The sequence below is a fragment of the Meriones unguiculatus genome, chromosome 1 (assembly GCF_030254825.1).
Source record: "Meriones unguiculatus strain TT.TT164.6M chromosome 1, Bangor_MerUng_6.1, whole genome shotgun sequence".
Lineage (NCBI taxonomy): Eukaryota > Metazoa > Chordata > Mammalia > Rodentia > Muridae > Meriones > Meriones unguiculatus.
Window position 1 is genome coordinate 24,553,616 of NC_083349.1, and position 116,146 is coordinate 24,669,761.

Here is a 116,146-nt window from a genome sequence, read left to right on the forward strand (position 1 = left end):
TCCCCATGGAGCTCCAGCGGCTCGGCCCGCAGGACCGCGGGAGGCCCCGGACTACAACCCCCGGCATGCCCTGCGGGCTGCCTCCCTCCCGGGCTTGCGCCTCGTTTGCAGCCTTTATTCGGCTTGGGGAGGTCCAGGGCCCCAGTTTCCCTTGCACATGACTTATTGGCGACCTTTCCCCCTTTTCCTCAAGTGTGAGGACACGGTCACTGTTCGGGATCCAAGAGGTCTTCCTAGGGTCTCCGCCCAGTTCACTTTAAACTCTGGCTCTCCCAGAGGGTCTCAGTTTTCGTGTTAGACTAACCACAAACCTATCAACTCGGGAACGGAGTTCCAGTACTCTTCTCCTTATCGCCTGGTGCAGGAAGTAGAAAGAAGCCTTTAATGCACAACTCTCCACTCCTCCCCCATGAATTACGTCTGAAGGACTCGCGAAATGGATTTAGGCGAAACCGAAGCTCTCAAGCTTTTAATTGTAGCATTTTCCGTCTTTAAAAAAAAATATCCTACTGATTTGTTGAAATTTCATTCTACAGAAGCACTTCTCCATGGGCCTGAAGACTTGCGAGTATTCTTGCGACTCTCTTGTCAGGAAAACATCAGGCGCCGTAAAGAGCAACAACAGATAACTTCACTTGTGGGGTAAAGACTCAGAGAATTGGTTTTTTTTTTTAGGTCGTTTTATCAAGCGATGGGCCTCTTACTGCAGAGCGTTCTCTGGTCCTTCCCCTCGATAAGCTCGTTCCCAGCACAATAGCCCACGCCTCCGCCTACTCCGGCTCTGTGGAACCCTGGAGCAGCTGAGCGCCGCTCCGGTGGGGGGGGCGGGAGGATCCTCGGACTCCATTTCCCGTCGTCCCGCGCGGCAGGCGCCGGAAGCGTGCCCCGCCCCTCATTGTGCGGCTCCTACTAAACGGAAGGGGCCGGGAGAGGCCGCATTCAGTCGGATCCCGGCAGCAGCTGCGGTGGCTTAGTTCTCCTGCTCTCTCTGTCTCCCTTTACTTTCCGGAACCATGGTGAGTACTAGGCCGCTGCTCCCGAGGGAGGCGGTTTCGTGATCCGCTGCTTGCGCTTCGGGTGGGGTGGGGGCGGCAGAGAAGCGCTCTCATTATCCCATCCCCCCCAGCACCCCGAGCGAGATTAAGGGTCTCGCATTGAAGGGCAGGCCGCGCGTGCGCGCCCGTGGGCGCTGGGAAGGGCCGATTCGGACGTCGCTCGCGCGCCCCCTGGCTCCCTTCCCCTCCCCCATCCCGCTTTTGCGCCCGCGCGGACACTGGCCGTGGGGGAGGGGTCCACTGCGCGGAGCCTCGGGCAACGCTCCCCGGTTCTCGATGGCGCGCGCTGGACCAGAGCACGCGGCATCCAAACCCTGCCCCGGGGCCGCTAGGGAAAAGCGCGCGCGAGATGTCGGCGCGCGCCCCACCCAAGGGCTGTTCCTTTCCCCGCATCATCCTCCCTCTGCGGATGGGTTTGTCTCCACAGCAGGTGGCAGGGATGCCGCCGTCTGGGAGGGGCGGGGGCGGCGTGGCTCTTCGGGGATGCTGGGTCACCGGGGACCTGGTGGAGGCACTGACTCCTGAGACCAGGACCTTTCGTCGTGAGTTATAGAGTGGGTCCTGTGTAGGCTCTCGCCCCTCTTGTATAAAGAGCGATTACACACTGCTTTCTCTAGTCACTGGACTTCGGGGTAGGGCTGGAACGGCGCTGTGCACTAGCGCGTGCGCACATCCTTGGCCCCTGCCATCCCGGTCGCAGATCTGGACGAGCTAGGCCTTTAGCTGTGCCGGATGGGGCCGAGGGTGGAGCCGCGTTTAGGGAAGTGACCCAGGCGGGTACCGCCCGGAAGCCACCCAGTTCTTAGGTTTAGCCTGAGGGCCTGGAAAACTGATGCTTGTGTGACTGGCCTGCCCTACCTCTCAAGCTGACGGGACTCACGCCTATTCTTAAAGGCGAGTCCTAGGCGTTGAGACGTGAGTCCGGAGCTGCCTGTCTCTTGGGGAGGCCCTGAGACTACCCCAATCTCCTTCCTCCGCCTACTCCGGAAGCGGGTGAATCACGTGGCCAGCTTCCTCTGCAGTTCCATGGGGGGGGGTGCAGATTTCTGATTGGGTCGTCCCCCCCAGAGCCATACAAAGCAAAATGTTTGTGACGATTTGGGGCCCTACAGTTTGACCTATTTGTCAGTGATTTTTAGGACTCCCCACTCTGGGATGATGGGCAGTTGTCCAGCAGGGCTCTAATGAAGGGTTGTAATTCTTGAGTTTGGAGATCTGGGAAGGGAAGAGTCGTTTATGCAGTGACTGCGTTGAAGGCTGGGATGGACTTGATGAACTGTTGAGCTGCTGTTGGTGTCTTTGTGGAGCTGTGGTTCCATTTTTCGAGCATTTTTATCCAGCAGACAGTTCTGTTAATCCAGTCAGTAACTTTTAGGTTCTTTGAATCTGTCATTCACAGTTCAGCAAAACGTTTTGTTTTCTTATGGGGTGTTTTTAGAGATGGACTTTCTCTGTGTGCCCTGGCTGTCCTGGCACCATGAGAAATGTTTGTTCCATCACTCTTGACCAGGCTTTGTTTTTTTAACAAATACTGTTTCTAACATGTGGGCGTGTTGAACTAGACGTTGGAGATCTCCCTTGAAGGGGGTTTGTCCTCGAGAGTCCTTAGATGATAACTGGATGGGGAAAACGTCCTCTTGCCTGTGCAGGGATCCAGAATGAGGGTTCCCATAACCTGAGAGAATACCACAGAACCCTTTCCCTTACAAGGTCTGTTATTTGGCTTGTCCCTCAGGCCTCTGGTGTGGCTGTCTCTGATGGTGTCATTAAGGTGTTCAATGACATGAAAGTTCGCAAGTCCTCAACGCCAGAAGAAGTGAAGAAACGCAAGAAGGCAGTGCTCTTCTGCCTGAGTGAGGACAAGAAGAACATCATCCTGGAGGAGGGCAAGGAGATCCTGGTAGGAGATGTGGGGCAGACTGTGGACGACCCCTACACCACGTTTGTCAAGATGCTGCCCGACAAGGACTGCCGCTATGCCCTCTACGACGCAACCTATGAGACCAAGGAGAGCAAGAAGGAGGACCTGGTGTTCATCTTCTGGTGAGCTCCTTACTCGGGCTCTCTGCCTGCCTCCGCTTTCCCTTTTCAGGAAAGCGTAATAGAAATCATCCAAAGTATGGGAGTCGGGTGTAACAAAACAAGTGAGAGGCCTGGATGATGTTTGTGATTCACACCTTTAATCCCAGCAGAGTCAGGTCGATCTCTGAGTTGAGGACAGCCAGGGCTACACAGAGAAAGCTTGTCTTGAAAACAGCAAAAACAGTGGGGGAACATGAGGGGAAATCTGCTGTCAGAACATCCTAAAGGTCTTTTCTGGGTCATGTGTTGTCTGGGGTAGCTACAGCTCTTTCTTTGCTTTGTCTTCAGGGCCCCTGAGAGTGCACCCCTTAAGAGCAAAATGATCTATGCCAGCTCCAAGGATGCCATTAAGAAGAAACTGACAGGTAAGGATCCCCTCTTTGTATGTGCTTCTGTGGGAGTCATGGCTGCATTGTGAAACAGATGACAGTAACAAGTCCTCCATTCGCATGCCTGCTGGGTGCTACCTTGCTCTTTCCTCTGCTCTAATGGCTGCTTCCCAGACACAAACGCCACAGCCCAGTGCTTCCTTCTCACTGTTCTCTCTTTTTTTTTCTCTTTTTTTTTTTTTTTTTTTCATGAAGGAATCAAGCATGAATTACAAGCAAACTGCTACGAGGAGGTCAAGGACCGCTGCACCCTGGCAGAAAAACTAGGTGGCAGTGCCGTCATCTCCCTGGAGGGCAAGCCTTTGTGAGCCACCTCCAGCCCCCTGCCTGGAGCATCTAGCAGCCCCAGACCTGCTCTTGGGTGTTGCAGGCTGCCCCTCTCCTGCCAGACCGGAGGGGTTGGGGGGAACCCAGCAGGGGGAGGGCGATCCCTTCACCCCAGTTGCCAAACGTCCCTCCTACCCCCTGGACCGTCCTCTTCCCTCCATCCCTGACGGTTCTGGCCTTCCCAAACTGCTTTTGATCTCCTGATTCCTCTTGGGTTGAAGCAGACCAAGTTCCGTCCCAGGCACCCAGTTTGGGGGGAGCCTGTTTTGGGGTTTTGGTTTTTGTTTTTGTTTTGTTTCGTTTTTTTTTTTTTTTTTTTTAACGATACCCCTATTCCTCACCCCCCTCCCATGCTGCCAACTTCTAACCACAATAGTGATTCTGTGCTTGTCTGTTTAGTTCTGTGTGTAAATGAAATGTGGAAATGACCCTCCTTGCGCCGTCTGGTTGCCCTCCCTTTCCCGTGATCTTGGCCACTCATGGAAGCAGGACCAGTAAGGGACCTTCAATTAAAAAAAAAAAAAAAACAAAAACAAATAAAAAAACTAATTAACAATGTGGCTTTTGGGTTTGGGATCTGGGGGACCCTGTGACAGATGAGCAGTGGTTTTTCCATGCTGTGCCCCTAGCCCTGCACCAGTATTACATCTTTTTTGATATGAGGTGTCAACAGTTGGTACCAAGGTAGTTAATAGGGAGTTTGGGCCCAGAGCATGTCCCACCTGAAACTCCTTGCTACTGGACCTTAATTGTGGACAATGAGGTACATCCCAATTCACTTGGATGACCTATTGAGCAGTAGCTCTCTGCTTTTTTGTTTGGCTTGTATTTTGGTTTTTAAAGACAGGATTTCTCTGTCCTGGACTCACTTTGTACACCAGGCTGGCCTCACAGAGATTCACCTGCCTCAGCCTCCCAAATGCTGGGATTAAAAGTGTATGCTACCACACCCTGCTTATTTTATTTTTTCTGCTTTTAAAGGTTCTCTTAGAACTCTGCCCTCCTCCCCACCTGGAGTGACTGGCCCCACCCTACTGACAGGTTCAGTGGTGCTATGAGCAGCAGCTAAGTTGAGCCTTTGGCCTAATGTACTTGTGGCTGGAGTCCATTCAGGGTGGGTCAGCCAGGTGGAGTTCAGGACTTCAGACCCTGGTGTCTGGAGCCCCACCTCCTATTGTCACCACAGCCCGCCCTTTCTAACATAACTTGCTATTCTGGCCCGCCCTAAGGAGTGGAAGAGCTTGCCTTAGGGCAGGTGAACTGTGGTAGTACTGAGTTTAAGCCTTCACTAACCAGCCCAAGGTTGTTTTACTTAGATGGCCCAACTGTGGGAAGGTTGTAGGAAGGGACTTTTTGTTTGTTTGTTTTTTGTTTGTCTTTTAAGACAGTTTGTGGAGACCAGGAGATTCTAAGGTCAGCTTTCCTCTACTTCCAGAGTTCTAGGATTAAAGGTGTTTGCTTCCACTAAAAACTTTACATGTTGCTTTGATTTCTCACAAAGACCACAAACCCGTTAAGGTTAGCCCATTCTATTCTGTCTGGTGGAGAAGACAGGCATAGGAAGAACATGTTAGCCTTGTTTTTCTGTGGTGCTGTGCGTTGAGCCCAGGGGCTTGTGTGTGGCAGACAAGCACTCTGCCTCAGCTCTGGCAACAGATTGGGAAGTTGTGTTCTTGAAAACTGAGGGCGATGCAGAGCCTAGAAGAAAAGTATTGCCTGGCCAAAGACATGAGGGGTGACGATGCTGGCTTCTGCGTCCCCAGTGCGTGGTCTCCGATGTGTCTTGTGAAAGTAGGGGTTGGAGAGATGGCTCAGAGGTTAAGAGCACTGGCTGTTGTTCAGAGGTCCTGAGTTTGATTCCCAGCAACCACATGGTGGCTCACAGCCACCTATAAGGAGATCTGGTGCATAATGAGATCTTGTGTATACATAATTTCTTTTAAAAGTGAAAGTAAAGGCACGTAGACCTCTGGCCATAAAACCAGGCTGTTGATTTGTGAAGAGCAAGTCAGGATGCCAATGAACTCTTATAAAGCTAGAGGCCATGTGAAGGTGTGGACACTTGACTGCCTGCTGTGGGAAGGGCTACACAGTTCCTGGGAACTCTTGCTTACCTGTGGCCAGGTGTGTCCTCCAGGCTGCACTGCCAACCAACTGCCTTTAGGTCGAATGGGTTCCAGAGTGAGCCACCGCTAGTAGCCACTGCGGTAGGCAAGGGTATCATCTTTATGGGGAAGAGGTTAGGAGACAGTGTGAGGACACTGCCACTGAAGGTCCCTGAGTACCATCTGGTTTCACTAAGGCTCTCCCTGAAGGGAAATAAAGGTGTTCTGGAGAAGCAGAGTGCTAGCCTGCAGAAGAAAAGCCCTCAGTTCTATGAAAGCTGGTGCTGTTATATTGTTCTTCAGCCCTCAGGCCCTCTTCCTACTGCCCAAGGTGAGCAAAGCAAAAGACCTCAGGAAAGAGGGCATTACCTTGACCCCAGGCCCGACTATACTCTGCTCCACCCGCATATCTTGGGGAAGAAGGTGGAACAGCACGAGAGCTCATGGAGAAAGGGCGAGTGTTCAGCTTGGCCACCTTGGCATGTTTTGAATCCCAGCTCTGACAACCCAATGAGATTCTTCCAGAAAAAGGAGACTTGGTCCATGAGCTATGGGGAGAGAGTGAAAAGGAGTAGGGACAGGAGTGGATGCTCACTGTGGGGCCATGGCAGGCCTCAGGGCTCACCTTGGAATCTGAGGGGTGAGGAGAGGCGCTCCAAGCGCTGACAGCACAGCTGTTGGCTCTGCCATTTGCACTTGCCGGTCCTCGTACGAGCTTTGTCTAATGCCCTGTTAGCATTCTCAGAGTGCCCGGAGCCGCCTGTCAGCAGGCCCTAGGGCCATCGGCACAAGATGCCTGTTGCCATGCCCGTGCTCCCCACGTGGCCTCTGTCCCTGAGAATACCTAGGGCCACCTCTCACCTTGGCTGTGAGTCTCCCACGTCAGATGGCTTCAAGTCCTCATCAGAGGCCACCTGGCCTTCCAGCTTCTGTGGTAGGGAGACCAGAAGGGGTCTTGAGAAAAAAGGCACTAAAGTGTTGGAACCCTCCTCTACACAACCCAGAAGAGAGGTGCTTGAGAATACTACAGGTGAGGTTCTGAGTTTCAGAAGGCAGGCCATGTGTACATGTGTGCAAGGCTATTGCGCCGTAAGCTCAGTAGGGTACATAGGCAAAGCAGAGAGGCCATGATCAGAGCACAAAAAGGTCAAAGAGCAAGCCTAGGGCTTTGTATCTTGTGTGTAGGTTCTGGAGTGGACAAGGTCCCTATAGGCCCTTGAGCACATATTTCAGAGGGTTTGGTATACTCCATGGACTTTGGAAAGAGTTTGGGAAGTATGCTGTGGCTCAACATCGTCTCCCAGAGGCGTGTGGCACACTTGTAACTTGCTCCCATTCCCACCCCTCACCCATCTCGTACACTCATTTGGAACGGCATGCTTTATGCACGTTTCCATTCCATTTCTGCATAGAACAGTTTGTAGAGGGAACCTTCATCACATAAAGCTCTACAGAAGACCATGAGTGCAGAAGGTAGTACTTGTCATTCAAAGAACTCCTGGAAGGTGAGAGGCAGGGATCTGGGGCAGCTCAAGGCCTCTCTGCCCTCAAACCCTCCTTGGAATCTTTTTCTCCCCCAGCTCCTTCAGAAGCTTTTGTACGACTCACCCCCAACTTGGCTTTCTATAGGGTACACAGCCCTCGTGGGAACACATAGTATACAGGCACAGAAGGGACGGGGTTGAATCCTTACCTCTTCAGCTGGTTGACTTCCTGGCTTCCAGGACGGCTGAGCGCAGCAGAAACGGAATAGTAACCTGCCTGGCCTGCCAAAGAACAACCCAACCAGAGCCCCTAAATCTACACGCCAAGCCCTACCCATGGTGAGCCCTTTCGCCCTCATACACTTGTGGGAGCACATACATGGTCAGCCCTTTGGCAGGTATCTTGGATTTGGGTGTGGTATTCTATGAGGGAGGTTCTCATCTTCAAAGTCATCTTCCTTCTAAGGGATGGAAACAACATGTGTAGCCTTGGCTGTCCTAGACCGCTTTGTAGACCAGGCTGGCCTCAAACTCCCTGAGATCCACCTGCCTCTACCTCCCTGAGTGCTGGGATCACAGGCGTGTGCCACCTCACCTGGCAACAAAAACGCTTCTTACCCAGGCACTGCAGCACGGCTGTCCATGCATGCTGTGCCATTTCCCACCAGCCCAGGCTGGGCCCATCAGCGACTTCCCTCCCATAGCCAAAGGGTCGCCTTGAGCCCTCACAGGCCAGTGATCTGCAGCCCTGATGCTCCTCAGGAACCCTCCCAAGTCCTCCTTCCTGTTCTCTCAGCTAAGCACACAGGGGAGGGTGGGGCACTTGTAACTTCTACCCTGGTCAAATGCCACCCACACAGGGAGCAAACTGAGTGAAATCCTCAGGCCTGATTCCCCCATCCTGGTCTCAGATCCCAGCATTCTCAACCCACCTTACATTCTGGCTGTACTCCAAGAGGACAGAAATTGTGATCCCAACGCAGGGTGGGATAGGCTGCCAGGGGCTGTAGAAAGACTTCATGCATTGCCAGTCTTCTTAAAGATGGCCAAGTATTCATTGTAGGACCATGGACAGTTGGACATCCACATTGGGCCCCCATCATAATAGTTCCTCCTCCTCAACAGACCTGGGGCCAAAGGTCTAGGTTTCAGGATGTCATCATACTTGGGGAAGAATCCTTCCGGGTTCTGGGGAGGGATGGAGCTGGGGTTTGGTTACTCCCTTCTAGCTCCTGCTTCATCTTGGCAAACTTCCCAAGTAATGGAGTTGTTGCCCTCACCCAGCTTCTGTAGCTTTTCCTTTGAAGCCTCGAAGTGTGGCCTGAGAGGGGCTGGAGGAATCTGCTCAGAGGAGGGATGGATTGCCTAGGATGCCATCAAAGCCTTATGTCCTACCCCATGTTCCCGCCTGCCCCTCACAGCCCTGCCCCTCACAGCCCCGCCCCTCCTCGCGATGAGGCCGCCAGATGAACTCCTGCGCTGCGGAACCACTGAGAACTCAGGCGAAGTGAGGGAGGCAACTCTAGAGGCCCAGAGACCCACCTGAAATAGCTCCCCAACCCTGCTAAGCACCCACTTTTGGCATTCCCACCCTGTACTCCATTTGAGACCTGTGAGTTTATTCGGGGGGGGGGGCGGCTCATTGAGCTCATTGAGCTCTGATAGGCTATCTATCAGAGCTCAAGTCTGATGCTAAGGGACCGAAAGCCTGAAAGCCGTGCTGGCTCTGCCTCCCACCTCCTAGCCAACAGGCTGCTTTGCCTTGGTTTGAACCTTCACCTTGTCCTGCTCACTTACTGCATCAGAAATCTCTCACCTACAAGAAACTGTCTCCCTGCAGATCCAGCATGGAGGAAGGCCGTGGAGCACAGAGGGCAAGGTGTTTTGTCCCGCCCTGCGCCCTCCCCAGTCTCTAGAGACCTGCTCAAAGCATTTCCCTGGGCTCCCGTCCTCAGGGGCAGGCAGAATGGCCTCTCAGTCCTCGCTTCTGTCAAGTCTGAGGATGCCTCATTATAAGCGCTGCATGGGTTTAAAACGCCTTTGAAGCCTGGCTTGGTGTCTCATGCCTAAAGTCATAGCATTTGGGAAGCTGAGTCAGGAGGATTGCTCTAAGTTTTAAGTCCCACCTGGGTTAAATATAATGAGTTCCAGTCTGGTCTGGGCAACAGAGTAAGAACCTGTCCCAAGCAAAACAAAACAGCCAGGGATGAGTTAGGGGCAATGAGCCACAGTGCCTGGCTTCCTTTATTATATTCTTTGTCATTATTATCATTATTTCTTGTAGTACTGGGCATGGAATCATGCCTCATGCTTGCAAAACAAGTGTTCTACCCTTGAGTCAAACTCCAGCCCTAGTTATTTTATTTTATTTTGGTTATTATTTATTTTTGAGACAGGGTCCCTCTGTGTAGACCCCTGGCTTCCTGGAACTGTATGTACACCAGGCTGCCTTCAAGCTTACAGTGATCTACCTGTCTCTACCTCCCCAGTGCTGGGATTACAGATGTGTGCTACTGTGGCTAGAGAGATGGTTCAGGGATTAAGAGCACCTGATGTTCTTGCAGAGGACCCAGGTTCAATTCCCAGCACCTACACGATGGATCATAACCATCTGTAAGTCCAGTGCCAGGGGCTTTGACACCTCTTCGGGCAGGCACACTTGTGTGCAGACAAAATGCCCATACATGTCAGTTAAAATAAACATTAAAATAATGTACGCTACTACACCCAGCCCTGCTTGCTTTTATAAGTTATTACAATAACTTGCTAAATGTATTGTTAGTGTTAGGCTCTTTGGGGCTTACTACTTCTATAACCCTATAACTTAAGTTTTACTTTTCCTTTCCTGCCTCTATGTCTTTGTTCCCTGCTCCCGACTTTTTGGTCCTCTCCTCTAATGCACAGGAGACAGATATGGTGCTAGGGGAAACCATTGGTTGTTTCTCTACAATGACTTTCTACCTGGGTGTGGCGATGCAACCATCACTCGGGAGGTGCAGGCAAGAAGAGTTCAAGGCCGTAATCGCTTCAGAAGGTTGTGGGCAGAGTTCACGGCCATGTTTGACTATAGAGTCAGTTCCAAGCCTGCATGATCAACATGAAATCCTGTCTCATAAAGAGCTGGAGGGTCAGTGGGACAGCTCACGTGCTCGGGACACCTGGCTCCGCTGTGATCTCCGGGACCCATCCCACACAAGTCGAGAACTGGCTCCCTCCAGCTTTCCTCTGACCTCATGGCACAACCCCCTCCCAATAAAAAAAAAAAAAAAAAAGTTGGGGCTGGAGAGATGGTTCAAAGGTCAAGAGTACTGTTTGACTTGGGTTCAGTTCCCAGACTCCTCATACTCACAACCATCTGTAACTCCAGTTCCAAGGACTTGACACCCTCTTCTGACCTCCTGAGGGCAACAGGCAGGCATATGGTACACATAGACACACGAAAGCAAAATACTCAAACACGCAGAATAAAGTAAACCAAAAAAAAAAGAAAAATGCTTTCAAAATTCAAAATGCTAGGGCCCAGCAGAAAGACTTGGCAGTCATAGCATTTGTTTTGAAAGCTTAATGGAACCAGGTAAAGGGAGAAGAAAAGAAATAACCCTACACAGTTGTCCTCTGACCAGCATATGTATGCTAGAGTGTGTACACACACAAATGTTTAAGAAACAAAATTCAAACGTTTTTACATATCTTTTATTATATTAATGAAGCTCCTCAGATGGCTGTTGATGTATATCAACTTTTCCTTTCTCAGGATAATTATAATTATGTGGATTTTCCTGTTATTCTGTTTTAAAATTTTATTTAGGGGCTATGAGATGACTCAGCAGTAAAGAGACAACCTCTTCCAAGAGTTCTGGAGTTCAATCCCCCAGCACCCACAGGTCACAACATCTGTAACTCCAGTCCTAGGACATTCTATATTTTCTGCACCAGATAGGAACACTGCACAGACATACATGCAGACAAGGCACCCATACACATCGGATGAAATTAAAAATAAAGAGAACTGGGATTCCAGCACCCACCTCAGGCAGCTAAGAACTGCCTTTAACTCCAGCTCCAGAGGACCCAGTGCCCTCTTCTGGCCTCTGAGGGTACCCACACTCATATGCATATACCCACACACAGACACAGAAATTTTAAAATATTTAGTAAAATGATTTATTATTATTATTGTCATTATTATTATTTGGTTTTGTGAGACAGGGTATTCCTATGTAGCCCAGGCTGGCCTGAAACTATATAGCTCAGGATAGCTTAGCTTCCAACTCTAATTCATTTTCCTACTACTGCTTCTACAGTGCTGGGATTATAACTATGCCACTCCATGCCTGGTTCTTTGCAGCTCTTAGGATGGGGAGGAATAGGAGTGTGAGACCAGTCTGGGTTACATGAGACACTGTTCAAAAAAAAGATCAGGCAGTGGTGGCACACACCTTTAATCCCAGCACTGGGGAGGCAGAGGCAGGTGGATCTCTGAGTTCCTGGGTCAGCCTGGTCTACAGAGCAAGTTCCAGGACAGCCAGGGCTACACAGAGAAACCCACACCTGAAGACAAAACCCCCAAACATCAGCAGGTAACGGGTGGGTGTGGGTGCGGCCACCAAGCCCGGTCAGATTCCCACGTCCCATACAGTGGAGGATGAAAACCAGCTCCCATGGATTGTCCTCTGAGCGCTACACGGGCATGGCACATATGTGCGCTTACACATCATGCACTCACAAGAATACTGTCTTTAAATAAAAACAGTTCTTTCCCCTGTTTTCTGTTTTTTTGTTTGTTTGTTTGCTTGTTGTTTGTTTTTTGAGACAGGGTTTCCCTGTGTAGCCTTGGCTGTCCTGAATTTATTTTCACAGACTATCACAATTCTAAGAGAATTCATACAATATCACAATTCTAAGAGAAAAAAAAAATAAACTGAAACACATCTTAAAGTAATGCATTTTTATTGCTGTGGAAATACGCTCCTTTCACCCACACGTTCCCTATTCCTCTGGCTTTCGCTGGAGAAACCCGGGACATTTATTTCAAGAGGTCGAGGCTGGACCACTTGGCTCAGGCCTGGTCCTAGTCTGCTCGTCTGCCAGAGCCTCACAGTACTGCGTGGGCCAGTCCTTGGGATCTTGATTGTGAATTTTGGCTACAAATTTCAGAACTTTCATCTTGCTGGTTTCCAGATTCGCTCGCGGACCCCACTGGAGCTCACAGTCCACGGGATCCGTGTGGGGTATCCGCCGGGACGCCAGGTAACACTGCCTCACGAAGTCCTCAGTGATGAGTTTCTTCGGATCTCCAAACACTGAATGCTTCTTGGTGGGGTACACCCCCAGGCGACGTAGAAAATCCCAGACTTCGGTTTCTGCGATGCTGTGGCCGTTCATAAAGATGAGCCCCAAGATAATCATGAGGAGGCCGGTGGTGGGCGGTCCCTGGCGGCCCCTCGCTTCACCGTCCTCCTCCACCGGCTCCAGGGCGTTGATGAGGACATAGGCGTTGCTCTTGGGTTCCAGCTCCACCAGCTTGTACCCAAACACGTAGTGGAGCCGCTCGGCAGCCAGCCTGAGCAGGTCTGGAAAGATGTCCTTGTAGTCTCGGATGACGTGCTTCAGGATGCCGGTCCGCCTGATCGGGATCTTCCTCTGGTCCTTAATCAGCAAGAAGTGCACCAGCTCCGCCACTTTAAGCTCCAGCTGCTGCTGGGTCCGGAGCTCCGGGGCGGAGGTGGCCTGGGCCGGGCGGGAGCCGGACGGCAGGGCGCCTGGGGTGGCCTGCGAGTCGTCGGGGTGGCCAGGCCCGCTCGGGATCTCCCCAGAGACATCCGGGCGGCAGCCGCCGCCGCTCCCAAGCTGAGCACCGGGGCGGCCCCTGCTCCTCGGTTTTTGCAACATGTGACCAGGCGGAGAAACCCTCCCGTAACCGGCAAAACCCGGCGACTGGGAGTTGTAGTCAGCACGGGGCGCCCGCGCGCAACGGGGCTGGAGGAGGGGGAGTGAGGAGCGAGGTGGGGGTGGGGACAAACCACGCTTCCTAGTTGGATTTGGCTGGTTTCAAATGCCGAGCGCCTTGCGTTCCTGGAAGATGGCCTCGCTAAAGGACTACCCTCCTGACGTATTATACCACTGTTCTAACTTGATCACAGTTTAGGGTTTGCGTCCTGGGTTGTCTCCTTTCTCTTGCAGTGCTGCGGAAGGCAATAAACCACTGAGGCAATCCGGCTGTCCTGCCTGACCCTCTGGAGCGGCTGGGCTTCCGGTCTGGACCGTCCATCGCATTTAGCCTCTTTTCCCTTTCTCTTAATGTTCTTGACAGCTTGGAGCAGGTGGTAAAATATCCTTAAGTTTTTGTTTTCGTTGTTTGGACATAGTGCCCACGCAGCTGACGACGGCCCCAACTCTTTGTCTTGCCTCCGTCTGCCCTGTGTTGGCCAAACTCTACCAAATATGTAATTTGGAATACCCCATTGGAGGGCCAACAAGATGGCTCAGTGGGTAAAAGCACTTGTTGCACAAGCCTGGCGACCCGAGTTTGCTTGCTGGAACCCACGGGGGAAAGAGGAAACAATCTCAAAGGCTGTCCTCTGGTCTCCACACATCCCCCACCCCCCGCAATAATAAATAAAACAAAAACTAAACACAGGAACTAGAGCCCGGCACAGAGGAGCACACTTGTAATCCCGGTCAGCAGCAGGCGGATCTCTGTGAGTTTGAGGCCGGCCTGGTCTACAGAGCGGGTTCTAGGACAGCCGAGGCTACACAGAGAAACCCTATCTCAAAAATAAAACAAATCAGCAAAATCCTAAAACTTTTTTTTTTTTTTTTTTTTTGTATAACAGGAGTGGTGGCCCACATCTTTAATCAGAGGCAGGCAGACAGATCTCTGTGCCTTCAAGGCCAACCTGGACTTTTTGTGGCGCGCTCATTCATGTGCGTATATTCAGACAGACACAGAGATATTAACATAAATAATAAAAGTAGACCTCTATGACAAAAGTAAGAAGGAGAGGCACACCAACCATGATAGAGAGGCCTGAATCCCAGCACTCGGAAGGCTGAGCAAGTAGAATTACGGACAATTCACAGTAACCTGGCCTACACAGTGGGCCTGGGCTACAGTCTGAGAAAGAAGATCAGTGGCCGGAGAGCTGGCTCAGCGTAACTTGCTGTCCTTCCAGGACAAGTATGGTTCCCAGCGCCCACATCAGTGGCTTATAACCCGTTGTAACTCCAGCTCCAGGGGATCTGATGCCTCTGTACCCCGAGGGCACCTGAACTCACACATGCACAAACCACATGGAGACACACATGTACACATAGTTAAAGACATTTTAAGATCTTTTCTAAAAGGTGGGAGGCTGGAAAGATAGGTAAAGGGCCGTATAATCAGAGGGAAGCGGTTGGGCTCCCTAGAACAAGTGTAAAAGCCAGGTAACACGGGACACCATTTATAACCCTAGCCTAAGACAGGAAAGGAATCTCCAGGAGAAGGTAGCTCGGCAATCTAGCTCAAATGGCAAACTCCAGGTGCAACTGAAAGACATCAATAGGGCGCAGGAGATGGCTGAGCAGTTAAGAACATCTGTCTGCTCTTCCAGAGGCCCCAGGGTCCATTCCCAGCAACCCGTGGTGGCTAACAAACATCTGTTCCAGGGAATTCTGGCTTCTCTCAGCACTGATTGCATACAGTGAGTGCATAGTCAGACAGACAGACAAAACACTCATACACATGAAATAAAAGTAAATATATATATATATATTTTTTTAAAAGAGACATTAACCTCAGGCCTCCACATATATGTGAACTCACATACTCAGCACACACACATAGCAGGCAAAAAAACAACAACAAAACGAAGCCAGGGGTGGTGGCACACACCTTTAATCCCAGCATTTAGGAGGCAGAGGCAGGCGGATCACTGTGAGTTCCAGGCCAGCCTGGTCTACAGATTGAGTTCCAGGACAGCCAGTGCTACACAGAGAAATCTTGTCCCCCCCAAAAAAAGAAAACTAAACCAACCAAACAGCACATACACACACACACACACACACAAAACAAAAAAACAAACAAAAAAAAAAACAACCAACCAACATAAAATAGGGAAAATGTGGTTTTAAATTTATATTTATTTTATGTGCAATGGTGTTTTGAACGTATGTCTGTGAGAGGGAGTCAGGTCCTCCGGAGCTGGTGCCACAGACAGTTTTGTGTGTATGTTTTTCTTCATGTGCTTACTTACATTTTTTTGTGTGTGAGTGTGTGTGTTATGTGCAGTGTGTGTCCTCGATCCACTGGAATAACAGACAGCTCCGTTGTGAGCTGAGTGCTGTGAGCTGCCGTATAGGTTCTGGGAATTGAACCAAGGTATTCTGGGAAAGCAACCAGTGCCCTTAACCACAAAGCCACCTCTCTAGTCCCCACGCAAATGTAGATTTTAAAAAATATTAATGCAAGTTAGGAGCTGGGAGCGCATGCCTTTTAATCCCAGCATTTGGGAAGCTGAGGCAGGTGGATCTCTGTGAGTTTGAGGCCAGGCTGGTATACAGAGGAAGTTCCAGCCAGGGCTATACAGAGAAACCCTGTCTTGGAAAAAACCACAATAATAATAATAGTCTCTATATAAACAAGTTTAGCCAAAATAGATTTTCAGGGTTTATAAAAATTCGACCTTATTAAAATCTGTAACATGTATCTGTAGACTTGGGGATGTGCAATTTAAAGCCTCTTCAAAGTCATCTCTAAGTGTAGCTATGTTTATAGCTAAATTCCTTGAGGCATTCAAGGGAATTATCTTTTTAACATATTTATCTATTGTGTGGATATGTGTGGCGGCGGCACAGGTGTGGCACTGGCACAGGTGTGTCGCAGTACGCACATGGAAGTCAGAGGACAATTGTAGGAGTCTCTCCTTCCATCATGAGGATCTTGGGATCAAACTTGGGTTGTCAGGCTTAGTGGCAAGGGCCTTCACCCAGAGACAGCTCACTGGCCAGACAGATGTTCTCCAGTTTCTTCGAATTGGCACATTTTTACCATATTTTTGGGTACAGTGATGACTGGTGTATGTGTGTACTGTGAAATGATCAAATCAGAGAATTAGCTGCTTCTTCTTCTTTTCTCCCTCCCCGCCTTCTTCTTCTTCCTACTCCTTGTTTGACAGGGTTTCTCGGTGTAGCCCTGGCTGTTCTGGACTTCCTCTGTAGACCAGGCTGGCCTCCTGGAACTCACAGAGATCTGCCTGCCTCTGCCTCCTGAGTGCTGAAGGGAGTAAAGGCATGTGCCACCATCGCCTTTACATCTCCTTAAAGATTTGTCATTTCTACATGTTGGAAACGTTTAGACTTTTAAAAGAGATTGGTCATCGCTGTTTTGTTTTGCTCTCTGTCTCACTTTTGAGCCAGGATCGCCCTATGCAGCTCAGGCTGGCTTCTACCTCACTGTGTAGTTGAGTGTGATCTTGAACTCCTCCTGATCCTCCTGGCTCTACCTCCTAAGTGCCAGGGCTACAGATTTGCACCTCTACAAGTGGCTCCAATGTGACATTTGAATATGTACATTTGTCCTCAGGCATATATCCTTTCTTTGTGTCGGTATGTCTCACCTTTTTATTATTTATTTTTCTAATCTTTAGTAAGATTAATCAAATATTTTATATTTTTATCCTTTCTTCCCTATTATATTTGTACTTGTATTTATCATCATCATTATTGATTATTTTTGCAGTGCTAAGGCTCAAACTGCTTTCCTTGCTAGGCAAGTATTGTACCACTAAAACATACTTGCCAAGTCCTTTCGTGTTCCTTTTAATGTCTCTCTACATTAAATTTAAATTTTTTATTTACGTGTCATATATGTGTGCATGAGTATGCACATTTGAGTGCAAGTTTCCAAGAAGGCCAGAAGAGGGCATCTGAGCCTCCATAGCTGGATTAGAGGCAACTGGGAACCTCCTGATATAGGTCCTGAAAACCAAACTCAGGTCCTTTACAAGAGTAGCCATAGCTCTTAACCACTGGGACATCTCTCCAGCTTTGCCTCTACATTTGAAAGATGCACTTTGTGACAGTGGTATTTAACCTACAGGATGAAGTTTTTTTTCAGAAAATGTGGCCCCTACAAATCTGAGGTGCACTCATCAGTTTGACAGTTCAGCACACTCTCAGAATATATAGTAACTTATTTGATAATAGCAACCACAACAATACCAATAGGTAACATCTATATTCGGCCTTAAATATGTTAGGCATTGTTCTGATAAATAAAGAAATGTGTGTATTTATGACAGAGCTTCACACTGTAGTTCCAGTGGGCCTTACACTCATAAATGCTGGGACTACATCTGGCTTCTAATCACTTTATAAACATGTTCTATAAACACACACACACACACACACACACACACACACACATATATATGAGACATACACATATATATATTCTACTTTTGAGACAAGCTCTCACTATATAGCCCTGGCTGGTTTACAACACTCCCTGTAAACCAGACTGGCCTTAAATTTATGGAGATCTTTTTGCCTTTGCCTATGCCTCTGGAGTTCCAGAATTAAAGGTATGTATCACCATGCCTAGCTATTTATTTGTATCTTCTAATATCAACATATGTAGACAGAAAGCCTTGCTTGCCCCTTTCCCTCAAAATTCCACTTCAATCCTACTCGCCACTTCTTGGATTCTCTGGCCCTACCAAGGCAGACTTCTGCCTTTCTCCAAATACAGGCACACTAGCTCCTTGGTGCAGCAGGAGCCCTACTCCCTGGCTTTCTACTTACAGAGACAGGATTTCGCTGTGCAACCTTGACTATCCTGGAATCGCTTTGTAGATAAGGCTGGCCTAGAACTCACTGAGATCCTCCTGCCTCTGCCTCCCTGAGTGCTGGGATCACAGGTGTGCACTAACGTGCCAGGCTGTTTGTGTTTTTCAAGACAGGGTTTTTCTATGTAGTCTTGGATGTCCTGGATTCCCTTTGCAGACCAGGCTGGCCTCAAATTCACAGTGATCCACTTGCCTCTGCCTCCCAAGAGCTAGGATTATAGGCGTGGGCCACCACACCTGGCTCCTGGCTTCCTTCTTGATGTCTAGCTCCATTCTGAGTTGATAGCTGCTTCCGGGGGATGTGACTTTCAGAACACACCTTAGCGGTTCCATTCCCTACCTCTGCCACAGCTCACCACAGCCTTCAGTTCCTACCTCAAGTGTGTATTTATGCAAGTCCCAAAACAATGAAGATCTCCAATACCCTTTGAATGGGGGTTGAAAAGAGAAACTGAAGAATGGATGGTCTTATAAATATATGAACACAAATTCACGGGCGAGCCTGTATATTCAACAGGATTCTCCTACCCAGCTCAGTCACTGGCAGTCTGCCCCATTCTCCCCCATCAAGCCAGTACTAAGTTGGTCCTGGGGAGGCTGAGGTAAAATCCTGATTATGTTTACATCCTCAACCCGCCTCTCTGCAGGGGCCATACAAGCGCCGCATTCCCTTACTCAGCTCTCTCTCTGCTTGGAGTGCTAAGACGGAGTGAAGTGGAGTAGGAAGAGGTTTCCTTCCTTCCTTTACCTTACTCTCTTTCCCAGCCTCCTGATGATGCTCTTCCACGGTGCTCCTCATCTGGGACACACAAGAATCCTACACCTGGCCACGGCCTACTCTCCCCAAGAACTTGGATGAGGGGACCCTTATAGGGATGCTATCAGTTGACACTGACCCTGGCTGCCACCTCCCTTGGGTGGGCCCTATTGCCCTCAGCTGCTCCTTCTGATTGGGCACTAAGTCTACCACTCGAGCATCTATTGGCTGTAAGGCCTGTCCATCCTGTGTTAGCATTTAGGCGGCACCAGAGAGCCGGCCCAGGATAGGCCAGGGCCTGTGGGTAGGGGAGGGCTCTAGGATTACAGAGGTCACGTGCTGTTTCCGCGGGTGGGCGGCACAAACGCGGCCGTTCCGGCCCCGCCTTCTTCTAACGGGGGGCAAGAAGCTGCACATGCGCACTAGGACAGCTTGGCGCCACTGGGCGGTGGGCGGGGCGGGGCGGGGCGGGGCGGGGAGCCCGGAAATGAGGGCTAGGGTGGGAGGGTGGGTTGGGTAGTGGGTAATGGGGGACCCAAGTAGGTCAGGGGGCCTAGGGGCGAGGGCAGGTAGCAATGTATGTGGAGCAAGAGGTTCCGTCAAGGTGTCCACGTACGTGCTCGAAAGTACGGAGTAAGCAGCTTAGGGGGTCCCGGGGACGCAGTAAGACCCGGTCCCGGGGCTCCCGAAGCAAGGCCCACCATGTCCACAGGCGATCGCTACCGGAGCACAAGAAGGCGCAAGTGCGAGAGAAAGAGGTGTGGAAGCCCTGGAACGGGCTCATCGTAATTGGAAAGAGAGTGGAACTCTTGGACAGAAACCTGCAAAAGTCTAAACTGTGGGACACAAAGTTGGAATCTGAGGACTGGAAGCCGGAGGACGAGGGGAAGAAGTCCTCGAAAGAGAGATCGGGCCTGCATCAGGAGAGGGTGGACACGAAGCTCCTAAACAGTGCGGGAAGGACGGTACAGGCTTCAGCAATTCTGGAGCCTGGCAGCTCAGAGAAGATTTGGAGACCAGGAGACTCCAAAGTTCAAGGTGTATCCAGGAGTGCAGAGATGACTGCAGAGCCTGAAGAAAGATTGAAGGACAAGTTTAAGGACAGGTTGAGGACCACTAGAGGGGACTTGAGGTCCAGAGGGGATCAACTGGGGCAGATTGAGGAGTCGAGTGAGGAGAACTTGATGTACAAGAAAGAGAAACGGGGGTCCACTGGAGAGAAGGTGGTGGGCAGAGGAGAGAAGCGGAGATCTGTTGTAGAGAAAGTGGACAGTAGAGAGAGACAGGGATATAGTGGAGAGAAGCGGAGATCTGTTGTAGAGAAAGTGGACAGTAGAGAGAGACAGGGATATAGGGGAGAGAAGCGGAGATCTGTTGTAGAGAAAGTGGACAGTAGAGAGAGACCAGGGCATAGTGGAGAGAGGCGGAGATCTGTTGTAGAGAAAGTGGACAGTAGAGAGAGACCGGGGCATAGTGGAGAGAGACGGAGATCTATTGTAGCGAAAATGGACAGTAGAGAGAGGCGGGGGTCCATCAGAGAGAAGGCCTTGGACATTAGAGAGAGGCGGGGGTCCATCAGAGAGAAGGCCTTGGACAGTGGAGAGAGGCGGGGTGTTGTCAGAGAGAAGGCCTTGGACAGTGGAGAGAGGCGGGTTTCCATCAGAGAAAAGGCCTCGGACAGTGGAGAGAGGCGGGTTTCCATCAGAGAGAAGGTGAAGTCAAATGATGAAAAGCAGAAGTTGAGTAAAGAGAAATTAAGGTCCAGTGGAGAGAAGCTGAGGACTGGTGATATCTCCACTGGAGATAATCTGGAGTCAAATATTGAGGAATTGGAATCTGATGAAATGAAGCTGGAAACGCGTTCAAGAACAGAGATGGCAACTGAAGAAGATATGGAAAAAGTGATAGAAATTACTGATGATGAAAGTGTGATGGAAAATACGAGTCAGGAAATGCAAATTCATGACAGTACAGATGAACAAGGAGGAGCAGAAGAAGAGATGGGAATTGACAGTTCTGCCGGGGATGAAATGAAAGATACTGCTGATTGATCTGTTCCCGTGGAAGAGAAAGACACAGTTAGAGAAGGCTCTGTGGAATCAGAGGAGGATGAAGAAGCAGTGGTAAAGTCAAAGAGAAGCTAGAGCCAAGCAGAACTTTGCTAATTTTGAAAGGGCAAATGTGAGTGAGGAGTCTGGACCTAAAAGGATCATGGGAATGGAGGCAAAATTTCTGGGCATGGAAGCCAAGCAAGTATTGATGGAAGTGAAGAGTTTGAAAGAGGGACATGGAAACATGTTAAGGAAGAAGAAAAGACTTGGGAGCAAATGCTAAGTAGAAGGAAGCTGACTGTTGCATCTTAAAAAACTATTTGAGAAATGGGTCGAGGGTGGGCTGGATTTTGGCAGATATGTACATAGTAAGGGAGTCTGAGATGTAAAAGGTTAAAAGAGATTATAGCAGGATGAAAGATGGACGCGGAAGGCTGTGGGAGAAGCAGCCAATGAGTGAGGTGTCCGAAGCTGATGCCAAAAACTGAGGGGCTCCAGCAGCAGGGAGACAAAGGGAAGAGGAGTGATGGAATAAAAGCTTAAGGAAGTGAGAAGCCATATCCTGCCATGGTGCTTAGGTTTGTTGGTTTTTGTTTGTTTGTTTAATTAAAAACAATTATTTTTTTTTTCTTAGACAGGGTTTCTCTCTGTGTAGCCCTGGCTGTCCTGTAACTTGCTCTGTAGATAAGGCTGTCCTTAAACTCACAGAGATCCACCTGCCTCTGCCTCCTGAGTGCTGGGATAAAAGGCATGCACTGATTTTTAAACCGATTTCCTTCAGTATTTCTATATATTTCATGCAACCAGTTTTACCATCTGTTCTGACAGTCCTCTGCAGAGCCCTATGTAGCTGGGCCAAACGCCCTCACTAGTAACTAATCCCATTTTCACAGGTTCACCTCACCCTCACATCAGATTTGAGCTGTCCATGCTTAATATAAAGATTTTCCTTGTATATGAATTTTTTCCTTTCCCTTCCTTCCTTCCTTCCTTCCTTCCTTCCTTCCTTCCTTCCTTCCTTCCTTTGTTTTGTTTTTCAAGACAGGGTTTCTTTGTGTAGTCTTGGCTCTCCTGGACTTACCTTGTAGACCAGGCTGGCCTCAAACTCACAGAGATCCACATGCCTTTGCCTCCCTGAGTGCTGGGATTACAGGCATGTGCCACTGAGCCTGGCATGCCTCTCTCTCTTTCTCTCTCTCTCTCTCCCTCTGTCTCTCTGACTCTCTTGTCTCTGTCTCTCGATAGGGTTGCTCTGTGTAGCTCAGGCTGAACCAGAACTTACTTTGTAGACCAGGCTGTCCTGGAACTCAGAGATGTACCTGCCTCTGCCTCCTGAGGGCTAGAATTATAGATATGCACCACCGTGCCCGGCTTGGTTATTTTTTTTTTAAAGCATAATTTCTGAATAGAAATTTAATATGATAAGTGTCATAAGCATATGATAGCCTCACGTCTTTTGTCCATGTTGTTGCTACTGTTGGTGTTGTGTGTGTGTGTGTGTATGTATGTCTATGGACAGTTTTATGTGCTCCAGGCTGGCTTCAAATTCTCATTGTGGCTAACAACGGCACTGAACCTCTGCTCTTCCTCCTCCATCTCCGGAGTGGTGAGGTTACAGGTGTTTGCCGCCATAGTTTTTGGGGTGCTGAGGATGGAACCCGGGGTTTCGTGCATGCTAGGCAAGTGTTCTGCCAACTTTGATACATCTCCAGCCTTCATTTCTGTTTTGACAAGGTCTCAGGCTGTAGCTCAAGCTTGCCTACAACTTACACTGCAGCCCAGGTTGACCTCAGATGCGCGGCATCACTCCTGCCTCTGCCAGGGTCACAAGCATGAGCCACCATGGTGGCTCGCTGCTTCGTGTCTTGTCATTGTTTCCCGAGTACTCTTGCCTAGGTTCCCCACAAGGCTGCAAAAGAGGTTTTTCCCATTTCCCCTTTCTTTGTTTTGGTCAGTTACGTCATCTGATAGATTCCACAGAAAGTGACCACAGGAGGTAAACATTGAGCCAGTCCCCGACCCCCATCGCTCGAGACAGACTCTTGTGGTGTTGCTCAGCCTGTCCTCAAGGTCTCCATCTTCCTGCTTGAGCCTGCTGAGTGTTAGAATTACAAACCACGTGTGCCTGTGGCAGTCATTAAGCATCTGTCTGTCATCCCTGGCACGTAAGCTCAGTGGGAACAGAAGTGTGTGTCTGTGGGGGGGGTGCCCCAGTCCTGCCACACAGTGGGCATTAACCATGTATTGAGGTTACCCACCTCACCACCCTTTAACATCAAGGGGCAAACCACTGCAGTAATTTCCCTGCTCGACTGTCCCCATGAAGCCTCCAGGCGTGTCTTTGTCCCATCCCTGAACCTGAGGTCTCCCTGGGCACAGGATGGGCTCAGCCACTGGAAGGCTGGTTTTGTTGTCTTCCAGCATGGCCATTAGGATTCCACATCTATTTTTATGCTGGAGCCAGTTACACAGCAAGGCATTTTGTGGCTGTGGCCTGTTTTCTGCTTTTTGTCCCTGACATTTCTGCTTCTTCCTTGGTCAGAAACCAATCGGTTGCTGTTTCCTCCATTTTCTGACAACTCTGATGAGGTAGTTGGACAATAAAGTAGAGACAGTGGAAACGCTGTAAGATAAGCTCCTGATGACTCAAGCCTACTAGCAGGGTCTTTTATATATTCTTTATTTTTATTTTTATTTTAAAGAGTCTTATTTTTACATGTAGGAGTGTTTTGCTTGCCTGTATGTTTCGGCACCACATACGTGCTCTGCCCACAGAAGCCAGAAGAGGGTGTTGGATCCTTTGGAACTGGGGTGATAGAAGGTTATGAACCAGGTCTCTGCAAAATCAGCAAGTGCTCTTAACTACCGAGTCATCTCTCCAGCCCTTACTTACTTTCTTTTCTGCCTGTCCTGGAACTAGCTCTAGACCAGGCTGGCCTCCAGCTCACAAAGATACACCTGAGTTCTCTGCCTCTCAAGTGCTAGGATTAAAGGTTTGGCCACCACTGCCTGTTTTTTTTTGGTGTGATTGTTTAGTTGGTTGGTTTGATTTGTGTGTGTGTGAGTGTGTGTGTGTGTGAGTGTGTATGTGTGTGTGTTTCAGGATATCTCTATATACCCTGGGCTGGTCTTGAACTTGTTATGTAGCCCCAACTGACAGCAACCTTTTGATCCTGTCTCAGTCTCCTAAATGCTGGGATTGCAAATGTGCACGGCCGTTCCGCCTTTCTTTGGTGATAAGATCTTGCTGGTGAACTGATACCACTTCCTGGCTTCTTATTATGAGCAGGTAAGTTGTGTAGGTGCAGGCCAAGCATTGTGCACGCTCTTTATCATTTGACCCTTTGCTCAGTTCTATCAAGTCTACCAAACTCCGCCTGCCGGAGCCAGGCTGTCATGCAGAGCCTGACCTCAGAGCCATTCCACTCTGTTAGACATCAGTCTCCACTGTTTCTGGACCAGCTGACTTAGTTTCCTAGCTTGCCAAAGCAAGCTCTGCCGGGGGTGGGGGTGGGGGTGCTGATGAACAGCCCTTCCATTCATTCAGTGAAGCTTGCAGAAAAAAATCACTTCAGTGGCTATTTTTTAAAGAACATAAATGCTGGGGCCGGGGTACAGCTCAACCGTTAAGAGCGCTGGCTGCTCTCTCAGGGGACTGGGGTTCAAGCTGAGCATCCACCAGGTGGCTCACCGCGTCTGTACCCCCAGTTCTGCTGCCCTCTTCTGACTCCCTCAGGCACTGCACTCATGTGGGTTCAGGTGCATGCACGCACAAAACACTCGTTATATTAAAAGAAAGAATGTTAATGCAAAAGAGTAATGTTTTTCTTCTTCCTCAGAGCCCTGTCTACCCGAGGCCACATTTGACGACTACTCTGGGGCGTCTTCGAGCTGAGGTATCGTCCTTTCTTTAAGAGATGTCTTCCTGGACTCTGGGTGAAGACTCAGTCTCTGCCCGTGTGTGGGACATGACCTACATACACTTCAGGAAGAACAGATTTTGAGGACTCACCAGATTTCTGTTCCTTGGCTGGCTGACTTCTTTACCTGAGATATCTGCTGTGTTCCACCGAGACCACAGACACCAGTGAAGACCAAGTTACCATGACAAATGTCAACTGCCTCGTAAGTGCAGATGTGTTGAATTATCTAGATAGCTACAAGGCTTATTTGTTTGTTTGTTTATTGAGACAAGGTCTATATAGCTCAGGCTGACCTGGAGCTTCTTGTAGGCAGCCTGGCCTTGAACTCACAGAGAGCCACCTACTTCTGCCTCCAACCTGCTGGAATTAAAGGTGTGCATTCTGCAGCCAGCCCCTATTTTATTTGAAGGTTCTTGCTATATTGCCTAGGCACTGAGCTCATGACTGTCTGCCTCGGACTCCCAAGTAGCTGAGATAACAGGCCCACAAAATTTAACCTGGCTGGGTTTTATGTGTATAATCCCCTTTCTGCTAAAGTTAACCAGAATGCATACATTTCTGAGAGTTAAGGGCTTCTGAGTGATTTTATGTGTCCTACTTTTTTCTTTTCCTTTGTATATTTCCAACAATTGATGTTTCTTTTTCTTTTCTTTTCTTTTTTTTTTTTTTTTTTCAAGACAGGGTCTCACTACATAGCTCTGGCTAGCCTGGAGCTCACTATGTAGACCTTGAACTCACAGATATCCACCTGCCTCTGCCTAGTGAGTGCTGGTACTAAAGGTGTGCACCACTATGCCCAGCTAGATCTGTTTGTCTTATAATAGGATTTTAAAAGTAATATCATCATCATTTTTATTGTTTGGCTCTTGTTTCAATGGCTTAATTCATTCAGCAAGCACTGAATACTTACTATATGTTGGCTGGAAATATGACTACGTCCTTGTTCTTTGTGTTTTTTTCCTCATACTGGAACAGATAGATCATCAAATATACCCCAAGGCATGATGGAATGGTTTAAAGAGTGCTGGGCAGCCCCAGTTACAGAGGCAGGCTAGTAACACACCAGAAAAGGCTCCATAGTAGAGACAACTATTTGGGGCTGGATTTACAAGGTTAAGAAGGGCCAGTGCAGTGGCACACACCTTTAGTCCCAGCACTCAGGAGGCAAAGGCAGTTAGATCTCTGTGAGTTCAAGGTCAGCCTGGTCTACTTGGAGAGTTCTAGACCAACCAGGGCTATATAGTGAGACCCTGACTTAGAGGGAGAGAGCAAGAAGGAACAGGGACCATAAAAGTGAACATGAGGAACTGAGCCAAAAGGATAATGTGGTGAGGGCCATGATGGAAAAGTGAATGGATTTCAGGAACAGGCAAGGACAGGCTCTGGTAAGGCTAAAGTAGGAAGAATATTGTCCATACTAATCAGATGTGAACATGGGAGAGCCTTGATGAAAGAATTTAGACTTTTTTCTGTAGGTGGTAGGGAGAATGACACCATCAGATCTGTGTTTCTCTTATGAAAATGGCTAAGAGTTGAAATTACCAGGGCCCAAGCAGGAGCTATGATGTCAGAGAGTTGTAATGGTCCAGGGTGGAGAGGGCGAGGGGGTGACCCAAGGCAGAGTGGGAGTGAAAAGAGAGGTTTAGAGACCCTTATCAGAGCCAGGCCATGTTGGCACACACCTGTAATCCCAGCACTTGGTAGGCAGAGGCAGGTGAATCTCTGTGAGTTCAAGGCCAGCCTGGTCTATAGATCTAGTTCCAGGACAGCCAGGGCTACACAGAGAAACCATGAGAAGAAGAAGAAGAAAGAAAGAAAGGAAAGGGAAGGAAGGAAGGAAGGAAGGAAGGAAGGAAGGAAGGAAGGAAGCAGGACTTGCTCGTTGACTGTGAATAAGTGTTGAGAGAGAAGGCGCCCAACTCACAGGAGGTGCTGACTGATCTGTACATCGGGGTCTCCCTCTGCAATGGGTTCTTTGCTTTGTCACTCAACCCTAAAACAAAGAGAGTGTGATGTTTTTAAAATTTACGTAGTGTAAATTTTACTTAGTGTAGGTTTTTAAAATTTACTCTCACTGTGTGTGTGTGTGTGTGTGTGTGTTTCTGCTGGACAAAATCCTCCAGGCTAGTTGGCCCTCAGCTGTTTGGGAAATTTTCTAGCTGTACTTTTCATTTCTCTGCAGGAGAGCTGTGGTTACAGATGCATGGCATGGGCTCTGGCTTTGTTTTGTTGTTTTTAATATGGGTTCTGGGATTCACACTCAGGTTGTCAGCCATGCTGTTATCCACTGAGCCAGGAACTGTTTGATTGTCTGAGTTTTACAGGTCATAAGAATTGAAGGCAGAGCGGTCACCTAAGTGACATTGCTAGTCTGTGTTGATTGTAAATGTTGGAGACAGGATTTGGACCCAAGAGGCTCAGCACTATTCTCACTATGCTGTCACTATACCAGCTGACTGGGTTACCACTGTCAGGTAGCTAGAGGACAAGTCACCTCCCTGGGAAGCAGTTAATGAAGGCTGTGTGTGGCCGAGTGTGCTGTAATGCCAGCACTTAGGAGCTGAAGGCAGGATGATCAGAGTTTAAAGTCATCCTTGGATGTGTTATAAGTCTAGCCTGGCCTAAACAAACAACAACAACAAAACAAAAAGTAGAGGACAAGAGAGAGAAAGCAGCTGTAACACTTAATACTTGGTAGATTTAGGCCTAGAACTGCTTATTGCTCCCAAAAAGACACAGCAAAGCCCTGTGCACTATTGAAGCCACGGCCATGTTATATTGGGCTCATTTTGGGGACTAATTTACTTTTTATTTTTCAAGACAGGCTTTCTCCGTGTAGCCTTGGCTGTCCTGAAACTCGCTCTGTAGACCAGGCTGGTCTTGAGTTCACAGAGAACTGTGCCTTCCAAGTGCTGGGGTTACAGGCGCACAGGCCTTTCTCACCTGCAGGGCTCCCAGCCTGCCTGGGGTCCCTGCTTGCCTCTGTAGTGTTTGCATCACTCAGCCTGGGTTAGACGCCAATCTGCACTTTAATCAGTGTTGGGTCTAGGCCTCCCTTGCTGCCTAAATATCCCTTTTCAGTATAAGAGAAGTGAGACAAAATATGTGTTTGTTTTGTTTGCTTTTTTATTTTTTCATTCTGTGAGAATTAAAAACAAACAAACAAACAAACAAACCAAAACACTTCAGTTCTCACCATTCTCCAGCCCATGGGGAGGAGGGTTATGCACAGTTGCCCCGGGACAAAGGTGAGAGTGGTCATAGTTCCTGAGATCAGCACTGATATTAGGGCAGGCATGGTGGTGCGCACCTTTAGCTCCAGCACTTGGGAGACAGAGGAAGGTGGATCTCTGAGCTTGAGGTTAGCCTGGCGTACATAGAAAGTTTCAGGCCAGCCAGGGCTACACAGTGAGAACCTCTCTGGAAAAAAATTTTTTTACAGATTTATTCACTATTTATACAATATTCTGCCTGCATGTATGACTGCATGCCAGAAGAGGGCACTAGATCTCACTATAGATGGTTGGTTGTGAGCCACCATGTGATTGCTGGGAATTAAACTCAGGGCCTCTGAAAGAGCAACCAGTATTCTTAACCTCTGAGCCATCTCTCCAGCCAGGAAAAAAATATATATTTTTTTTAATTGAAATATAGCATCAAGGATAGTGATTATAGGCATAAGTCATGCCTGTGATTCCTTTAGACTTTGGGATACTGAGGTAGGAGAAGCACTCTGAGTTCAAGAACAGCCTGGTCTGCCGAGAGAGAGCTTGTCTTAAAATACCAAACAAAATAAAGTAAACAAATATAGCTGGGTAGTGGAAAATGGCAAAAGGAAGGAAGGACTCAGTACGCAAGTTTTGGTGGATTTTTGTTGTTACTGTCGTTCTTTTTTATTTGTTTTATGATGAATCATTTACTTAGATTTTGAGCTGTACACTTTGGCTACTTCATAAGGAAGCCTTCAGGGAAAACATATATATGTATGTATTTGTGTGTGTGTATGTGTGTATGCATATGATTGTGTGTGTGCCGAAGTTCAGATAGCTGATCATTTTCTGTAGAGATCCAATTTCAGTACATCCTTAGAAAGTTTCACATTTTACTTAACCTTGTTCATGTATCATCAAGTGAAAATGCATGACCCAGGTTGGCAAACAGATATTTTGTCACGTTAGATAATCTATTATCAAGAGTTTAAAATTTACCTTTTGAATTATTTTAAGTGAGTGTTTTGCCTGCATGTGTGTCTGTGTGCCATGAGCATGTCTGGTGCCCTGAGAGGTCCGAAGGGGAGATTAGGTTCCCTAGAACTGGAGCTACAGATGGTTGTGAGCCACGATGTGGGAGCTGGCACCTGGCCTGGGTCCTTTGCGAGCAGCAGGTGCTCGTCACCATTTCTGGAGCCTCTTATTATCAGGCATTTTATCTCTCTAACTTTTTCTGACCACATGTGTTTTTTTTTCTTCTTTTAAAATCCTTCTCTCATATGTTATATCTTGACTACAGTTTCTACTTCCTCCATTCCTTCCAGTCTCCACCCCACCTTGCCACCTCTCCTCTCCCCAAGATCCATTCCTCCTCTGCCCCCCTCCAAAAAAAACAAAGGACCTCCTCGGGATATCAACCAAACATGGCATAATAAGCTACAGTAAGACTAGGCACAAACTCTCTTACCGAAGCTGGACGTGGCAACCAGCAGAACGAAAGGGTCCCAAGAGCAGGCAAAAGAGTCAGAGACACCCCAGTTCCACTGTTAAGAGACCTACATGAACACCAGGCCACACAACCATAATGCATATTCAGAGGACCTGTGCAGACCCATTCAGAGTCTGTGACTGTCACTTCAGTGTCTGTGATTCCCCTCCTTAGTTGACCCTGTGGGCTGTGTTTTATGGTGTCATGACTTCTCTGATTCCTTCAGTCCTCCTGCCCAACTTCTGTGGGGTTCCTCTGGCCCCACCTAGTCTTTGGCTGTGGGTCTCTGCATCGATTCCCATCAGTTGCTGGATGAAGCCTCTCTGATGACAATTGGGGGAGGCACGAATCTGTGAGTATAGCAGAGTATCATTAGCAATAATTTCATTGATCTTCCCTCCATTGTGTTTAGCTCTATCCTGGGTCTCTGGGCTGCCCAGCCCCCGGTTCCTGGTCCTCCAGGCAGGGTCAGTCTGGGCTCCCTCTCATGGCGTGGGCCTCAAGTTGGACCAGTCATTGGTTGACCACTCCCACAAGCTCTGGACCACTGTTGCCCCAGCACACCTTGCAGGCGGGGGAAGATTGTAGGTAAAAGGTTTCGTGGCTGGCTTGGTGTCCCAGTGGCACTGCTGGAAGTCTCACCTGGTTATAAAAAAATGACCAGTTCAGGGTCAGTATACCCAATTACTAGAAATCTTTGATAGGGTCTTCATGGTGGTTCTTTTGATAGGGTCTTCCTGGGGGTTCTCCACTGTGCTAGGTTTCCACATGGCCCCTCAAATATTCTCCAATTCCAGCTGTCTCTGTCTGTACTCTCTTCCTTCATCTCCCACCAGTTCACCTGCAAAATCTATTCTATTCTCCCTTCCCAGGGAGGTCCATGAGTTCCCCTCTTGAACCATCCTTTCCGGGTCTGTGGATTTTAGCACAATTATCCTTTTCCTTCCTTCCTTCTTTTTAGATTTATTTATTTATTATTTATACAGTATTCTGCCTGCATGTGTGCCAGCAGGCCAGAAGAGGGCACCAGATCTCAATATAGATGGTTATGAGCTACCATGTGTTTCCTGGGAATTGAACTCAGGACCTTTGGAAGAACAGCCAGTGCTCTTAACCTTTGAGCCATCTCACCAGCTCTATTATCCTTTTATTAACAGCTAATATCCACTTATAAGTGAGTACGTACCATGTTTGACTTTCTGAGTCTCAGTTACCTCACTCAGTGTGATTTTTTTTAGTTCCATCCATTTGCTTGCAGATTTCATGATGTCATTGTTTCTAACAGCTGAGTACTCCATTGTGTAAATGTTCTTCTCCTTCTCCTCCTTCTTCTCTTTTCCGAGACAGGGTTTCTCTGTGTAGCCTTGGCAGTCCTGGACTCACTTTGTAGACCAGGCTGGCTTCAAACTCACAGAGACCCACCTCTCTCTGCCTTCTCAAGGGCTGGGATTACAGGCGTGCACCACAGTGCCCAGCTGTACCATATTTTCTTTATCCATTCTTTGGTTGAAGGACATCTAGTTTCTGGCTATTATGAATAAAGCTGCTATGAGCTGGACTGTGGTGGTGCATGCCTAATTGCAGCACTTGGGAGGCAGAGGTAAGTGGTGTTTGAGTTAGAGGCCAGCCTGGCCTAGAGATTAATTTCCAGGACAGCCAGAGCTACACAGAAAAACCTTGTCTTACCCCCCTCCCACACACACAAAAAGCTGCTATGAACATAGTTAAACAAATGTACTTGTAGTAGCATAGGACATCCTTTGGGTCTGTGCCCAAGAGTGACAGAGCTAGGTTTTGAGTGTTGTTGATTATTAATATTTATTATTGATTTATCTTTTAGTAAACAGCGGTTATTCCTAAACCAGCTGTATACTCAAATCACCACACAGAGACTAGGATGTATTTAGTTAAGCTAGAGCACAATGCTGGGCAATGATTACTCCATCCTAAACCTCCAAGTCCTCATAGCTTCCTGCCATTCAGATTTTACCCATCGTACTTGCTCTTAGTCACATCTTAGGTCTGGTTCATCTCTCATCATGGTTCCAAGTCCTCTCCTGCCGATCTCTGCTCTCTGACTCCCCCCCCTCCCTTTCTTCTCCTTCCCTCCAGACCAGCATGTCCCTCACTATTCTCTCCATTGCTCAGCACTGGCTGATTGTTTTATTGAAATTACAGAGAACAAATGGTGGCATGTTTGCACAAACTTGAGACAGGTTTAGAATAAACAGCACAACGCAATGTCCAGAATGAAAACAAATAGTGGGGTGGAGAAACCAGCATTGGAATGAACAAAGGTAAATTGCATACATTCCTTAAGAACGTTATACCAACACTTGAGGTAGGTCAATTCCCAGTTTTCTGATGAACTGCCATATACTCAATATCCGTGGTGGATTTACAAGTTTCCACCCCCATTAGCAATGGAGGAGTGCCCCCGCTTCACAGCTTCACTACACGGGCTGCCATTTGTATTACTGATCTGAGCCATTCTGGCAGGTACAGAATGGAATCAAAGTAGTTTTGATTTGCATGGTTAAAGAGGTTGAGTGTTTCTCTAAGGGTTTCTCAGCCGTTTTGTTTTCCTCTATTGAGAATCCTCTGTGTAGAGCTGTACCCCGTTTTAAAATTAGCTCATCTGTTTTCTTGATAGCTAGTTCCTTTGTCTATTTTGGATATTAGTCCTCTGTTAGATGTAGAATTGGTGAAAATCTTTTCCCATTTCTATAGACTGCCATTCGTCCTTTGCCTTGCAGAAGCTTTTCAGTTTCCCGAGGTTATCAAGTATTTTAAAGTGTAGCAATAACACCTCAGGGCCCTGGTCAGGTGGGCCGAGTGATCATGTGTTCATATTTGTGTGCATTTGCTGTGCCCTGGAAGTTCCCTTAGGCGGGAGGCTGGGGCAGGTGGAGGCCCAGGGGAGAACAGCGAGCAAGAGGTTGTTGTGTCAAACCTAGCAAACCTCCCTCCTGCCAGATGCCTGACTCGGGGCCTGGAAGAGGTCACTGGCCTTGATTCCCGGGTACCCCTGTGTCTCAGAGGCTTATTTTGTATCCCGCAGTGGTTATCTCCCCTGTGGAAACATGCTGCCCAGCCCCCTGGGCCAGCCCTGCAAGCTTTTCCCTGAGACAAGCTGTGTCCCACATCAGTTTGGTGTCAAGAACCGTCTCTGTCCAGATTACTTGGGTCTTGTGAGGCCATGCTCGCTCCTCACCAGACTCTGAACCCTGTCCAGTGTCCTCATCCTTCCTTCCTTTCTTTGTGATGCCTTGACCCCCAGGAACATGCCTAGGGTTTACTTGGAGGAGTTCTGTCCTCACTCCCACGCCTTCTCACAGCCTGACAAGGAGCCTGGAGCCTTCTTGGAGCCTGACAAGAGGCTTTAATATGTGTGGAGAGATCGGGACAATAGGAGGACAAGCAAGGACTGAACGAGGCAGAGCCATGTTTCAGTCTCTTAACAGCAGGGCTGTTTTTGTTTGTTTGTTTTTATTTTTCAGGCAGGGTTTCTATGTGTAGCTCTGGCTATCCTAGATTTTGTTCTATAGAGACCAGGCTGGCCTTGAACTCAGAGATCTACCTGCCTCTGCCTTCTGAGCACTAGGATTAAAGGTGTGAGCCACCACTGCCTGGCTTATGTGTTGTTTGTTTGTTTGTTTTGGGGTGTTTCATCAAAAGTACGGCTGTCCCCTCAAAGGTCTGGTGAAGTCTATAGCAAAGCTCTCTCCATCCATGTATTTAGCAGGAATTCACCCCGTGTCATCTGGCATTCCTGCAGGTGTCAGGATGCTCATAAGCCCAGAACCAAACTGACAAGCAGCCCTAATCGGCTTACGCTATTGTGGGCCACATCAAGCTGGGGAGCTGGCTCAGAGGCCAAGAACGCTTGCTCCTTCAGCCAGGCACGGTACCAAACACCTTTGATCCCAACACTGGGAGGCAGAGGCAGGTGGGTCTCTGAATTCAAGGCCAGCCTGGTCTAAGAGTGGATTACAGGACAGCCAGGGCTACGCAGAGAAATTCTGTCTTGAAAAAAAAAATCAATATTTGCTACTTATGTATAGGACCAGGATTTGTTTTCCCAGCATTCACATGGCGGCTCACAACCATCTGTAATTCCAGTTCCAGAGATCCAATGATCTCCTTGTGTACTAGGTACACACATGATGCATGTAAACACAGCAGGCATACACCCACACATAAAACAAAAACAGTTTTTTTGAAAAGTCAATGCATTTAATCCCAACACTTGGGAGGCAGAGGCAGGCAAATCTTTGAGTTTGAGACTGATCTGGTCTGCAAATCAAGCAGCTCTAGGACAACCAAGGCTACACAAAGAGACTTAAAAAACAAAAACAAGCCAGGCGTAGTGGCACCTGCCTTTAATCCCAGTACTCAGGGAGGCAGAGGCAGGCGGATTGCTGTGAGGCCAGCCTGGTCTACAGATTGAGTCCAGGACAGCCAAGGTCACACAGAGAAACCCTTTCCCAAACCAAAACCAAAACCAAACCAAAGCAACACACACACACACCCAAACAAACAAAAAAATCAAGCAGCCCAAAGATGGATGACAGGGAGAGAAAAATTGTTCTTAGGAAGATCTTTCTATCAGACTTGGAGCAGAAAGAAAGAAGTGGGGGGAAGCCGAGGGCCTGTTTGGGCTGCTGCTTTCCAGCAGAGGAACAGAGCTCGTGAAAGCCGTGTGTCTAGGCCCACCAGGACTATCATGGCGTCATCTGTGTGCACTTTCCTGTGTGCACATGTGGCTTGCTGGAGGGAATCTCTTCGGTAAACCATTTGTGTAAGCCACGAGGCTGCCTGAGAGCTGTGCTCTGCATATGGACTTCATGGAGGATCATAATTATCATATTATAATCCTGTCCTTTCAGTTTTTATTATTGAGGTAGAATTCACATAACATATAATTAGCATTTTTAAAGCTACCGTCCAGAGGCATTTAGTGGATTCACTATGTTGTGAAACCAGCACCTCTCAGATTTCGAACTGTGTTTCAAACTAGTTCAAAATGAAAGGCCGGATCTTCTGTTTTATTTTTTGTTTGTTTTGTACTGTTAAGAGATTTTTCTTATACAAAGTGAATAAACTGTAATTAATAAAAAATAAATTAATTTTAAAAAATATTTTTCTTTTTTTTTTTCAAGACAGTGTTTCTCTATGTAACCGTGGCTATCCTGGACTCGCTTTGTAGACCAGGCTGGCCTCAAACTCACAGAGATCCGCCTGCCTCTATGACCCTGTGTGCTGGGATCACAGGCGTGCACCATGGTACCCAGCTTCTATTTTTCTTTTTTAAATGATATGTTTAAATGTTATTAGTGTGCATGTGGGGACATGTGTGCCACAGCCTGTGTGTGTGTGTCGTGGGGCACATGTAGAAGTCAGAAGACAGCTTATAGGAGTCAGCTCTCCCCCTGCGTTGTGGGTGCGGGAGATCCCGAGCTCAGATTCAGGTTCCCAGCCTCGCACAGAGAGAGCTCTCAACTGCCGAGCCATCGGCTCAGCCCCTCGTGGCGTTCAGTACAAATTTAGGTTGCCACTTTTTTTTTTTTTTTTTTTTTTTGAGACAGTGTCTGCCTGGCCTAGAATTCACTGTGTAGACCAGGCTGGCCTCACAGAGATCTGCCTGCTTCAACCTTCCAATTGCAGGGATTCCAATTGCTACCTCTCCTGAAACAGAATCCTCCCTCCCAGTCTCCACGACCTTGTCCTGCCCACCTCACGCTGTGTGTCTACCAGTCTCTGTGTGGACCTGTGTGTTGTGTCACGGATATTTACCAAGCACCTACGTTCTACCCCTGGGTACTATGGCAGGTAGGTCCTAAGGACCCAACAACTCTACATACAGGGAACACAGTGGCTGATTGGGGCTTTAGACCCTGAGCATATAATTGACAGCAAATGAAATTATGATGTATGCTGGTAGGAAGAAGATGCCTGGGGGCTGGGGAGGCAGCTCCATTGACCGTGTGCTTACCTAGTACACATGGAGCCCTAGGTTTGATTCCCAGCAGTGGTAGGCTGGATGTGGCAGGGCATGCCTCTAAACAACCCCCCACCCCCCGACACACACACACACTTAGGAGGTGGGACAGGAAGATGAGAAGTTTAAGGTCATATTTGGCCACATAGCAAGGTCAAGATCATCCTGGGATACAGGAAACCCTGGGAAAGGGGAGCAGAAAAGAATGAAGAAGGAAGGAGAGGGAAATAGAGGGGAAATGTGTTCAATACTTGTGAAAGCCAGTAAAATGGCCCGGTAGATTTTATTCCAGAAACCCACATGGTGGAAGGAGAGAACTGGTTCCTGTGGGGCTCGGGATGACACAGGGGCCCCGCCCGCAATAGATGAACGGTTTGACGCCGCCACTCATTTTATTCTTTAGTTTTATTTTCTCTGTATGAGTGTTTCGCCTGCATGTTTGTGCACTGTGTGTGTGCCTGGTGCCTAGAAGAGGGCATCTGGTGTCTTGGAACTAGAGTTACAAGTGGTTATGAGCCACCTTGTGGGTTCTGGGAACCAAACCTGGGTTTTCTGAAAGGGAAAACTGTGGAGCCTCTGTAAAACTTTTTTTTTTTTTAAGAAAATGAATACTTGTGAACTGGGCATGGAGGTGCAGGCCTGTGATCCCAGCCACGGAGGAGGCTGAGGCAGAAAGCTCCAGATCTGCCTGACTTGAAGAGAAAAAGGAAGTTGGGGATTTAGCTCAGCACTAGCCCTGGGCTCAGTCTCCAGTGCTGAAGAGGTAGGGGTCGGATTGTGGGATTGTGAACAAGAGAGCTGCAATTCTTATAGGGTGTGACTTTTTTTTCAGGGACACTGGGGAGAAAGATCTTCCAAGGAAACGAGCGGGATCACGTGAGGGTGAAAGTAGGAAGGCACGAGTGAAACAGCGTTTTCATTTGCTACTGGAGAACAGCCCCTGACATGAACTGGGGCCAGTAGTGTGACCATCATCACCATTTTCTAGGCGTGGAAAAGATGTTCCCCGTCCCCGTCAGATTTTTGCCTAACGCCACCTCTACCTAGCGGGGCTTATATTCTAAGGCCCGATGAAGGTGGAAAGCGTTTTGGTCCGACAGAGGGCAGGCTGAGAAGCAAGACTGCCGCGCGCAGGGTCACCCCAGCGTCACTCCAGCCGCGGGCATGGTCCCAGTTCACAGCAGAGGGCGCTGCGGAACTGTCTTGGCTCTGCTAGGTGCTGGGCTCTGGTCCTTACCCCACCGGGACTCTGGGACTCCTGACCCAGCATGCTCTAGGTGCTCTGTGAGTTTTTCTCGCACACTGGTGCCCTCTTATGTTTTCGTAAGTTCTTGTTTTTTAAGGAAACTGTGGAATAACAAACCAGGACAAGTCACTCAAGTCACCTCAGTGAGCCAGTTACCACAGACGCACGGACCTGCCTCATCCAAGCCCCATGCCCGATCCCCAGGCAAGGAGGGCGAGGAGCCGCACAGATTGCCAGCTGCTTGTCGCCGCTGTGCCGTGGCTGCACGTCCCTCATGTAGGCACAATCTTGAGTTTCTTCAGGCAGGGTGAGCAGGCAACGCTGCACCCCACCCATAGCTGGTTTCGCTTTCCTAATGTTAAAAGCGCCTCTCGCTGAAGGAGGGCGGTGGAACAGGTTTCAGCATTTCCCCTATTTTTTTTTATATGCTCATCTGTTTAAGATTTATCCTTCCTGGCGAGTTCCTCCCCTTTCTCAGAAGATGCCTAGAGCGCCCTCTTTGGCATCTGTCCAAAGTCCAGGTTCTAATAGCTTTCAGCTAGTTTAATTTTAACCATATAAGCTGTCTTTTGGAATAATTACTTTTTAATCTGGAAGGAGCCAGTTTGATACAAGACCGTAAGCACTTCCTCCTGCTCGGAGGGAGCTGTGTCCACTTTCTGCTGATATGCCTCTAAAGGGAGGGAGCTGACGGGGAGGAAGACGGAAACTGCAGATTGATTGATCAGGTTGAATGGAGTCAGTGTCTGCTCTAATGAGCCCATTGAACTCGGTGCCAAGGCTGGAGAGCGGATGAGGGGAGACAGTGTGACGGCCCTTGTGCTGTTTTGAGCCGCAGGTGGCAAGGAATGACCTTTCCTGAGAGATGTCCTGTGCACAACCAGCTGCCCCTGATTTCTGGGGCAGTCTCCATTTCTCAGACAGAAGACACAATGACCTTTGTCAGGTTACCCATTGGTTGTGAATTCTAAAAGCATAGACACCTAAGAGACCGTCAGCAACCGTAGGCCTTTTGTCCGTGAGTGTGGCCTAGCAAGGGCAGGCTGGCAGAGACGGGAGTCTCTCCTGTGCCCCACAGCTAGCTGGAATACTTTTGATTCCATTTCTTCCCTTATGACCCCAGTCCTTTGTAATAATTACTTGTGTTTATAAAACCTTAAAGGATTTTTGATGTATCAGGGTAGAAATCAGTCTTCCTTTCTATTGTTGGGGTGGCAAACTTTTTATTTGGCAATAAAAAAAAAATCAAAGATGAGAACAAGAAGAAAATGAGATGTGTGTGATGGAAACCAATCTAGAAAAAGTGCCTCGTGCTGGCTTTTGCTGAGGCAGACAAGTTTGGGAGAACACTATTTTATAGAACTCATCTTTACTGTTGGCTCATTGCTGGCTTTGCTGGTGTCTGGGCTCTCCAAGAGCACTCGGTAAGAGGGGAGGCTGAAACCAGAAAGTAAGTCTGAGCAGCTGTTACCCACAGCAAATCTTGAAGGAGAGTCAAGGGTCTGCTAATCTAGTTAGAGATGAGCCTTTTGCTGTGAAGGGCCTGGCTTGTGGGAAATCACAAGTGTGTAATCTCAGTTACAGAGGGGTGGAGACAATCAGACTAGGAGTTCAAGGCTGTCCTTGTATGCATAGGAAGTTTTGGGTTAGCCTGGGCTACGTGAGATCCCGTTTTGAAAAACCAAACCAAACAATCCTTCCCTCAGAGAAGGGCAGATGCAAGAAGCCAATGTGGGCTGTTAGCCCAACACTCCGGGCGTCACCTGTCTTCCCGTGCATTTGACGTCTACAAGGAAAACAGTCCATCCACTGGTCCATCTGACATAGGTTGGAACAAATCAGAGCCCCGTGCTCCCCTCACCGAAAAAAGGGAGGGAGAAGAACGTGTGAGTTCCACACATCCGGAGAACACGCTCTGAGGATGAAGCGCAAGGGAGCAGCCGGCGCACCGATCGGGAGTTTGACTGTTTCTGTTCTGTCCCCCGGTTCCTAAGACTTCAGGTCAGACCTGCTCACCAGGCGTTCTCCTGACACCCCTCCGCACTTGCCCCTGAGCTGTCCCATCACCCGGCATCCTTTCCTGAGCCCTTCCTCTGCGTCAAAGTTGGAGGGTGGAGTGGCACTCTCTCCTTCAGGGGTGGACCCCTCCAGGCTGTTCTTACTGGCACTTGAAGCATCCTGATGGTGGCTGCTGGGCTCTAATCCCCCTGGGAGAGCGGAAACACAGGCCCCACATGCCTGCCTCACAGAGCCATGCTGCCTTGCAGGGGGACAGACGTGTCTCCACAGGTTCAGGGCCCACCTCTGAACTTTTCTGTTATGGATTCTTAGCATGTCCTGATGATTTTTCAAGATTCAGTACATGTAAGATTAGGACTTCCCTTTATCAAACAATGAATAGTGTGTGTGTGTGTGTGTGTGTGTTGGGCAGAGGGAAACACATGGGAGTTGGTTTTCTCCTTTCAGCATGTGGACCCTGGGGATTGAATTTAGCACAGCAGGCACCTTTACCCACTGGATATCATGCTGGAGGCACAGGGAGTCCAGTGTGAACAAGAGTCTGAAAAGCAGACTCAGGGAAAGCTTGGGTTACTGGGGCAGATGCCACAAGTCCTGGACCATCCAGGGTAGTGTAATAGACTAAGGAGCCCCCTTGGGGTATGAACCATTGGACCATTGCGAAATTTCCTCTCGATGCTCTAATCCTGCAGAGAAAGGGATGGAAGCAAAGTCTCAAATCAGAGTATGTACTGACCTAATTAGAAGGTTGCCTGAGTGTTTAATTAGCAGAGAGTTGTGTGGTGTGGGGCAGCAAGGTCACCCGCAGCCCTGAATGGCAGCAGCACTGTCCTGGGGCTCTGGAAAGGGTGGACGAGGCGTTCAGCTGAAGGCTCTTCTGTCTCAGCTTCCAGGCTGGCCTGGGCAGACGCGGAGGCTGACAGAGAAGCAGACCCAGCGTTTAGGTCTGGGGAAGAAAACGCAAACAAGGACCAGGAAATCCAGCTGTGGCCAGGGAAGCCACAGGCAAGTTGCTCACCCGCTGCTGCCTCAAGAAAAGCCCCAGAGGCTGTGACAAACCTGAGTCACACGTGGGACAGTGTGGCTGTGGGGTGTTTCCTGTCCTAGACTTACCGTGTCAGCAAGGCACCGTACAGCTGAGTTCAGTCCAGTGAGCACTTAGGCCCTGCACACGGAAAAAGCTGCGGAGAGAACCAGAGCAAACGTGATGACTGAGATGAGAGTGCCCTGAACTTGGGCATCACAGAGTCTGGTGAGCCGACTCTCAGGCTTCTCGTGTGAGAGGATGGCAGGCCGGCAGGAGACCAGCACGGTGTGGGGCTCCTGGTCCAGTGAAGGAGGGGAGAAGAGAGGCTAAGACACCAGCAAACGTCTCGTACCAGAGTCATTTTCTCCTCCACAAACATCGGAGGTTCGATTGTTTGGGCCAATCAGTTAACTGGACCAAAGAAGAAGCTGAGGGAGAAGCCGTGTGAAGGCTGGAGGAAGTGGTCAGGCCTGAATACCATGCAGGAGGCACTTTGATGCTGAGATGGTTGAACCCTGACCTCACTATAAGATGTGAAGAGTCACTCCAAGTTTATGAGCTCATTAAATGACTCGTATTTTTGACCGTCTACATGTTTGGCTTAGAGAAAATACACAGGGTGCTGCAAGCCACACCTAACCCTTCTCAGAGCTCTTGGCCAGCAGTTTCTTCTAATTACTCCAGAAAGCGTCTCTGTTACTTACAGTGCATAGAGGACAGGGTGGAGCGATTCTGGTTTGGTATCTTTTTCACCACACGATGCGGGAGTGCTTTACGGTCAGCCAAAGTCTTGGCATCACTCTGAACCGTAAGAGACTGGAGACTGCCAGAGTTGAGGATGAAACCTTACTCTCCAACAGACACACACACACACACACACACACACACACACACACACACAGTTTCGTGTTGCCTCTGGCCATGGAGCCAGGATCAGGGCTTTATTTCTGCTTTGTCCCTGAGTTTATGCTAACAGGTGTCTGGTTCTCCTGAAAGCTTTTCCCCATCCCTTCTGTTTTTTTAACTAACTGAATGTGTGTGAGGATGTCTGCATGTATCTTGTGGGCGCATGGGCTGTAGCACAGACGTGGGGGCAGAGGACTGCTTTTGGAGGCAGTTCTTTCTATTTACCATGTGGGTCCCAGGGACAGAACTTTGGTCATCGATCTTAGCAGCAAATGCCTTTCCCGTGGAGCCATCTCTCTACTTACATTTAATAAATATAGCATATATTAATATATTGTAAGTGTATCTTCACGATATTGTTTATTTCTTAAGACAGGGTCTCACTCTGCAACTCAGGTTGACCTTCAGCTCAGGTTGGTTCTTCCGGCTCAGCCTCCCAGGTCCTGAGATTACAGGCAGGCACCACCGGTTCCCACAGTCCTCCCTCCCTTCCTCTCCTTCCCCTACCATTCCTCCCCTCCCTTCTTCTCTTCTGCACTTTCCCTTTCTCTTTCCCAATCTTCCTTTCCTTCCTTCCTTCCCTGGAGTCTTATGTAGTCCAGGCTGGCATCACACTCACCGTGCAGCAAAGGCTCCCTGTCAACCTCTGGTCCTCCTGGCTCTATCCCTCAAGCACCGAGACTACAGGCATGCGACAGGATGTACAGTCTATGAAGTGCTGGGAGCAAACCCAGTGCTTTGTGCATGCCCGGAAAGTGCCTTGCTCCATCACCCATGGCCTGGGACTCCAGGAGGCCTTCCGCTTTAAAGTCCATGTGTCAGGATTACAAGGCACGAGCCATCATGCCCAGCCCCATTCCCTTATGATTTGGGAAAATAAGACTTTTGCCTTTTTCCCTCTTCCCTCCTTCTCATCTTCCTTTCTACCTCATTCCCACCATCCTTTCCTGGGATCTTTGTGAGACTACATGTAAGTTAGTGATCATGAAGTCTTTTGGACCACTTCAAGAGGTGTAGCCAGGCTTACCATCATTCCTGGGCCGGCTCACAATCCCCAGTGTCTAGATTCTCTGTCTTCTGGCCTGAGGATGGAGTCCAAGACGAGTAAGGCATGCTACCCAGGCAGTTACAAACGGCCCTGCCTTGACATTGGTTTTTCCTGTCTTAGCATCAACAGCCTTATCTCCAAAAGAGGCTAAGTGCTTCAGCTGCTCTTGCTTCTCACCATCTCTGAGGTGAGTGTGCTTCTACCCTGTCTCAGGGGCTAATAATAGGGATCAAAGGCCTGTTTCCTCTGAAGCACCTTTATGAGATTTTTTTTCAAAAGGAAGGCAGCCAGGAAATGGTTAACCTTTTCACCTGGCATCCTAGTGAGGCCAAAGACAGCCAGGAGGAGCCTAGGAACATCAAGGCAGCCTTGAAACCTTCACGCCAGGGCCTTTGTGGCTGAGGTGGCCTGACCAACAGCACAGACAGGCACATGGTCAGAGCCCCTTACCCCCACTCCCACCCCCTGCTTGCACAGCCCTCTCTTTCTATACTATCTCTTTTTGGATGAAAGCCCCCCCATTCAGCCCGTATGTGTAAAAGCTCTCAAATGCCTCCTTACCTGAGAGCCTCAGGGCGGTGAAGGAGATGCACTTAAAAGTCTTTAACTTCTAGTTACTCGTTTAGGTTTGTGCGTGAGTGAGTGCGTGCAGGTGCTTGCAGAGACTCGAGGCACCAGATTCCCTTGGAGTTGGAGTTGCAGGTGGTCGTGGGCTGCCCAACATAGGTGCTAGGAACTGAACCCAGGTCCACCGCAAGAGCAGTCCAATCTTTTAGCCACTGACCCTCAAGAGCCCCTCCCCGCCAACATGCGCGCGCGCGCACACACGCACGCACGCACGCACACACACACACACACACACACACACACACTTTCCTTTTAGTGCTTGGATTCACGCTAGGGCCTGAACATGCTAATGTAAGCTTTATACTGAGCAATCTCACAGTCTTCTCCTGTTACTGTTATGTTTTAAAAACCTGTGTGGGGCTGGGTAGTTGGCTCAGTGGTTAAGAGCACTTGTTGCTTTTGTAGAGGACCCGGGTTCGGTTCCCAGTACCCACACAATGGCTATCAATCATCTGTAGCACCAGTTCCGTGGGACCCAGTACTGATTTCTGACTTCCTTGGCACCGAGCCTACATGCCATGCACTTACACGCATAGAGGGAAAACACTCCCACACATTAAAAAAAAAAAGTAAGCCTAAGAATGTTTTTAAAATACGTGTGTATACATGTGTGTCATCAGAGTAGAACTTGTGAGAGTCAATTTTTTCTTTCCACTATGTAGAGTCTGGGGTCATCAGGCTTTGTAGCAAGTGTGCCAAGTTAGGTAAAAAACTCTTGAGCCATCGTGTAGGCCTCTTCTCCCCCTCCTTTATCTGTCTGTCTATCTATCTATCTTATCTTTCTATCTATCTATCTATCTATCTTACACATTAATGTAGCTTTGTATGTGTGTGTTTTGAGACAGTCTCTCTGTAGCCTTGGCTGTCCTAGACTCACTTTGTAGACCAGGCTGGCCTTAAATTCACAGCAGTTCACCTGCCTCTGTCTCCTTGAGTGCTGAGAACATCTTTCTTCTTTTTCTTTCTTTCTTTCTTTCCTTCTTTCTTTCTTTCTCTCTCTCTCTCTCTCTCTCTTTCTTTCTTTTGTTTTTTGAGACAGGGTTTCTCTGTGTAGCTTTGGCTGTCCTGGATTCTGTAGGCTAGGCTGGCCTTGAACTCATAGCAATTGGCCTACCTCTGCCTTGGAGTGGTGGGCTTATAGGTGTATGCCACCGAGCCTGCCTCAGCCTTTAACTTTCAACCCTCTGTTCCCAACTGCTGGGATTAAAGAAGCATACACTACACCACTTCCTTTAAAACAAAACAAAACAAAACATCTGTTTATTATGTGTGTGTGAGAGAGAAAGAGAGAGACAGGCAGGCGGCAGACGGACAGACAGATCTTTGGGCCTAGTGGCAAGCACTTCTCCCGTTGATCCATCTCCCTGGCCTGTAGCATGAACTCTGGATCCTCCTGCCTCAGCCTTGTGAGGAGCTAAGCTTAGAGGCCAGAGCCACCGGGCTTGGTGTGGGGTTGTGTTTTAAATGAGACTTGTTATTTATGGCCAAGTGCAGAAATGCCACTTCGCCACCACAGTAACTTTGGGGCCTAGGAGGAGGAAGAGATTAATTGTGTGTTTTCATTAAACCAATAGCGTGGGAATACAGCATTCATTTAGGTGCCAAAAACTGTTCTTAAGGAAAAAATTGTGAGCTGGACCTGGTGCTATAAAGCTAGTACCCAGGAGGGGAAGGCAGGAAAGTCAGGAGGTCCTTAGCTGCAGAGTGAGTTTAAGGCCAGACTGAATGACAGCAGTCACTACCTGTAAACATTTTTCCTAATACATTTATGTGTGTGCGTTTGTGTGTATATGCTGGCATGTGAAAGCTGCACCTTGATGTGGAAGTCAGGGGCCATTAGCAAGCCCCACATGCGGACTCTGGAGGTCAAACATGGATCGTTAGGCTTGGTGGGAAGCACCTCGGAATACTGAGGTGTCTGGCTGGGCCAACCCTGTCTCAAAAATATAAACGAACAAAAAATCCAAACCCAGAAAAACCTGTGGAGCCCGGAACAGTGGCACACGCCTGTAATCCCAGCACCTTAGGAGACAGAGCCTGGCAGATCTCTGTGAGTTTGAGGCCAGCCTGGTCTACAAAGGGAGACCAGGGCAACCAAGGCTACACAGAGAAACCCTGTCTCGAAAAACTGAAAAAAAAAAAAAAAAAAAAAAGTGTGACTCGCCACTCTGGGGACGGACAAAGGTATAGGAGCTAAATGCTTGGTTACAGGTGAGCCAGCAAGCCAGATGTACTCATACCATTCTGGGCTTCCGCCTCCATCCTTGGTGGTGAGGGGTCTTCTTCACGTTTGTGTATGTGCGGAAGCCAGAGGTTAATATTAACTGTCTTCTATTGCTCTCCAATTATAATAATAATAAAAAAATTGGTTTCTTTTTTGAGACAAATTGTCATGTATCCCTTCCTGGCCTAGAACCCTCTATTTGGGTGAGGATGACTTTGAATTTTGGATCTTCTTGCCTCTGCTTCCTCAGTGCTAGACTGATTAAAGATGTGAACCCCCATGCCCGAGGGGTATGAGAGCCTCACACATGCTAGACCCTGGGACTTGTGTGTGCTAGGCCAGTACTCGGGGATCTGTCCTAACCGGATATCTTGGAGGGTGGTTAAGGATAGGTTGGCAAAGGTAACGACCAGCAGTTCCACCATGGCCCTAGTCCAGGAAGGTGAGGCCCCTCGCCCTTGCCCCTGTTTCTTCCACGTGACCCTTTCTTTACAATTACCATGAGGCACCCTCGGGCCGAGAATGGCTCCTCTCACTTGGACACTTACCTGTCCTTCTGGAAAGCCAGCTAGTCACTGCTCCTGGGGCATCAGTCTGAAAATCTACCCTGCTAAGCCAGAGGCAGGGAATCGAAAGGCAGAATGGCTGCCATTAGAAGGTCTGGGGAAGAGGATCTGGTGGATCCCTAGAGAGGGTGCGCTGGTGCAGACCAAGCTGAAGCGGCTGCCCCGGGGGCAGTATGGCCAGGTTGCTGTCGGCTGTCTAGCCAGCCCTTGGTCTTTGCTGGAACCTACCTGGTTTTCCTTTCAGAACAGCGGGTAGGGAATAAGGTCGTTCATCTAGATGCCAATAGTAGGATGGGTGTTGTACACAGGAGTGTCCTCAGGGCCCGGTGCCAGGCCAGTCCCACCTAACATCTCTATTCCTCATTCAGGAGTGCTGTAATCAGCAGGCTGATTCAAAACCGGGAGGGGCTGGGAAACCCCTTTGGCAGGAGATTTCGAAATGAGATTTGGATTAGAAAAAAACATAGTGGGGAGGGTTCTAAGGCGCCAAAGAGCCAGGGAGAGCTCCCATCCTGCCCAGGTCTCCACACTCCGCTGCATAGCGGGGATAAACAGGAGAGCTCGGAACAGAGGGGCAGCAGCTGAACCGGAAGAAGCCGGGCAGGCCCCAAGCTGATCCCGCCGCCTGTTCTGCCCTGGACAGCGGCCCCTCGAGCTGCTCGGTTCCCCCGGCGCAAGCACACGCCGCAGAGCTTGCTTTCGCTCTAGGGCATGTCAGTACTAGCGAGGGGTAGATACAAACCCACAACTCCCACGGGGGAGGCAGGGCAGCAGTGGGGGAGCACGGGAGAGCTGGCGAGCAAACAGGAGCAAAGCGTGAGGTGGGAAATGGAGTGACCGCCAATGGAGGAGTGGGAAGGCTTGGGCCTCCGAGGCCGCAGACAGAAAGGGTGATCCCTCACTCTGCTGCCTAGCTGCCGGCCCTCTGTCTGCGCCCTTTGTCACAGGGTCTTTCCTGTGCTGAACTCAGGTGCCTGTGTCATGAAGCGCATGGAGAAAGATACTGGCCAAATCGAGAGAGAGAGAGAGAGAGAGAGAGAGAGAGAGAGAGAGAGAGAGAGAGAGAGAGAGGATGGAGAAGGGATATGAAGTAGGAGAAACTGAGGAGGTAGGAGAGGAATAGCGAAAAGAATTCCCAAATAGGAAAAGGTGGATGGGCACCTTTTACCTGAAAGGGCGAAAGGAAGTTTGAGGCTAGGTGTGGTAATGCACACTTGTGATCTGAGCACTCCGGATATGGGAGGATCGCCATACATTCAAAGCCAGGAGCACTACACTGAGGCAGTCTGTTTATAAATGGATCCAATTTGAAAGAAGATTGACTTGGGCATGCTTCTCATTCCAAAAGCGTGCAGAGCCAGTTTAGAGTCTCTGACTGTGAGTTGCTCCTGGCGGATCCATTTCAGTCAGGCAGACTGGGGTCAGCAGGACTTTAGAAGGCTGTTGAGGATCATGCCCCGTGAAAGCTGAGAGAGGGACTGTAAGAACTCGCCCAGCGGCTCCAAACAAGAGGGGCTTATGATTCACCAGCACGCCTACCTGCCCCGTGCAGGGCGGGGACCCATCTAACCGGAACCGCCACCCAGCCTCTCCCAGTCTCCTTAGATGACAAGCCTTGGCATCCTCGGCCCACCCAACTCAGCCCCCAAGCATTTTGCCGAAGCATCAGTAAACAAGCACAGGTGAAGGAGGTCACAGGTCATTGTATTCCGCGTTGTTTTTCTTCTGTGTCCGGTACATGACTAGCCAGGATGTCTCATCAGGGACTTTAACATTCTTTCCTCAAAGGTTGACAAACACTGTCTTTTTTTTTTTTTTTTTTTTTTTTGCTCAGGGTAAGCTTTTTATTTTATATCATTATGGACCTGGAGATCCAAAATCTTTGTCTGAACTGTATGTGAAAAATTGTCCCTCCCTGCCAGCATGCCCAGTATTCCCAGCTGCTCCCGTAAACTTGACCTCAGCAGCTTGCTTGCCTTTCTTGCCAAACTTAAATAAAAATGGGATGTAATTAGGTGTAACATTCAGTGAGTGTTCAGGGGGTTGTAATTCCAAAGCAGTGGGATTTAGTCAGTCCTCCCAAGTCTGCTCTCCTGTCACTGCAGTTTACAGAGGCTGAGACTCAGGAGAGCAAAGCGGCTTCCTCAGAGCCAACTGGTCAACCTTGGGGAAGTAAGTGGCTGTGGTTCAAGGTCACGTAGTATTTGTTTGTTTTTGAAATAGGATCTCAAGGTATCCCAGGTTGTCCTAGAACTCAAAATGTAATTCAAACTCATCATTCCTCATGCCTCACCTGGGATCACATTCATGAACCAAAACCAGTCCCATCATTATTTTGTTGTTGTGTTTAAGCCCAGGTCGCTCTTAAACTCCCTCTCGCGGAAGATGTCCCGATCCTCTCGCCTCCATTTGTCACGTGCTGGCATATAAACAGGCTTTTGTTTGGTTTTCTTCAGTTCTCCTTTGTGTTTTTCTTGAGATAATGTCTCACTAGGTAGGATGGTCTGGAAGTTACTCTATAGCTCAGGCTGGCACAAATTTTTGGCAAGTAGTTCTCCCTACCTCATCCTGGGCGTTACAAGCACACACCATCATGTTCATCTTAGTAACGGTTGTAGGATGTGCTCTTGTTATAAGAAAATGTATAAGCCGGGCATGTGGCACATGCTTTTATTCAGCACTTGGGAGACAGAGGCAGGTGTAGTTCTGTGAGTTCAAGGCTATCCTGATCTACATAGGAAGTTCCAGGCCAGCCAAGATTACAGAGTATGAAACTCTGTCTTCTTTGATTATGAAGGAAGATGAATTTCTTTTAGTATGACATCATTTGAAGCTATCTCATTAATAGCTTGTGTACACTAATTTGCTGGTTTTCTAAGTCCCGTCCCACCACACTTAGCTTTGGTTTTCTTTCTCTCTATTATTTATTTGTTTATTTATTTTTATTTTTTTTTAAAGATTTATTTATTGTTTATACAGTGTTCTGCCATACACACCAGAAGAGGACACCAGATCTCACTATAGATGGTTGTAAGCCACCATGTGGTTGCTGGGAATTGAACCCAGGACCTTTGGAAGAGCAACCAGTGTTCTTAACCTCTGAGCCATCTCTCCAGCCCTATTTATTTTTTTGAGATAGTGTATTGTGTAGCCCAGGTTGGGCCTTAAGCCCAGGATACAAGATGAGGATGTCCCAGAAATTTTGATCCTCCTGCCTCCACTCCCAAGGCTGGGATTACAATTGTATGACTTTATTTGCTAGTTTGTGTGTGTGTGTTGTGTATGTTATTCTTCTTATGGCCATGTAAAAACTCTTACCACCCCCACCCCTGCTGGAGGATTTTAGTTATCTGCCATCTTGCTTTGTCCAAGAATTTGTCATATTAAGACTACAGGGCATGGTGGTACACACCTTTAATCCTAGTGCTTGGGAGGTAGTGGTGGTGGATCTTTGAGTTCCAGGCCAGCCTGGTCTACAAAGTGAATTTCAGGACAGCCAAGGAAAAACAGAGAAACTCTGCCTTGAAAAACAAAACAAAACAAAAAACAAACAAACAAAAAATTAAGACTACAAAGTTAACTGCTAACTGGAGGGGTTAGGTATGGGTTGAGACCTGATTTAATCCTGGTCTCCAGGAAAAACAAACAAATAAACAACAATAAAATCATATCTGGTATGGAAGCACTTGGAGGGTAGAGGCAGGCAGATCTCTGTGAGTTCAAGGCCAGCCTATACTACATAATCAAGTTCCAGGCCAGCCTGGACTACATAGTAAGACCTTGTCTTTAAAAAAAAAAAAATCTATTGGAGATATATTTTGTCGTCATATTCTAGACCCATCGCCAGTCATGTACACGCTAATTCTAACAGGGACCTCTCAGAACTTCCCAAGGGAGGGTGGAAATGTAGGGGTATTATATTTGTTAATGGAAATGAAACAGAGACCCCATGTCTAGCTTCTGGGCAAGGCCCTAAGTGTCAAGGTTGTGCCAGCTGCCCTCTTCCTCTCTGGGTCCCAGGTGGGTCCAGTCCTTTGCTCTGTTATTACTGCTGGCAGATTGTTTGTGCCACTGGCAAAAGGGACTCAAGTCTTTCCAGTTCTCCTGGTCTCCTCCAGCGACTCATCCGACTCATCCACTGATGCGCGTGGGGAGGGGGGAGGCGCCTGGGCCTGTTACCTAGAGTCCCCCCAGGAGCGGAGGAGGCAGGAAGAGGGCTGGGCTGGAGCCGGCTGGACTGGCAGAGCTGAGGAAGTGAGTTTCTTACACGACTGTGGAGAAGTGGGACTGGAGGGAGGAGGTCAGGGTATGTTGGGGGCGGATGCTGGGAGTTCACCAGGCCTCTGCTGCCTTTGGAACATTCTGACCTGCTCTGCACCTCCCAAGCAGGTTCCCTCTGCTCCTCTCCTGCCACGGCCACCACAGCTGCCTTAGTTGCTGGGGCAGAGCTGCACCCAGCACCCTTGGTCTCTTTTTCTGGTCCCCTGGAAGTAGGCATCACATGTCCACACTGTCCTTTGTCATATCTGCACACCTCCAGGGAAGACTGTGCTATAGAGAGAGTGCATGCCTCCTGCTTGGTGACGTGGGCTGTCTTCTTAGTCTTGGTACTCCCGTGGTACTTCCCATCTCTCTGTGTCTGTAAAGTGACAGCAACAGCTCCTCAGGGTAGGAGGGCTCAGTAAGAAGTCGGGTGTAGCATGGGCGCCAGACGGGAGGTATGGTCAGCAGGGACACTGGACCTCCCTTTCCCTTCTTTATTTTTTTCAGTGTCCAGTGGAGTGACACCAGGGAGCTTGAGAGATATCTGCTGGAGGACAGTGTCCATAGAGGACTGGATGCCATGCCCTGGGCCTCTGGAACACCTGCTATGTCTCATTGTAGGTGAGCCCATCCCTTCTGTGGTTCAGGGACTGTGGGTTTCTCCCAAGATATGTGAACTTCTGGGGAGGGGGTAGTCTTGTTCGCTTTGAACTCCCAAAGCTTCCGCACCACACTTGGCATAGTGCTTGGTGGGCACAGAACCATCAGAAGGAAACAGAAGGGCCCTCCTGTTTCAGAAACAGCCAGGTTCTAGAGACAACAGCCAAATTCGAAGCGTGGCGGCCCCAGCTCAGCTCGTGAGCACTCACAAATGTAACCTAGAGCAAGATGGTTCATCTCCCTGAGCCTCAGTTCTTTGTTTAAAAATAGCCACAGTAATAGCTACCTCCACAAGTTGTTGTAGGGATTAGAGGTGATGTCAGAGACAGACTCCAGCACACCGCGGCCCAGCGCATAGTAGGAGCTCAATAAATGGAAGCAGTGATTACCTATGGTCACGGGACTGTTTGTGTGTGTGTCTGAAGCGGGCTTGCTCCATGAACTCTTGAGTTCATGGCGAGTGACACACGGCTTCTCTTGGTGCGGCAGGCACTTCTCTTGTTTTGGTCTTCACATGAATGCTGTAGGTCTCATGGTGGTTTGTACTGTTGTGACGACAATCAGCATCTTGACTAGGTAGCCAGGATACTCAATGGCAATCACCTGCTGTCTGCTGGGGGCAGCTGTTGCCTAGATTTCTTCCCTGGTGATGGTAGAGGTTGGGGTAGAGATGGGAAGGGGCCATGTCCACTATCAACTCTCTCTCAAGTCTGCAGCCGGAAGTGGAACTGATGTTTGGGTTGGAGTGGATGGAGGGTGACCTGCTGCTACCACTCACATCTCTGATCACCTTTTAAGATCCCTGCAGATATCCTGAGGCTGGGTCTCCTTGTACTTTTAAGTTTGATTTGGGTAGGAATAAATGCAACCATTTTCTAGAAGTCCCTCTGCTTAGGGCTTTACTTTTCATGGTTTAGGTACCAAGTCCACTATAGTCAAAAATATCAAATGGAAAATTATATATTTGAGGAGGAGAGGGAAGGACAGCAAGAACACACTCATTCTCTATAAATTAGGAGAAAACTGGCTGACAGACACTATGACTCCAAAGAAAGCTAGGAAGATCCAATTTGCTGTGTGTTTAAAATTACATTTATGTGCCGGACGTGGTGGCATGTGCCTGTAATCCCACTCAGGGAGACGGAGGCAGGTGGGTCTCTGTGAGTTCTAGGCCAGCCTGGTTTACAAATTGAGTCCAGGACAGCCAAAGAAACCCTGACTTGAAAAAAAAAAAATCACATTTATTTGTGTATGTGCCCCCCCCCCCCACACACACACATGCACACATGGGCATGTTACAGTGCCAACAGGAAGGTCAGAGGACACCTTGCCAGAGGTGTCATTGTATCTGTAACATTTCTGCCTGAGCCTGGAGCTCCATACTTGACTCAATTCATCCTCTGGTGCGGGTTCTGCTACGCCCCCCCCCCCCCCGTATGCCTCCAGCCCCCAGCGTCCGTCCCCAGGTCCCCAGGGGGAGCTGCAGTCAGGGGCATAGTGCACAAGGTAGAGGAGAGCACACTGATGGGTCAGAAGAGCCGGCGTGGCCCTTCCTGCCCGCCAGCCTGGGCAGGAGAGCAGGTGTCCAAGCAGACCAGCAGCTGGGGGCGGGGGCCTGGCAGGGACAGGAAGGAAGTATGCGGGTTTTGGACATGAGAACGGGACAGCTTAGGTTAGGCCATCGTCTGGGGGAGTGGACCCACAGGATGGGGCACAGAAGCCCCTTCCCACAGTAAGCCAGGCCTTCACCGCCCCAAGCAGAGCCAGGCACCGCCTCCCAGCCGACCCCCCACCTCCCAGGCTTTCTTTTCATCTGTCTATTTGCCCATCTTCTTCTTCTTTTTTTTTTTTTTTTTTTTTTTCCAGCTCTGCTTTTTTAGGAGTGGCCATTAGGCCTGGCAGTGCCCAGGCTCACAGAATTGTGGGTGAAGGAGCTTTCGAGATTATTCTTGCCCTGCCTGCAAGCCCAGGATTGAGGCCCTGCAGTGATTCCTGAAAATGGCTCCCAGGCTTTCTCAGCCAGCAGCCCTGTAAGGGCACCCTTCCCCCTCCCACGGTCAGGCCATGCCAGCGCTGGGAAGGTGCTTAAGTTCTTTAACGGTGTCAGCGCCCTAACCCTGGTATCTCACTGGCCCAGGTTCTGTGGTAGGAACCAGCTGAAGAAACTTTTCCTCCTTGGGCTAGCAAGATGGCTCAGTGAATAAAGGTTTTTGTAACCAAGTCTGAAGACCCCTCTGATCCCTGGGACCTATAGCATGGTAGAAAGGAACCGCTGGCTCCCAAAAGTTATCCTCAGGCCTCTGCACCTCCTGTGCACACAATGTATACATGCCCACAAAATACAATATAATAAAAATCCAGGAGTGGTGATACAGGCCTTTAGTCCCAACACTGGGAAGGCAGATGCAGGTAGAACTCTGAGTCTGAGGCCAGCCTGGTCTACAAAGAGTTGCAGGGAGACACAGACTCTGTCTCAAAACAAAAGATGCTAGGTGGTGGTAGCCCACGCCCTTAATCCCAGTACTCAGAAGGGAGGGGCAGGTGGATCAAGGCCAGCCTGGTCAACAGAGCTGCTTCCGGGGCAGCCAGGACTAAACACACACACAGTCTTGAAAAACAAATAAACAAAAAAAAAAAAAAATAATAATACTTTTTTTTGTTTTGTTTTGTTTTAAAGAAAATTTTCATCCTTCTAGTGACAGGACTTTCCCCTGGCCTTCCTCTCCTCAAGGGGCTGCTTGCCAGCCTCGGGCAACCTCATCTCCACTGTAATTTGTCAGGACACCTCTGGAGGGATTTTGAAGTGAGGCCTCAGACTCTTCAGGGCAGAAAGGTACTTTCCAACTTAGGACCCGCACATTTTATAGATGAAGAAACTGAGAGGTGGCCTAAGGTCTTACAGCCGGGGAGAGGGCTGGGCCCAAGCTTGGGCTCTTGACCCACTGACCTTGGGGAGCAGCTGGCAGTGAAAGGAAGCCTCAGCTGTGGCAGCAATTCTTCCACATCTTGTTTGCTTGTTTGCTGAGAGCCAGGCACAGCCTTCCGACTGGTCCACACTTTCCAGGCTTTTCTTTCCATCCTGTCCATTCACCAGTATTTCCACCCAGCTCTGCCAACTTAGGAATGGCCATTAGACCTGGAAGCCATGGCCTCCTTTCATAGCAAAGGACTGAATTTCAGGCCCTGCTCTCTCCCAATAATCCTGCCACCCAGGCTGGCCTCCAGTTCTGAATCCTCCCGCCTCGGCCCCAGGTATTGGGGGATTATAGGAGTGTGCAGCCCACACTTCTAAGACCGAATTGTCTTTTATATCGGGGAAGCCCACATCTCCTTACTAACATACTGAACTTTGCCTAAGGTGTGGCATTCTCTGTCAGCGGTGTGCAGGGGCTTCTCAGCACAAACCAGGTTGGTCTAGGTAGCGCTAATCTGACCCGGCTTCTAGTTGTGAGACTCCCCTTTACAGGGTTTGGGGACAATGATAGAATTTACCCGAGGTTGCAGTGTGCCAGGGATCAACAAGTGCTGTGTGTGTGTGTGTGTGTGTGTGTGTGTGTGTGTGTGTGGTCACTGCTAGCATCTGAGTGGAAATGATCCTCTGTGTCCCATTTCTGGGGATGTGGGTCCTCTCCTTTGGTCCAACCCTGGGAAGAGGTTTGGATAAGCACCCCAAGTGTTTATCAGGGGCTGAGGCCCTGAGCATCTCGTAGAGGAAATCCCAGGAGAGGCCCCCTGCCGCCATCCCCTCGGGTGGAGCAGGCCGCACTGGGGTCAGCAGACACTGACCCTCTGAGACCCAGCTGCTCCCTCCATCTAGCTGGGGCAAGTTCTTTTTTGTCGTTAAGTTTGAGACTGGGCCTCACACCACCACCCAGCCTGCTGAGGAGCCAAGGCTGGCCTTCAGCTCCTCACCCTTCAGCAGGTTTAAGGTTGGTTTACAATGTTCAGCTCAGGGCAGGGCCTCACTATGTACCCCTGGCTGGCTTAGAGCTCAATCTCTAGACCAGGCTAGCCTCAAGCTCAGAGATCCACCTGCCTCTCTCCTCCCCTGAGCGCTGGGATTAAAGGTGTTTGCCACCATGCCCCAGGATAGGTCACCGTCTTGTCTTGATATAAACCCGGGCAGCTGAGGAGGGAAAAGCTTTGGCAGAAGCAGCACTTGTTTTAATGAATTTCTCTGCATGAAGGGAAAAGAAGTCCGAGAGGAAAATGAAAACAACAAAACCCCAGAAATACAGACAGTATAAATTCTCTCACTTTACTAATTAAACGGGAGGTTATAAAATAACACAGACAACAAAAAGCTTATGATGGCCCCGGATTGGCAACGAGCTTAAGGACACAGAGATGTAAACAGTGCTTCCTGACAAGAATGACTTTTACATTCAAGAACTTAAGGGTGCAGCAGCCCAGACACGCTGAGGAAAAATGAAGCAAGTCTTCAGATTGGTCCATACGGAGTTCAGAGATAATCTAAGAAGATTCCTTCTTCTAGCCCGAGGCTGGGGTCAGGTCCTGGGTGTGTGTTCGCATACTGCACTGAGGAGGCAGAGGGGTTCTTCTGTTCGCCTTCAGGGCCTTCCCAGCCTGCTATGTTCTGGGCCTGTCGTGGGGGTCTGTCTCATTCTCTGCAGGTTGGCTAGAACTCCTTGGACCTGTGACACACACACTCATTTGATCTTCAACCCTTTTCTGGTCTCAGCAGGATACCTAGACACACCAGTGGACAAAGACCCACTCCCTCAGAGGGCCGCTCAGTCCAAAGTCATTTGGAAGACAGGGAAAAAGATGACTGAGAAGTTCCAGCCCCTGACGTGCTCCTTCTGAGAGTTTCTGGTATGTGGATTATTCTGTTTCAAATTTTGCTGCTGCTCAAGATTGACTCGGCCAAGAGGAAAAAAACCCAGACTGTTCCTGTCCTTGTCTTCGAACTTCAGATGGGGGACTTGGACGTGGTGTCAAACTGGCATCCCCTCTGGTTGAAGAGTATCAGTAAAACCCACCCTCAGCCTTGGGCCACACCCGGTCATTTGTCATCAGGCTTAGCAGGAAAACTGGGGCCCTGAGAAGGATGTGGAAGGAGACTGAGCCGGGGAGGGAAGAGAGAGGTGAGGCGCTGTCCCTGGGAAGGACAGGAACAGTCCATCTTCTGGGCAGGGCAGGGGGAAAGTCTTTAATGGAACATCGCAGAGAATGGGACGGGTCTGCATAACTACCCCAGAGCCAAGGCACAGAGGAGGTTTGAAATGTCCAGGATAAATAGAACCAGTGTGGGTAGAGAAAAATCCAGCTCCACCCCTTTTAAAACAGTCTTACTGTGGGCACCAAAAATATATTAATATCTGTACATTTGTCATCTTTAAAAAAAAAAAAAAAGAAAAAAGAAAAAAGAAAAAGAAAGGAAAACCTCCTTGGCACCTTGTGGTTGGTTTTTTAAGAATGAGGTGATATGTGGAAAGGCCATGAGTGCAGCAACATGCACACGTGACTAAATCACACACATAAAGCCGTGTGACACATACACAAGGCATGCACACGTCTGTTCACACACGGGCCTCTGATGAAAGGGCAGAGAGCCCCTGGAACCCTGAGAGTTAGCCCTGCAGGCACGCGGAGCGCTGCCAGCGCCCCCACCGCAGGCCTTTGCAGGGATGCTCTGTGCTGGCGTCTCCACTCTGCTGTCCACAGGGATCCACGGCCCACCTCGCACTCAGGATCCCCTCTCAACACATCTCCAGAGTCCTTCTGCAAGGAAACAGGGCCTGTCTCTATAAGCAGCTGTTTTTAATCACTTGACCTCACCCCTGCCCGGATACAGGCGCCCATCTCGTCCCAAGCTCAGAGTGGACTCTGCCTGTAAGACAGACTTCCAGACGTGAGCAGAAGCCAGTGCCGAGTCGTGCAGGGGTCTAACGCGACGTGAGGGCTCTGGCTCTGATCACCGGCGTCCCGGGAAGAGGTTGCAGGAAGTGACCTGGGTCCTTCCTGGGGCCCGTGCTGCTCAGAGGGGGGGGCTGCCCTGCAGCAGGGAGGTGACAGTGTTCTGCAGGGCCACGGCCACTTTCTTGGAGGTCTTGCGCAGTAGGGGGCTGTCGGGGTGGTGCTCCTTGAGGTGCAGGACGTGGCCCTCCTGACTCTCGGACGTGCAGCCGCACTCCTCGCACACGTAGAGCTTGGCCCGGCGCTCCTTGTATGCATACTTCTGCTGCACACCGTGGATCTTCTTGAGGTGAGACTCCAGGGAGCAGCGCTGGGTGAAGGCCTTGTCACACAGGCTGCACTTGTAGGGCCGCACACCTGCGGGAACCAGGGTCAGCGTCAGGGCCTGACGGAGACTACCGAGACTGTCTGAAGCCTCCACCCACACAAAGGTCAGGACAGCTGCCTGGCAGAGTGACCAACAAGGCTCAATTGGCTAATGCCAGTTTCCTGAGTGATTCTGGAACCAAGAGTCTTTGTCTGTGAACTTAGGACTCTGCCCTAAGCTCCAGGGTGGGCCTCCAGGTCCCAGGCAGGAGGGAGGCGCCCGTCCCTCTATCCACAGACTTTACTTACCAGTGTGGGTTCGGACATGTCTCTTGAGGTCAAAGGTGTCGTTGAAACCCTTCCCGCAGTATGTGCAGAGGTGCCTCTTGACGTCATTGTGACACTTCATGTGTCGGTTCAGCATGCGCTGGTAGGTGAAGGCCTTTTGGCAGATGTGACAGGTAAAAAGATCTCCATTTGCACTGTCCCCCAAGGTCACCTGTGAGTGAAGACATTATCTGTGGCAAATATCTAGAAATCAGGACCGCAGGCCGGCAGTCCTGCCATCCCCACTCTCAAGAAAAGCAGGCCGGTCCTCCGGAGGTCGTGACGCCTGCTCAGTGGGGCCTACCTCTCCTCCTGGGTTCCCCAGACCTCTTTCTGAGACTGTCATCCTGAATGTCCAATCCTCCTGCCTTTACCTGCCAACCGCTGGGTTGCAGGAGCGCCTTATGCCATTCTCTGTGGGCTGAGGGCGGAGCTCGGGGCTTTGCGTGTGTAGGGCAAGCACTCTGCCCGCTGAGCTAGATCTCCAGCCTGGGAAATAGGTTCCTTTCTTTTTATTAAAAATACTTTATTCTGTGTCTATGGGTGTTTTGCCTGCATGTATATGTCATGTCTGTGCACACACCTGGCTGGTGCCCACGGAGGCCAGCAGGTGTCTTACCCTCTGGAACTGGGGTTACAGACAGTTGTGACGGGTCATGTGGATGCTGGGAATTGAACCCTGGTCCTCTAGAAGAGGCCTGGAAGACTGAGAAGCCATCTCTCCAGCCCTGTCCTTTTTCTTTTTTAATCATGGAAAATTTCAAATTCAGGCAATGGAGGAAGGACTGGTGTCTTGGTCCCTTGGCCGTTGCTCAGTGCAGGCCCCACTCTGTATCTACCAGCTTCCTGTCCTCGTCTCTGTCACAGGAAGCAATCCCTGGGGCCACTGCCACACACTGTTTAGAGGAGATGAGCAGCATTCTAGGCGTGACCACAAAGGTGTGGCCGAGTGGCCAGGCCAATCCGGTGATTGCCTGTGCTCAGGGGCCTGGCACCAGCCACTCCTCAGGAGATCCTGGGCACCTCTCATGCCACAGTTCCACTTGGTACCCCTCCCTCTCTCCTGTTCTTGTCAGTCTAGCGAATTCCATCTCTTGCCAGCTAGGATCCTTTAGAACAGGACCTAGTCCTCTGTCTCCTCTCTGTCCCATCCTGTGTTCTGCTGTCCCTACCTGGACCAGCCTGAGGGGCAGCGGAAGGGCTGGCAGGGAGGATGAGTGGTGCCTGAAAGGTCAGGAGACCCATCGTGGCGGGGACCAGTCATAGCCTTTCTTGGTTGCTCCCCGAAACCCCTGCCTTTGGAGGTAGGAAGGTGGGAAGGGAAGGACGGCAGTCTCCTTCCCGCTGCCTTATCTAGTTTTCTGGCATGCAGGGTGGCCCTAGAGGATTACCCTTCCGCTGGATCTCTGCTGGCAGGTGCTCCTGGGCCCTGGGGCTTTGGGGAGGGTTGACGCAGCCAGGGCAGGGTTTCCTCTCTGTAGCAGGCCTCAGTCTGTGCTGCCTCATGCAGTGCCACTGAGCATGAGTTAGGGTGGGGTAGGGTGCGCACAGCCTGGTCACTGCCATATGCTCTAAGGAACGCTAATTACCCCTCTGGGGTGCTTCTCCTTGACCTCTCCTGACTTTTGTGGCCAGAAATGAGACTAGATCACTTTCTTATCCAGACGCCAAAGGGTTGGATGGCCCCACTTCATATCTCGTTCACAGCTCTTATCTTTCCTCCATGTGCTCCAGACACATGAGTGTCTGCAAAAGTTGAAATCCGGGGCTCAGACTGCCCCTCCTGTCACATCCATGGGTCAAGACATGGGTCTCTATGCATGCCCCTGGACCTCGAGACAGAATAAAGTTATTTACCTTCATCTTGGTTCGTAGGAAACCCTGGTCCCTGCTCTGAGGATCCGTCAGATGACTCACATCTTCAGGTGGTAGCTGGGCCACCACGCAAGGCCCCGGGGTCACACCATAACTGGAGTCCCGAAGACTCATATCCAAAGCCATGGGGCAAGAAGGGGGTTCGGCCACTGATGGCTCTGGCTCCTGGTAGGGCTGTGGTGGGCAGAAGCCCAGGCTGACTGCAGGGAGAAGAAGAGCCAGGTAAGGTAGAGAGATCTGCCAGGGTTCCAGGAAGATTCCCAAGCAAGGAGAAGGCTGCCCTTCCTTCCTCCGGTTGTAGGCTTAAGGCAGAGCAGGGCGGGCCCCAAGGCCATCAGAAGTTGCACCTCCCTCCTGCCCCATTAAGGTAATTACAGGTGACGCCAGCCAAGAGCCACTGCCCCCTGAGTAACTTGTCTTAGCGGAACTGGGAGGACTGAGTTGCCCTGCCAATTATGCTGCAAAGTGTCCGCCTGCCCCGCCTGGCCAGTCGCCCTGGATTCCAACATGTCCTTACTGTAGGGACAAAGGGCACCACCGAAGGCCCTGGCCAGGGAAAGCTCCTTCGGACTCATTCTGGTCCTTGAAGGGTCCTTGTCAGTCTGGACCCTTCTTGGGGCTCTTCTCTAGGCAGGCCTTTGGGGTTTGGGTGGTCCTAGCCTTTCCTCCTTGACCCCGGCCAATCCTTGTTACTGTAGCCCATCCGGACTTCTCGGCTCAAGGCTGGGCACAGCTTTGTCAGCAAACAGGCCAGGTGGGTGGAGAGGGAGGAGGTCAGGGAGCAGCAGGTGGATGCTCGTAACAGTCTCCGGGCGCCCTGCCCAGCGCTTACACAACCCTCCCCCACTGCGGGACCGCTCGCCGGCACTCAGGCCGGGGCCCTCCGGCAGTGCAGTGGCATAGCCGATACCTGGCCGCCTTCTGACAAGGCCGCTCCCCTCAAAAAACACCTTGAGCTAAACGGGCCGGGCCTACAAGGCCGGGCTGGGACCCTGAGCTCTAGTTCAGGACAGACGAGGTAACACAGGCAACAAATCTCAAGGCCAACAGAGCTGGGACGAGAAGTATAATTTTCCAATTAGTCAGTACAACCTAAACTCTGTACTTAAAAACCTATAAATTAGGAAGTTTTCTAGTTTTCAGAAAGAAAAATCAAGAGGGACAGAGAGGATGAATGAGTCCAACTGAGTCAGAATGGGATTTCGGGGCCTCAAGCTAGGCCCCCTGAATACCCTATTCCAAGACAGAGATGTCCTTGGGGGCAAGGAACCAGGCCCAGGTTGCTGCCCTCACGTCTCCTGGGGGACCATCAGGGCGGTGGGGTGAGGAGGTAAATATAAAAGTACTTGAGTTTCGGGAGAGGCCCAGTTCTCACCCCCTCAAAACACAACAAAGGTCTGACAGAGGAAGAATGCGCCCGCCTGCCGCCCAGAACCCGTTCTTCTAGCGCTGGCGTCCGTCTGTCCGGGGAGTGGGGGGGGACCTTAATGAGCCACCTCATTCCAGGAGTTGATTCACCAGCTCCTGGCCCTAGTCTGGCACCTGAGCTGGCATCCCACCTCTCTCTGAACCATGCTGACTGGTGTTGGGCTCAAGCTTTGAGCCCAGCTTTCAGACACCGGCCTGCCTCTAGTGGGACCTGTGTGTGTGACGCCCAGGATTAGGACCAGGAGGGTGGGGTCCGAGTGATAGTAGCTCCGATACTCACTCAACAGACAGACCCTGGCTGAAAGTCCAAGACCAGGTGACAATTTCCCCCTTTCAACACAAGGAGGTAAAAATAGACACCTCTCCCATCCTCAGTCTGTCCCTTCCTGTTGGTGTGAATGAGACTTCTGAAGGCCAGCCTGGCCACATGGCCTGGGTGGGGGGTCAGCAGAGGGTGCAGTGACAGCCTGTGAGGTGAGCGGTCACCCTTGGCTCCTTGGCTTTATGGAGGGAAGGCAGAGTTAGGAGTCTGAGGACCGAGGTCCCTTGTAGAGGAAGCGTCCTTGCCCATCTTTGTCTTTCCACACAAAACCTGGAAAGTCTTAGGGCAGCAGATAGGATAGAGCTGGCTGTCTGGGCACTCCATGCTGTCGCTACCTGGAGCAAAAGGCCAGGAAGCCTGCCAGGGTGGGGATGTTTGCCTCAACTTACCCGCCCCACCAAACCTGTCTCCCTGCCACCCCCGCGAGCGTGTCTACCAGGACTTGCACGCACAGGGACTATTTGCTGGTGTGCTATCTGCCTATCCTGAGTGTCACTGAATGGCAGGAGGCAAAACTGGTTGGGTCTTGCTGGTGCTCCTGTCCCCTAATTAGATGTTTCCAGCAGTGACCACTGTGGCTACTACTCCTCGCCCTGCCCACAGCCACTGAGTGTGGCAAGGCCAACCCAGCTAGCCCTCTCCCTCCTCCCCCAGGGGCCGGTAAGTTCTCTCCTGCTGCCTTTACCTGGGCAATTTGCAGAGCTGGCCTGGAGCAGCAGACCAGACTTGAAAAGGCTGCCCGTCCAATGGCCATCTCCTACCTTACCCTCCACAGACCTCCTTTCTTTCAGCCACTGGCCCAGTCACTAGACAGATTGCCAAGCTTTAAGACAGGGATACCCACAAGGCCTGAGCCTCAGCTTTTGGGGGAGAGCAATTACGTTGAGGTGTGGATGCCTGAACTTTTGGGTCCCCAGCTGACCACACAGGTGCTGACCACCCCGGTTCTGGGTGTGGGTCTGCTCATGCCAGCTCCCTCAGACCTGCAGGCCAGCTGGCAATTGCCTGAAATGAATTGCAGTGGCCACGGGTAGATACTGCAGTGCCAGGACACAACGGGCCTGTCTCTCAGCCTTTTGTTGCCCTTCTGTCTACAGCCAGCATTCTCAAGGCAGGACCTGCCTCCCTTCCCAACTGTTTTCCTTTCCTTCAGCATCCGTGTTCAAGTTAGACTGAATGCTTGCCGCTCACGCCAGCGGGCCTGGCCCTGCCTGGATGACAGTGTACTTCCTCTGGCACCCTTCACCCTGTTACCCAGCATGGGCCAGGGTCCACCTGCCTGGCATACGCTGCGAGCAGATAATGGGCAATGACACAGCATTATGTCCCCTCTTCTCCCCACAGCTGGACGCTGTCCTCACCATCCTTCCTGGGACAGCTTGCCTTAGGACCTCCAAGCTTGGGCAAACATCTTAGCAGCTTGGGTGACAGTGTCTCTCAAGATAGGTGAGAGTTCCATGGCCATGTGTCCCGGCTACCTGAACCCTTCACTGCCCAGGGCCTCAGCAGCTGCTAGAATGTTCTTGAAAGAAGTCCAGCCTTTCCATACATGCTACATGAGCTAGGGGCCCACAGCTGGTGTTTCAGCCAGCCCTACTCAGCCTGGCAAGATTGGTCAGAGGAGGCAGATCTCTGAATTCAAGGACAGCCTGGGGTGCAAAATAGTACCAGGTCAGCCAGGGCTACACAGAGAAACCCTGTCTTGAAAAAAAAAATGTAGGGAGTGGTAGAAAATGGCAAACAAACACATTAAATCCCAGCACTTCCAGGAGGCAGAGGCAGGTAGATCTCTGTGAGTTCAAGGCCACCCTGGTTTACGTAGTAAACTCTAGAACTACACAGCCGGGCTACACAGTGAGACCCTGTCTCAAACAACAACAGTAAAAAGAGTGGTCAAGTCTAGCAGCATTGGCAGGCTGGGCCATGTTATCGGAATGAAACCTGGGCTTCTGCATTTTAGCCTGTCCGGCCTGGGCTTCAGCACATTTGTTTGTTTGAGTCAGGGTCTCAGAGAGCCAAGACTGGCCTCAACCTTGTTACATATCTGAGGCTGTCTTTGAACTCCAGATCCTCCTGGGGCCACCTTCCAAGTGCTGAATGAGAGGTGTGTACACCACACGTAGCCTCTGAGCTTTGGGCATGTGCTGCCCCAGCAGACCAGCAAGCCAGACTATTAGCCGAAGGGGAGGCTTGAAGGTGGGGGGTCTGGGAGCCTGGAAGAGGGTCCCAGCTTTCAGGCTTGGTCTGTCCCCAGGCCCTTCCTGACGGTGACTTCATTCAGCAAGGAGCAGCCTTAGAGGAACTGCCCCACTGCTGTTCCTTGAGCCCTTTCATAGTGCAGAGGTGGAGATTACCCCCAGCTGCAGGTGCCTGCTCCAAAACAAACCCTCAACACAAAAAGCCCACCATCCTTCCCATCACCACAGAGTAAACACACAACCAAGCAGAGACTGCTGTGCCAGGAAGGGTGGTGGGCGGTGAAGAGGAGCAGGGGAAACCCTGAACTGTGCTGTCTCCAGTGGGGAATGGGATCATTTCCTCGGTTGCCTGTCTTCCACTGAAGGCTATCAGCTCTCGGCTCTCCTCGGCAAAGCTGGAGGAATGACTGCCCTGGGAGAAGAGTATCTCTAGCAGCTTATGTGGGGAGGAAGGCTGAAGTGACTCTAAAGAGCAGCTCCCAGGTCAGGCTCATCAACCCAGCATCCCCTCCAGGTGGTCTTTGTGATGCTCTGAGGGTCTCAGAGATCCCTGGCAGGAAGGTCAGCATGCATACACTCCCATATCCCCAGCCCTCCCACTGGGAATGGGGTCATTGCCTACCTGGTCATAACGTGCCCCCAGAGTCTGTGAGGTAGGGTGACAGAAACGTGCCCAGCCAGCTCCTGGGGTCACAGTTGGCTGGTGATGGAATGGCTTAGCCAGGATACAAAACTACACCCCTGCACCCCAGCCATCGAAAGCACCCAAGCATAGACTGAGGCCATTCCGTTTTTTTTTTTTTTTTTTTCAAAACTGTGGGAAAACACTGGCTGGTGGGCCACCTAACTCACAGAAGAAAAACTTAAGTCCTATAACTTCTACCCACAGGGCTTTCTCGTCACTCAGCCAATAAGGGGAAATTCTTTAAAGGGCTTATGGCCCATCCTGGGCAATCCCAAGAGAGGAGAACCTACCTGCACGTCTCCCTATCAGGACAGCAGTAGCAGGTGGCAACACCCACCCAGAGACCACCTATCTACCCGATGGCACAGGCCAATGGGGCCAGGTCTCTGGTCTTTGTGTCTCTTAGATCTGTGCTGGGGAAAATCTCTAGACCCAAGGAGGTCTTAATGATTCAAACAAGCAGAATATCTTTGTCCTATGTGAAAGTCAACACATCTGTTACTGATTGGGGTGTGAAATAAAACTAAAAATAACAGCACCCTGAGCCTGGCTCAAGACACAGCTCACCTTTAGCACAATCCAAGTTCAGTTTATCAGATCCCAAGGAGCAGCTAAGCAGCAAGTCAAACACAGGTTGGGGAGGAGGCCGGAGCAAGGAAGGGGCCCTGTCCCTCACCAGGCCTTCCGGAGGTGGAGCACTGGACAGTTGGCCAGAACACATAGCCAGGCAGAAATCTCAAAATCCCCAGCCCACACCCCAGGTGGGGAGGCACGCTTCCCTTTTGCCTCCTGTCCCTCCACACTGAGGATTCTAGGGCCTTCTGGCCCACTCCCTTGTTTGAGAAGCCTTCACAATAACCCCTACAGGCCCCTGAGATAAGGTTAGGTTGTAAAACATCCTACTAGCTGCTGGTGCCCGGCAGGTCTGGCACAAAACTCACTGGTCCACACAAGATCCCAACAGCTCAAGAGGGGAGTTGAGGCAAGAACCCACACAGGACCCCTCACTCACCACCCTCATTTCCCCACTTTCTTAAAAGCCTGGGTGGTGCCAGAGAGCCTGCAGATCAAGGGTCAAAGTCGGTTGGTTAATTACCACCTCTACCCCCTCCTCCTCGGAGGTGCCGGGCAGTACGCTCATGCCCCACCCCCAAGGCTGGGGATGGGGAGTTGAGAAGGCGCTTGCTTGCCTTGAGACCTAGGATTTTGTATTGGGATAGAAGGGACAGAGGTGTCCCGGGGCTCTGGAGGAAGACGATGCTGGAGGAAGAGGCAACTCCAGTTACTCATTCTAAGTGGACGCTGTCAGGGCCTCCTCCCTCCATAAACTCGGTACGCCAGCTTCCTGGAGCGGGCATCTTAGGTGTGGGTGGGTTCTAGAGCACCCTTTGCCAGGCGTCCTCGGCCAGGCTGAAATTAGGTGGGAGCCAACAAGGGCAAGCAAGTGCGCCGGGTCTATTTCCCAGCAGCTCTGGACCATCGAGGTGAAGTCTAGGGAAACTTGGCGGCCCTGAATCTCCACTCTCTCCTTTCAACCCGACCGATGTCGTGGGGGCGACTGAAGCTCCAAGTTTTCCTTTTACAACAAGGCAGCCCAAACCTCAGCGGAAACTCCAGCTACTCTCCAGTCCCCAGCCTCCCCCCTTCATCCCCCCCAAAGTGGCATCGCTCGCTTCGGTGCTTCTCTCCTGCCTCATGAAAGTCCGGGTTTTCTGGATTTATGACTCGAGAGCCGGAGGGGTGGCGCGGGGGTGGGGGGGTCGCCCGAGCGGTGACACGGGCAGGCGATCCCCGGCCTGAGAGCGGCGGAGCCTCGGTTCCGAGCCCCCTCCCCCCACCCGCGCCCCTTCCGCGCCGGGGGAGGGGCGGTCCGCCCGCCACCTGCGTCCCCGCGCGCCGCCGGCCGCCCCGGCCGACCGCTGCTCCGTGCGCCCCGCCCTCCCGGTGGCCCGGGCCCGCGTCGTCGCCTCACCTGGCACGTAGATCTCGCCGCGCTCCTCGTCCGGGAGCTCGCTCCAGTTCCTCTTGCACGTGGAGACGCATGGTTTCTTCACCAGGAACGCGCGGGGCATCTTCCGTTCCCTCCCGGCCAGCCGCCGGTTCGCTCCCCGTAAGTCGAGTCCCCCGGTGGCCCGTCCCACCTTTTTCTCGCAACTAGATCGGGGCCCGGGGGCGCGGGGATGGGGACAGTTCAAGGGAGGAGTCGCCGGGGCGCGCCCGCGTTCCGAGGAGAGGGCGTACCGGGGACCACGCGAGGCGTCTCCAACTCCTCCGAGGGTCGCCGGGGCCCGCAGAGCGGGTGCAGCCGGGTGCAGCCGGGCTCGGAGGAGCGCCGAGTGAGCGTCCCTGGGCTCGGCTGGCGTCCCCGCGGCTGCTCGAGAAGTCTTCAAGTGCGAGCTGGACGGACGGGTTCACGCTTTATTGGCTCGCGGCGGTGTGTGTTGGTGGCTCGGGCGGGGGTGGGGCAGGGGTGTTGATCTGATCTAATTAGCTTGGAGTGGCCGAGAGAGCGATGGCGCATGCGTTGGGAAATAACGGTGACAACCCACCTATTTGTTACCTGTCGAACCGGTTTCCATTCCGCTGCGGGTGAGGTGGCCTCGCGGCCCCGGGCGGGGTGGCCCGACGGGGGCGGGGTTGGGGGGCGGGCTCCGGTCCCCACACCCAGGAGCACCGGGCCCGCCCCGGACCTCCCCTTCCCGGCGTGCTCACTTTTGCAAACTAGAGTTTCGGAGGGACCGAGCCCGGGAAGGGAGGGGAGGGCAACGTTATTTGCACCGGGCGCTCGCACGCTCCGTGGGCGATGACAGAAAACTCGCCCAACAGGCCTAGACCCAGCCTAGCGCGCCCGGGGCGCCGGGAGAGGCCCAAAGTCGCCAGGCGGGAACAGGCGGTTCGGGCCCGAACCCAGTGGCTCGGGATCCCCAAGGCCAGGCAGAGCGATTCTCCGTTCAGAGCCGAGGTAGCTGCTGGGCGCCGGCTTCCTCCGGCTGCGGGAGCGTCTGGACCGGGAGGCTCGCTCGCGCCTGTGACTCCAAAGCTCGAGCCTGCCTGCCCCTTGCGCGAGCTTTTAAACTGCCCTGAAGCCAACCTAACAGAGGCCAGCACCTGGGCATGTGAGCGGCAACCTCTCCCGGTCGTAAACAGCCGGATTTCGGGTTCCCAAAATCTGGGAGACACTATAGGATGAGGGCCCCAGCTGAGGGCTGCCCCGGTCCTCTGGTGCAGCCAGTCTCAGTCCTGGCTGGGAGTCCGGCCAGCAGCGACTCCCCAGTCACTCTGCTGTGGTCTTCAGGCCTAGCTGGAGTGGTGCCCCGCCCCCACTGAACTGCCCGAGAGTGTTCCGCGGCCTTCAGGAGCCACTTGACTGCGACTCTTTGGCCACGGCTGAGTTTCTTTTACTGGCTGACCTATTAAAGGCAGGGATGGGACCTGCAGTTAGAGGCCGCTAACATTTTAGACTCCAGCCCTCAGCACACCTCTCTCGCGTCGCCTTAAACGTTCGCTGGGACAGACTGTGAGGAAATTACTCTGATAAATGAATTCACACAGTTCAAAAGTCAGGCGTCGCGGGTGGAGAGGGTTCATACTTGTAATCCCAGCGCGTGGGAAGCTGAGGCAGGAAAACTGGGAGTTAGAGGCCAGCCTAAAACAACAAAAGAGTCAAAAGAAATGATGGGGCAGAAGGTCCTTGCCACTAAGTGGGAAGAGCTGAGTTCAATTCCCAGGACCCACGTAATGGAGGGAGAAAACTGATCCCACAAGTTCTCGGACCCATGCCACACCACGGAACTGGCGCACACATTTGCACAACAGTAAGTAAGAGAGAGAGAGAAGTGGTTAATATGGACTCTGAGGCGTTTGGGCTGCGGAGGACATTTCAAAAGTGGGAGTACTTGTTAAGACATCTCCCCAGGATTTTTGTGAACTCCCCTGGGAGAGCACAACTTGGGGCAGCTCTGCAGAGACACCAGCCTCCTTCTCATAGCACAGGAAGTAGTCTGAGTGTGAATCCTATCACCCACCGCACAGGTATACTGGGAAGGGGATAGGACCCTTCTTAGCCATTAAGGTTTGTCACTTCCCCTTGCTGTCCCTGGAGAGCTGTGTATCATAGTCCCTACTTTCCTTCCTTCCTTCCTTCCTTCCTTCCTTCCTTCCTTCCTTCCTTCCTTCCTTCCTTTCTCTTTCTTTCTTTCTTTCTTTCTTTCTTTCTTTCTTTCTTTCTCCTTCTCCTCCTCCTTCTCAAGACAGGTTTCTCTGTGTAGCCTTGGCTGTCCTAGATTAACTTTTTAGACCAGGCTGGCCTCCGAACTTACAGTGATCCTCCTGCCTCTGCCTCCTGCTAGGATTACAGACGTGCACCACCACGCCTGGCCCCTTATCTACGTTTTATTCTGATCTTGGACCTTGTCCTTCAACTAATTAACTGAGAACCTACTGTATGCTTATCTTTAGCAATAAATCCTAGGGAGACAACACTGATGGTCCAGGACGCAGCTGAACTTGGCTTCTTCTTTTCTTTTCTTCTTTTTTCTTTCTGCTGCTGCTTCTGTGTAGCCTTGGATGCCCTGGACTCACTTTGTAGACCAAGCTGACCCTGAACTCACAGTAATCCACCTGCCTCTGCCTCTGCCTCCCCGCGTGATGGAGGAGGAGGGAGTGCAGCTGAGGGAGTGCAGGGGGACCGCTCAAGCGGCTGGCCAAGGAGCCCATCGGCCTGCTCTGAGAGGCTCTGTCTACTCAGGGCGGCTATGTTCCCGGGCAAGAGTCAGAATCTCTTAACTACCAAAATCTGAGCTAGAGCTAGGAGCCCAGTTTTGCAGCTGGGGAAACTGAGGCCCTGAGAGGGTAGGTGACTTGGCCTACCCTACATCCACAGGCACTAACTGTCTGCAGCTGGGTGCAGTAATCTACCTGCCTCTGCCTCCCCAAGGGATGCCTCCCACTGTGCCCAGCTCTTCTCTTTCTTCTTTCTTTCTTGAGACAAGCTTTCTCTGTAGACCAGGGTGGCCTTGAACTCTGAGATCCACCTGCCTCTGCCTCCCAAGTGCCAAGTGCTGGGATGAAAGGTGTGAATGCCCAGCTTGGCTTACTTATCTCACAGTCTGTCTAACTTTCTCTTTCCCCCTCAGTGAAACCTAATTCCTTTTTTTTTTTTTTTTTTTTTTTTTTTTGCTTTGCTTTTTAACACAGGGTCTTTCTATGTAGCCCTCTCTGTCTGTCCTGGAACTCTCTATGTAGGCCAGGCTGGCCTTGAATTCACAAAGATCTGCCTGCCTCAGACCCCCAAGTGCAGGGATTAATAGCGAGCTGGGTTTTTGCAGTATTTCTTGGGCTCTTTTGTAGTGCCATCCCCTGGCAGGCTGGTACCTGTGAGTACCCAGTACGGTCTATGGTGAAGTCTTCATGGGCAGCCCTGGACACAAAGCCGGGCTTTCTCATCAGAGAGCAGTTTGAATGACCAGAGAGCCAGGTGGGGAACTAAAATGGGTGAAGCTGCTGGTCCAATGTCTCTGCTGGTCCAGAGAGTCATAACGAACAGAGAGGTCCAGGAGGGAACACCTCGTCTGTGCTGCCTGTGTGCTGTCCTGGCTCCCCGGAGATATCGGTACTTATGGAATGAATGAATGTGTCTGTGTATCATATGCATTCCTGGGCATCAAATGCACTGGGAATGGACTTACAGACTGTGGTGAGGGGCTGTGTGGGTGCTGGGAATTGATCTCGGGTCCTCTGGAAGAGCAACAGGTGCTCTTGACTGGTGAACCATCTCTGCAGTTTTGCCTTATTATTATTATTATTATTATTTTAAGACAGTGTCTCTCTGTCAGAGGTAGCGACACATGCCTTTAATCACAGCACTTGGGAGGCAGAGGCAGGTGGCTCTGAGTTTGAGGCCAGCCTAGACTACAAAGTGAGTTTCAGGACAGCCAGGCTGTGCAGAGAGATCCTGTCTCAGAAAAAAAAGTAAAGGAAAGGAAAGAAAGAAAGAAAAGAGAAGAAAAAAGAAAGAAAGAGGGGTTGGGTGGTGGTGGTACACGCCTTTAAGCCCAGCACTGCTGAGGATTATATGTCTCTCTGTGAGGTGGAGGCCAGCCTGGCCTACAAAGTGAGTCCAAGGCAGCCAAGGCTACACAGCCTGTCTTGAAAAACTGAAAGACAAAGAAAGAAAAGAAAAAGATAGGTCTCTCACTGGACCCAGAACTCATGGTTTTAGCTAGACTGAGTAACTGAGCTCCAGAGATCTGTCTGTCTCCATTCCCTGGCACAGGGTTACAAGCACACATGGGTGCCTGGGATCCGAACTCAGATCCCCATGCTTGCTCAGCAAGCATTTTCCCGTTGAGCCACATGCTAGCCCATAGACAGGTCCAACAAAACACTCCTGTGGGTTAGAGTTGACCCATAGGTGGGCCGTGCGTGTGAGCTTTGTCGTGAGGAGACCGGCTCTGTTACCATTTGGCGCATTCATCCCCTCCCCGCCTCTTCATTCAGATCCCGGTGTTTCTTGAGTGTCCACTTGCTATTAGCCCTGGGGATCTTACAATGCAAAGCAAAGCAATAGGAGACTGCTCTATGGAAGGATTGACTAGGGTGACGCGATGGTGGCCGGTGGGGTTGCTGAGGTCTGCCCGAGAGGTGGGAGCCAGCTGGGCAAAGTGGCAGAGAGCATAAGCAGAAGGAGAAGCTGGGACCAAGGCTTCTGAGGGAACACCAGTCTAGAGTGTGCACGAAACTCCCAACAGCTACGGTGCTGGAGGCTGCGAGGGAGGATGGTGAAGGGCGGCCCCACGTGACCTGTGATGTGCTGGCTGGAGTAGGGGCAGGGGGTGGCAGTACAGAGCCCAGGGTTGTGCTGGAGCTACTCTAATGGTCCAAGTAAGGGGTGTCTCAGCAGTAAAGAGCACGGACTGTTCTTCCAGGGGACCCGGGTTCAATTCCCAGCACCCATATGACAAGGTACACTGTCTGTGATTCCAGACACCCCTCACAGACCTACCTGCAGGTACAACACCAATGTACATAAAATAAAATATAAAATAAAATAAATTATGTGTAAAAAAAGATGGTGGGTTGAGTCACAGTGACAAGCAAGCCATGAGTCATGTGTCACGAATGACGCCACCTGAGGCTGAAGGGAAGAGGAGCCACAGCAAAGACTGTGATCCCCGTGCATACTTTCTGAACATGGTGCTCAGTTCCCATCCCAAGGAGCGTGGGGAGTTAGAGGGGGCAGGGGGTGGTGGGAGAGGGTCTAGACTACTCCTTCCTGTTCTCGTAGAAGTCCGTGGATGGAACCAGGATGGGACGGAGCCAGGGAAGGGGCTGTGAAACCTGGAGTTTTGAGCACATGCTGAGCAGACACAGGAAGGCACCTAGCTGTAGACAGTTAGTGCCTGTGGATGTAGGGTAGACCAAGTCACCTACCCTCTCAGGGCCTCAGTTTCCCCAGCTGCAAAACTGGGCTCCTAGCTCTAGCTCAGATTTTGGTAGTTAAGAGATTCTGACTCTTGCCCGGGAACATAGCCGCCCTGAGTAGACAGAGCCTCTCACAGAGCAGGCCGATGGGCTCCTTGGCCAGCCGCTTGAGCGTTCCCTCTGCACTCCCTCAGCTGAGACAGGCTGGCCTCTAACTCCCTGTGCGGCTGAGGATGATGTTGGACTTCTGTTCCTCCTGCCACCAAAGTGCTGGGATTACGAGCCTGGGCCACCACGCCCTGCCAAGCAGCTGCCTTTCCAGTCTGGTTTGGTGATAGGCTGCTGGAAGCTGTAAAGCCCCGATAACATGTAATGTGCCATAATGACACTGACTCCTCCATCTAGGGAGTTCCGACCTGGGGCTTCACGCCTAGCTTGCAGTCTCCACATTCTTTCTGTCTCGGATGCTGGAGCCATCAGCCTCCAAGTACCACAGCCACACAGCCCCAAGCCTCTGTCCTCTCTTCCCCACCCCCTCTCCTGCTAATTGCCACCTAGGCCAAACCCCTGCCTCACACCCAGCCATAGTTGTGAAAACACGTGTTTCTCCCTCCACAGAGCATCCCCAGGCCTGGAGGGCCCTGGTCCTGAGCACCTCTGCCTCCCTCCAGCCCAAGCTCACCACCATCTCTTTGCAGCTTCGCCTCCTCTGCAGCTGGGAACTGGCTACCCTATTTGGGCTCCCGACAAATCCCCTCTTCCTAGAGCAGATGCCCCAGCTAGATTCTTGTCCCCACTGTCACCTCTACCACCAGATTTTATCTTTGCATTGTCTTTCACGATGTTTGTCATTGCCTTTCCAGTGTACCAGCTTTCTAGGAACCTGTTTTTATCATTTATTTTTTGTGTGCGTGCCCTCCCCAAGTGTGGACATGTGCTTATGAGTATGTAGAGGGCAGGGTTAAAGCCAGATGTCTTCAATCACTCTCCACACATTGTTTTTCTTTTTCTTTCTCTCCCCCCTTCCTCCTTCTTTCCCCTCTCCCTCTGTCACTCTCTCTCAACAGGACCTCTCACTGAACCCAGAGCTTGTTAATTTGGCTAGATTGTCTGAGCTCCCAGGATCCTCTTGCTTCTGTGTCCCTAGCGCTGAGAGTCTAGGTCCTCACTCAGCTTTTATGGGGGTGCTGGGGTATTTGAACTAGGGTCCTTCTGTTTGTTGCTGATAGCCATCTTCCCAGCCCCAAGGGACCCTATTTACAACACAATTTTAAAAGTTATTTTACCATACAAGGCCTAGTACCCTTGTACATACTAAACAAGCCTTCTACCACTCATGTGTACCTACTTCTTTTACCTTTCTAAGACAGCAGATTGCTAAATTGACCATGTTGACCTTGATCTCTGTAGATTAACCTTGACGTTTCAATTTTTCTGCCTCAGTTTCTTGATATCTGGGATTACAGGCTGGCAGTAACACCTTTTTGTTTGTTTTTTGAAACAGCCTCACTAGGTAGTCCTGGCCTGCCCAGAGCTCATTATATAGACTAGGCTAGCCTGAAACTCACAGTGATCTCTCTCTGCATCCTCACTGCTGTGACTAAAGGTGTGTACCACTATGGCCATCCCAGCTAATTCCATTTTTAATGTCTTTTTGATCATCCATGTCCCACAACAGTTAGCCTCACAACATGCATATAGTTCAGGAGTTTGTCTTCAGAGAGTTATGCAACCATCACCCCTAAGTCCAGAATGTTTCTTAGTTTGGGTGACTGTTGCTCTGATGAAACATGAAACACCATGACCAAAGGCAAGTTGGGGAAAATGTGTTTATTTGACTTACATGTCCACACCACAGTCACTGAAAGAAGGCAGGGCAGGGGCCTGGAGGCAGGAGCTGATCCAGAGGTCATGGAAGGGTGCTGCTCACCGGCTTGCTCCTCACGGCTTGTTTCACTAGGACCACCAGCCCAGCTGATACTACCCACAGGGGCTGGGCCCTCCACCACTAATTATTAAGAAAACTTACAAAACCACCTTACAGCCAGATCTTATGGAGGCATTTCTCAATTGAGGTTCCTTCCCTCCTTTAAGGTAACTCAAGCTTGTGTCAAGTTGACATAAAATCAGCCAGTGCAGTTTTCGTCCCTACAAAGAAAACTGTGAACATTGGCAGCAACCCTCCATTCTCCAGCCCCTACTATGTTTTTTGGTCCATGGACTCCTTTTGTGAAGCATCCCTGTTTCCACAGCAACCAATGAGTGCTATGGGGATGGGGTTGTTGCAGGTCTCATTTTTACAGAAAAGAAAATCAAGGCACAGGGTCACTCAAAGATTACCTTTTCCCATTTCCAGTCTAATGTCTAGGGTTTCCTCAGAACTCTGCCGCACAGGGAGGAACAGAAATGCGAAAGAGAGAAAAGGTGAAGGAACTCCTGTCTCCTTACACCAGACAGGTCACAAATATCACCTGTCATAGGGGAGACTTGGGCAGGCAGATGAGAACAGGGCCCATTCAGGGGCTTGGACATCAAGAGAGCTGAGGGTGGCGGCTGGGGCAAGTAGCAGAAGTCCAGTCCTGCTTAGGAGATGTTCTGGGGCTTTGTGCAAACGACTCCACCATCTCTGGGCTCCTGAAAGCCCACCCCCGGGTGCCAGGAGCCCTGTGGATTCAGGAAGAAGCATCCGTCACAGTTCTGGAAACCACACATGCCACCTCAAAGCACCAAAGCTCCGGGAGGGTGGAGGCTGGCAGAGGCTGCAGCATCAGAAGCTTGGGACACAGCCAGAGTTGGACTCCCTGACCCCTGGAAGCCTCTCTCCTCAACTGTAACAGGATTTAATAACCCTCCCTGGCTCCCGGAGAGCTGGGAGACCGGACCTGCAGTTACCAGCGCCCTCTGGGCCTCAGACAAGGAAACCAGACAGGCTCCTACTCCAACCTGCCTTCCCAGCCCAGGGCTGCTCTCATCCCGGCCTCTTTCATCTCATGCCTAATTAGCCTGGCGCCCCACCCCAAAGCTCCCTCGACAGGAGTCATCACTCCCAATTTATAGATGGGGAAACTGAGGCACCTAGAGGGAAGTGGTTTAGGGCTGCCGCCTATGAGTCAGTCAGCTGTGGAGCCAGAGCCTGGAGGAGCCAAGTCTTCTATCTGGACCTGCCCCTAACCCCACCCCCGTCTCCATCCACTCTCTTCTTCTAACCCTGTTCTGGGAGCCCAGGCACTCCTCCCGCCCCCCCTCCCCCCTCCCCCCTCCCCCCTCTTTTAGGACTCCACCTCACCACTTTCATCTGCAGCCGGGTTAGGATGGGGTAGGGAGAAGCTTGGGCAGCCAAAAGGGAGAGAGACAAATTGCTAGAGGCTAGTAGTCGGCGCTCAGGTGTTTCATCTTCAAAGCGGCTAGCAGGAGGCTTTAGGACGGTGGGCGGCGGGATCTGGACGCCAGAAGTTCCGTGCCTCGGAAACTAGCGGGCCAATGGGCACCCAGGGCCTGGATCTCCTGAGCCACAGGCCCAGCTCCCGAAGCGCTCCCAGTACAGAGCCAGCCCTATGGACTGCGATAAGGAGTGGGCACGCCTGGGCCCCAGGTCATTGGCAGCCCAGCCTCTGTCTTCTCACGCTTCCCAGTCCCCGAGCTTAGAGCCGCGTGACCATCCAGGGGTCCCCGCCAGCACGCGTATCCAGAGTCAGCATTCCGCTGTTGTTTCGGACCCCGCCCCGCCCTCTGTGTTCTCCCCGCCCGACCCCTGTTGGTAATCCGTGCAGCTTCGGGCAAAGGTCAGCAGCCACCGTCCGGCTGCGACCCTGACGCCGGCTCCTCGCCCCCAAGCGGAGCGGGGTGTCCCCCATCCCGCCCGGTCGGCGTGGAGGACGCCAAGCCAAGCCCCGCGGCGCCGGTCCGACCGGTCCCGCGCTGGCCCGCGCCTGGCTCTTCCCGCTCGGCCGTGGGATTGCGCCTCGCGCGCCCCCCAGCGGCCGCCCGGGCACCCCGCAGCCAGCCAGCTCGGCCGCGGCGCGCAGTGCCGGGGGCCGGGCGGGGCGACCGGGGGCCGCGCTGGCGGCCTTCCCGACCTCAGCCGCTGTCCCGCTCCCGGGGCTCGGGAACGCAGCTCCGCCGCGGAGCGGGCCGCGAGCCCAGCCCGCCGGACCCCGCCCCTGCCCGTGCCTGCGGCGGTTTCGGGGCAGGGGGCCTGCCCGGCGAGACAGTTACTCAGAACTGGCGAAACCAGCGAGTCGGCACCTGCCGGGCCGGCGGGCGTGGCAGGCGGAGGCTCCGTTACGCCCCGCCCCTGGGCTCGGCCGGGCCGGGCCGCCCACGCGCCGCGCGCCCCGCCCGGGCCCGCGCCGCCAGCCTGCCAGCCCGGAAGGAGCCGAGCGAGCGCCCGCGGCAGCTGACTCAAGCGGTGAGAGAGGCCGGCCCGTTACCGCGGGCGCCAGGGGCCCCGGCCACGCTGTGGTTTCGGTGCCCTTCGTGGGCGGGCGGCGTCGCGAGCTCTCCGCACGCACCTCCAATCCACCCCCACCCCCGCGCCCCGACACCGCTCGCTGCGGGTCCCGTCCCACGAGGGGCCTTCCAAGGGCTGCCGCCTGCGGCCTCCTCCCCGACGCCTCCGGATTTCCTCTTGGGACCCGGGCGCTGGGGGGCTGGGGGTTGGGGTGACAGCAGCCCCTGAGGGACGGGGAGGACCCGGGCGCCCCCTGGCGGCCGCGAAGGCCCGCGCGTCCTCGCCGCCGTGTCCGCGGCCGAGGGCCTGAACAGCCACTTTCCCCTGCAGAGAACTAAGTAGTTTGGTTGACCATGGGGCCCCTGAGTCGTGAGGCCTGGGCCCAGCGCCTGGGGGCTTTCCGAGCCAGCCCGTCCGCCTTCCTGGCAAGCGCCGAGGGTGAGGATCTGGCTCGCGACCTGCTGAGTGACCTAAGGAACGAAAAGCTAAACGAGCAGACCAAGGTAGGTCCTGCCTGGGTGCCCTGCCCTGGTCCGCAGGGTTGCGTCCTCCCCCCGCATGCCGAACTTCAGGAGTTCCTCTTAAATCCCCCATCGCAGGCTTCCTTACTGACACTGAGCTTGGAGTACTCTGACAAACTGTGGCCTGAGGCACCTGCCGCGGAGGCTGCTGCCGGCTCCTTGTTGGACACACTTGTCCTCCTGCCCCCAAGACCTTCACCTCTCCGGAGGCTCCTGTTGTTGGCAGCCACCACAGCCCTGGTGTCGGGAGGTGCTCTTGGACCCACTTCAGGAGCTTCCTGCCGGCTCCTGCCCTTGCTTCTTGGCTTAGCTTCAGGCCGAGACATGGGACGAAGCTTCGGAGCCATCTCAGAGCAGCGCCACCTACAGGCCACGGCGTGCGAATGCCTCCGAGAGCTGGAGCGCTGTAAGCCTGGGTTGCTGGCCGGCTCGCTGGGGATGCTGCGGAGCCTGCTAGGGCAAGTGGGTCCCGTCCAGCCTGTCAGCCTGCTGCTGGCCCTCGTTCTGCACAACACCTTGGTGGCACAGTCCAGGTCTGGGGCTGGCCTGCAAGGCCTGCTTGTGGCCGGGGTCTCCTCCACTGGGAGTTGTCCCTGGGACTGGACGCTAGCTGAAGAGTGGGATGCCCATCTTAGGCCCCAGGCGCCCAGCTGGCACGCAGCTGAGGGGGAGGAGCGTGGCTTTCCAACGCTAGAGCCCAGCCCTGACGACACCCGAGAGCTGAAGGCCGCGGTGGCCCAGCTTCTGGATACTTCCTACCTGCTCACACCTGTGGCTCAGGCCCAGCTCCTGTGGTTGTTGGGCTGGGCCCTTCGGGGCCTCCGGGGACAGCCACCAGTGCTCTTCAAGCCACAGCTAGTTCGGCTGCTGGGCACCGCACAGCTGGCACTGTTGCACTCAGTCCTGTCTCTCAAGGCGGCCTTCGGCGAGGCCCTGTTCACAGCCCAGGATGAGGCACTGCTGCTGCGCAGGCTCACCTTGGCAGCCCAGCACCCAGCCTTGCCGCCCCCCACACACCTCTTCTACCTGCACTGCCTCCTGAACTTCCCTGAGAATTGTCCGCTAGGTCCAGAAGGGGAAGAGGCTGCCCCCCTGCTGTTGGGGCCCCAGCTATGCAGGGGCCTCATGCCCAGTCTCCTGCAGGACCCAATGGTCCTCCTGGCCCGCCTGCATTTGCTGTGTCTGCTGTGTGCCGAGGATGAGGAAGAGGAGAAAGGCCTGGCTCAGGGTCCACAGTGGTTCCTACAGGAGCTGCTGGCTGGCCTACAGCAGAGGGCAGCACTGGACGGTGGTCCCCGAGCCTTGGCCACTCTCAGTTTCCAGGCCTCCTACCTCGTTGCTAGCTGCCTGGCTGGGCAGCCTGCAGTGCGGACATCTTTGATCCGTGGACTGGCCCAACTGTACCGAGCTCGGCCATCCCTGGCTCCCCACTTTGTGGACCTCCTAGGTCGGCTAAGCCCCGAGCTGAGAGAGCCCCTCAGGGAGGTGCTACAACAAGAGGTGGTAGCCATGCCAGGCAAGGAGGAAGCTCTTTGCTGGCACCTGCAAATGCTGGCAAAGGTGGCCGAGGGAGATGATCAGAGCGCCACGCTTGCTTTCCTCAGGGCTGCAGCCGCACACTGCACCGACTGGGGCCTCCAGCAGGCCCTCCTGCGGGTGTGCCGCGCGCTGCTGCGGTCGGGCGGGGGAGACGGCCTGGCAGACTTGCTGCAGGCACTGGCCAGACAGCTGGAGGGCGCGGACGGCCGCGACCGCGCCAGGCTGTACTACATCCTTCTTTGCCATTTGTCAGGCCCCAAGCTGCGGACGGCCCTGGGCCCCTCCCTTGCTGTACCCGCATTGGCCTCGTCCCTGGTGGCGGAAAACCAGGGCTTTGCATCAGCACTGATGGTACAGGAGACTCCGGCTCCAATTCAATTGAGTGCAGGGCCCAGGAAGGCCAGAGGCCCGAGCCCCGTGCTTCATCTGCAGGCAGAGGCCTTGGAGGCTCCCGTCTACTCTCTGGAGCTGCGCTTCCGAGTAGAAGGACAGCTGTATGAGCCTTTGGAGGCCGTCCACATACCCTGCTTGCGTCCAGGACGGCCTGCCCATCTGCTGGACTTGCCCTTGCAACCCCGACGCCCAGCCCCCGCCCGCCTCCATGTCCAGGCCCTCTATACCACACCTGCTGGCCTCACATGCCATGCCCACCTGCCACTCGTGTCTGTGAACTTCTCTGACCTCTTCCTGCCTTTCCCCCAGCTCCCCAAGGGCTCTGAGCTGCGTTTCTTTGATGAGCTCTGGAACTCCTGCCTGCCGAAGGGTGTAGAGAGTCGCGTGTGGTGTCCACTTGGGCCACAGGGCCTGGGGGCCTTGGTGTCCCAGCACCTAGAGCCCTTTGTTGTGGTGGCTCAGCCCCCTACCACCTATCTGGTAGCTGTTCGCCTGCCCCCTGACTCCATGCTGCTGCTGCGGCTGGAGGCAGCTCAGGTGGATGGCGTGCCCGTGGCCCTAAGGACTGATGACTGGGCGGTACTGCCCCTGGTCGGGGACTACCTCCGAGGGCTCGCCACCCACTGAGAATGCCAGGTGGGGCTGGTCCAACAGACTGCCGGAGGAGCTTGTAGCTCCTGCCCCATAAAATCACATCCACTGACAGCTCTGATTGCCTTGTTTTCTTTTGGACTCTTGTTAGGAGCAGATTTACTGGGATTGAGGCATAAGTCCCCGGAAAGATCTAGACTAACCCCGATACTGCAGACCTCCATAATTCCCGCTCAGATAATCTGAAGAATCTGCTTCTCATGAGGTCTGGCCCGGCCCCAGCTCACTTTGCAGCCTCTCCTGAAGGCTGGCGCTTAAAACTGGGCCTCCCAACCCTGCCCCTTCCGAGCGCAGACTGCACAGGGCCGTAAGCTAGCAGCCTGGAATAGGGCGAGAAGGCCTGGTGACTAGATAGCCCCTTCCTGGGCGGGGCTGGTTGGAACCACCTGTAGAGGGTGTGCCAGGACGGTTCTGAGCAGATGGAGGGCCCACATGATCTGGTTCAAAACAACCTGGCTTTTAGCGGCAGCCCTCAGAAAATCCAGTCTGTGCTTAGGAATTCAGAGAAGAACTTGTTCTCACCAATAATGTCCCTTTAATCCCAGGCAGAGGCAGGCAGACCTCTGAGTGCAAGGCCAGCCTTCTCTACAGAGTGAGTTCCAGGATGGCCAAGGCTACCCAGAGAAACCCTTGTCTTGAAAAACAAAGAACTTGAGAACTTGTTCTCCAGCTTCTTTCTCTAAATGTGCAAGACACTGAGGATGCAGATACAGGCTCAGGCCATCACTGTTGCGAGGCACCGGCCTGGTATTTTGCACAGGCATTGCCTCATGTCATCCTTGCAACAGCTCCGCAGGTCTCCCCCAACAGGGGAGGAAGTGTGCCAGCTGAAGGCGTTAAGTCATTCAGCTGGGAGGTGGCACTGTGTCGTCACCCCATGGCAGGCCACCGTTGCCACTCGGCTGAGCTCTGCAGTAGCCAGCCTCCAGCCTGCTCGGCCCTAGAAGACACCAGCAGGATGTGCTAAAGGGGAGGTCTATGTGTGCTGAGCGGGAGAGCCACCTTGCGCCTGAGGTGTTCTGCGGAGGGGAATGGCTATTTATTTATTTATTTTGTGGACCTGCTCTGGTTTCTTACGAGTCAGCAGTCTAGGAGAGGAAAGGCTTGGGCCGGTTTGCAGCAAAAGGCCAGGTTCAGGCCCAAGCTGTGCCAATGGATTTTTACTGCAGAGTGACTCTTCATCCCAAGCAAGGCATCTACAACAGGCCAAAGACAAAATGCCACTCAAGTCTAGCGAGTGAGCCAGCGAGTGGATTGGAGTCAGAAGAGTACGGGTGACTCAGAGCCAGCTGTATCACCAGACAGGCCATTCCAGCATGGGTGGCCACTCCAGAGAGCTGCCTCTCTGGAGCATTATCAGTCCTGTAGCCAGCTCCACCTGAAGTCCCCCCTGAAACTGCTGACTGTTTTTATAGCGTGAGGGCCAGGCCTTGCCAAGCCTGTAACTTTCTGAGCCCCCAGATCCCGAGTCTTCTGAACCTGAAGGGATAGTTCAGCGAGGAGGAAGCAACTGCGTAGCACTGGCTTCGGAGGCCAGCGGTTGCCGAATCAGGAAGGTGGCCATCCTAGAGACTTCTCCAGCTGGTGTGAGTAGAGAGAGGATATAGGTCAGTTTCATGGACCATTCTCAGGGAAGCTAGAGAGGCGGGTCCCACAGAAGCCACCAGCGGAGTTCGTCCAGGACAAGCTCCCCCTACCAGCAGCCCAGCTCCTCTTGGTGCCTTGGCACGGAGCGTGGGTGCCGCCACTGCTGCCTCATGCCCACTGAGCCCGAGTCCCAGCTCTGGTGACATCCAGTTCTCTCAGCACGGTAGGGAGGGGATACAGAAAAGCAGCTCTTGTCACACAAATGCAACAGGTGTGCAAGCCTCAGTCCAACATGAAGATATTAGGCTCAGGATGCTGGGTAGGTGACTCAGTAACGTGCACAGTGCGAGGACCTGAGTAAGAGCCCCAGCCTCAGTGGAAAGCAGGTGAGGCCCCATCCTGTCATCACAGCTGGGGAGGCAGACAGGGTCTCTGGAGCTTTCTTATATTTTTTTCCTAAGACAGGGTTTCTCTATGTAGCTCTGGCTGTCCTAGAACTCGCTCTGTAGACAGGCTGGCCTCAAACTCAGCGATCTACCTGTCTCTACCTCCCGAGTGCTGGGATCAAAGGCATGTGCCACCCCCACCCCAATGGAGTATGTTCACAAACAGTGCAGCTGAGTCAGCAAACCCAAGTTCAGCCAGAGCCCCTGCCTCAGCAAGGTGACGAGCAGTCAGACACCCAGTGTTCACCTCTGTCCTGCTACACACACCCAACCACACAGGACCTCAACGCAAGTCACACACGGAGGGGTTATGGGCCCATGTAACAACCATCCTCTATAACCCTCTATCTTATGCCCGTCTTCCTACTCTCCTTGGACCTGTGTTCTATCCACCCACTCCTTCAGTGCTGGCCACCAGATGAACAACTCCACCCACAAAACAAGGTAGGTGGTGTGTGTCACAGCTCACGTATCCATGACAGGCTGTGGGTCTGTGATTCAGACCAGCAGGCTGCTAATCAGGGTTTCCACAACCTCTCTAGGTTTGGTAATTTTTAAGGGACCCTCTACTTACCTTCACCTGCTTATTATAAAAGCAGATGTGGTGGTGCGGGCCTATAATCCTAACAGTCCAGAGCCTGAGGCTTCAAGTTCAAAGCCAGCTAGTGGCTTCATCGTGAGACTCTTAACAAGCAAAAGTATATTACAGGGTACTAGAGAGCTCAGTTCCCAGCACCGATGTCCAGCAGCTCCGAACCACTGGTCCCTTGAGCTCCAGGGCATCCTACACCTTTGTCTGGCTTCTGCAGGTGCCTGCACTTATGCTCACATTCCATGTACACACACACACACACACACATCATTTTTTTAAGTTAAAACATGTTACAGAGATACATGTAAATAACCAGATGGAAGGGCCACAGGGGACAAAGCGTGCGGTGGGAATTGCCACATCCTCTCTGGGATGCGCTGCCCTCCAGGGACCTCCAGATACATCCAGAAGTCTGAACAAAACTTTTTAAGAAAGCCTCATCACGTAGGCATGATCAACTAACTCAAATTATTGGCACTTCCCTTCCTGAAGGAAGGAAAGGGGAGGTAGAGTCACAGGCGGTTGTAGCCCGCATGACATATGTCTGGGCTCTGAGCTCCCGCCCTCATAAGGCAGCAGTGTGGGCTTTTGACCACCAAGCCATCGCTCCAACACCCACGCTGATTTTTAAAAAAGTTTTTCGTTTGGTTTGGTTATGGGTGTTTTTGTTTTTGAGACAGTTTCTCTGTTAACCCCGGCCGTCCTGGGAGTCGCTCTATAGACCAGGCTGGCCTTGAACACTGCCTCTGCCTTCTGAGTGCTAGGATAAAGGGCATACACCCCATCACCACCACCCAGCACAATTTTTCTTAAATGTTAAACCAGTTTACCACAGCTGGAACAAATCCCACTTCATCATGTCACCGGATTCCTCCTTTGCGCACTGTAGACTCCGTGTGTTAACTGTGTGTATGTGTGGTGATGGGTGTTTGGTTTTTGTAAGTCCGTCCATGATTCTCTTGCCTCGTCCTTGAGTTCTGTGGCACTTGTGTGATTCGAACGGCTCACATCTAGGGTCCTCCTCTTGCTCGGCCAGCACTTTACTACCAAGTCAAGGTCCTGTCCCTTTGCCACGTTTTGGCATAGGTCTCCACACCTGTGCTCGTGGCAGAGACTGTCCTGTGGAGACTCTTTGGTGTCCGTGTTTGGTGTGAAGTGTGCAGCCCTGGTGTTTCAGAATGAGTAGTGAAGCGGTCCCCCGACCTCTCACTCTGGAGGAGACCTGAGCGCATTTGCACCCTGACTGTTTGTGTTAAGCGCACAAGCGAACTCACTAGACCAGGGACCTTACAAACTGGAAGATTCCCAACCGCCACTGTGGGTACTGCTGTCCTCCACCCCAGCTCACACACTGAAATGGCTTTTTTCCTAAAAAAAAATTCTTATTCTGAAGATTGAGTTGTTTCTGATTTTGCTTTTTTAGTTTTTATTTATTCTTTGCTCATACAATTCATCTTGACTGCAGCTTCCTCCATCTCCCCCTGTCCCCCAGGTCCACTCTCCCCCCTCCACCTCCCCCCAGAAAAGAACAGGCCTCCCAGGGACATAAACCAAACTCAGCACAAGATACCGTAAGACCAGGTAGGTACAAACCCTCACATCGAGGCTGGGTAACCCAGTAGGAGGAAAAGGGTCCCAAGAGCAGGCAAAGGAATCAGACACCCCTACTTCCACCGTCAGGAGTCTCCCCAGAACACCAAGCCCACAGCTGTAACACATATGCAGAGGACCTAGTGCAGACCCACGCAGGCTTCCTGAGGCTGCTTGGCTCTGTGAGCCACCGTGAGCCCTCCTTAGTTGATTCCCAGAGTTGGTCGTGACCCCTCTGCCTCTCACAGTTCTTCCTCCCCTTCTTCCCTAGGGTTTCCTGAGCTCTTGAGTGGAGGGACCCCATGGTGACCTCCAATCTGGGCTCTCTGCCTGATGTTTGGCTGTGGATCTCTGCATCTGTTCCCATCTGGACTAGACACCAATCTGTTAGGCATAATTTCTCTTATTTATTTATTTATTTATTTATTCATTCATTCATTCATTTATTTATTTTTACCTGTCCTGTTTGATTCTCTGGGCTCTCCAGCCTCTGGTTCTTGGCCCTCTAGGCAAAGCATGGGATGGGCTCCCTCTCGTGGTGAGGGACTCAAATTAGACCTTTCCTTGGTCGGCCACTCCCAGAAGTTCTGTGCCATCAGTGCCCCAGCACAACTTGCAGGTGGGACAGATTGTAGGTGGAAGGTTTTGTGCCTGGGTTCGTGTCCCGGTCCCACTGCTGGAGGCCATGTTTGTCTTCTTGGTCTGGGTTACTTCACTCAGGATAATTTTTTTCTAGTTCCATCCATTTGCCTGCATTGTATGTGTGTGTGTCTTTCTTTTCTTTTCTGTTCTTTTCTTTTCTTTATTAATTACACTTTATTCACTTTGTATCTTCCCTGTGGTTTCCTTCCTCCTCTCCTCCTAATCCCTCCCTTCCTCCTCCTTCTGTATGCATGCCCCTCCCAAAGTCCACTGATAGGAGAGGACTTCTTTTCCTTCCTTCTGATCCTAGTCAATTAGGTCTCATCAAGAGTGGCTACATTGTCTTCTTCTGTGGCCTAGTAAAGCTGCTCCCCCTCAAGGAGGGTGATCAAAGAACAAGCCAATCAGTTCATGTCAGAGACAGTCCCTGTTCCATTAGTGGAACCCACTTGGACACTGAACTGCCATGGGCTACATCTGTGCAGGGGTTCTAGGTTATCTCTATGCATGGTCCTTGGTTGGAGTATCAGTCTCGGGAAAGACTCCTGTGCTCAGTTTTTTGGTTCTGTTAGTCTCCTTATGGAGTTCCTGTTCTCCCAGATCTTACTGTTTCCCACTTCTTTCATAAGATTCCCTGCACTCTCCCCAAAGGTTGCCCGTAAGTCTCAGCATCTGCTTTGATAGTCTGCAGGGCAGAGCCTTTCAGAGACCTTCTGTGTCAGGCTTCTGACTTGTTCCCTCTTTTCTCCTTCTTCTGATGTCCATCCTCTTTGCCTTTCTGGATAGGGATTGAGCATTTTAGCAAGAGTCCTCCCTCTTGATTAGTTTCTTTCTTTTTTCTTTCTTTCTTTCTTTCTCTCTCTCTCTTTCTCCTCTCTCTTTTTCTTGTGTAGGCTTGGCTCTCCTGGACTCACTTCCTAGACCAAACTGGCCTTGAACTCACAGAGATCCACCTGCCCCTGCCTCCCTGAGTGCTGGGATCACAGGTGTGTGCCACCACACCCTGCTATGTGTGTGTTTTCAAGACAAAGTTTCTCTGTGTAGTTCCGGCTGTCCTGAACTCACTGTGTAGACTGTCTCAGGCTCACTGAGATTCACCTGCCTCTGCCTCCTGACTGCTGGGATTAAAGGTATGTGCCATTATTGCTCAGCTGCCTGAAAATTTCTTGATATAATTTTTTTTAGCTACTGAGTAATACTCCATTGTGTAAATGTATTACATTTTCTTTATCTAGAAAAATAAATTTTAATATAGCAAATTGTACTGAAGAATTGTCAGACCATATTCACAGCCTCCATATATTTCCTAAATACTTAGTAAGTTGATTTACAAATCTTCAGTTAATTTAAAAAAATCTTTAAGCCAGACATGATGGTTCATGCTCTTAATCCCAAAGGCAAGCAGAGGCAGAGGTAGGCAGTTGTGAGTTTGAGACTAGTCCGGTCTACAAGGCCAATCTAGGACAGCCAAGGCTACACAGAGAATCCCTCTCTTGAGAAAAAAGAAAAATCTTTAGCCAAGCATGGTGGCATACACTTTTCATCCCAGTACTTGGTCGATCTTTGAGATCCTAGCAGGCAGATCTCTGAGTTTGAGGCTAGTTTGGTCTTCCAGGACAGCCAGGGCTACACAGAGAAATCCTGTCTCTCAAAACAATAAATGAGCCCAGTACACTATTTTTTGAATTTTTTGTTTTCTTGATAAAAAATTATCATCATCATCATCATCATCATCATCATCATCATCATCATCATCAGACAGGGTTTCTCTGTGTAGCCCTGGCTGTCCTGGAACTTGCTCTGTTGACCAGGCTCAGACTTAGAGATCCACCCGCCTCTGCATCCTGAGTGCTAGGATTAAAGGCATTTGCCACCACTGCCTGACCAACAGAAAATTATCTTTAATGGGAAAAACACACCTGAAAATTTTACACAGTCATATAGTGACTATATCCACTATTATATATGATATATGTGTGCGTGTGTGTACATATATATATATTTTTTTTCACATTAAAGGCAGTGCTCTATTCTTTGATTACTCTCAAAACAGGGCAAAGTGAGTAAAGGTTCACCCCTCTGGGGGCTGGAGAAATGGCTCAGAGTTAGGAGCAGGGCTGCTCTTCCAGAGGACCTGGGTTTGATTCTTGACAACCACACAGCAGCTTGCAGCCATCTGTAACTCTAGTTCAGGACATCTAACCGTCTGTTGGTGTCATCTGTGCTAGATACACGTGTGCTAGACAGACATGCATGCAGGCAAAACACTCATTCACATAAGCAAATAAGATAATGATGCATGTATATGATGGAAAGCTCTCTGCACTCTGCAGCCCACATTGAGGTAGAAATTTGACTGTCTGACCATAATATAAGCTCCATACTTTTATGCTTCTCGGGCATCTCTGAGGTCTCTGGTAAATCACAAACTATCGTTCCCACAATGGTCATGTTGCTGTGGGGACAGGAGTCATCTGTCCCGGTGCTTTGGCTCTTCATGGCACCAGGACAGGAGATGGTCACCAGAAAGATGTCTTTTTAATCCCAGCACTCAGGAAGCAGAGGCAAGCACAACTCTGTGAGTTCGAGGCCAGCCAGGGCTATTTAGTGAGACACTGTCTCAAAAACAAACAAACAGAAAGATTAACGCGGTTATGTTAAAGAAGAATTTGCTGGAGATCTACAGCAGTGGTTCTCAAGCTGTGGGTTACGACTCCCTTGGCCATCACATAGATCTTTACATTTACATTCATAACAGTAGGAAATTACGGTTATGAAGTAGCAGTGAAATAATTTTATGATGGGGGTCACCACAACATGAGCTATAGCAAAGGGCCACAGCTTTAAAAAGGTTGAGAAGCACTGTACTGCAGGATAGTACCAGTGCATGGAAAACATCTGGGACAAAAGCCCTGGAAAAGACAACCCTCAGCAAACTAGACCGGGAACTTTTTCAGTTCCTCATTTTGGTAAAGAATGTGCTGCACAGGGCTACAGAGATGTCTCAGCAGTTAAGAGCAATGGCTGCTCTTGAAAAGGACCTAGGTTCAATTCTAAGCACATATGGAGCAGCTTTGAACCTGGGTCCTCTGGAAGAGCAGCCAGTGCTCTTAACCACTGAGCCATCTCTCTAGCCCCCAGTTGTTGTGTTTTGCTTTGCTTTTATGTTGTTCGTTTGGGGGATTTGTTGTTTTTGTTTTGTTTTGTTGAGACAGGATTTCTCTATAGCCCTGGCTTTCCTGGAACTTGCTCTGTAGTCAAGGCTGGCCTCCAACTTAGAGATCTGTCTGTCTCTGCCTCCCAAGTGCTGGGATTAGAGGCATGGACCACCACTGCCCAGCAAGTTATTATTTAAATGTCAACAATCTAATCCTAAAGTTTATACAGTTTATTCTGTGCTGGTGAGATGGCTCAGCAGATGAGGGTGCTTGTGGCAAAGTCTGACGGCCTGAGCCATCTCACCAGCCCCCGTGGTAGGAGGAGAAAAGTGACTCCCAGAAGTTGTCCTCTGCCATCCACGGGCTTTAGAGTCACCTCGTAGACACACCTCTGGATGTTAGGGTAGCTCCAAAGAGGACTGAGGGGACACACCCTGAGGGCCCAGCAGCTTCCTACCTCGGCCGCCTGTCTACTTTCACTTCCCCCTCAGCATCTAGTCTACTGCGGCCACTCAGGTTCCAGCCCCTTAGGCCTTTCCCGGTGGGACTCAGGGCTGGTAGGTCTCTAGGAAGCTGCCGGCTGTCAGCGCCGTGGAAAGAGATACTCAGCTTCACCGGATGACCGAGCCCTCTGCTTCTTCAGCATAGGGAAGCCAGGGTTAGATTGCCTGGACTGTCTGTTCAGCTCATTCCGAGCCAGTGAGAGAGGCCCATTTCTCTCTCTCTTTCTCACATTTAAAATTTTGTTTTTAAGTGTGTGTGTATTGTGCCCACGCACGCGTACACAGACGCCTGAGAAGGCCAGAGATGTTGGATTCCTTGGAGCTGACTTTACAGGCAGTGTGAGCTGCCCAGCAGGTGCTGGGAACTGGACTCATGTCCTCTGAGAGCGCAGTACACTCTCTCAGCTGCTGAGCCATCTCCCTAATCCAAGAGACAGTGTCTCAAAACACCAGGTGAATGGGTACAAAGGAATGACACCCCAGGTTGACATCTGGATCACCTACACCCACACAAAATCTAACATAATTCCCGGATAAAAGCAAGAAAACGCCAACAAAACAAAATCCATAACTTAATAGCATAGCTTTTCGGGGGGGGGGGATTGTGTGTGTGTCTGTACACAGGCTAATAGCATGTAGTTTAACAAGACATAATGTTTCAAATAGTGGCAGCTTCATCAATTATTGAGCTTGCAGAACTCACACCAAAGGTTCAGAAAACAGAAAAGGTTGTTCTAATGCCAGCAATGTCTGAGACTTTTCTGGAAGTGCTAGCTAAGACAATTAGAAAACAAAGTTCAGAATGTAATGAAAGGCAAAACTATACTTTGAAAGTGAGAAGAGTAGTTCTGGGGGAACCCAAGAACACAAAGCAAAAGTCATCAATAGCATCGAAAGAATTCGGCAGGTACCCAGGGAAGATGTGGCGTATCAACAACCAGCAGCTTTTCTCTAGAGGAGGATCTAAAAATTACAGCTAAGAGGGCTGATCTAGCCTGCCGGCTGCTAATACAGGTGCCGCTTGCTGAAGCACAGCCATGCACACTCCTTTATGTATTGTCTGTGGCTGGGTTTTTGCTTGTTTGTTTGTGTTTTCTTTTGTAAACCAGGCAGCTGGCCTTCATCTCAGAGGCCGCCTGCCTCTACCTCTCAAGGCAGTCTGCGCCACTACCGCCTGGTCTGTTTGCTCCTTTAAGTTTTTCGTTTGTTTTTTAGTGGCTTTTTGTTTGTTTGGTTGGTTGGTTTGGTTTTTTGAAGTAGGGTTTCCCTGTATAGCCTTGGCTGTCCTGTACTGGCTATGTAGACCAGGCTGGATCTCACAGAGCTCCGCCTACCTCTGCCCCCTGAGCGCTGAAATTAAAGGTGTGCACCACCGCACTCAGTGTTAAGTGTTTTATTTTTACTTTGTTGTGTTGGGTTTCTGGTTTTGGTTTTGTTTTGTTTTGTTTTGTTGAAACATGGTCTTACAATGCAGGCCCAGCTACCCTGGAACTCTGTGTAGACCAGGCTGGCTTCAAACTCACGGAGATCCGCCTGCCTCTGCTTCCTGAATGCTGGGATTACAGGGGTACGCCACTACACAGGCTTTTATTTTTATTTTTAACTTTGTGTATATTTGTGTCTCTATGAACGGTATGTGCACATGGGTATGGTGCTCATACCATACATAGATATGAGAGTTTCAGATCCCCAGGAGCGACAGGCGGTTGTGAACAGACCAGTGTAGATGCTGGAAAGCCAGTGCAGGTAGTCTGGAAGAACAGATTCCTAACCGCCGAGCCATCTCGCCAGCCCCATATGCAGCTGTTTTTATAGTGGAACCGCAAGGCTGAGTAGTTGTTGTAGAAACTATAGTTCATTAAAACGAAAAGATTTACTGTCACACAGAGAAGTGTGCCAATCCTTGGTACAGCTAAGGATAAATTGGAGAATACGATAGGAAAATCAATTATAATAGAAACAAATATAACCTATTTAGAAATAAATATATATCGTTATATGTAATATTGAGCTTATGAGGAAAAACTCACCACTGTATAATATAAATAGACACAAAAGGACAAGTGGATAAATGAAATTTCTTACTCTTTTAGGTCTTTTGTTTGTTTTTCAAGACAGGGTTTCACTGTGTAGCCTTGGCTGTCCTGGTACTCACTCTGTAGACAAGGCTGGCCTTGAACTCACAGAGATCCAACTGTCTCTGCCCCACAAGTTCTGGGATTAAAGGTGTGCACCACCACTGCCCAGCTTTAGATTTTGTTATTAATATTGGCAACTTTTATATATATAGCTAATTTGCACTCAGAAGGCAGAGGCAGGTAGGTCTTTATGAGTTTGAGGCCAGCATGGTCTATAGAGTGAGTTCCAAGATAGCCAAGACTACAGAGAAACCCTGTCTATAAAAACAAAACAAAACAAAAAATATATATAATTTATTCTAATTTTCTGTCCATTGGTGTTTGGTCTACATGTCTGTCTATGTGAGGGTGTCAGAAGCCCTGGAACTGGAATTTCCAGACAGGTGTGAATTGCCTTATGGGTGCTGGGAATTGAGCCATCTCTTCAGCCACCCTTCACCTTCAACTCTTGATTCTCCTGCCTCTGCCTCTCTTAGTGCTTGTATTAGAGGCTTACACCACCACACCCAAGACTTTCTCTAAATTAACCAGCCACTGTCTACCAGGAACACTTCTGTGGTTGGCCAAACTAGGTGTATTATTGTTGCATATCTATACTATGCTATATCTTAGTAAGAGTGTGTTTGAGGGCTGGAGAGATGGCTCAGAGGCTAAGGGCACTGGCTGCACTTCCTAGAGGTCCCAAGTTCAATTCCCAGCACCCACATGGTGGCTCCTAACCACCTATAATGATATCTGGTGCCCTCCTCTAATTTGCAGACAGAACACTGTATACATAATAAATAAATCTTTTTTAAAAAGAGTGTGTTTGAAAGGATTTTGAGGTGGCTGGAGTGCTGGCTCAGCTGTTAAGAGCATTTGCTGCTCTTGCAGAGGACCTAAGTTCAAGTACCAGCACTCACAATCACTGTAACTCCAGCTCTAAGTGATCCTACTCTTTTTCTGGTCTCTAAAGTACCCACATACACATAGACAAAATAAACCTTAAAAGGACTTATGGTGTTTGCATTTGTTCAGTGATCTAGGGGAGGATTTAAAGAAGCAGGGTTTATCTCTGAGATGGAAGCCTGTCTTTCTTTCTTTTTCTTTCTTTCTTTCTGTGGTGCTGGGACTAAAGGCACACACCACTATTTCTGGCTATTTTAGCTTTTTATGTATAAATATTGAGCTTGCATGTAAGCGCATCTACCTACCTGTTGTCTGAGGAGGCCAAAAAAGGGCTCCCCAATCACCTGGAACTAGAGTTACGGATGGTTGTAAGCTACGTGGGTGCTGGCATCAAACTCAGGGCCTCTGCAAGAGCAGCAAGTGCTCTTAACCTCTGAGCTTTCTCAGTAGGCCGTATGATAGGACATCACAGTGAATCTTACCTGGACAGGGGACTCAACTGAGGGGACCACCATAAGTCAGCACTCACTGTCACTAGGAAGAAAAGCTTGCTTGATTTTGTAATTCGGACAGTGCTCATATTTTGCCATATTTTGCAAGTGTTCAGGCATGACTGTGGAATGGTTCCGTTTGTGTTTTGCCCTCTCAAAACCAGAAAGTGGCTTTATCCAATGTTGGTATTTGGTGAATATATGTTGAACTGAATAGCAGTGCCATTTGAAAAAAATTACAAATATAATAAAACAAACTCCTCACTATTTGAAGAAGAGCCAAGAAAATTAAAATTACTATAAAACAACAAAAACATTATTCTTTTTAAAAATTAGTATCTGTTTAGACTATTTTAAATGAGGATATTATAGACCGTTTGGCTGTCTATAAATGCTTTTCTCTTTTTACATCTATAAATTAATAATGTAATTTGACCAATACTTACAGTTTCATATTTGTTTTGTGGAAGAACTTGATGGCATATAGCGATGTTGGGTGTCTGAACCAATAAACATTAGAGAAGAGTTGAAAAACAAAGCATTTTAAAAAACAAAGAAGAGAAAATGTTGAAACTCTCACTATAGGGGTCTGACAAGATAGCTCACAGGTCATCTGTTTGGGAACCCAGAACCTACCTGGTGGAAGGAAAAAAAAAAAAAAAAACAGCTCAGGAGCTGATCTCCATAGTGTTCTACGACACACTAATTTAAAAATTTAAAATTTTTAAATTTAAATTTAAATTTAAATTTAATAATTTAAAAATTCAAAAGAAAGTCAGGCATGGTGGTGCCCACCTTTAAACCCAGCACTTGGGAGGCTAAGGCAGGTGGATCTCATTGAGCTCAAGCCCATCCTGGTCTACAGAATGAGTTCCAGGACATCCAGGGCTACACAGAGAAACCCTGTTTCCAACAACAACAACAAATCAAAAGAAAATGTGATAAAGAGAAAGGGTTCTCCCTCCCTGCCCCAGACAGGGTTTTGTGTAGCTTTGGCTGTCCTGGACTCCCTTTGTAGACTAGGCTGGCCTCAAACTCACAGAGATCCACCTGCCTCTGCCTCCCTTATGCTGGGATTACAAGGGGTGTGCCTAAACAGTTTTCTTGACAGCAAGAGTTACTATACATATACAAAGCTCTGCAAGACAAGTCACATAGGAAAAATAATGCATTTGAGAAATGGATTGATGTCCATTATTTTTAAAACAAATTCCCTGGGCTGGATTTAAAAGTCACCCAGTGCAAGGGTATCTTGGCAATCAGGAACCACAAGGAAGGACAGCTGTCTCTAAAAAGGAAGCGAGCTCACAGAGGAAGGGGCAATGGAGGGCTTCTATAGGGCTTTTGGAGCATGTGCAGTGAGCTAGTGGAAAAATATAACTCCCCTGGAAGCAGTGCTTGACCACCAACTTTGAAACATTGTTTGGCAGTTGATGTTGAGTCATGGGGGCGGGGATTTCCGAGTCCTGGGGCTCAGAGTTGGGCCAGGGGCAGGGTGTTCTTTCCTTGGCCTCGGCCTGGGGCTTAGAATCAAGTCAGGGACAAACTGTTCTTTCCTTTTCCCTACATTCCTTTCTTTTGTGTTTTCCAATGATAACTCAAATCGGGGACTGGGAAAAAGGGAGACATTATCATTAAACTATTTCCTGTATGGGGGAGAGGCACCCAAGTCCACAGGGCAAGCTTGAGCTTCGCCGTCAGGGCTTCTGTCAGGAGTAAAGGCCTACAGCTCTGTAGCCGCTGATAATCCCGTAATAACAGCTGACTAAAGGTCTGGTTATAAATCTTTTGAATTTGTTGAAGAAATCTAGGCAAGTAGTTTACAAGACAGGGTGTGATTAGGATTAGGAAGAGGAGGAGTAAGGGAGTGAAGAAAGGCAGTATTGCTTCTTCTTCAGGGAAACACCAAATGGTGGATGCCGCCAGTACAGTGGGAGGGCCCGAAGGACCAGGGAGTCCCAGGATTAGGAGGCCCTGGCAGCGGCAGCAGCTTCCGGCCTCCATGGAGGATTCCACTGTCTTAGGAGCCACTATTGTGCCAAGGCCGTGGGTGTGGCTGAGGCCTCGGGGCTCATGGAGGTAAAGCCGAAGATAAGGAGTGGATCCCTGTCATCATGCTGGGCCACCTGGTTAGGACGTGAAGATAAAGCCCTTGGAGGAGAGCTACCCATTCTCCCTGTCCATTAAGGAATCTGAGATTATCCACTTTTTCCTGGGCACATCCCTAAAGGATGAGGTTCTAAAGATCATGCTAGCGCATAAGCAGACACGGGCTGGCCAGAGGAGCAGGTTCAAGGCTTTTGTCGATATTGGGGACTACAATGGTTGCGTTGGTCTTGGTGTTAAGTGTTCCAAGGAGGTAGCCACTGCCATCCAAGGAGCCATCGTCTTGGCCAAGCTTTCCATCATCCCTATGCGGAGAGGCTATTGGGGCAACAAGATTGGTGAGGCCCACACCATTCCGTGCAAGGTAACAGGCCGCTGTGGCTCTGTTCTGGTGAGTCTCATCCCAGAGGCCCTGGCATCATCTCTGTCCCTGTGCCCAAGAAGCTGCTAATGATGGCCGGTATTGATGACTGCTACACATCAGCCAGGGGCTGTAGTGCTACCCTGGGCAACTTTGCCAAGGCCACCTTTGAGGCCATCTCCAAGACCTACAGCTAACTGAGCCCCGACCTCTGGGAAGAGACTGTGTTCACCAAGTCTCCTTATCAGGAATTCACTGATCATCTTGTGAAAACCCACACCAGAGTCTCTGTTCAGAGGACCCAGGCTCCAGCTGTGGCTACCACATAAGGGTTTTTATACAAGGAAAATAAAGTGAATTAAATCTAAAAAAAAAAAAAAAAAGTCCGTATCCCGTTCCACGTTGGACTGTTGATGATCCGTTGGCCGGAGGAGCCATGGAGCTGTTTATGTTTTTGGAGATCCAGAGCTGTCAGAGCTTGCTTTTTACTGTACTCAGTTGGTTGACATAGAAGCAACATTCCTCCCTGAGGAAGAGACAAATGCCACCCTTCTCCGAGGTTACTAAATCTAATCCTCGCTGGTTTTAGAGCATCACAGTGGCCGGGGAATGTATTTGGCCCCGGAGGGAGAGGATGGTCTGAGCCACTCGTTGGAGGTCCTGGATGAACCGAGAGGAAAACTGACAGTAAATGGTTAGGGAAGGAGTCAGTGTCACTGTTTCCAGTGGTAATGCTGTAAGACCTGGGGTCTCACAGCTCAGGAGTTCAATCTCGCCCTTCCCAGAAACTCCCCCAGACCAAGACTCGTTGCAAAAGCAAGAGGTTTATTAACCATTGTACAACGGGGTCACCCCTGCCGGTCAGCAAAGAGTGGCACCGGGAGACATGGGCCTTTAGGTTTTTAAAAGAAAAATTGCGGGAAATTTGAAGTTGCAGTTTTGGCAATTTAGGATTGGATGAGGAAGTTATAAAGTAAGATAATTGGTTAGTCTTAGGTGTTCAAGCTTGGCCAGTCCTGCCAAGTGTGGATGCAGCTGCAATTTAAGGTGGGGGTGGTTAGCTCATCCTTGAAGATTAAGAGCTACAGACTTTTGGCTGGAGGTCAAAAGCTACTCAGAAGAAGTCTAGGTTCGTTGCTAAGAAACGCTATCTCAAAGGCAAGGGTCTGGTCCTTCTTTTGCTGAGTGAAGGTCATTGCTTGCTTGCCCTTTTTTTATATCTGTCCTCACAGATAGGGTCACCTTCCTTCACTCTCTAGAAAGGTACCAAGAGGCTTTAGCTTAACCTGGACCTAAAACTCAAAACTATAGGCTTTAGAAGACATATAGGTTACAAAGTTAGTCTAACCCTTTCAATGCCAGCGGTTGTACCTAGGAAGGTGAGAAGGGGTAAGGCCTGAGCCACCAGTTTGCCATGCTGTACCACTGTAAACTGTGATGGGGACGGGCAAGGGATCTTCTCTGGGCACCACCCCAAATTTTGGGAAAAGGAACACCAGGGCCCTACCACCTGGTGGGTAGCAGTGGCAAATCTGAGCGTCACAGAGGATGTAGGTGTTGTGAGGATTCGGGCATGAGGCTGGTGCTAGTGCTCAGGGTCAGGATATTATTACAGCGTGACGATTCCATTGTGCCCAAAAAGTGTGTCTCCAAGTTAAAGCAGTCTGTGATACCAAAGAGAAAACTGTGGGAGAGATAAGGGGTGGTAGTGATAGTTGGTTCAGGGCATTAATGAGTGGCAAGGTTAGAGAGTCTGACAGCCCACTGGGTGAGGCTACAAACAGCTGTCATGAGTCTGACCCGGGAGCAACACACAACCGACATTCTCCAAAGCAGCCAGGCAGAGTGTTGTTATAGAAAGTATTATAACATTTATATATCATATTATGCTATATTAGAGTTATATACCATATAATTACATCATATGTTTTAATATTTATATATTATATAGAAGCTGATACGTGGAGGTTGAGGTCTGAAACAAAAAATGGAAGTGACGATGAGGATGGAGAGGTGGGATCAGGAAGACGTTAGGGAGGAGGGAGGAGCCTGTAATGCATGTCGGATCACAGCCTCTATTTTTCTCTATACCCGGGTGTCGGGAGAGCGGGGTGCACACTCTTTGTGGTTTGATTGTGCCTGCCGGATTTCATCCTTGGTGATGGGGTGTCTGCTGAGCTGGTTTGCCAGTGACCCCCTCCGCCCAGCTGGTGTCCCATGGGTCTTGAATGTAGAGGTAGAAGGATCCCTCCTGTGGTACTAAGGATGGGAAGGGGAATTAGGATGGATCAGATTTGGTCCGTGGTATTCGCAGGACCGGTATGGGCAACCTCAGTAAGTTTCTGAACACTTTTCACAGTAACCTTTCTGCGGTCATAGGGAGAACAGGCATGGGGAAAACCCCAGTGAAGGAGAGACAAAGAAGGACGGAAGTTATAGGAAACTGGATTGGCCTTGGACGGCGAACTAACGAGTAATTTCCTGACCCTATTAGCATGGACTGTTGGTGAGAGGTGGGGCCTCTCGGATGCTAAACATCCATATGTAAGAGCTAACCCAGACAGGTGAAGATAGGAAGAAATAAAGGAGAGAAAGTTAGAAACGAGCATTTTTTTTTTTTTTGCACCATTTGTTTGTGCAGTGGCACACTAGCTAGGTGCCGTGGCCCACACCTGTGGGGAGGCAGAGGCAGGCAGATCTCTGTAAGTTCAAGGCCAGCCTGGTGTACAAAGCAAGTTCAGTACAGCCAGGAATACACAGAGAAATCCTGTCTCAAAAAACAAAAAACAAAAAGAAAATTGAGCATGCCAGCTTTGGACATGGGTCTGTACCGAGGTCAAGCTGTTTGCAGTGACAGAGCAAGGCTCTAATAAAATCTAAGTCCACGGAGGAAGAGAGAAAGGGTCGTGAAAGGAGCTCTGCCAAAGGGAGTTTTATAAGCTCCAAGTGGGAGCTGAGACAAGAGAGAAGCACAGGAGGGCACAGAGGAGCTGTGGAACTTCCAGGAGGGACAAGGTCACAGAGGCCCAGAAGGAATCTGCAGAGCTTAGCAAGCAGCTCCGAGGAGGAGGAGGAGGAGGCAAGGAAACAGAGAGGGTGCCAATACAGGACAAGGAGTGAGTGGGCTCAGCAGGCATGGGAAGTAGTGGTTACCCCAGAGGCATAGGAAGTTCCAGGAGCCAGAGAGAGGACGCTTATCCAATGGGCAAGGAGAGGTGAATGGTTAGATCAGGTGGAAGGAAGAAGCAGCTGGAGAAGTGAACTCTAGAATTTGGAGTGGTGCGTGGCAGGAGCCAGCAGAATCCATTGCTCCCCACATGCCTTAGGGGGGTCCGATCAGCAGCTTGAATCTGATCAGCAGCTTATTGGAGCAGCTGAGTCCCTTTGACAGTTGAAAGGCACAGGTAAGAGCTTTTAGTTTGGCCTATTGATTAATGGTTCCAGCTGGAAGAGCCCACTGAAAAGGTTCAGTAATGGGTGTAAGGAGGCACTCCTGTGAGGGGCCAAGGGCCGCCTCATATAGGGGCATCAAGAAGGGAGAAAGAAGGGATCATAAGCAGCCTAGGAAGGGTACGATTTCGTCTTGGTGATGGGGACTGTGAGCGACTGGACTAGGCATTTTCTATCTGGGGTAATGACCTGAGGGGAAGATTGTGGGAGCTTGGAGGGCGAGACCCTATGTCCCTCTCCAGACAGGAAGTTTAGTAGAGTAGAGGTGTCAGCTTGGCTAATTTGTAGGAACAGACTTCAGAGAAGATCATTTATTGTGTAACGTTGGGTTTAGGAAGAGACAATGAGAGTAAAGCAGAGTCCAAAGCTTGGTCAGAGAGATTGATCCCTGAACCCCTGGGGTATAGTGGTCCAGGTGAGTTGGGTAGAAAGGTAGGTGTCTGGGTCAGTCAAGTAAAGGCAAAAATATTTTGTGACTGGGAGTCCAGAGGGTTGGGTACTACGGAGAGGTGAGGAGAGGAATCAGGCAGGAGGTTGCCAGGTTTTTGCTTTGTTGGGTTTTTTTGGGGTGTATGTGTATATATATATATATATATATATATATATATATATATATATTAGACAGGGTTTCTCTGTGTAGCTTTGGCTGACCTGGACTCACTTTGAAGATCAGGCTGGCCTCGAACTTAGAGTGTTCTGCCTGCCTCTGCTTCCCCCGAGTGCTGGGATTAAAGGCATGTGCCACCACACCCAGCTCCATTGTGTTTTTAAACTGTGAGCATAGGGATGCTCACAGCCAGCGTTGCCCTTGATGGCACCTGAGACATGGCCAGGGTGGTTGGTGAGGGTTTGGACAGACCCAATGACCCTCCCGACCGCATTTGAACCCAGAGGTTCCCGAGCTTTAAGTCGCTATGTCTGGCTGAAGCGCCTTAGTCAGCATTCTTGTTTTCAGGCGTTTTCATCTCCCATGGTACACCTTGAAGGCCACCATTAAGATTTCTGACTGTGCGCTGGAGAGATGGCTCAGTGGTTAAGAGCACTTTCTGTTCTTCCGGAGTTCCTAAGTTCAGATTCCCAGAAAACACATGGTGGCTCACAACCATCTGTAACGGGACCTGATGCCCTCTTCTGGCCTGCAGGTCTACTTGCAGATAGAGCACTCATTTCTATATACATATATAATCATATTATGTATGATTACATATATATTATACATATATATATGTACGTGTGTATATATCCATACATACATGGATGCTCAGTTCTTTGCTGCTTTTCTCCTGAACATGTATAATATACATGTATACATGCATTCATTTATATATATATATATATGTTATGTGATTATATATGATACATATAATATACATGTATATATTATATATGGATATATATGATACATATTATATACAATTAAATATATGTATATATAAATTATATATACATATATCTAATCTTCAAAAAAATTAAAAGATTTCTGCCTGTGGAATCAGGGGTCCCTTCTCAAGGTGTTTAAGTTTGGCCCTAATGTCAGGGAAACTCTGGAAGAAGTAACTTATAAGGAGTTGTTTCCCAGCTGGGGTTCTGGGATCCAGACTGGTATGTTGTAAGAGGACCTTTGTAAGGCGATATAGGAACTGAGATGGGTTTTTGTGTTCGTCCTGGATGACCTCTTGGATTTTTTCATAATTTACTGCATTAGGGTAGCCTTATGAAGACTGGCCAGGAGGCAAATTATAAACTGATTCCTAGCTAGAATGCCGCCCTCCCTCCCCCAGATTGAGCTCCATTTGCATCCTGGTTGGGGATCATGTCAGCCCCAAGTGGGTGAGTGACGCTAGTTTGGTAGATTTCATCTGCAGGTCCCAAGCCTGTTGCCAGACTCGCCACACCTCGGGGAGAAGGTTGTTGGTGAAACTCATATAAACATAATGTTGTAAGACTGGAATTCTTTAATAAAGGTAGAGGAATTAGCAGTCTAGGACCCCAATCTTTTTCCATCTGAGAGAGTTCACTTAGCCTGCCTCCTGCTCACTTCTTTGCTGCTTTTCTCCCGAGCAGAGGCAGCCACTCTCCTCCTGTGTCTTTCCCAGTACACCTCTTGTGTGAGGCTCCTTGTGGAGAACTGCCAGGGTACCTTTCCCTCAGAGCTCATTGACATTGGTCTTTCAGGCAAGTCAGGGTGCTGTGCTCTTTCCTGGGCCCTTTCCCCTACAGGGTTGTGGTTCCAAAGCACATGCTTAGTATAGCCAGTGCCCTGAGTCCAGTCCTCATTACCATCAAAGTTAATTTACTGGACAGCCTATATAAATAGGTTTCTTCCAAGAATTCGTTTAGTGGGTTTTTGTTGCTGTTGTTGTTGTTGTTTTAAACAAACAGTAAGAACCATAAAAATGTTATGGCCAGGCACGGTGGCGAAAGCTAACCCTCAGCACCAGGGAAGTGGGGGCAGAAGGCTAAAGAGATTGTAAACAATTAAAGATGAAAAAATAGAAGAAGGAGGAGGAAGAGAAAGAGGAGGGGGTAGGAAGAAAAGAAGATGGACAAGAGGAGGAGGAAGAGGAGGAAGAAGAATCACAGGAAGGAGAGGAAGAAGAGGAGAAGAACCACCACCACAGGAAGAAGAGGAAAGAGGAGGAGGGAGGATGGAAGAACGGGGGAAGGAAGAAAGGGAAAGGAGAAGTGGGGGAGAAGAAGAGGAAGAAGACAAAAAAACGGAAGAACAAGAACCACCATAGGAAGGCGTGTCCTTGCAGAGGGGAGCCAAAGAAAGGACTACGATTCCCATAAGGCTCTGCGCCCAGCGTGCTGGTTCTCCCGACTTGCCCCGCGCACCTCACCCGCCAGCTTTTGCTTTAGCCTGAGCGTCTGAGATGGAGAACCCAGAGGAAGCTGCGGACGGGAAACACCGCGTGCATCTGCGCCCGGGCTCGCTGCGCGACGCCGCGCCGGCTGCTCTGCACCTCCTGCCCTGCGAGGTTCTGGTGAGCCGGCCCGCCCCGGTGGAACGCTTCTTCACGCCCGCCGTGCGTCGCGGTGCGGACGGTGAGTCCCGGCAGGCCCCGCGCAGAGCCCAGGACGCGAGCGCCGTGGTCCGCGAGGGAAGCCGCCGACACTCTTAGGCGGGCCTGATGGCTTTCCGTGTCCCTTCCGCAGGGCTGCGGGTGTCATTTCGCGGTCGTGGCCTGCGGGGTGAGGAGGTAGCTGTGCCGCCGGGCTTTGCGGGATTCGTGATGGTGACAGAGGCGGTGGGACAGGGGCCGATAGGGAAGCCGAACTTCCCTGGGGACGCGGAGGACACAGCGGACGAGACACCGGAGCCGCTGGAGCGGGACTTCGTGAGCAGAGGGAGAAGGTAGGCGCGGGGTGAGGGCAGTATTTGCCCTCCCGATTCTGAACCCGGCCTTCCTTTCCCAGGACCGCTTCATCGGAGCCACCGGGAGCTTCAGCCACTTCACCCTGTGGGGTCTGGAAACGGTCCCTGGCCCAGACGCCAAAGTGCACAGGGCCCTAGGTTGGCCCAGCCTCGCTGCAGCGGTAAGTGTACATACACATGGGTACTTTCCCCCTCAGGCCCTCCCACCTGCTTTGAATGGTGTCCCTAGTGATTTAGGGGGATTAGGACAAGTGAGCACCCTGGGGACCATGGCTCTGGAGGACCAAGCTAAGGAGTGGTGGGAGGCATCGCCACTTTTCTCATCTGGCTTTCTTAGAAGGGTTAGAACTCTGAGCAGCTGGGTCCCCACCCAACTGCTTCATGTTAGAATTCACACTAAGTAGAAGTGACTCCTGTTGAAGATTCACGCACAGGTGCCTGAGGACTGAGGGACAGAGCATGAAAAGGAAAACCACAGCTCCCTTCACACCAGTAAGCCAGCAACATGTTCACTTTGGAGCTACTGTTTCTATCCCAATAAATGAACTTCACACCACCTGGGAGTCTGCAGGCACCTTAGTGCCCCGAAGCTGGCATTGCATGGCACGCACAGCAAGAACTTCTGATAGCTGTGTCTATATAAACAGTTTATTGCTGGGGGCAAGAGGGGCCAGAACTTTGCAACCAGCGCCCACCCCACCTTCCAGCTCCTCCTTTACAAAAGAAATTTTTACAATCACCAGTCCTCTGTACAGAATGCTCCCCACCCGTCTTAAGTGTACACAGCTGCCTGGATCCCTCTGGTCCCTGTGTTCAGAGCAGACCTGGGCCAATAAGCCAGCTATCCTTGGAGATGGCCTAGCCCTGAGCTTGTCTTGGTACTGGCCACTGCTTGGGGCCTCCTAGGCCTCTCCTCCTTTGGGAGAACGGTCCTCAGCCCTGTCTCCCTTTGCATGCCTCTTCGAAGCCCGAATGGGGTAAGACAGCATGTCAGCGCCAGCTCTCTTGGTGCTGCAATGGGTAGTGTCTGGTCACCACTTTCCTCTCTTGCTCCAGTCTTTGGGAGTGAAGTGCAGACACTTGGAGTCAATTCGAAGGAGCCGCTTGAGCATAGCCCGCTCATGCCCATCCACGATGTCTTCTGAAAGTGTGAGGATATACTGGCCCTGGGCAAGACAGAAACCCAGCTTGTGGTCAGCTCAGAGGGCCTGCAACCCGTAGCCCTCACCTATCCCCTCAGCATGCCTCCTAACCTTGTAGTAATTGATGAGATTGAGATACTGCAGTGTAGAGATGACATCTTCTTTCTTGATGCTGGTGATTTCACTGATCTCACTGTGGGACGGCAACAGTTAGTCCCCTGAGGCTATTCATCTGCCCCCAGGACCATACAAGCCATACCATGCACCCCAAGGTGGGCATGTGGGCTCACTTGATGGTGATCTGTGGCCTCTCCCCGCTCTCCGACTTCAGCCCCATCAGGATCTCCAAGATGGTTTGAGACCAGTAACTCCGGTAGGATAGGAGGCCAAGATCTGACAAGGGTTTCTCGGGAGTCCCTGTCTTCCCTTCTACTTTAGAGAGTTCATAACCTAAAGCAGTGGAGTACAAGAGGCTGAGTGAGCATCACAAGTGTGCACAGCAGACCGCAGCGCTAGGCCGTCTGGCTGCCTCACCCACGCTTGGTAACGGACTAGTGGCTTCCCTGCCTGCTGAGTATGGGAGCACACTATGACTGGGTCCTTGCCAGCCAGTGGAAGCTGCTGAGATGGGAGGCTAGATTTTCACTGCCCTCCCAGCCTGTGCCTGGGTGTATGAGGAGGCTGGTAGGGAGTCCGTTGTAGTCTGAGAACACTGGAACCTTTTCGGTGTCATCAAGATCCCTAGCTGTGATCCTGGGAGTGTCAGCTACTCTTAATACCAGGATGTGCTGGGTGGTTAATGATGAGCCAGGAAAGCATAGAGGTGCCTCCTCAGAGCCAAGTAACTAACCTTTAGTTACTCGTCCCTCTTACTTGTGCTGACTACCAGACAACTAACATTCACGGTGAGACACTTAGGCTGTGCAGAGCTGATAGCTCTTTATTTTGTTAGGGCCCTGGGGAAGTGTGTCCTTGTTAGTTTGGAAAACCTTTCCTTACCCTCAGCTATCCTGACCTCATAACGGTCCCTGACACTTTCCACTCCTGGTTACATCTCAGATGCTGGCTAGTCTCACCCTCTCTGCTCAAGCACCCTTGACAAGAGGGACCACAAAGGCTGGTGTCTGGGAAGAGGAAACAAAGGGAAGCCCGTGAATCCCTGACTGTATTCAATGACTGCCTCCATACCCATTTATCTAATGGTGCTTCTGTGTCCTACTGGACACAAGAAGGTACATCTTAGTGGTCTATCCTTTGCGTGTCCTTTCAGCTATTACCAGGATGTTTCCAGAGAATGTGATTCTCAACTTGGAACCATTTAATCAATAAAATATTCCAAACAGATCATGACTTTGGTGTTTTCACCAGCAAAAAAGCTAAAGCTTCTTACGTGACTCCTGGGTCAAAGAATGGTTAATGAATGGGCTAGCATTAGGAAACAATGTGATTTCAGAGTGCAGAGCCTGCTGGGGCTCAGTGGTGCACATAGCACTTTGGGAGGCAGATTTTTTAGTTTGAAGCCAGCCTGGTCTACAAAAGTGAGCCCAGGACAGCCAAGATTACACAGGAAAACCCTGTCTTGGTGGCGGGGTGGGGGATGGGAGAGTGTAGGGGGACAACATGATAATGGACATGGACAGTCAATTCTCTCGAGGGGCTACAGTCCTCCTGGGCTTTAAAAGACTAGTAAAGGAGCAGCATACAAGTCTATTTTTAGTGGGTTAAATAGCCTTTTGAACACCTACTGCCTGTAAGGTTCAGGGAAGTGACATAACCATTGGTCCTTATGCAAGAACTTGTTAGGGGATACTTAGAGATGAATGCGAGCTAACTGAGCTACCTAGACCTCCAGACAAGAACACAGAAAGAACCCCAATTTGGGAAAAGCTGGGTGGCCCTTAGTCCTTTAGCCAAAGACAAGTGGATGCTGGGAACCTACTCAAGGATATTGGGCAGGCACTTGAAGAAAGGACCTTGGTAGTTTCCTCTTTTATTTCTGGTGGCAGTGCTGGTGACTGTGTGTCTGCACATGAAGTATGGTGTACATGAAAGTACACTCCTAACAGTTTGAGCTGTTGGCCTCTTAGACTCCTGGTTAGCACATACTCACTGAACTCGATAAGCAGCTTGCCGTAGCCCCGGCGCTGATACGGAGGCAGGGTCAAGATGCAGGCCACGTTGTAATCTTCTGTGGATTCCTTTTCCTGGAAGGAGAGTAGGTAGGTTTTAAGGAGGGCCGGGCTCAGCGCAGGGCTGAGGGACAGCCTGGGTGAGTGCTGACCTTGGAGAAGTAGCCCACAATGTGGAAGCCCTTGCAGTCATACTCCGTCATCACGTAGAAGAGGAAGGGGTCTGTGTCATAGTACAGTGTCTTGTGGTCGAGGAAACACTTGGCCAGAAGACACAGGTTTTGTGAGTAACTCTGTAAGGGAAAAGGCCTGTCAGTCAAGTCTCTGGGGGTGCTGTGTTAAAGAGTTAGGTTTTATTATGGCATACGTGACTGCAGGTGTGTATGTACACATGTTTAAGGCGGGGACCTGCTGGGAGCCCATTCTCCTTCCACTGTGGCATCTACAGAGTGAACTCATGGTCAGGACTTCCACCCACTGAGCCATCTCAAGGGCTCCAGTAGACAGTTGCAACTTCCCTTCCAGGACCTGACCCTCTCTGCCAGTCAGGCCATGACCACTGCTTAGACAGGTGTCCAGATGCCTGCCCCCGGGGAGCCGAACAGCTTCCATTACCCCACAAAGCCTGCCCTGCCCTCTGTTCCACCTAATAATACTCAGGAACATTTCCAAGCCAGGCATGGGAGTGCATGCCTATATCTTAGCACTTGGGAGGCAGAGGCACTTTGAGTCAGTCAGGTGGGGATACACAGTGAGGGTTTTTTTGTTTTAATTTCTGCATGGAGTCTGGAGCCAGCCTTAGGCTGATGTTCTACCCATGTGGCTGTCCTTAGAGTCTGGGTATCAAAACCCTAATGCTCTAGCCACAGTGATGCTTCCTGGGAACTGGTCTGCTATTCTCCAGTGGAAGTTTAAGAAACTGCCAGCTTCAGGGGTTCTCCCTGGAAAACTGCACTGGCTGCTTTACCGCACATGTGATTTCTAGAGGAATTTCATAGCACTTTGCAACTACCTGCTGGTCATTTACTCAAACACCACACGTTACACAGAGCAGTATGGAACTTTGTGTCTTCCTCTTGAGAGGCTCCTCTTCAAGGCGAGCTCCCCCAGCAGTCCAGGTGCCTGCCTCTCTCCCTCTATCTCGGAGGACCTAGAGACGTGTATTTCAAGGAGCTCCATATTTGTCACCTACAGAAACCTGCTCCTCCCCACTAACCTCGTTCCTGTCACCTGACCTTCTTGCCTCATCGCTTCTCTCTTTTACTTTTCACATGTACCAGCTGTCCTGGTACGTCAGTGCCTGCAACTGCCTTTAATATGTTTTCTCCTTCAAGTCCAGACTCACAGGTCAACCTGCACACTTAAAACAGGGTCTGATTGCATAGCTCTAGCTGGCCTGGAGCTCCCTACAGACCCGCAGAGATCTGCCTGCCTCTGCTTCCTGAGTGCAGGAAATAAAGGATATGCCACCATACCCAACCAATGCTTTTGTTTTTGAGAAAGCGTCCAACTATGTAGTTCAGTGCGGCCTTGAACTTCAACTCTTGGCTTCAACCTCCTGGATATTGTGATTATAGATGTACCACCATAATGGGCTTAAAGCTGTTCTTTAAACTGCCTCTAATTTTATATTTATTACCTTTGCCACCTTATGTTTCTGTTGTTGCTTGTGGTTACCTGAAACACGGTCTTTCTTACTGAATAGCCTAGGTTAGCTTAGAAGTCACTATAGCCCAGGCTAACCTTGAACTCAGGAGCTTTCTGAGTGCTAGGATTATAGGCAGACACTACCTCCAAGCTCTGATGACAGCTTCTTTTGAAAAGAGCCAACCCACTCTTGTTTCCTGACACTTCTCATACTGGGATCTAAACAGCTGTAGTATGTCTGCCTCTGTCATGACAATGACCTCTGAGGAAACAGAATTTGTCCAAATCCTAGTATTCCCTGCATTCCTTGAGCCCCTGCTCTACATCAGGAATTCAATAAAGACAGGCTGAGAGTGGTCAAATGTTCTGATCAGGAAAAAGTGTTCACAGAACTTATTCCAGGCCCCATTGCCCTAGCCACTGACCTTGTTTTTTCGTCCATCAATCTCAAAAAAGGAGATGGTGCCCTTGCGGTAAATTTCATTGCCTGGAGGGTGCCGAAGGTCACATTTGGTCTAAGGACAAAAGGAAGATCAGGTAGGGACTGGTGAGGGTATACTGGGTAGGCAGCCTCCCAAGACCCCTCATACCAAGTGGCGCTGCAGACACTTGAGGCTACGGCCATATTTGAGGCAAAACTCGCACAGGTAGAGGACAGGCAGCGTGGTCAGCTCTTGTGGGTACGGAGAGAAGTACCACGGCTTGAGGCGGTGCCGGCCAAGCTCAATACACTCGATGTTCTTCATCCGGGTGACAATGTCGTCGTGACTCCGGTCAGACACCAAGCTGCCAGTCATGCGTGGCGCTGATGGTATTCCATCTGAGCTGTCCTGAGAGTCCTGCCCAAGGCAAATGGAAATACTAGATAATAGCACAGTTAAGCAGAACGTGGTTCACGACACGGCCACAGGTTTCTTCCTTCAAGCCTAACAACAACTAAGGGGAAAGCACCATAATCTCCACTTTCCAAAGTATAAGCCAAACTGAGAAACTGGTAATGTGATCAAAATAACAGCCAGTGGTTTATCTGCCTCACTCTTAATCCCATCATGAGCCTTATTGCCTAACATCTCGTTTGCTTTTAAATAAGTCACTGAATGAACTCTCCTTGCCTAAGAACAAGCTTCCCAGCCTCCTTCTTCCTCTGCTTGATACTCACCTCATCAGTGCCCAAGCAGTTAGACTTCCGCTTCCGTCCTGGCTGTGCTGCCACTGCCCTGCGGGCTGACCCATTCTGTGGACAAGACAGAAGAGGAAGGCAACGTGAACGTGGAGTGAGCCTGAAGGAGGCTGTTAAACAGCAAGAGGAAGAGAGGACAATACTGGAGGGGATTGTCAAGATGGCTTAGGGGTCAAGAACCCAGGCTGCTCTTCAGAGGACATGGCTTCCTTCCCCAGCACCCATATGGTGGCTCTCAACCAGTTTCAGTGGCTCCAGTGCCCCCTCTTCTGGCCATGGGCACCAGGCATGCAAGTGGAGCACATACACAATGCACACAAAACATTCATACACATAAAATAAAAACAAATCTTAAACAGACTTGAAGACTCACCTGGGGGAAGACCGAGGCTGGGGCTGTCTCGCTGGGCACTGGAGTTGCTGGGGAAACCACCTCCACCTTCCGTTTCTGCAGAGAGAAACCAAGAAAGGTGGGTCAGAAGGTAGAGAAGGTGGGACCTGAGAAGAAAGCAAGGTCCCTGGAATTGCTGAGGGTACCGTTGAGCGGTGGTTGGGCTGCAGGCAGGAGCTGGAGGAGAGCGGCTGGTCAGGCTCGCCACCGGGAATGGCCTCCCGCTCCTTGGGCAGGTTGAAGCGGAGTGTGATCTGGACCGGGATTGGCAAGGTCTTCCCGCTGGCCTGAGCGGAGGCCGGCTGTAGAGATAGGTCCAGGGTCTTCCTCTGGGGTGGGGATGGTGGTGGGGTGGCGAAGGGGAGGATGGGCCCCTTGGCATGGAGTGATCAAATCCCACTCTCTGCCTTCTCTAAAGCAGGCAATAGTGGACTCTGCAAGCTACACCTGCAATTCTGTCCCATCCTTTGCAAGCTGAGCTCATGGCAGGAGAATGCTGCCTCCTACCCATTCAGGAACCCCTGAGGCCAAGAGATGCAAGAAGGAAGAGGCAGGAGAGAAAGGTGAAATGGGGGACCTACTCACCACCTCTCTTTCGGGAGAGCCGGGGCGGGACCCAGGAAGTCCGTTCTTGGTAGGGGTCTTGGCCTCTTTCTTGGGAAATTGGATCTTCTTTAAGTCCAGCCGCTCCTGAGTCACCCATTCATCCAGACGTTTGTTGACTGCAGCAATGAAAATGGCTCAGAAGGGGATGCCAGAGGCCGCCCTCAACCCTATCTAGCAACCCCACCTTCGTCCAGGCCCAGGACTCACAATCAATGTAATGGACATAGAAAAGCTTCCGGCCACTGATGTCCTTCACGCTCAGGATCTCAGCCAGGGCTATGGGAACAACACAGACAGGGGGTCTTAGTCAAGGCAGGTCATGAGACTCCACCCTTCGACCTGATCTACCTCTAGGCAGGATCCTTATGCCTCAGCACTTAGAAGGGCTGGCTCAAGACCCCTTCAGTCACCAAGTGACACCTCTCTCCAAGCCCCGCCTGGCTCATCTCCGTAGGTCTGAAAGCCACGCCCCTCCCTCCGAGTGTCTGCGACCGCCCCGGGAGTGCCGAGGCCCCTCCCCCTCCCGTGTGATCGTTGACTCCCTCCCGCCCCTCGCCCTCTGGTTCCTTAGACCCGCCCCCCGACGTCACTCACGCCACTCATCTTCGTTGTCCTGGTTGCGCCGCAGCACGGGCAGGCGGCAGCCCTCGATTATCTCCCCCTGGGGAGACAGCGCGGCGCCAGGGTCGGCTACTGGGGGGCCTCGGGCTCTACCCACCTCCCCTGGCTCCCTCCGCCCCGCCCCGGGCACCGGACTCACCACCTCCGCCATCTTCCCTCCCTCCACTGCCACTTCCGGCCCCTCTGGGAGACGTCACTTCCGGAACTGAGTGCACTCTAGGCCCAAGGCCCTGGAAGCTGTTTGAGACGAAAACACTTGAGAGTCACTGCTAGCCGGTTAGCAGGAAGAAGCAGGTCCGTTGAGGGAATGGAAGAACGGGGTGTTGTTAAGCCGAGGCTAAGTTCTCGATGGACTCCCCACAACTCGCACGGCGATTGGAGGAACGCCGAGTCTGTCACGTGACGCCCACCGGGCGCGACGCCGGTCACGCAGATCAAGCTTTTAGGCGCTCACCTGCGGCCGAGTTCGGGCCCGCCTAGTAGTGGTAGCAGGAGGCGTGGCCCGAGTAAGATGCTAGGTGGTAGGGTTGTCCACCCTGGGGAGTCAGTAGCTGAAGGGATTAAAGAAACCCAGCCAGGTGTTCGCACATGGTTGCACAGGCGTGGGACTGAGCAAGATTTTTAGTCTTGTGTATTGGAGTTCTCTGTTTAAAATAGTGTAATATATGTGCTCCTATAAATGGTAGGCTCACGATTCCAGTAGTTACTCAGCCAACGAGGATGGCTGTCTCGGCTGGTCTTCATCGTACCTCAGAATTCCAACGAACTAGGCTCTAATGACCGTGAAGAAATGGACTTGCTGGGGAGAGTAAGAACAAGTGAGCAAAGAGTATAAAGCAGCCTGTCGGACCCCAGCACTCGGGAGGCAGAGGCATGCAAATCTCTAGTTTTGGCATTTAGTTAATTCCAGATGTGGGCAGGTTGTCAACCAAGCGTAGCCATCACAGATATTAATAGAGTGATCAAGGAAATGGAAACCTCTTTAAAGAGTTAAAAAACATAAACCCTACCCCCCCTTGGCCTTTGTTCTAAGTGTTACCGGTGTAAATGGTTCCAGCTCCATCTGGCCACCTTTGGAAGAGTTTATGTGCAGAAGCAAAGGAGGGGCACTGCTTGATGTCACAGGAGCATTAGTGATAACACTCGGGTTTGATACATGTGCAGACTGCTGTGTTCAGCATAAAAGGCACTAGAAAACCAATAGGTCTTCTGTTGTGGTCTTAACTCTACCCTGATTGTCCTGGAGCTCGGTAAGTGGATGACAACAGACATGCGACCACACTATTTTTCTCTCATGGATACTGAGGGGTGCCATCTTTCAGAGCATCCAGTCCTTCCCCTGAGGAGCTGAAACATCGTCACTGGTGTCACTCCAGGCTCACATAGATGGGACCCAGTTTTGCTTTTCTGCTTTGGCTCCATTAGTCTATCTGTTTATTTATTCATTTATTTAGTCTATATGACTGTTGGACGACATAGAAGCCCGCATCGTGTGCGTGCAGTACCTGTGAAGGCCAGCAGAGGGCAGTGGACCACCTAGAAACGGAGTTACAGGCACTTGTGAGCCACTGTGCGTGTGCTGTAAATTTAACCCACATCATTAGGAAGAGCGGCACTTGCTTTTAACCACTCAGTCATTCCCCAGCCCTTCTTCATTTACTCGCTTACCTACTTATTATTTACACATTAGACAGTCTCACTGAGTAGCTCTGGCTTGGAACTCACCGTGTAAATCAGGCTGGCTTTGAACTCGGAGCTCTTCCTGCCCCCGTGGTGGACAGTTTAAAGTCATGCTCTTAATACCTGCTCTCACGGATCTATAACCTATCCTTTGCCATACTACACTGATTCAATTATGGTGTCCTTGTTTTTTGTTTGTTTGCTTGTTTGTTTTCTGGTCCCAAAAACCAAAGCTATTGTTAAAAAAACAAATGAAAGCCAAACAAAGGCAAGCCAGGCATAATGGCTCACGGCTTTAGTAGCAGCGCAGTGGGATCGCTGAGTCTGAGGCCAGCCTGCTCTATAGAGTGAGTTCCAGGACAGCCAGGGCTATGGAGCTGCTGAGGCTCCTTCCAGAACTTCCGTCCTCTGGTCACATTTTTTTTAAGATTTATTTATTTATTATGTATACAGTGTTCCATCTGCACATAGGCCAGCATGCCAGATGAGGGCATCATTATTGATGATTGTGAGCCACCATGTGGTTGCTGGGAATAGAACTCAGGACCTTTGGAAAAACAGCCAGTGTTCTTAACCTCTGAGCCATCTCTCCAGCCCCTCTGGTCACATTTTAACAATTGCAATCGAAGATAGCTTTTGCTTTCCCTTTCTTATTCCTTTGTTCTTAAGCCCCAGGCTGGCCTCGAACACATGGTCTTCCTGCCTCAGCCTCTCAAAAGCTCTAATTATAGGAGCATATCTGGTATCTCCAATATCAGGCTGTCTTACTTAGCGTTTCTATTGCTGTGATGAACACCATGAGCAAACGTACCATAGGGGGGGAAAGGTTTATTTCACTTTCCAGCTTGCCATCATCTAAGGAATCAGGGCAGGGATGACACCTACCTTCTTGCTCCCTGTAGGTAGCTTGTTCAGCCTGCTTCCTCATATATTCCAGGAACATTTGCTCGGGGATAGCACCGCCACGGTGCCCCGGGGCCTCCCACGTCCATCACTAACTGAGAAAACGCAATCCAGACTTGCTTACAGACAAATTTTTTTTTTAAATATTTATTTATTTATTATGGATACAATGTTCTGTCTGCATGTACACATGCACGCCAGAAGAGAACACCAGATCTCATTATAGATGGTTGTCAGCCACCATGTGGTTGCTGGGAATTGAACTCAGGACCTTTGGAAGAACAGCCAGTACTCTTAACCTCTGAGCCATCTCTCCAGCCCCAGACAAATCTTATGAAGGCATTTTCTCAGTTCAGAGCACCTCTTCTCAAAATGACTGTAGCTAGTGTCAAGTTGGCATAATCCTCTTCAGGACAGATGGCACTGGGACGTGTCGTCCCCCCATTAAGCTGTGTGTCTGGCATGTCACTGAATAGCCACAGTGTTACCTGACCTATACTGGTGTGATGTTGATGGTACTATAAAGGCTGGCTGTAATTGTTAGGTGCAGTGATAACATTTGAACAGCGTTTAGCTCAACATTGGCAAACAGCCCATCCCAATAAACACTGGCTATTGTTACTGTGCGGAAGATGGGCCCAGGGGCTGGTTCCCAGGGCCTGGGAACTGAGGTGGATCACATACAAAGTAAACCTACCAGTTAGCAGGCACAGAGATGCTTGCCGGTGCTTTCTTTAAGTATCCAAAGTGAATTCTTCTAGGGTGAAGTAATTTAGAGTTGGACAGTTCTCTACTAGTATTGAGGGATATTCCAAGACCCAGGAATGTTGTTATAAAGAAAGAAAATCACAGCTAGGTGGTGGTGGTGCACACCATTAATCCCAGCACTGGGGAAGCAGAAGCAGATGGATCTCTGTGGGTTCAAGGCCAGCCTAATCTACAAAATGAGTCCAGGACAGCTAGGGCTACACAGAGAAACACTGCCTCACAGAAGAGAAGAAGAAGAAGAAGAAGAAGAAGAAGAAGAAGAAGGAGAAGAAGGAGAAGAAGGAGAAGAAGGAGAAGAAGGAGAAGAAGGAGAAGAAGGAGAAGAAGGAGAAGAAGAAGAAGGGAAAAGAAAAAAGGAAGAAAGAAAATCCCAAACGTTCAATTTTACCAGTAAAGACTCGAGAGCCAGATATTGGGGTGAAAGCCTGCTAACTCAGAGAGGCAGAGAAAGCATCAGCTGATATTCTTACTCAGCTCATTCCCAGAAGGAAAAAACCTTTCTACTTCTCTACACTGTCTTAAATATCCTTCAACTCAATGTCCCTCCTTTCTACTTCCTGTGTCTTTTTATTTGTCCTCTGAACTTCCTCTCACTCTCTGTAGGTTTTTCCCCCTGTTCACCTATCAACTGGTTGCTTGCTCCACCTCTTGACCTAGAGTTAACTTTATTTAGCTCATGTTTACAGAAAGCTCTTGCGTTAAAGTTGTGTGCTAGGGATGAGCCACACCACAACAAGAAACAGGTTTTTATAGTTCACAATCTTTGGGTTCACAATAGGATCAAATATCCTGAACACAGGAGAGTGACTTTTTTAGGAGAGTGCCAGCAGTAGAAGTCAAATGCCAATAGTGCAGATGTTCCTCAGAAACTGACAGGTCACTTGACTCTGAAGTCTTGTACCTAAAGAGGACAGTTTGCTCTCTCTCTCTTTCACTCTCTCTGTGTATTTTGATTTAACTGAATTTAAATAATTGGTTTTTGAAGATATATTTCTTTTTCTTTCTTTTCGAGGCAGGGTTTTCCTGGAGCCCGTAGGCAGAGTTGAACAGTTCTTGAGTGGGGAGTGAGGATTTAAAATAAAATAAACTACACTACACATGGGTTCGCTTCCAGAGGGCTGCCAGTAGAAACCCACCGGTTTATTCCACAATTCCTTTTTATAGTCAGAGCAAAGCACCTCACTACATCGAGAAGTCGAACTCGTTTACCTCGACCACTGGTCTGTGTGATCTCACACAAACAAAAGGAAGTGAGCTTGGCAACACATTCTGCCTATCTCTCTCTCCAGGTGAAGGCCAGGGTGAAAACATGTTTTTTGCTGAGAACTCAATAACAAAGCAGCCTGACAAACAAGCGGCTCTCCACAGGGCTACTCTGTGTAGCCTTGGCTGTCCTGGATTCTCTCTGTAGACCAAGCTGACCTTGAACTCACAGTGATCCGCCTGCTTCTGCCTCCTGAGTGCTGGGATTAAAGGCTTGCACTACTGCGCAGCTACATTTTTTGTTGTTGTTGTTTTTGTGTTCGATTGTGCATCTCTACATTGGCATAAGTGTGCATGCGTGCAGGTGCCCTCAGAAGCCGAAGAGAGCGTTAGATTCTCTGGAAGTGGGGTTACAGACGGTCGCAGGCACTGGGAACTGAATTCATTTTTTTCTACCGAAACGTGCTGGTATGTGCTGGTAATGGCTGCACCGGCCCTCCAAACCCAGAATAGCTTTTCTTTAGCTGCTGGCTGTCTGGCTACTGGGCATGAGGGCGACAGCCGTGGGCTCCTTGGCAGAAGCTTACTTTTTCCTGGGTGGAAACGTTCCTCACCACCAACCCAAACCAGGAGCGGTCATCCAGCAGGGTTGAGAGCTGTAAGTACAGGGAGCACAAACTGTCTAAAATAGTTATTGGGAATGGTGGTGGGCGCCATCTCTATCTGATTACCTCGTTCTCCAGCATCCCGTCCAGTCAGCAGCAGCGACTTTCGGTGGTGCTGTGTATGACTACACCAGTGGTTCCTGTGGTGACGTGGTCATTGATACCTTGTACTTTTGTTAAAAACAAACAAACAGAAAACACTGCCAGCTTGGCAGAGCAGGGAAGCCCTCAAGAAAACATACAAGCAGGGAAGGCAGTTCCATGCCTTGCTGAGTTCTTGTGTGGCTCTGGGAATTGACTTGATTGGAGTAGCAAGAGAATGAAGAAAAGACAAATCCACAGACAGAAAATCTGGGATCAGGTGGCCTGGGCTCTCTGAAGAAGAAGTCTCGGCACTAAGGAAGCCCAGAGTGTTCATTTTATGCAGCTGAACGGAGAGGTGGGGCTATGGCCTACAACTAAATCGAGGAGGTGAGGTTTATGGTGCACAGCTCTATCAAAGAGTGAGTGTAGCTAACCTCAGTGGGAGTGGTCTCTGTAGGGGAGCAACACTGGCTGTAACCCTCTGAGAGGTGGGGAGAAAGCGATGGTGGTCATTTTCTGCACACACTGTCAGTATCCACTCCTGACCAGAGGAAGCCTGTCATCTCTCCGAGCCTCCCTGGGCACTGAGATACTGCCATTTTCCCATGGGGCTGAGGCAGTGGTCCTTGACAAAGCCATGCCTGTGTCGGCTTTGCTCAGGGCTCCTTCCACTCCCCGCACTGGTTCCAATATGAGCCAATCACAGAAACCCCAGAGCAGAAGGGCCCTCCAGTGTGACTGACTTGCCGGCATCTGTAACCACAGGGCACCCATTGCTGAGCCCTACACACCTGCATCTCCCGTCACCGCGCCACCTCACTGTGGATCAACTGTGCCACATCAGTGCGGACTCACACAAAAGCTGTCCAGCAGTCACAGCGTTTAAAGATGAGGCTCCGATGCGCACACACTTTGCCTCCGCTCTCAGGTCCACTCGAGTAGCTCCCCTCGTATCCTCTTCCAGGTCACTTGCTTCTCCTTCCACGCCAAGCGGGTGGCCAGGTCTGTTGCTTGAAGATTTTAAACATTGTCTTCCTCACTGCTGTTTGTTTGTTTACCCTGAGTGAGACTGAAGAACCCAAGCAAACCATTTTTTTTTCTGTTTTCTATTGGTCCATCCTGAGTTTTTCTTCTCTATTAGTTGGTCAAAGGAAACTCCAACAGTTAAGGAAGAGGTGTTGAAGCAGCAGGGACAGGTGGAACTCAGGCCATGTGGTTATGAAGCTTATGTCTTATGGATCTTCTCAAGCCTGATCTATCACCTTGAACTTGGTAGGGCCAGTTATTCTTAGTATGTGATGGTCAGGGGCTCAAGTGCATTCTTCTGAGTATGAACAGACCTCTCTTTTCTCTGGATCCTACTCAAACCTGGCAGCTTTTGAGAGAATGGATCAAAGTAGGATTCCAAGGTGTTCCTTATAATGTTTTCTAAATACAATAAAAAAAAAAAACCCTGAGGCTATGATAGTACATCGCATCACTAGGGAGGAAGAAGTATATATATTATATACATATATACATATTTCTATGTTTAAAGTATACATGTGTGTTTCAAGTATATATTTATATATAAACATACCTCTATATAATGTACATAATATATATTTTAAATAATATATGTAATTTACAAACATATGTATTTGCTGAGTGTAGTGGCACACCCCTTTAATCCCAGCACTTGGAAGGCAGAGGCAGATGGATCCCTGTGAATTCAAGGCCAGCCTGGTCTACAAAGGGAGTCTAGGACAGCCAAGGCTACACAGAGAAACCCAGTCTCAAAAAATATATAACATATATGTTGTAGGTGACAATTAATATTTACTAATTATTATTTTTTTATTAAAGCTGCTGTTAATCCTAAACAGCTGTATACCCAAATCACCACACAGACAGTGGGGTTTATTTAGTTAACCTAGAACACAATGCTGGGTAATAGTTACTCCCTCCTAAACCTCCAAGCCCTCATAGTTTCCAAACATTTAGATTTCCCACACTATACTTGCTTGTAGTGATCTACTAGGTCCAGTCCATCTCTCCACATTGTTCCAAGATCTCTCCTCCAGCTCTCTCTCCTAGCTCTTTTCTCCTCCCACTCATTTCCTGCCCTTTGGCTCCTCCCCTCTCCCACCTACTTCCTTTCCCTGCTCAATAGTGTGGCTAGTTGTTTTATTTTGGCCTGTTTATACAAAGTTGAGGCAGGATGCTTAGAATAAGTATCATAATGCAATATCTAGATTAAAACCAGAGAGTGGGGGAGAAATCAGCATTTGAATGAACAAGGGTAAAGTGTATACATTTCAAAAGAACATTATACTAACACACATATATATATTTATATATATATTTATATTTATATTTATGGGTTGGAGAGATGGTTTAATATTAAAAGCACTTATTGCTCTTCTAGAGGACCTGGCTTTGATTCCCAGCATCCACATGGCAGCTCATCATCTGTAACTCTAGTTCCAGAGGATTTACCCTCTTCTGGACTCCCCAGACACCATGAACAAAAGTGGTGCACAGACAGACATGCAGGCAAAACACTCATATACATAAAATAATTTTCTATCACGTTTCAAGGAGCATTTCTCTGTGTATCCCTGGCTGTTCTGGAACTCACTATGTAGACCAGGCTGACCTCAAACTCAGAAGTCCACCTGCTCTGCCTCCCTAAGTGCTGGGATTAAAGGTGTACTCCATTACCATCCAGCTGCCACCTTTAGTTTCATGTGGAACATCTTTGTTCTTAACTGCATTACTGTCTACTCCCTGCTCTTCCCTGTCCATGCAGGAAATATCAACTCTAATTTCTTTTATACCATGACACTGACCTTCATCACTGGGCAGATACTGTTCATCTCTGACAACCTTTATGTCTTCCTATGGCAGGAATACTACTCACACATGCTCTCTACTTGACTGCTAAAGATGCCCAGAGGCCATACTTGTGCTCAAGAAGTCCTGCCTGGAACAGGGCAGAACAAACTAAAGCCTAGGAAGGTCCAGAAGCTGGGCCAGGGACCCCATCCATAGCTGCCAGTAGATAAAAAAGACTCTAGTCCAAGGTCACAAATATCTGGCGAGAAGGCCCATGTGGAGAAGCACCTCACTGTGATTTTGGACACAGAGCCCCTCATGGAAAGCAACAGGTAAACAGGGCTTGCTAGGTTGTGGGCACTTAGTAAATGTAGGCCTATTCCCAAATAGGACATCATATAGCCTAGACTGTCCTCAACTCACTATGGCGCTGAAGTGGACTTTGAACCTCTGACGCTGAGATACAAGTGTGCCCCACCATGCTTCTTCATTCCTGAAACATAGTTTTCTTTTTTTTTTTTCCAGTGTCCATGTATGTATGCTTCTCTCTGTGTGTGTGCTCACACATGTATGAGAGTACACTGGCCTCTGTGTGTGTGTGTGTGTGTGTGTGTGTAGGTCAGAGGTTAACATTG

At 50.3% G+C, this 116,146-nt stretch overlaps 7 protein-coding genes, 1 long non-coding RNA gene and 1 pseudogene across 26 annotated transcripts; 5 read left to right on the forward strand and 4 right to left on the reverse strand.

Annotated features, from left to right (window-relative positions):
* The first annotated feature begins 859 nt into the window (after positions 1-859).
* Cfl1 (cofilin 1) lies at positions 860-4,409 on the forward strand. Its single transcript, XM_021638408.2, has 4 exons — positions 860-1,016; positions 2,791-3,098; positions 3,426-3,502; positions 3,722-4,409. The coding sequence occupies exons 1-4, from the start codon at positions 1,014-1,016 to the stop codon at positions 3,832-3,834; spliced, it is 501 nt and encodes a 166-aa protein (XP_021494083.1). The 5' UTR covers positions 860-1,013; the 3' UTR covers positions 3,835-4,409.
* A 7,966-nt stretch (positions 4,410-12,375) lies between these two features.
* Positions 12,376-19,175, reverse strand: LOC110549330 (non-structural maintenance of chromosomes element 3 homolog). Its single transcript, XM_060384574.1, has 2 exons — positions 19,020-19,175; positions 12,376-13,978 (listed from the first exon to the last, which is right to left on the reverse strand). Exon 2 carries the CDS (start codon positions 13,332-13,334, stop codon positions 12,474-12,476), a length of 861 nt encoding a protein of 286 aa, XP_060240557.1. The 5' UTR covers positions 13,335-13,978; positions 19,020-19,175; the 3' UTR covers positions 12,376-12,473.
* Positions 19,176-19,540: 365 nt separating this feature from the next.
* On the forward strand, positions 19,541-55,126 carry LOC110549312 (uncharacterized). Of its 13 annotated transcripts, XM_060384580.1 has the most exons (7): positions 19,541-21,657; positions 24,262-24,368; positions 24,919-25,204; positions 35,368-35,532; positions 36,303-36,464; positions 50,135-50,248; positions 54,993-55,126. In XM_060384580.1, exon 1 carries the CDS (start codon positions 19,604-19,606, stop codon positions 21,077-21,079), a length of 1,476 nt encoding a protein of 491 aa, XP_060240563.1. In that variant the 5' UTR covers positions 19,541-19,603; the 3' UTR covers positions 21,080-21,657; positions 24,262-24,368; positions 24,919-25,204; positions 35,368-35,532; positions 36,303-36,464; positions 50,135-50,248; positions 54,993-55,126. The 13 variants fall into 13 exon arrangements, with proteins under 13 accessions (XP_060240563.1, XP_060240561.1, XP_060240566.1 ...); XM_060384578.1 differs by lacking the exon at positions 35,368-35,532; XM_060384583.1 differs by lacking the exon at positions 35,368-35,532 and having other exon boundaries at positions 50,135-50,244; positions 54,990-55,123.
* Ovol1 (ovo like transcriptional repressor 1) lies at positions 54,521-65,466 on the reverse strand. Of its 2 annotated transcripts, none has more exons than XM_021638377.2 (4): positions 65,341-65,466; positions 58,718-58,935; positions 56,843-57,032; positions 54,521-56,584 (listed from the first exon to the last, which is right to left on the reverse strand). In XM_021638377.2, exons 1-4 carry the CDS (start codon positions 65,438-65,440, stop codon positions 56,289-56,291), a joined length of 804 nt encoding a protein of 267 aa, XP_021494052.1. In that variant the 5' UTR covers positions 65,441-65,466; the 3' UTR covers positions 54,521-56,288. The 2 variants fall into 2 exon arrangements, with proteins under 2 accessions (XP_021494052.1, XP_060240575.1); XM_060384592.1 differs by lacking the exon at positions 65,341-65,466 and adding an exon at positions 63,936-64,646.
* Ap5b1 (adaptor related protein complex 5 subunit beta 1) lies at positions 65,421-78,398 on the forward strand. Of its 2 annotated transcripts, none has more exons than XM_021638372.2 (3): positions 65,421-65,478; positions 75,571-75,743; positions 75,840-78,398. In XM_021638372.2, the coding sequence occupies exons 2-3, from the start codon at positions 75,594-75,596 to the stop codon at positions 78,318-78,320; spliced, it is 2,631 nt and encodes an 876-aa protein (XP_021494047.1). In that variant the 5' UTR covers positions 65,421-65,478; positions 75,571-75,593; the 3' UTR covers positions 78,321-78,398. The 2 variants fall into 2 exon arrangements, with proteins under 2 accessions (XP_021494047.1, XP_021494046.1); XM_021638371.2 differs by lacking the exon at positions 65,421-65,478 and adding an exon at positions 75,058-75,198.
* Positions 72,606-74,735, reverse strand: LOC132654532 (uncharacterized). The gene is made up of 2 exons (XR_009592161.1): positions 74,077-74,735; positions 72,606-73,454 (listed from the first exon to the last, which is right to left on the reverse strand). It is a non-coding gene; the product is annotated as an uncharacterized LOC132654532 (long non-coding RNA).
* A 13,778-nt stretch (positions 78,399-92,176) lies between the features above and the next one.
* On the forward strand, positions 92,177-93,217 carry LOC110549297 (small ribosomal subunit protein uS5-like; annotated as a pseudogene).
* A 5,742-nt stretch (positions 93,218-98,959) lies between these two features.
* Rnaseh2c (ribonuclease H2 subunit C) lies at positions 98,960-102,161 on the forward strand. Of its 2 annotated transcripts, none has more exons than XM_060384605.1 (4): positions 98,960-99,344; positions 99,456-99,637; positions 99,717-99,836; positions 101,877-102,161. In XM_060384605.1, the coding sequence occupies exons 1-4, from the start codon at positions 99,173-99,175 to the stop codon at positions 101,970-101,972; spliced, it is 570 nt and encodes a 189-aa protein (XP_060240588.1). In that variant the 5' UTR covers positions 98,960-99,172; the 3' UTR covers positions 101,973-102,161. The 2 variants fall into 2 exon arrangements, with proteins under 2 accessions (XP_060240588.1, XP_021494080.1); XM_021638405.2 differs by having other exon boundaries at positions 98,982-99,344; positions 100,098-102,161.
* Positions 100,308-107,669, reverse strand: Kat5 (lysine acetyltransferase 5). 4 transcript variants are annotated; one of them, XM_021638402.2, is made up of 14 exons: positions 107,531-107,669; positions 107,365-107,431; positions 106,978-107,046; positions 106,750-106,886; positions 106,311-106,466; positions 106,147-106,221; positions 105,753-105,827; positions 105,184-105,432; positions 105,019-105,108; positions 103,099-103,239; positions 102,928-103,021; positions 101,108-101,267; positions 100,929-101,010; positions 100,308-100,841 (listed from the first exon to the last, which is right to left on the reverse strand). In XM_021638402.2, the coding sequence occupies exons 1-14, from the start codon at positions 107,540-107,542 to the stop codon at positions 100,707-100,709; spliced, it is 1,542 nt and encodes a 513-aa protein (XP_021494077.1). In that variant the 5' UTR covers positions 107,543-107,669; the 3' UTR covers positions 100,308-100,706. The 4 variants fall into 4 exon arrangements, with proteins under 4 accessions (XP_021494077.1, XP_021494079.1, XP_021494075.1 ...); XM_021638404.2 differs by lacking the exon at positions 106,311-106,466 and having other exon boundaries at positions 107,531-107,666; XM_021638400.2 differs by having other exon boundaries at positions 107,365-107,608.
* Between the last annotated feature and the right edge of the window lie 8,477 nt (positions 107,670-116,146).

Coding starts and splice junctions, on each gene's coding strand:
- Cfl1 (XM_021638408.2), top strand. Junction 3,099..3,425: donor GACCTGGTGTTCATCTTCTG/GTGAGCTCCTTA, acceptor CTTTGTCTTCAG/GGCCCCTGAGAGTGCACCCC. Junction 3,503..3,721: donor CATTAAGAAGAAACTGACAG/GTAAGGATCCCC, acceptor TTTTTCATGAAG/GAATCAAGCATGAATTACAA.
- LOC110549330 (XM_060384574.1), bottom strand. CDS start 13,334: ATGTTGCAAAAACCGAGGAGCAGGGGCCGCCCCGGTGCTCAGCTTGGG.
- LOC110549312 (XM_060384580.1), top strand. CDS start 19,604: ATGTATGTGGAGCAAGAGGTTCCGTCAAGGTGTCCACGTACGTGCTCG.
- Ovol1 (XM_060384592.1), bottom strand. CDS start 64,089: ATGTGTTCTGGCCAACTGTCCAGTGCTCCACCTCCGGAAGGCCTGGTG. Junction 58,936..63,935: donor GAACTTGGATTGTGCTAAAG/GTGAGCTGTGTC, acceptor TTCTCCCTGCAG/TCAGCCTGGGCTTCTGCCCA. Junction 57,033..58,717: donor TCCTACGAACCAAGATGAAG/GTAAATAACTTT, acceptor CTTCACTCACAG/GTGACCTTGGGGGACAGTGC.
- Ap5b1 (XM_021638372.2), top strand. CDS start 75,594: ATGGGGCCCCTGAGTCGTGAGGCCTGGGCCCAGCGCCTGGGGGCTTTC. Junction 75,744..75,839: donor AGCTAAACGAGCAGACCAAG/GTAGGTCCTGCC, acceptor CCCCCATCGCAG/GCTTCCTTACTGACACTGAG.
- Rnaseh2c (XM_060384605.1), top strand. CDS start 99,173: ATGGAGAACCCAGAGGAAGCTGCGGACGGGAAACACCGCGTGCATCTG. Junction 99,345..99,455: donor CGTGCGTCGCGGTGCGGACG/GTGAGTCCCGGC, acceptor TCCCTTCCGCAG/GGCTGCGGGTGTCATTTCGC. Junction 99,638..99,716: donor AGCCGCTGGAGCGGGACTTC/GTGAGCAGAGGG, acceptor TTCCTTTCCCAG/GACCGCTTCATCGGAGCCAC.
- Kat5 (XM_021638400.2), bottom strand. CDS start 107,542: ATGGCGGAGGTGGTGAGTCCGGTGCCCGGGGCGGGGCGGAGGGAGCCA. Junction 105,109..105,183: donor AGTGTCTGCAGCGCCACTTG/GTATGAGGGGTC, acceptor TTTTGTCCTTAG/ACCAAATGTGACCTTCGGCA. Junction 100,842..100,928: donor ATCTCATCAATTACTACAAG/GTTAGGAGGCAT, acceptor TGTCTTGCCCAG/GGCCAGTATATCCTCACACT.